The sequence below is a fragment of the Gobius niger genome (genome assembly GCF_951799975.1).
Source record: "Gobius niger genome assembly, chromosome: 4".
Lineage (NCBI taxonomy): Eukaryota > Metazoa > Chordata > Actinopteri > Gobiiformes > Gobiidae > Gobius > Gobius niger.
The window spans coordinates 27,860,989-27,969,607 of NC_136855.1; the positions used below are offsets into that span (position 1 = coordinate 27,860,989).

Genomic DNA, 108,619 nt, shown 5'->3' on the forward strand with positions numbered 1-108,619 from the left:
ACTATTGTGGAACTCTCCCTCCTCCCGGTACCGGAAATATAAATCCCATTGAAAATCTCCATGTGCTAACCACTGACCTTTTCTTTCTGTCTGTACAAGAAAGAAAAGGAAAAGACATTGAATACATCTATTTCAAAATTGTGTTTTTTTATGCCCCTGAGTGACCACATTGCTGATCAGCTGGCACCATATAGGTAGGTGGGACTATGGGGCTCCATTTACTATTCCGAATTATCAATAAGTGTTGTTTTTTTTAGCACATAATGCATGCTGATTGTTGAATTTTCTATACAGGGGGAAGAAAAAGTAAGTACACCGTTTGGAATTTTTCACATTTCTGCCTAAATTGCTCACTAGATGTGGTCTAATCTTCAAATCATAAGAATGATTCAACAGTGTCTGCTCAAACTAATACCACCCAAACATTGACATTTTATCATATTTTCATTGGCCATAACATGTAAACATTCACAGGAGAGCGTGGAATAAGTAAGTACACCACCTGAATCTCACTGAACTGCAAAAGTTTTGTAAAGACGAATCATCCGAGATTCATCCTGATCAATGAGACCGTCTCATCTGCAACTACAGAACAGCAGTTATTGCAGCAAAAGCAGAGTCAACCAGGTATTTAATACAAGGGTTCACTTACTTATTCCACGCTGTTGTAAATGTCTCAGGTCTTTCTGCAAAATATCTTTGGAAAACCACCATACTTCACAGTGGGGATAGGGTTTTGATGTTGATGTGCTGTTCCATTTTTCCTCCACACATGACATTGTGTGTTCCGCCCACACTGTTCAACTTTGGTTTGCGGAAGAGCTACTGGAAAAATATTCTGTGGACTGATTAAACCAAAGTGAATAGTTTGGGAGGAACACACAAAGTCATGTGTGGAGGAAACCTGAAACAGCACACCAACCTTAAAAACCTTATACCCACTGTGAAGTATGGTGGTTTTCCAAAGATATTTTGCAGAAAGACCTGAGACCGTCAACATGTAAGGGGTTGAGTATAGGGTGAGATATTAAGCAAATTCACAACCCTGATGTAGACAAAGTGCCTGGCATGTGGACCTCTGGACTACTGAGCAGCACATGTTTACACTTATTTTGCAACTTTCATTTAAATTTGAACTCTTCTGTCCTGTCATTCTGTATTTTCCATGTTCAGATCAGGGGAATTAAACATGCAAATTCATTAGGTGCCCTTCTTTCATTCCAAACACAAACTATGCCCACCTAGTTCTCCCCTGACCCATTTCCCTACATGCAGGACATTTGCATGAAAGGAATGAAACTGGATGCCAAAATAAACATCAATTAAAGCTGTCAAACGGCACCAAAAACAGCTGCAGCTTTGAACGGCTCGACCAGCAGGCTTCAAAAGGAGGCCGTCTTGAAAGGACTGCCTTACATGCACCAAAGGCCAGGCTGGAATTAGCACGGCTGAAGTTTAAACAAAAATCACGGCTGCTAATGAAGTGAAGCAACAGCAAGTGATATCCTCTATGTCAATACAAATTAATCAACAGAAACATGAGCATAACCACAATGAAAACTATGCAAAAAATGAATTGCAAATCATCATAAAACTATTCCACGTATTATACAAACAAATAACAAAATATTTGATCAGATTAGAATGTAGCACAAAAAGACGTCCATACATTCATATCAGAATTGGCTGTCTGATCATAAAACTACTTTAAATGCCCATTTTTATCAAAAAGAAACAGATGATGTGCAAATTCGGGCTTCAATGGCAGCTGAGGATTGGCATGGACCAGTAGGAGTGAGGAGGTGTCATGTGATGAGCATCCCAGGTGTAACAGCAGATTAGTCTTTCAGACGCAATATTCACTATTGCTCATTAGCCCTAATTGGCAGTACTAATTGTTTAACAAAATTTATTGTTAAACAATAAATTTAAAATCATACGTACGGGTTTAAAGAGATTTTTTTTAATCACATTTGACAAAGTGACCCAGGCATTTTAGACTTGATTGTAGATTTCAAAATATGAGGGCTTGTGGCGCCCAAAAGCTTTGTCCAATTATTTCTGTTGAGGCTGAGGTGGTCTGAGCAAAAGAAAACCTCCCAAATGGAAAGGCTTTGCCCCTTTGCTCATATAGAGCTCATATTGAGGAACTGTCATGCCTCGTTGCTGATGCTACACCTATTGGTGTGGCAGTAAAAATGATTGGCTGGATTTTCCAATGTATTCACTTCTCTTCTTTCTTTAAAGTGTGGAAGGTGGTGGGTAAAAAGACTGTAAACAAATTCAAAAATTCTCTCTGTATTTCTGTTTACCAAGCCCTATTAAAATGGAGATAACTTACTTTTTACTACATAGACCGCCATAAGCCAACTTCAGTTTGATGTCCGCAACTTATGCAAAATGGTAAGACAGCAAGCCAGTATTCATCAGCACATGGTGCCAGAACAAAAGTTTCCTTCAGCGTTGCTTTCGCACTTTCACATTGTCGGACCCAGAGTGGACGCCGTGTCTTTGAGTTGAAGCATGAGCACCACTGCTGGTACGACGTAATCGCATCTGACCAACCAGCAAAGAAAGAAAGAGCAGAGCTAGACCAGGGCCAAAAAAGTCTAGGTCCTAAACAGGTCACTTTTGAGTGATACAAACATTTCGATGGAAGAAAGAGTTGTTGCCTGTAGATGTCAAACAAGAGCAGCTCTGTGACAAAAACACTTTCTGGGCCCAAGGGGATGTTCTTCCTCAGTTCCACAGAGCGGCCACTCATCAAACAGGAGACAGGTTTGACAGGGCAATACCATATCTAGATCTTTTACTACAATAGGTAGGACAGATGTTGCCCGGTGTCGCTGTTCCCCAAAACTTCGTCGAAAATTAACTACATAGTGTAAATCATGGTTTATTTATATAGCACTTTACAACACCAAGATGACCAAAAACAGTGAATTATTCCATCCTAGACATAGTTGAGTTCGTTCTAGGTGTTAAAAGCCACTTTGAAGAGATGAGTCTGTAAGCTGGGGCGATGTATGGTCAAAATCTCAGTTAAATATAAAGTGAGTGAGACCATGAAGTACTTTAAAAACAAAAAGGTATATTTCATTGAAAGGGTTGTTCACGTTAATTTTTTTTTAATGTAGTCATTTATTACTTACCCCTTCTGAGAAAGTTTTATTGCCTTTGTCAGTCATAGGGATCACAAACTTTGTCGCAATAGTGAAACATAATAAAATACCTTGTCCTTGGTACTCTGTATTAGTGAATACTCATATGCAAGAGGTTAAAGTAGTACATAATGTTGGGACTCTTTCATGTGGCAATTGTTGATTGTTATGTGCAGTTATGTGAGGCTGCGTTTCAGTTTCATGCAGCTAAAATCTGGAACAGTCTTCATGAGGATGTGAGACAGGCCTCAACTCAATATTCAAATGCAGGCTGAAAACAGTTCCTTTTACTTTGACAACTGATAGTATTTTATCTGCACTCTTGCCTTTTACTGTAATTAGTTATTTTCTTACATGGAAAATGTATTGATTTTATCTGCTTTCTTGTAATTGTATGCGAGCACTTTGAATTGCCTTGTGTGTGAATTGTGCTCTACAAATAAACTTGCCTTGCCTTAAAGGGAATGTAATTGGACCTTTATTTAACCAGGATAGTCCCACAGAGATTTCAGACAATATTTTTCAGGGTAGATTTGGTCCCAGAGTAGAGCACTTCTGCAAACACAAAGAAAACATGCAAACTCCTGAAAGAATGGCACCATCCAGTCAAGGAATTGAATACCACAAACTGGCGGTTCAGATAGAAAAGCATGTCATACACTGGAACAAACTGGACACTAAGGGGGATAGAAAATCAGACCGCTTTGATCAGACATGTGGAAAGAATCCTCTTAGCTAATATTTAATCTAACCTGAACAATGCAATCCAAATGTGACTGTTCTTAGATTCTAAAGGTAATTTTGACTCACCAGACTTTGATCATTTATCTTCTTCATTCAAGGGCACATGGTTTAGTCCTTACGGTCCACTGCCCCTCTTTCTAATTCTGAAGATCTGTGCAAATGACTTTTCTATTTAACAAAAAGGATTGGACAACAATATGGAATAGGAGTTGTTTCATATAGTCTTTTTATTTTTTTTAATATTGAGGAACTTTGCCAAAGATCTTTTTTTTTTGCATTCTTCTGACAGCGCTCTTTGTGCATCTCGTCTTTAAAAGGCTTGACTGATACTGTGATTGTCGTTGCACACTTCTGAGGCAGTGAGACTGTGAACGGTACCCCACAGAATGGCTCTGAGGTGACAGCAGTGAAGCACAAAGAAACGCAGATGTGATTAAAGAATGTGGTAACGAGACAGAAACACCAGAGCGCGCACAGGAGAATCGAACTGTGAAGTCAGCTCAAAGCCTTTAACTCAGATCTGTTCCTGTCAGTACTACTCCAACTTTTTTACAACAGTGTTAACAGCACTTTGTCGAGGTTTGCTTAAATCACACGCTGTTTTTGCTTGAAAAAGACAAAACCCTTTTTACGCCGACATACCACACCTTCTGAAAGAAATAATACTTTCACAGCTGCTTTACGATCAGCGTCATGTCATATGCTTTGAATACGGACACATACTGAGATAAAGGTAGATGATTTAACCTGAATGTTGTCATTAAATATCGTCGACTGGACTGGGTTTGGTTGAGTTGAGGACGTTTCGCTTCTATTCATAGATTCATCCTTAATCTTCTTGTGGTGAGAATGTGACACTGTTCACAAGACAGAGTTGTCTTATATAAGACTCAGGCCCCTCCCAGGAGGAGGTAACCAAAACTGCCAACACCCACCTATTCAAGTTGTTTACAGTATCACTCAGTTGGTGTTTGTTCGGCTCTGCTGCTGAGACAGAGGGCTGAGGCGATCCATTAGCATTAATAAAGGAGGGTGGTTCTCAATAGGCCGTTATGAAAAAGGGAAAAGGCATACCTCAGTCCCCCACCCCTGTTGAGACTGGGCTTCTGTTTCACAAATATTGCCTCCTTTTCTCCCCTCTCAAACCATCTATTCTCCCTTGCTAGTATTTTAACTTCTTTATCCTCAAAAGAGGGGTTAGTGGCTTTTAGATGTACTGCTCACTGCAATCTGCCTGACACTGGATGGAGTACAATACATTACTCTGTTGTTAGCTGGGTCTTACCTGAAGATATCTTAACCAATAGCTTACTTGAATATAGAAGGAGCATGTATACTCATATTATATGTATGGCTCCAACATGAGAAAGTATTGCCATGAAGCTGTGAGGAGCTCTCTTTTATGTCCCTGAATGTTTTGATCAAACTGTCAAACCAACTGTGTAGGAGGCATTCTTTGAACTGGAGTTTAGGTAAAGATAAACGTTTTGTAATCATTATAAGGAGAGGGCATGTTTACCCTAAGCTTTCACAAACCAAAGCCCCAAAGGCGCATCTCTGTCCCCCACTGAGCTCCCAGAGTTGGATCTTCACTTTCCCAGGCTGAAGGAGGAATGTGTCCCAGACGTCCATGTGGAGCAAACAGGCCTTTTAACTTCACTCAAATATTCAAGAAATCTGTTAAGAATGTATCTCTTCTCCACTGGGCCATATTAGCACATTTGCTGCTAATGAAAAAACATTTGCAGTCTCTGTGTTTGTCTGTGTGTTGAAACCTAGTCCAAATGGTAATTAATCGATTCCTTGCACTCTGAGGCAATTACTGCAGTTCTTGGAAGAAATGAAAGGGGCTGTCAGCATGTAGGCTGAATAAACAATAGCCTCATTTGGACTCAAAGAACACATGTGATATATAAAGTGTTTGCTTCGTTAAGAGCTGCTTCTTTTGTAAAATGTTCTTAATATTTCCATCTGCCAACACAATGGGTAATGTCTCTTATTTTATTGTGCTGAAAACAGATGGCTTAAGTGTAAATAAGACTTCCTTCTACTTCCTGCTTTCTTCAGAAATGTTAAAAGGCTTTTTATGCTAATGTCTGGCTTAATTGGCATTAGAAAAATTGCTCTGGCATACTGAAGGGCTTCAAGATTAGCCAGAAGAGAAAGAACAAGATAAAGCCTTCAAAAGGCCTATTTCAGAGGAATTATAGCCTCCTTTGAACATCATCCAAGTTTTAAATACATTAAAAGCCTGTTGGCATACACGGAAATTAAGCAGTACCAAAGTGTTCCAAAGAATTCACGGTGAATCAGAGCAAGGGTGCAAGGATGAAATGCAAGGGAATAGTGCCCCTGAGGGAATTGAGAAGGGCTCCTGCCATCTCCCACAAGCCTCTCTCTCAGCCATTCTTCTTCGTGTCCATTCTGCTGTGAGCCAAGTGGCTTAACTCAGATAAAAGGACAACAGCGAGGAGCTCCCCTGGCAGCAGGGCCCTCACGCTGTCCACAGTGCCAGCCATGGACCATTGTGTACAGCACATACAAAGGGCTGTTTAGCAGCGCTAAGCATACAGCACCAGGGACTCGCCTCTGGCTCTGGTGACTTGGCCAAACAGGGACAGGCCAGTGAAGGGCCTGGACACAAGAAGAATGCCATTTCAGCCATGTGCAGCAGCAACAGAGGGAAACACTCACCATGTTACCTTAATGGACACACACAAACACAATCAGGTTTAATTCTATTCTGTCCAATAACAGGCATGTGGCCCAAAGTCACTATTTAATATGGTGGAAGAAAATAAAAAATGTTTTTTCACTGTTGTTTCATTTTAGATCCAGCTCTCAGCTTTACCTGGATGTACGTTTTTGTGTCTATTTAGCTAATTAATTCTATCTTCGCTGTATACTTTTTTGATAATATGTATGTGTCTAACAAAAATGTGATTGTTTGTAACTTGTAACTTTGTTTAGTATTTATAGTCAGTGTAGCATTAATCTGACAAACACTGACCTACAATCTGTGCCCTAAAGGCAACATGGACGATCAAAGCATGCCTCCTACTCCTGCAGCCACGACTGTGAGACCTGTGGAAGTGCAGTGTCTTTGTGCTTAACAACAAACTCTTTTAATAACCAACAACTGTCTAATCTAAGTGACGATGTGAGTAAAAGCTCCACATTGGCCTGATAGTATTTGATCAACATGGTCCAGTCCTCCCGTCTGCAGACGATATACATTGCAAGACAAACTGAGACATGAAGGCTCTGAATCTTTAAGCGTCTGCTGTTCTTCATTTAACGTTAAGACGATTTAGATCAAAAGGCTGGAGACTGAAAAAAATGCACTCAAAGGACAGCCGTGAAAGTGTGTCCTTCAGAGTCTTAAGAAGCACAAGTTCGCTGGCCTGGCAGGACACATAAAAGGAAGGCTTTCCGCACTTCACACTTTGATTCGCTCTCAGCTAAATGAGGCCAAAGTAATGCCCAATTTATTTATTTTGTATTGCAGCTCCCTCTCTGTTTCTTTGTGTGACAGTCCTGTTAAAGCTGAAGAAGAAAGGGTTTGTCTAAAATGATTTATGTTTAACTGCTCCATCAGTTCAGTTTTGTTATTTTAAATGGTGAATTATAATTTCTCTCCATAATTACATTATACAGCAGTGGTCAACATTTGCCGAGGGCAAAGTTTTTTTATTTCAAATCACTAGATTTGTATAATCTAACACGTAGCAATGCTGATATTAGGATGATTATCACATAGTAAAAAAGGCACAAGATTCTGAGATTGTTGTTAAGCACCCAAAACCCAGGTCCTCCCTCGCTGTGAGTGCCACTCTCAGCTGCAGGGCTGTGGGAACTACACTGACAACACACAATGAAGTAATAAGGGGCATGTTCATTTTGAATTGGATTTGTTATAGTTTGGTCAAATAAGGGTTATTGTAAAGCTGGACCAATGGGAAGGGCCATGGGAGGCCATTCATGCACAACATGTAATATGTTAAAAACAAGTTAGTGTGAAAAAGGTCAATTGAGGCACACTGCAAAAGGGGCACATATACTTACAAGCACACACAAATGTTTTTTATTTATTTTTTACTATTGGAAACAAACTTTCAGATATTAACACATAATTATCACGATTAAAGTCACCCTTATTGTAAAAATGTTTACATTCTTGATTTTATTGGCATTACTTTAAAGGGCAACAAACAGGATCTACTTTGAAATAGATCAGTGGTGGACTCTCTCTCACTCTGGAGTGGTGAAGAAATACATTTCGCTTTGGATACTAGTTAAAATGAATATGATTTTTCCACATTTTGATCCAAGCATTGAGAGAGGATGAAAGGCACATCTGAAGAGAGGAGCTTACTTTTTCTATAATGTTAAACTTAGCTCAGCCTTTGATCTTTTAATCCTGTGCTTATATGGTTGTGAGATAAGCAGCCATGACTAACATCTCTTTCTAAGAGACAAGAAAGAGCAGGACACACATAATGAGTCCTTTTACCCCTTTTGAAGACAAATTGGCCTGAAATATAATATTTAATGGGTCCCCTTTCAATAGAAATCTGTTTAAAGTAGAGATGGCTAGTGCAGTTAATGCCTGTGATAAGCACTGTCTGGAGCTGGGGTTTTGCTTAGTGTTACAGTAATTAGACTGTCATGCTTCTTCCTACTTAGTGGTAACAGTGTTGTTAAGATCAGCATGGCTTTTCTGTAAGGTGTACACACGTGTAGGCAGCACACAACTTCTGCAGCTCAGGTTATCGAATGCTCTTGCTTAATAATACATTAATAATACATACATGTTTTATAGACACAGTGCTAAAATGTGCTCCAGATTTACTAAAGCGCATTAGAGAAAGTCAGACAGAATCTAATGTCACACATCATCAGCCTCTGTGTGTGGACCCCTCAGTCCAATTTGAAGTCATTTTTGTTGCATAAAAATAATACTTGCCTTTAATGCCACAACTGCAGTCACTTTGCGCTTTCAGCAAAATGCCCCCAGTTGGTTCTGCTGTTTTTTGTGGGCTCTGGCACAGCTGCCTCCTCTGCCTGTGCGTTAGTGGTATGATGACTTTTCAAAGGTTAAAAGTCTGTGCCACACTTTGAAAGTACAATGGGTGATATTTTGTTTGTTGTGGGGAACCTTTAATTGGGTATCGCTGTTACTCTCTCGCTCTGTCTCTTCGCTTTCCATTTCACACAAAGTTTTATTTAAGCCTCTGTAATACTTTCATCTCATATTCTCTTTGTCGCATTGTTATGCAACAGCACACAGATAGATGTAAGAAATGTAGAGGCAACAAAGAGTAGATTTTCTTCATGCATTGCTTCACTCTAGACAAATTATGCTGCCGATGTGAAGCAGCGGTGGGCGAGATTGAACAAGACCAATTTGTCTAAAGAAATGGTCTTTAGGGCTCGCTCGCCCCAAAGCTATCTCCCTATATTATATTTGTGTTGCACACTTTTGACAGTGTAATGTTTTTGTCTCTATGTGTCTGTTTGATTCTGGTTAAAGCAGAAGACTCTCATCGTCCTTCACAGCCTGCAGACAAGCTTTCAACCACGCACAGGGAGTCAATAGAGAGCCTGGTTAAATGTCAGACATACTCACATTGTTTAATACAGCTTTGTATACGGCCACTGTCCTTCACTCTGTTCACATCTGAGCATCTCTATCTGTGCATTCTCTCTGTCTTACATCAACGTGCCATCTGCTCAGTGGTTATCATGTCTACAAACCTCGGACAGCAGCGCTCTTTGTGCGGCCACTCTCAGGCACCTGCCATGGCCTAATCACTTTACTCCCTCCAAAAAGTCAGCCCATTAATACTGTCTCCCTCCAACAAACATTGCACGTTATAAAACGCTTTGCTTGAGAAGTGTTTACAGCCCCAGGCAGAGATACATTCTGGAGGATAACAGAGGAGTGAGAACATTTACAGCACTGTCAAAACCCAGCAAGACACACATTGCACAGTCAGATCTCATCCAAACTGACATGGGTGTGCTCAGATCGGTTAGATAAATAAACTGCACAGTTTCAAGGTATAGCGCAATTGTACAACAATACTCTCCATTTGTATTTATCTGTTTATTTGGGACAATGCATAGTGCAGTACAGTGGAATACAGTTAATAAACACACCGGATTGGAGCTATGTTCTATTTTCCATCTGTTGGACACTCGCACTCTCAAACACGCTCTCATTCATCCTGGCCTATTGTACATGTTTTTAGTGGTAGGGGAAATCGAAGTACCTGGAGAAAACCTACACAGACATGGGGAGAACATGCAAACTCCACACAGAAAGGCCCGTCTAGGTGGGACTCGAACCCGGGACCTTCTTCTTCTGTGAAGCACGAGCGCTAACCGTGCCGCATGGAAATGGATGATTGTGTGAGCTGTCAGTTGTACAGACGTCTTCCAAAGGTTGATAAGCCATCGTCTGTACTATGTAGTTTAATGTTGGACGTTTCGCTTCTCCAAGAAGCTTCGTCAGCAACTCTAATGAGCTGCCCTGATAACTGCTTGTTCAAACAAACAGCAATCAGAACAAAGATGTGTGGTTCTACACGTACCCCCTCCCACTTTAGGTTCATGTCAAAACAAAGATCATTAGGTGCTGCTGAAGAAGGTTCTTGGACAAACACTTGACTAGAGAGTACATGTGTCGGCTTTAGAAACTGTTAGATGTTAGACTATTAGTCCTGAGGAGTCGCTGCTACTTCTTGCACTGCCATTATTTCGCATGTGGCAGCACAATGTTTTCGAGGGAGGGGAAACCGTAGCACCCACAAGAAGCCTACGTAGACAAACTTCACTGAGAAAGCAAGAGCGATAACCACTGAGCCGCCGTGTTGCCATACAAGGTTGAAATCTTAAATTTATCCTTATAACTTAAAACTGTGATCATTGTGCGACAACAATAATAAGCGTCTAAAACAGATGCACTGTAGGATTGGAACTAAAACAGTGTGCGTTAGATATGGGGACCAAGATGAAATACAGAATATCACATTTTCCTGTCACTCACACATTTTGGCGCAAACTCCAAAACAAAGTAAAAAACATAGAAAACCTTCAAGCCATGCTGCTGACGAGGGAAACATGCTGGTTTGACAGTACGTAATTACTTTGATGTTTTCCTAGAAGGCAATATGAATTTCTGTCACTTCTGCTGTGTCTAGCACAAATGAAGCGCCAGATGTCTTGTAGTAATACAGAAGTTTGACAGAGCAGAACTGAGAGGCACCACTGAGATGGTAACAGCCTCCAGAACACTTGGAGATGTGGTCAGTCACCCTGAACTGAGTGCCTACAGCAGCCGTGCACAGAAAGACTTGTCAAAACAAAGCTCAGAGGGTGTCCGTTACTACAGAGAAAGTTCTTAAAGCTTTTCAGCTCCATGCAGACAGGTGAAAGTGCCCTCGCGACAAACAATTTACAATCAAATTATTATTAGGCCTATAACATTTTGTTGTCAGGTGCAAGTGGCCAAACTCTGCCCAAAAATATCAGAAAAAATGCTGGTATTCCCATTGTATTTTACAGTGTTCTACCCCAGTGATAGTTCGCTTCTCTCATACACAGCCACGGGACCTGGGATTTGAGTTTTTTTTTTTCGTTATTATGTATAGATCAGATCTGGGCAAAATACGGCCCGCGAGATGATTCAGAGTCCGGCCCACGACTCTAGTCCATTTCTGTGCAGAGTTATGATTTTTTTTTTTTATTACCAGAATGCTCACTCCAGCCACTAGGGGACAGCTTAAATAAAAATAAAAGGAAAGAATTCCACAGGTGTCCAGCAGAGGGCACTGACGTAATAAGAAATCAAAATATAAACAACACATTCAAATGGGAAGTGGACAGTGACACATACAGTCTATGGACACAGGCTTGTAAAGTGCAATAAGTGTAAGCCGTTTCTACGAGGCTACAGTCCTGCCAGGCTCATTATTATTCATTTATTGAAAAAAAAGTCCTCAATGTATTTTTTTACTTTGGAACTTTTGTTTATGGACTCCGGCGATACGCTCCCAATGTTTTATACTTATATCCACGTTTGAGTTATTGTTGGTGCGGCCCTCCAACTCAATTCAGGCTTCTCATGTGGTCCCTTATGAAAATTTATTGCCCACCCCTGCATAAGATGTAAGATGTGAGTAGTGCATTTCACTTGAAAAAACTGGACAGTGGACAGTTTTTCCATCATTAATTGTTTCAAAATGTGCCCATTTCCACATAAATACCCCGGACCGGGCACCAGTGTCTGTGAATGTTTGAACTTTTTACTTATTTATTTATTTAGTGCTATACATTTATTGGATAATCAATTTATTTTGAAATATGACAGTTTGAACTGCTCTCGATCTATTTTGTTACAAGGCTTGCGCTTTACAAAATGCATGCCCAAAGCTGCCTGGTGTTTATCCGACATGTGCAAAACAGGAAAAAGAAAAGAAAAAAAAGGTTTACGTACATCACACGAGTTGGCAGTAGTTTTTATTTGCTCTGTATAACATCTGTTCGACAAAGCCACGATGGTGTGAGCAGTTAAATGGTCAAACGTGTACAGAGGGAACGTATTTTGGTGAAAGAGTGCTGAAGCCCAAAAAATGCCTTTTCTGTGCACATTTCCATTGCTTGCAATACACAGACTGTCTACCAGGGGGTGTTGCAGCACCCACAGCACCCTGGGTTCCCACAGCCTTGAACGTGTATCAATTTAGGATTTGCACTGTGTCACTCCATGTAATTAGTCTGGAGAATAGATTTGGAGGCGTTTTGGAGCTGCAGGCGGCAAGAAAACATCGCGCTATAATCTTGCGTTTGGATCCTCCTCAAACGGGCCGATGGGGAGAAACTGTGATCACAATGAGTTGTGTACTCTGTGATATAGCTGCTTTGACCCATTGCTAGTTCACTGGGTGCTTTCATATGTGTCATTTTTATTTTGATGAATTACGAGTTGTCACCAGTGTTATGAAGCAGTGTGTCAATTAAAATGATCTGCATTTGAAGTTGGCCTCATGCACCACTACAGAGGCAGCGGTCCCTCTGATATGCCGACATGAACACAGGCATGTGATTAAATATTGTTTCCTATTATTGTTTACCCAGATCTTTCTATGAAGTTCATTCAGAAAGTCTTCCACATTGGATCACTTTGAGGAGCACATCAGAGTTGCTGAAATCAAATGGCTTTGTTTTTTTCTCATGGAAAGTTGCTGGAGAGACTTATATCAAACATTTACTTAAGCCAAATTTATCTAAAGCGCTGGAATTTTGAAAATGTTTGATTTTCTCCAGAACCGTTGTCAAACCAGCCTCAAGTCAAACTTTCCAACACATGTGTTCAGTCACACGCAATGGTTTCTATGAATCCATCTGAGGAGTGGACACATCCCAGCTGCTGCTGCTGCTGTGTGATTGGAAGACAGGAATGAAAAACGGATCCATTTTGAAGCCACACGACCAGTTTGTTTGGACGTTGAGCAATTACTGTTTGTTGATTGTACACAGGTTCCCTTTTCAGTAGCAATTAAAATCATTATTACAGTTACTAATTGCGGGACCTGTTAGTTGACGGTAGTCAGCATTTCATGTAAAACTCATGGGCAAAGCACCGACATATTTACATTATCCTACTCCGCAGCCATAGCTCCAGCCGCATGTTACACTCAAGCTGTATAATTAATCTGGCTGTCCCTGGAGATTATACCTTATGTGGTCGCGTCTTGTTTCACTTAACGACAAACTTTAAAACTAAAAACCTATTTCTAGCCACCCAGCCTTAATCATGTATTACTGGTCATGCATGTACCATTAACAGTGTGACATATTACATCCGTAAACCTGTCATTTTGTGTGTTGTAGTTAGATCATGGCCCTCCTGACTAACATTAATGGTATTGGTAAATAGGTTCTTTTATGGACCTCAGCCCCGCGTCTGAGAGTGTCAGATCAGCACATTCTACACTTTCATTGTTGTTCACTGAAGCTCAAACATGGCTGTGACCTCATTATTTGAGTATGGTTGAGTTGTGTTTAGGGTGCAAAAAAGACATGAGACAATGCCATGTTTCAGTGTGTGCCTTCCTGAAGACTCGCAAAACTGTAAACCAGGAGTGCCCAAAGTGGGGCCAGCGTCCCAAATTTGGCCCGCCGAAACAATTCTGTTGGCCCGCCAGAGAGTGACCTACTTTTGCGCTGCCTGTGGTTAAAGGAATAGGCCACCGTTTTTACATACTGAGATATGTTCTTACCTTAGCTTTGACGAGTTCTTTAGGACCTGTCTGGTCTTCACCCGTGCCTTCAATCACGTAAACACAGCGCAGACGGCGTTAGCATTTAGCCTCTCCCCCTCTCCACTATAGCTCCAAATCAGGTCAAGATAGAAGCTACCAAGCTCTTCCACGTTTTCCCTATTTAAATATGGTTACGTGAAGTGTTACACTACAAAGTATAATTACACAAAATTAAACAATGTGGATTTTCTAAACGGATAAAAGGGGGAACTATATTGTAAGGCGTAATAATACCAGGAGTAGTTAGAAATCCGCGCAGTAATCTTCACTTTACTGTGCGGATGCCAAATTACTCCTGGTATTATTACAGGTCCTAAAGAACTCGTCAAAGCTAAGGTAAGAACATATCTCAGTATGTAAAACGGTGGCCTATTCCTTTAAAACTCTCTTCCATTCATTCTCAATGGTAAATATGGATGCACTTTTTGACCACCAGCGTCAAATTGGGGGCGCTGTTTCACTCCTTTTGGAAACACTGTTGTGGTGTCACAGAGTGTTGTAGCATCAACTTTCAGTTTTCCAACTTTTATTGCAAAGGTTGTTAACATCGACAATAGTATATGTTATAAAAGTTGTTTTTTTTTTACATTTTGCACTAAATTGCTACAATTGTTGATTTTGTTCTACTAAAACTAGGCTTTTGCCATAGTTACCATTTGTTTTAATATAGCATGTTATTTGCATAGATAGAATCAATGTAATTTGCAGTTATATGTGTTTCGTGCTTGACATCGCCGTGTTTGGCCCGCGACTCACAGGCACTTTTTCATTTTGGCCCTCGGAGACAAAAAGTTTGGGCACCCCTGCTGTAAACTGTAAAACTGTTTAGGTTTGCCTTTTACGCACTTGCTCTTCAGTGTCTTGCTGCCTCAGATGTGACATACCAGTGTTTCCTCTGCTCTAAGATGATTCAGCTTCGATCAGTGGAGATAAGAAGCAGGCTTGAATGTTTGCAATTATCTCCAGTCTCTTCAGAGTCACACATCTGGTCTGCCTCTGGAGGACAGACATACCATCAGAAGTGCTCAGGCCAGGACACAAAAAAAAGCATCTGATCGTACCGCAGTCAGACGCCATCCTCTGAGTACTGCTCGGAAAGAAGCCGTTAGATGTACCTAGATTGCATAATGTACAGACAAAATAATACACTGTGCATTCAAAAATATGTCTAGATGCGCTCAAATGTTATTCAAAATTGGGTGTAAGGTCTTTGGAGATACCTAATAACTGACATTTTTGCCCATGGGTGGCTAAAATGTCCCAAGAGAAGACACCCTGGGCTGCCTGGGTTCAGAGACGATTCTGTTGCCGTATGTGGGGTGACTGAGTGAACAGAGGAAGAGCAGGGAGACAGGCCTGGCTGGAAATCATTAGAGCTTGTTAGTGTCCCCGCTGCCTGGGGCCTACAAAGGGGCTTCCAGTCGGTGGGCTCCTCTCTGATCCTCCTGAGAGCTAAGGCACATGTAAAAAGGCAAGGGGACTAGGCCAAGATCGGGCCGAGAGAAGGCGGGGCCGAGGGGGTCAGTGCTGTGTGCAGTTGTAGACTTCCCCTTTGAGTAGCTCCCAGCAGATTGGTAGATGCCACTTTCATGTGCCGTATCCCCGCCAGCCATTAGACAGTTTAGCAGGAAAGGGGCTGGTGAAATATGCTTCAGCGTCAGCACATTGGAGCTCTGTTATGGCTGCACGCCGCCAGTCGATTCAATATTTAAATCGTCAGTCTCCATAAGCGTTTGATGTCAGCTGCTAACGAGAGCTGTCTCTAGCATTCACGGGCCTGTGGACAAGAGCGGCTGTTTACTGTCAGCGACGTTCAAAATGCTGCCTCCTGTCATTTGTGTCTATAGATTCCAATGAGACTTGTTTGAACAGCTATGTTTTTGAGCTAATATGAGAACTTTTTTTTTTTTTTGCCAATGCTGGATATTTGTCATGATCAAAGTGATACTGACTATGGCTTGATGCAAATAACTAACCATATTAAATGTACATTCTACATAGGAATTTCATTGCTAAAGTGCTTCGCTCCTCACTCACGGAACTTTATCACTTCAAGTTTGCATATGGCTTCATTCATTTTGGTTGATTTTAAAGAACCTGATTTTAATGTTTTGAAAGTCTTGTGTGAGCCTGGATTATCTGAATACATGTTCTCAGAATCAAGGTAATTCTTAATGGCAAGTATACTTTTTGAAGTGACAATATTCACATCATTTCATGTCTTTCATCTAAATCAAAACGTTTACTCGGTGCTCACAATACTCATGTAAAATTTTCCCCAAGGACTCATTATTTTGGCTATTCTATTTTTTCTAGTTCTACTTTTTACTCTAGTAGAGTAAAATTATTTTTAAAGAAACGTTACCCACCTACCTCTGGTGGCTATATATAAGTGAAAAGGGTATAAAACTATCTTCTTTTTTTAACACTACAATAGGCCATGCAAATAGGAAAATAGATAAATATTAGAATAGAATATGAAATCAAGACTAAGAAACGAAAAGAGGATGAGCTGAGGCACTCCGAATTTGCAGAAAAAATGGTTTTATTTACAGCCTTAGACAAATCTGAATTTTCACAATGGACTAGGCAGCTTTAATGAGTGTTCCCCTACAGAGCGGCGTATTTTGTACAAGCGGCATTCACAATGTTCTCCTTGATTTCTGCACAACAGTGGATGAACTTTGACCTCAGAGCCCTGACATCATGGCTGCAGATTCACATTCGGGGACATGAGTCCTTGTTTGTTTATCAAGTGCAACAGCAACTACTGAATTATTGAATTCAAGACAAAATTAAATCACCTCCTCTGGAGATGGCGGTGGGTTTAGTGTCGGGAAAGCCCAGACTTCGTGAACATTCTAGTGAAGAGTGGAAAGTGCTTGACCCATTTTGGTTTGCTGTAGAATGGCTTATTGGGCGTGGTTTCAAAAGCGTAAACAACCTTGAGAATAATGCCCGAAGCCTGTCTAACACTGACTTTCCTTTCACTTCATCAATCTGGGCCTCTGTGGCTTCTCCATCCTGGAATAGTTTCTTAATGTCCTCCAAAATCTCGCTGCAGTCTACCAACAGTTCCTCCTTGACTAACTCTAAAACTGCTGCAAACCCTGCACTGTCCTCTTCAATTTGTTGGATTTTACCAGTTTCTAAGAGTGCGCCAATAAAAGTGCTGTCTGCTACCTCATAAGTGGCAACCATATCTGGAAGACTTTTCACATTGCTGTTGGCGTCTTCTTCTTGAGACTGGCTCATTGTCTGTTGGAAAGGCTCCTCATTGGCTGGTTCTTCAGTAGTTATAAGTTCACTTGATGTGTTAGGTGACCCAACAATCATTTCCCCCGGTGATTTCTCTTGGCACTGTGTGTATGATGGCTCCAAGCCTGCTGAGAGAAAAGAATGAGATACCCAGATGAAATGGATGAGACTACATAGCCACTACAGAAACTACTATTTCCTGTTTGATTCATGTCTCTCCACTCGGTTGCTTCATGGCTGCTAACAGTATTTTGCTAGTGTGCTCATTTTCTCATGAACAAGCTCACTGGCTGTTTCTTCAGTATTGTGAAGTCCACTTGGTATGTATGGTGACCCAATAGTTATTTCCCCCGGAGATATCTCTTGGCACCTGGCATTAACCGCCTCATATGACAGTCCCATGCTTCCTTCTTCATCTGTTCTGAGATATCCAGATGAGTTCGATACATTATAACAGCACTAGGAAAATAACTTTTTCCACTTTCGTCAATGTCACTACCCTCAGATGTGTGACGGCTGGCAGCATCATGTGGAGTTCCTGGGTTGCTTGCAGGGTTAGCTAATTTCCCAGTAGCTCTGAGAGCTTCCTCTCTCTCTTCAGTCAACATCTCTGCTGGCCCTCTCTCCGCAGTGGCTCAAAGTCTGTCTCAGCAACACTCATATACGGATGGGCCATCTCAGTGTAGCAGTTACCTTGAGGCAAATGGCTCTTAGTAATGAACGGATGGAGGAGAGCTTCCATTTTTGTCAGCAGGTCATAGAAACTTCCTTGTCGCTGCACTCTATGTTTGGCTGAAGCTCGAATGGCACCTTGATATGCTCTTCCAGGGTTGCAGTCTCCCGGCCACCGTACATTTCGGGATCCTTGCCGGTAGGGTCCTGGTACTCCTGTAGAGTCTTTAAACGCCACTTTGAGAGGAGATGCTGTGAAAATGAGACTTGAAATTATGATTTCCCGAATAAACCAATGGGCAGATTAGGCCGTTAATTCGATGTGCTATTCTAATTAAAAGCTTATCAATTAGGCCCTGTTTGTGTTCCCTTCTACATGCATGTTCTCGGTTCTTCACGTGTGCTGTTCTGCTCCAGAGGACGCCCGGGTCTGCAGTCTCGTACTAAGTAAAGAGAAGTATCCATATGGCAGTAAAATAAACCGTATTTGAGCTTAATGTACGCATTAGATTTATAGCTAATTAAGTATTAGTCCTATCCAGGGGGTTAATTCTATCTTCTAGGTTTAAAAACGATGAAATATACCAGGACTTGTCCATTCATTTGTCTTATTTGTTTAGAAATTACATCTGTTCAATTCAAGTTTCGTGGGGGAAGACTCCCACACCCCCACCAAACTGCTACACCCAGCATTCAGGGTGTTTTTCAAACAAGATAACACCTGGAAAACAGAATTTTTAAATTAGAGCATTTAAAAATTTAAAAAATGCAATATAAAACACCTTTTGTTACTGGCAAAGCTGTCGACCCCCACCCCGAGGTGGAGCGTACTGAGCTCCACCTCCAAAAGTCCACTTTAACCACTGCTGATACCGTGTCCATGGCAGCACCTTATCCACTAAACCAGTGCTTCTCAACCTTTTGATTGCGACACAGATATTAGAACTGCTGTCGTTTGCAACCCCCACAAAGTACGTTTTCCATTACGATCTGGTAGCCCACTCAAAATTATCTTGCGACCTCAATGGGGGCCTGACCTCCAGGTTGTGACCCCCAGCTCTAGATTAACGGCTGCGCCGACTGTTATTGCTACAGTATCTTTGAAGGATTTTTGCACATTACTTTCATCCAAAACTCTTTTACCCCAAACATACAGACATTACAAAGTGCCCATTTCCTGCACCTTATCACAGTGAAGTTCAGAATGCTCTGATGGTAGACGTCACCCCTCTTTTAAGCAGGGCCAGTTCTAAACGCCCCCCAGTCCTGAAAGAGAGATTAAAATAAACAGGACTTTAATGACTTGGACCCGCTCCTCTCCACTCAGCAGCTGACAGGAGAAGCCCTCTCCAGGAAAGCTGCCTCAAATCAAAGCCTCTTGCTTGCCACTTGCTGCTTTGTCGATACGTATCACAACAACAAAACCAGCAGAAACAATTATTCATTCCTTTTGATGTTGGTTTTGAAGTTACCCCACCTCTTCTTCTGTACCCCTCCTTCCTTCCCCCGCCTGTTCCATGCCCAGCCCCTCCAGCTTTCTCCAGCTTTGGCTCCGGAAGAAACAAGGTCATGCCAGCTTCTGCTAAAAGGAGTTCCAGTGAAGGTGCACAGACCTTAAATACTCATGTTTGCTATGAAATTATACTTGGACATAAAGTCTAGAGGTTAAACCGCTCCATCAAATAGTGAAAATCATCTCTGTTTCCAGTGTATACCAATTTATTTCCTTTAACTTTTTACAAAACATGTCAAAAAGAAAATCCAGATTATGAAAAACATCATTTATATTAATGAGTAGTGTTTTTTTCTTCTTCTTCTTGACCCTCAGCTCTATTGAACATTAGCATCATCTGAAACCTTGCAATAGTGCCTCTCAGTTTTTCAGTGCTGCAACATCTGCTGGGGGATTGTTTAGCTTCATCAAAGGCTCTGGCGAAGAATGGTTCCTCCAAAGCACAGATCAAAATCATCAAGTTTTTATCATTTGCTGATCCCCTGCATGGGCTCAATTGAAGGTCATATAATTCCACCTCTAAAAGTTTTTTCAACTGGTTGCATAATACAGTCTGATATCGTAGGCAGCTCTGTGGGTTGTTGAGTTTTGTCCCTGTGGCATAGCCTGAGAGTATTAGAAGAGATTCTTGAAACATAAATATACTTCCAAATGTGCTGTAGGCATTAGCTTAAGGTGAAATTCTTGTACAGTTCAACATGGCCATTGATGTACTATATCTTTATGGCTATTCTCATTGTAAACCCAACAGACTATCTGATACACTGGAAGGCTTCTTTTAATCTCTAAAAGTTAGTTCCTCGATATAATGCTGAGCCCTTTTCAATTGCTATTTAGTGGCAGAACTCAGAGTAGTCATAGCCTATTTGTCATTACTGTACTTGTAATTAACGTCCCTTAGTTCTATCCATTTTCAGACAGACTTCATGTCAACGTTGGAGCGCTCCTTGGTTAATTAAAATGAATCTGCGTTCCAGCAGGTGACTCTCAGGTCATTCATGTCAATGTAAGGCTGTTTTTTCCTCATCGGTGCAGAAAGAGTGCTTATCACAGACACACTGTGAAAATAATGGTCTTTACACCCTCATATAGACCTCCACAGCCCACTGGCTTGTCAGAAACAGACCGCCAAATGTGTTGAAATGAAGGAAGCCTGGGTAGGCCCAAGAGTTGAGCTAACAAATCCCCTGGCACTATAGTAGAGCAAAGGGGTCCACAAACTGTGACTGATCCAGGCCTGCTCCACTGAACCTGTCCACACTGTCGGCATAGCACTCCTAGAAAACTCTGCAGGGTCCAAAAGGCTATCCACATTAACTATCACATGTCAAGCATGAACAGCTTTAGAGAAAACTGTATGCAATTAGGGGGAAGGGAATATCAATTGTATAGCACTTTTCACATGGCACAAGTCAACCAAGCCGCTTCACAAGGTGCAGTCATTTTCATTCACTCCGCACTTGGTGGTGGTAAGCAACGTATGTAGCTGCAGGTTGGTAGTTTCGCGTAGTTTCTTTCATTTCTAACACTTATTTGTAATTGTAGTCAAGTGATGCATTGGGTTGTACACAGTGTTTTTATTTTCAAAGCAAGTTGATTTGCTCAACATCTAAGTGGCCATTTCATGCAATACTTTTGTCACAAGAATGTGCTTGTTTTAAAATTATTTCTGCTTTGATGTGTATAGTTTTCTCTAATGTGCATTTTCTCCAACATCCAAAGACATGTCGCTAATCTTTACTAAACCAGTCCCAGTGTCAACCACACAAAAATATGAAACATTAACACTTAACACGTCGAGAGGAGCCAGCTGAGGTGGCTCTGTTTCGGATACCTCCTGGTCGCCTCGGTCATGTCCTATTGGGGGAAGGCCTCGCAGAAGACCCAGAACACGCTGGAGGGGCCATCTCTCTAAGCTGGCCTCGTGGCGCCTTGGGGTCCCCCTAGAACAGCTGGAGGAAGTGTGCGTGGATAGGGAAGTCTTGATGGATGGATTGATGGATGGATTGATGGATGGATGGATGGATGGATGGATGGATGGATGGATGGATGGATGGATGGATGGATGGATGGATGGATGGATGGATGGATGGATGGATGGATGGATGGATGGATGGATGGATGGATGGATGGATGGATGGATGGATGGATGGATGGATGGACCATGAAAGAAATGATTTTGGACAGTCCTGAAAATCCAGGTCAATATAAAAGTGACTGGCTCACCAGGGAACTTTCTAATATTCTAACATAGACTCTCATCGCATCTGGCAGGGTCACAGGGCCAAATTACTGAGAGAAAGACCAATTTTCATCATTCTACCAATTGTACCACATACTCGGATATGTGTTATATTTGGAATGAGTCAGACTAGATTGGGAAGGATGGCTCTGAAAATAACTCACTGCATGTTTCTTTTTTTGAAGGAACTATACAGCAACTATTGCTACTATTTATCTGTAGAATCCTTCAAAGAAGAAAAGGCAAAGATGGCAAGCTGATGTTTTGTGTCTTTTTTTGTTGGTCTCTTTATCTCTCTTTCATTAGCGCCTTGCTCGGCCTCTTAGCAGCAGACGTCTGGAAGACAGTCACTTTCTTCTGCCTGTGATGTTTGCACAGATTACAGAAGACCTTTGAAGCCAGCGCACTCCTCACTGCCAGGGCCTTGGACAGACTCATGCCATCTGTCAAAGTAGTGGTATGGCACTGACACTCCCGCTGTTGATCCACACTTTTTGTCTTTAGATGTCACATAAAGCCACACCTTTGTAATTACTTGCTGTGAAAGCAGAAAACAGGGGGAAAGACAGGCACTCTCAGATAAAAACAAGCACAAGGCAAAAATAACCAAACAGTCCACAGTGATTACCTGAAGACACATCGCCTTACTGTAGAGGAAATCACCATAACTTTGATTTCAGACAATACATAGGTGATTAAAGACTGATCAGCACTGGCATTGCTTACAGAATAATAATAATAATAAAAATTGTATTGTGTTCAAATTCTCATTCAAATTCATTCTATATTTTCCAAGTTTGAAGACTACTTTACTGTCTAATAACAGCATAACTTAACCAATTAATCCTTAGAATTCCGAGTAACCCATTGTATTGAGTTTGAACATATCAATGCCAAAAACGAATTATTTCCTGGATGTGGTGGTTGATATCAAGCTTTGAACAACAGCAAACGATTGTTGCGTTGTTGTGAGGGTTCTGCGGGCTAAAAAGCATGTCTGTTTGGTGACACACAGCTTGTTTGTGAGACCCGCTTACTCCTCCGTTCTGTGGAAGTGTTGGAGGGGGTCCCAGATAAAGCTTTGAAGGGGAGGGGCTGAGATTACAGACAGCGCCTTTCCACCTCAAACGCTACCTCTCCCTGTGTCGAGATGATAAACTCTCATTGAGTTTGCAAAGACCATTTCCCAGCGGCTATCTTTCAGTTTATATGAACTTTTCAAACGGCTCCGGATCTGACGCAGAATCGTCACTGAGCTGGCAGTCTTTGAACGCGTCTCCCCTGTGCATTTTCCCCACCCCAGGACCACTGTCTTCAGAGGCTCTGGCAGAAGAAAGGCTGGCATCAACAGAAATCACTGGTCCCCACCCATCAAAGCCCGCCACACCCTTCCCTTCCTCAGCCACCTTCCTGGCCCTGTCACACACGTTTGGTGAAGGCAGTTGCTTGCGAATGTCAAAAAAGGATTTGCAAACAGTGCTCAACTAGTATTCCCTGCAGAGTGGCGTGACAGAATTGCTTTACTTTAATAATACCATTAAAATGAAGCTTCATTGAAACCGAATAAAACATTTGGCACCTTCAAGTAAAGATCAACTAGACTGTGTTAAACATTAAACACTAAACACACACTCGATGGAATATACAGTGCCTTGCAGTAATCGTGTGGCATACATTAGCACATGGCACAGATAGAATTTCAAAGCAATAGTCAGAAAAGGACAATGACTGTTTGTGATTTGGATAATGTCATAAAGCATAATGTCAGGTAGATGTAGTCTTGCATCTGAACCAAATAGAGGCCTGGAACTTGACATTGGTATTCAAGCACAAGTTTAACTTCTCTATCTACAGCAAAAAATCAATAAACTCCATATTCATTAAAGGCCAGTAGGTCGACTACTATAGTTCATATTTGTGCCCCACAGCCAAGTTACTTATAAGGGCCTCGCATTTTTTAAACAGCGAGTTCAATAATTCTGCACTTGTACAATACATTTTTTGATTAATACTATGAAAGTCAATAAAAACCTATTTAACAATAGATTAGCACGTTGGCCTATTCTTTAGGGAAATGTTCTATGTGTCACTTGTCTTCTGGCCTGTCCATTAAGGCCATATAGCAAATATCAGTGGACCAAAAGATGATGAAACGATATTAAAGATGCTCGCAAGCAGTAAAATTGGTAATCAAAGCTTCACCAGAAAGTGTTTTGGTTGCAGATAAAAATAGTCACTGCCACAGACATACAGCTTTGACTGAGTTGAGTGATTGATGCTCAAAGATGGCTCCCTGACAGACTGGCAGAGAGGAGAAAAACACTGAGGCAGAATGATTGGCTTCTCCTCTTTGATGTCTCTGTCTGACTTTGTGCTGATGGCTGGTTACATCTTCAAACCAGTTGACGGTTGTAATGACCCCAAATATTTCATCTATCAAATCTGAGAAGTAGGCTGACAACTTCTAGTGAAAACGAATATATTTTTATGAGCAAACTAGGCAGCGCAACTTAATGAAATGTGCTTAGATTCACATGAGAGGAACGGGATGATTTTGAATTTTTGGACTTACTATTTGATGTAATTAACTAAAGGCATATGCACAAAGATTGTTGCGTGCATTTACCACATATACCATCTCAAAGACAGACAGACAGACAGACAGACAGACAGACAGACAGACAGACAGACAGACAGACAGACAGACAGACAGACAGACAGACAGACAGACAGACAGACAGACAGACAGACAGACAGACAGACAGACAGACAGACAGACAGACAGACAGAGCATTCCTCTTCCCTCCAGCCCGCTGCTTGGGCATGTCATCCATGGATGGTTCTGCTTTGAGGCGGCTTTTATGTGGAAATCAGCCTCTGTGTTGTGGCACTGGACAATGAGTTTTGTGACATCTGCCATTTGTTAGGCCTTTTTTTCTGAAACCAATCTTCTTTTAATCTGTGGACTTGGAAGTGTTTGCATCACTGCAGCTGGATGTGGACGGCCCCCTGGGTGCTGGGAGCCTATGGCCACACTTGGACTAAAGCTGGCACAGCTGTCTGCATTCAGGTCATTGCCAAATACAGTAAAAGGGATGTGTACAACCAACATGGGCTTTGTTTTGTAAATTATACATCATGCTTTAGCCTATATGATGTGACTGTGTCCTTCATGATTTTTTCAGTAACTAAGGAATATAGCATATTACTTACACAAAATATATCAGTCATTACTATTCAAGTAACTCAAGTCACAAGTGCAATTAAATGAATGCTCAAAAAACAACAACTTAATAACCAAATAACAGGCATTGGTATAGAGAGAATGGGGAGAATGGGGGAAAGAGAAGGAAAAGGAAATCTTTTACTGCACTTGTGCCCGATGGCATTATTACTATTTTCGGTTTATATTTAGCCAAAGGTAACTCAAAAGTAACTTAAAGTAGTGTAACAGCTACATTTTTAAAACAGTAATGTGTAATAAAAACATATTTCATTTGTATAGCTGTAACAACTAATACAGAATACATCAAAGTAACTTGCCCAACACTGACTATCACTGTAGGCTGCAACCGCTGTAACCTTGTAGTAAAAGAGACATGGCCTATTGCATAGTGTGAAATAGTGAACACTTTTGTGTGTGGACCACTGTCACTATGTCACAGCTTACTGTGAAACTGGGTTGCTTATTGAGGAAAGAGCTAACTTCTTTATCTGTTCCGTCCGTCTTTCCCTCTCTCTCGTAGTATTATCAGGAACCTTTATCTGCCCAATTATACGTAAATATTTCTAAGGTTTTGCTGCCGACTAGTGGTAGACCCGGCTTAATGCATGGACATATACTCCTGGCCAAGAGGGGGCGCTCGTTCCGGATGCGCACAACGCATTTTCGTAGTAGCATTTCCGCTTGACTTTCTGTTAGAAAGGTTTCGGGAACAAATACAAACAATGGGAAAGAAGCACAAAAAGCATAAATCTGAGAAACACGCCCACGAAGGTAAAGCTATTAATCCTCCTGCACATTAGACAATATTTAGATCTTCGTCGACTGTATTCATGGTCAATATTTGTGTAAGTAAGCGTCAGTAGCATCACACTATAGCATCCTTCGAAAGCATCCGAGTTACAAGTAAAAAAAGATGAATTATAAATGTTTATTTTTATTGTATTTGTCTTGTTTTTGTCTTGTTATTGTGTAATGGTCGCGTTTATAGAAAAGGGCTCTTTCGTTGATGTAGGTGTGTTAGCTGCTAACATTAGCTGCATGATGTGTTGTGATGATGAGATGTACTTCTTTGTGATCGTCTACAGAGTTCAATGAAAGGCCACTGAAGTTGGTGCTGAAGGTGTCGGGTAATGAAGTGACAACTGGAAGCTCGAGTCGGGACACTTTCTACGATGATCAGTCCACAGACAATGACAAGCCCAACAAGGACAAAAAGAAGAAAAAGAAGAAGGATAAAGACAGAAGCCTTGGTTCACCAGAAGACAAGGGAAAGAAAAAGGTACTGCATTTAGAGTAATGCTATGTAAATTTGCTTATGCTGAATGGATTTATAGAGCTGTGTTTTGTTACATCAGGTGACAAAGAAGAGGAAAGTACAAGATGGGGATGGAGATGAAGACTCGGAACAATGCCGGACTCCAATACGCTCAGAGCTGGATAAACTTGAAGGTTTGCTTTTCCCTAATCCTCTGAGCCCTCTATACTTGTGTCCTGTTTATGAATATATGTGCTGTACTTTTCTGTAGCTGAAAAAGAAAAGACTCCTCTACAGGAAGCTTTGAACCAGCTAATCAGGCAGCTTCAGAGGTAAGTTTTCAATTGGTTTATGTAAAAGAAGGATTAAGGAGGATAACTGTTGATGTCTTGTGTGTTTTTCCAGGAAAGACCCCTGCGCGTTTTTCTCATTTCCTGTCACGGACCTTATTGCGCCGGGCTACTCCTTCATCGTCAAGCGGCCAATGGATTTCAGCACAATAAAAGACAAAGTAAAGAAAGAGCACTACCGATCACTGGATGAACTCAAGGTATTTATTGATATAAAAGGGATTAAAACACTATTACAGGCACTTTCGGAGTGTGTTTGATAAGTGTTGTTTTCCAGGTGGATTTCAAAACCATGTGTGAGAACGCCATGATGTACAACAAACCAGAGACGATTTACCACAAAGCGGCTCGAAAACTGCTGCATTCTGGGATGAAGATCCTGAGTCAGGTAAAGAATCGTGTTAGTTTTTCCATTTCTCAGTAACATCATGAGCTTCTTGCTTCAGTCGACTCCCTTTGAGCTTCCATGAACCATATGTTTGTGAAATTTTAGGGAAAGAGAAAAATCTTAACTGCTCAAATAAACTAAACTAGAATAACCCATTTGCAGCAGAACTACTATTCCAAGCGTGTTGCATCCTTAAGGTCTTTTACTGTCCAATCCAATCTACTTAATTTATATAAGGGATAATCCATTGTCCCGCTTATACCATGGTCCAGTGAACTGAAACTGGTCACTGGGGCCTGCTTGCTTATTTTTTTAAGTCCTGGGTAGGAGTTATTTCACTGAAGCTGTTTTACCTGAAGCTAGTTCTAGCTCAATTGTTTATCGTTACTATGGAAACAGCTGCCGCAGAGTGATATAGAACGTGATTTAACTGTTGCTGTTGCCAGACTAGGTGTAGCTACATTATCACGTTTTAATGGACACCCTCCAGCCAATCAGAAGCGAGTATTCACCCAGACCATGGTATATTGCACCAAGGATGTAACGATTAGTCTAAAATCAATTTAAAATTTATTTAAACTGCTTAAAATGTTAATTGATTAAAAGAAAGAATCATTGCAGTCTGATACAAGGACAAAAATGCAGATGTTATGTTTTTTTTGTTATTTTTGTAATGTAAAGTTTACAGTTAAAGTTTAAAGTAATTTTGTAAAAAATAAATAAATAGAATGAAACTGGGAACTTAAAATTTAAAGTCTAATTGGAGCTTGAGTGCATCGGTACAGCACTTATAAGATAAGATAAAATGATAAGATAAGATAAGATAGCCTTTATTGATCTCAAAATGGAGAAATTTACTAAACTTGCTCGCTTCCAAAGTGCTATTCGGAAAATCAAATCAGCAACACATTAGCAAATATAATAAAACAATAAAATAAAAGACAATGAGGGACCAGGAAGTGTTTTGTTTACTATATATGGTTACTTTATTATTGTTATTATTTCTAATTTATAATCAAATTAAAAGTTGTTCTTGTAGATCTTTGGGATAATATGTTTAACCCCTTCGGCCAGTTTGGCATTACCCAAATCTAAAAGCTGGCTGGAGTTCGTAGACTATAAGCCAGAGTAACACCTCATTTGAAAACTAAGACCTGTAGAACTCATCTAAACTTCTTCCTTGTTTTGATTGTCACGTTTTCGTCGTTTTTTGTTGCTTTTTTGACACGTTTTGGTCACAATGAAAACATGACAAAACATGATTTTTAAAAAAAAACGCAATAAAAACAACTAAAATGTGAAAAGGTAGGTCTTAGCAATCAAATGAGGTGTAAACTCCACTTGAGAAACTTTTAGATTAGGGTAAAGCTGGGGTTAAGAGGTTAAAATCACCTGTGACTTTGCGATATCCATTAAATAACACATGGTGGCAGTAAAGAGCTTTGGGTCCAAGTTAAAATGACTGACTTCTCTTGCATGTCCAAGCAGATGTCTAACCAGTGATTTTCTCCCCATGAAGCCTTTTCCCCTACATTTAGTCTTTAAAAGACTGAAGAAAAAAACAACTTGTTTTGGTTTTCTGCAGGAGAGACTACAGAGCTTGAAGCAAAGCATTGAGTTCATGTCTGGTCTTGACCCTTCTGCCAAACAGTCAGCAAAGTGTGGTGAATCAGCAGGACTGAACCGGAGCAGAGAGGGAGCTTTGACCACAGACAGCAGCGAGAGCTCCCAGGCCCCCAGCACCCCGAGGTTCTTAAATATTGCACTCAAAAAGTATTACATAAAATACTGCATTTTTTAGATGTATGATTACTTTCTATTTACTAAACAAGCTTTGAATGTTTAGTTTAGTTTATTTTATTTATTTGAGAGGGACCATATACAGGAGCATGAATTGGCATAATAAAGATCTGCAGTCCACCCCGCTTTTAGAATGAGTGGAAGAAGGAGAAGAAGAAGTTTATATATATATATATATATATATATATAGCTCTTTTCACAGCATACTCACAAAGCACTTTACATGAGACAATTATACATTCACTCCACACTCGGTGTTCAGTTTCCCCTGGGGAAGACCGACAGAAGTGCTGTCGTGACTGCACACATCTGCGCCAACAGTCCCTGTGACCACCATCATGCATTCACACACTCTCATTCATTCAGGCCTATTGTACATGTTTTTAGTGGTAGGAAACCTAAGGAGACATGAGGAGAGCATGCAAACTCCACACAGAAAGACCCTGTGGGAATCAAACCCGGGACCTTCTAGCTGTGAAGCATGAGCGCTAACCACTGTGCTACGGTGCCGCCAAAGAATTAAACGTTATTATCCCTCTTTGGGAAATGTGTTCTGGGCACATAGTGCAGATGCATCTGCCTCAGAGAACACATAAGACCGAGACAGTTAAAAACATTGATATAAAATTGATAATAAAGTCAGTAAGTGCAGACTTGCAGAATGCAATAAATAAAAACATTAAAAGCAAAACACCCGTTCATCCAACCGATACGTTTTATGAGCGGAACCAAGAGGATATTGCAATTACAGAGTAGCATATAAATGAATATTTAGAGAATAGTTTCTGAGAGGAAGGGAACGACAGAGGATCTGTTGGCCTCCTCCTGCCCAGTGAACTGAGAACAACCAAGGGGGGAATCTACAGTACCCAGAACCCACCATCTATATTTTCCCGTCATTTCTTTGGTTCTACAAAATGTGCTTCTTATCACTAGACTGTTGCTGTTTCGTTGTTGTATTGTTTTGCTTGATTGTCGTGTTATTCAGCAGAACCACGTCATTCTATGACGCTTTAGAATGTAGGAAATGCCGACAGCATGCTGGGTCTTGTCTGCTGCTCTCACTGTGCACCTTTAAAACTAAATGCTGATATAACTAATCCAGTCCATATAAAAGAGAAATGGCCTAGAGATGCCTCTCATCTACACTTCTAGTCTTTAGCCTTGTGTCCCTCTAAAGGAGGTGGATTGGTTGAAATGTTGAATTGTGCTCATTGACGTCAGCAAAATGCTTAAAGGTAGTTTTTCTGCAGAGTTTAAGCAGAGCGTGGGTGCTGGCGTCTGCTCCTGCAGTACTTAGCGGCACGGCAAATAGAAATATTCTTATTTGTGGCTTTGAATATGTTTTCACTGCAGACAGGACAAGGACTCAAAAGACGACCCAGCAAAGGCAGAGAAAGAACGAGAGGAAATCCGCAAGGTCATTGAAGAATCCGGTGGAAAGCTCTCAAGTAGAGTGCTGCAGTGTGATGTAAGACACAACCTTAGTTTTATTAATTTTTCCTTTTCTCTCTCCCTGTTGAGTGCAGGCAATAATGAATACATGTAGCCTTGAAGGTAATTACATTTCTATTGACATAAAACAATAGAATGAACCCTGTTTCAGAGTGCACCATTGCCGTATTCTGTCCAGAATAGATCATATAAATCTGAACCAATCCAGGTCTAGACATGAATAAATTCAAATGTGACCACTACTTTGCGAGTCTCTCTCTATTTAATCGTAGCCGTCTTGTCCCCTAAATGTAAACCTCTTTTTCTGTAGTTGGAGTTTGCTCGTCAAAGGAGTGATGGCTCCACCACCCTGGCTCTTCTCAACCCTGCTGATCCGGCAGTGGGCGGTAAGTGGTCCTTGATCCTAAAACATTCAGGAAACCGAACAGGTGCGACATTAGACTCTTAATTATTCCCACTTTGTTGAAGACGTGGGTTACTGTCCCGTCAAGCTGGGCATGATGTCCAACCGACTGCAAAGCGGCGTCAACTGCCTACAGGGCTTCAGAGAGGACAAAAGGAATCGAGTCACTACAGGTTGCTACATTTCCATTTCACTGCAAAACAAACGACAAACAAACACTGAAATGCCAACTCTGGGTAATGTATTTTCCAGTGTCCTACATGAACTACGGGCCATTTACCTCCTACGCGCCCACCTACGACTCGAGTTTCGCCAATGTCAGTAAGGACGACTCTGACCTCATCTACTCCTTCTATGGAGAGGAGTCCAGTTTGCAGGGCTCAGACAGGTATGTGATCACTGACGCACAGTCCCCGCTCGTCACTGAGAGCATTCCTCAATTATTACCTACCAGATGTTGCAGGGTGGATCTTAGCAAATGCAGTTACTGTTGAGTATACTGGGTTGATGGTAGTACAAAAGTGTTGTCTTGTATATAAAATGTATAATGTATAATTATAGTCGGCAGCGCCTTTTTGACAACGTGTAGGAGGCGCAGTTGTGGCTTTATTGTGTTTATCGTCTTCTCATTGTACTACACTAACAAAAGTGGTTCACTCAAAACAATAGTGAGTTTTTCTTTCTTTTTTCCTGTGTGTGCACATAGTTTGTCAGAATTTCTGGTTAAATCAGATGAATATGTGTACAAAATGGCTGACAATATATTGGATGCAATGACAAACGGAGAGCATTCCAAAAGCTTGAAGGAAACGGCTCCACAACAGGTAAATGTCTGGCTTTTATGCACTTTTTGCTTTCTTAACTACAAACAAATTATATTGATTTTCTATTTTTTTTAGCCTGTAGATAAACCAACTAATGCTGAACTAAAAGACAAAGATGGCACGGAGGTGAGAACCATTTGCCTCTATTGCACCTACATGAAAGGGAAGGGTACAAAACATGGTAGTGTCATGTATAATGTTCACAGATGGTTGCTGCATCATCCAGCTGTGTCAACACAGTCGTTAGTTAGCTGTGACCCAGCGAGCCATGGCGAACACATTTCCCTTCAAAACAGTGTGTCATTCAGAGCAGCTCTTGGAAGTCTCTCTGGCCTGTTTTCTTTCTGTGCCCACTTGCTGCGGGTCTCAATCGGCCTTCAGAGCAGTAGAGGAAATAGAAGTGTAGCCCTTTGCCAAGCAAACAGCAAGCCTCTGTGAGCGTGGTCTGGTGCTTTTGACTGCACTTTGCACTCATCCCCCTCTCATGTATCACAGCTTTTCTTTGTTAGATTTGAGAAGTGTAAAGAACAAGAGCAAGGATCAATAGCAATGTAGGAGTCATTTCTTTTTGTAAAACCAAATGTTTTCCGTTTGAGTCACAGGTCACCGAACCTGCAGCTTCCAAAACTGAAGCTTCCAAAACTGATAATGTGGCTGATGAGGAAGGCTCTGAAGGTAATACACATACACGTACATGTTGGTTAACTATTGTTTGTATTATTTTACAACTGGCTGTTCAGTGTGACTTTGAATATCAGTCTTTGTAACATGTCAGACTTTTATTTTGAATGAATACCATACCATTTAAAGCACCAGTAGGAAACTGCAAGCAACACAAGGCACCTAAATGTGCTAATGTGTTGCCCTTTCTTATTCACAGACGACTTGCACATCCAGCGGAAACTGGATGAGACGACAAAATTACTACGTGACTTACATGAAGTGCAGAAGGAGCGGCTAAGCACCAAGCAGCCACCAAATATGATCTGCCTTCTGGCTCCAACCACCAAGGAGCTAGAGCTGGGTAAGAACCATCAACAACTCTGTTCTATCAGAGCCTTTTTTTTCTTACCATAGTTGAAATTCTAAATTGGGAATTCTTTGTTTTCAGCTGAAAAAGTAACAGGAAACCTGACAAAGCTCACAGGACAGGTGGCACCTAGTGATGTCTGCAGTCTGTTTGGCATTAGGAAAGCAATGGGCATTTCTTTATCGTTTGAAAATCCAGAGAATTTCATAGACCTTTCTACAGGTAAAACTCTTTTCCAAGTGTTAAACTAAGACTCTGAAACTAAGCTATTCAGATTTGTATGCTTGTGCTTTCAGTACCAGAAATTGCTGAACCCATGGAGACCTTACCTACCTGTCCAGATGGTGCATCAGTTGTTGCTGTAAACTGAATCACATTTCCTTGAGTTTTGCCTGAAACTTCCTTTTGTGTGATGTTTGTTTGCTTTTCAAACAATAAACCTTTTATATAAACTTGTTTATAAACATTTATTACATTCTGTACAAAATGTAACCTTGCATTATGCACAAAAGACAAGTAACCACGTTTTCCAAATGAGATGACTTTAAAAGATAAGGCACACAAAGATAATGAGTAACTAAAAACTTTTGCAGCAGAAATGCACAAGACACATTTTTTCAACACCGATTCTTTATCTTGGCACGAGAGTGAGCAGATGGCACACATGATGATTTGCATTTGTGATCCAGTTAACGCAGCATATTCACTAAACCTTTAAACTGTATTTACTCCAGCCAAGCTGCACAGACCAAATTTCCTGCCTTTGTAATATAACCAGCCTCTATGTGTTAAATCTAAAAGAGCACAACTGTTGGGAATCTAACAGTTCATTCATAACCTCATTTAAAGCAGTTTGGCATCATGGCAATGCCAACCCTTGCCTCGCTTATTACACAGTAACAGCCATTTGCAAAGTCATAGACGACCCAAACCGGATCCTTTGTTTTTCAAAGTACCATAGGTCTTCAAAATATATTTAACACAAGTAAATGATTTCTATCACATTTAGGTAAAGACAGAAGCCTACCAAAAGCAAGTGTCCACAGCACATGAGTGTTCAAATCAATCCCAGTCCATGGCTGTCCTACAGGCCCCGGCAGAGTTCTGTTCTGTATGTCTTCAACCACCGATGAATTGCGTCCAGTCGTAAACTCTCGACTTCAGTCAATGATGAGTCGGTCTGTGACTGAGGTGATCTGTCCTCAGCTAAGGCCCATGCTCTGTTGCTTGCTCATATCCGTACAAACAAAAAACGTCTTAAGTTCACCTTTGCCTTTAACGTTAATTAATCCACGGCATTCACATGAGTAGCCCAAGTCATGCAGCACTGATGAGGTTTCTTCTGTAACCTGAAAAAGAAATTGATAGAATTGTAATTGAAACAATAGGTATGTAAATTTGTTGTAAAAAAATAAAAATAATACCTGTATTTTGCCGAGCTCTCCAGTGCTCTCCATTCTGCTGGCCACATTTACTGTGTTGCCCCAAATATCATACTGAGGTTTTCTTGCTCCAATCACTCCAGCAATTACAGGACCATGATTTATGCCTGCACAAACAGAAAACCTTGATACTAATTCACTGTTTTTCGTCCAAATGGAATGCAGAGAAAACACTTCAATTAATTTCTTCCAGAGAGTAATAACAGCAATAAAATACAATCATGATCACAAATAAGTTCATGTTGTGACGGTAATTATTTTGTACAGACTAGTAGTATTGTGTGTGAGCACTTCAACAGTGCTGAAAGTAAAAACACAGATCCATTTGGTTAAGTTGTGGAAGAAAGTTGGCTGAAGATACATACCGACGCGTAACCTGAAGTTGTTGAAGGAATGTCTATTAATTCCATCTAATTTGCCAATTAAAGCAATGGCAAACTCCACCATTATTCCTATTTGGGCCTTTCGTCTCTCTTGGTCCTAAACATACATTTGCATTAGTTAAATGTTCGAGTTTGTTGAGGCAAAAACAAGTATCTAGGAGCCTGACCTGATTGTTCTCCTGGCCAGGCGTACCACTGAGCCCTGCCGCTGCCATATATGTGCTCCCAATAGTTTTGATCTTCTCAACGCCACTGAACTTTGGCTTTGACAGCAGCTGCAGCATTAAAGACAGAAGAAGATCAATTAATTAAGCTATGTGTAGTGTATAAAGCTCAAATTGGGACTGAACTTTAAGAGGCAGATAATAACAGAATGCAATCAAATGAATCAAACCTCATCAAAGTCAGCAATGATTTCATTAAGCAGCCGCAGACATTCTAGTCCCTCTTTGTTGATGTCACATTCCGTGTAAAATTCTTTAAAATCTGGCACTGAGGCGAACATCACGCATACACAGCCGTAAGACTTGTAGTACAAGTCCTGTTGACATAAAGCAGCTGTTCAGACATTTGCTGTTAAAACACCTTCAGGGCACGGCCCCTGAACAAAGACTCCTCTTATTCAACATAACTAAGTACAGCAATAACAGTCTTTTTCTTAAGGCCACAATTTATTGTAGCTTCAAAGACTTTCATATTAAGGGAGTCATAATATACTGGTGTTGTTACATACCTACTGTCACATTAATGTGACATGACAAAAAAGAAAACTTGCTGTTGTTCTGTCCCACACTTTAGAGGTCATGTCTGTGCTAATAAACATGAATTTGATAGAAAACATAAAAAGTCACCTCATTCTTTTTATTTTCTCCAACAAACAGTGTGGCCACATGTGCAGGAAGCACGTTCTCCAGGAGAAGACGGTTCAGGTTTTCCCTTGTCTCAATCTCGTCCTGCTCTGTGCGGTTCTTGTACTTGAGCAAGAAGTCTCGACGGAAGCAGGCCTCGTTCTACAAGACGAGACAGCATAAAATTGTATCCAACAATCCAAGCTCCATTTGTTCTGAGTTTTTTGTCCTAACCTGTTGTGAAATGATGAACATTGTAACCAGGAATAAAGTAATGTAAATGCAGCTCATCACTTGTGGATGCTTCACAAGGCCCAGACACATCAGGATAGATTCTTCTTCTTGGCTGCACAGCACAAGACATTAGTGACTGAAATTAACTTGGCGAATTAGTTCTGTCAAAACTTTGGGGTATCAACATCCCAATATTTACCTGCTACAGTTCCAGTTACCAGAAACTTGAGCAAACAACACATTTCCATACAACTTAAAGAGCTCCTGTTTGGATGTGAGGATGATAACGTAGTATACTATGGAAGCCAAAGTCAGGAATAGCCCTTTGAGTTCAAAGCTCACTCTCAGGAATACGCCACAAGCAACCAAAGACAGGATACAGCAGAGTACTGAGTACTACATGGAGAGAAGAACATAGATCACTGCAATTATCTACAATAAAATGTTAGTAAACTTCTTGGTGAAGTTACATGTTTAACTCGGTAGTTCGTTCATTCAGTTAACTTAATTATTTCTAAACTTTGTCAATACATTTATCATGTCAGTCAACAGTGTCCATTGGTATGGTTTTACATATAAAGCTAAGTATATAAAAAAAAACTCAAAAGAGTGGACGACAAAGCAATTTCACTTGAGGGAACACACCATTCACTTACAGGGAGGTAGTAAAGGTCTAAATCCTGCTTTTGGGAAACATTGTCATGAGTCAGGTCATGACAGACACTGGAACCGTCGGTCACACATGTCTGGGCAAAGCACTGCAGCAGAGTAAAAAACATTTGAATGACATACAACCACAGGACAAAATGCTTTCAAGTGTGGTATGGCAGCTATGAACTGTAGCTACAAATAGAAAAGCACATAATGACCTTCACACAGCCCTCAACACTAAGACTCACCAGGTTGAACACAGCCATGATAACGATGACCGCAGTAGTGGTTGTGGCCAATGGGAGGCGCACACACGGCCGCTTAACAACCGCCTCGGATACCGCTGAAAGCCACTGAAAATGTGTCAACTTCTCTGGGAACAGGTGCTGGACAAGACACAAGAAAAAAAACAATGAATAATGAGTCAATCAATGAGTACAAAGTCTTTCATTTTGCTGTTTCATATGAAGCTGTTTGCCATTTCTAATGTGAGGAATGTGACTGGACCCTTACAGTCCCAACAAGCCTATGGGTCATATTATGGAGCCAGGACTCCCCTGGAAATGACTAATAAGAATAAGAGTCAAATAAGAAACACACATCCATCTACAATTTAGGAAGTCAGTCAACAACAAACAGGTGAAATTCCAAAACTCACCAAGAGTTGATTTTAAAAGGTTTGATATAACTTCATGTGAAATGTAAAGTCACCATGACTGTTTTCGCTGAATCCAAATAGTCAAGTTCTGATGCAGCAGAATTAGTTTGAGTTCAAGTTGAAGACATGTTTAGAGAAATGGAAATGCCAATGTAACATTTCACATGAACATGAATAATTACCTTTTTAAGCAAAAGAACATAAAATATAAATCACTGCAATGTTTAGTTAGAAGCAGTTAAGTTCAAGTAGAGTAGAGCCATTTTTTCCAACTTGAATTTCTTAAATACATTTCCTCCCTGTAAAAGGCTAATTAAGGGCCCTGTACCTACCTGTAGGTTTCCAGCGAAACAAATGGCCAGAGTGAGCAGCAGAACAAAAACCAATGCTCCAAACGTAATCCCCAGGGTCTGTTGACTAAAGGACATCAATGTCACATTTATTGACAAACTTTAAAATGCATACAGTATTCATTTATACAGTAGAGCAGTGGTTCCCAACCTTTTTTCCTTGAAGCCCCCCTTGGACATGTTGGAGTCGGGTCGAGTAAGTAAGTAAGTAAGTAAGTAAGTAAGTAATTAAGTAAGTAAGTAAGTGCTTTATTTGTCAAGTGTACAACCAAACAGTGTTCGGGTGTTAGTCCTGAGACGCTGCAACTGAGCCGCGCTGCCATTGTGGGCTGACCTGACCCGGAGGTCAGGGAAACCGTAGTACCCGGAGGAAACCTGGCTGGCTGCCTTCAGTCTCCTCTGATCCTCTGAAACGGTGCAGCGCCTCCTGGGTTTGTCCCTGTTTCAGAGCGTGGTGTCCTGCACTGGTCAGCTCCTCCACCTCCTCTTCCCTCTTCCAACTGTGCAGCTCCCTCCGCTCCACAACAGTCTTTCACCATCTTCTGGGAAGAGCTTGGCAGATAATCTGTTTAAGTCTCCAGTGATGTCCATTAGCCAGAAATATAGTAGGGACAGAAGGCATGTGTGGCTTCGCTGGGAGTCTTGCCTGGATACCTCCTCGTTTGTAGCTCCTCTACTCTGTGCTGCAGGTGTGGGGGCTCTTGGTGCCTCATCAGGGTCTCAGAAGAAGGAATGTGTAGGTCTTAAATGGATTTAGCTGATAAGCTAGTATTTTGTTTACTTTAAAAAGCTGCTTTCTTCACGGCTTTTGTTGACTTTTTCAGAAAAAAATTCAACCGAACCTCACAAAAACACAGCAAAGACGTACAAAAGTATCCAGTAAAAACAATGTGGAAAACAGAAACCACAAATGCAGATCACAGAAAAGGCAAAAAATGTATCTGTACCAAGAGAGAGAGGGAGGTTGCTGCCCGTTTACACGTCGCCCCCCGACTCCAAAAACTCGACTCCCAGAAATGCATCAAAACATAAAAACAAGGGCCAAAAAGTATTGTAATGCAAAAAATACTCAAAACAAGTTTTCATCAACTTTAGCTCTTTCTCCGTCATTCGTAATGATATTTTACCATTTACCATCCCTTGCAATCCCAAGCCCGCCCCCCAGGTTGGGAACCACTGCAGATGTGTGAAAAACAATTAGTGTTTTATATGGATGCCAAAACTCTTTTGCCCATACAGGTACTTACTTTTTTGTCACAAGTATCTGGACCAAGAACATGCATATGAAGATGAAAGTGGCACAACCAACATAGTGCTTAAACATAGGCAAATCCAGAGCTCGGTACTATGAGGAAAAGTAACAACATTAACTTCATTTTACTGAAACCAAGATCATATTTAATATATATATTACACTCAATATTTTTGTGTTACAAACCTGTTTCTCCAGATCTTTTTTTGGAAACCAGAGCGCTAAACTGCCTGCATCTTCAGATTTGGACCACTGCCTGTGAAACAAGACAAAAAAAACATTTTTCAATAAAAAAAGATTGTGAAGTTAAGTTATACTGAGACGGATCCACCCACTTGCTGCTGAGCTCATCAATTGTAGTCGTCATTTCATTGTGGAGCTCTTCATCAAATTTACTCTTTTGGGATTTGTTCCTGCATGAGGAAGGGAAATGAGTATTTGGCATGAAGATGAAGGCAGAGTGAAAGAGAGGGGAAGACTGTAAATCACATCATGCAATGCAGGTCAGCTACTATTATTGCCACCGAGAGCGTTAGTTGAGGAGAAAAGAAAAAAAAACTTTGTTCAAAAGTTGTCTAAGGGGAGTGTGCCAATAGGAGTATGTTAGATGGAGTTAAAGGGGTCACTGTTGTGCCTCTGCTTGGAAACCCCCCCTGGAACAGGAAGGAAACACTCAGAGAAGCACCAGCCCAGACACACGGCTGCCCCAGTGATGAAGGCCTGTCACACGGTTAGAGCGTACAACAGCGGCAACAGGCTAAACCAACCCTGTTAGTTTAGGGACTACCAGCCGTCATACTGATAAAAGTCACTTAAAATTGGGTCAGAGCAGAGGGAAGAAGCAATGTGGTCACAAGGTAGTGGGTTTGAACATGGACCTTGTGTGCCACGAAGGCCCCACTCACTTATAGCTGCCGAACGGAGGAGAGGGCAACGTGAACGGCTCTTCAAGAGACTCGTCAAAACTGTCCGGTCCAGCAGTGAGACAAAAACAAATTCATCACAAACGAATGGCACAAAGCCAAAACTAACAGCACTAACTTTATTTTGCACATTTAAATATACATAATGTATATTCACCATTTTGTTCCATAATAATCGGTTTGCAGTGCACAATGCAGTTCAGTGTAAACTCAACCCTCAACCTGGATGACCTATCCACATCATCATCATCATCCAATCAGTACCTCATCTCCAGCCTCACCTCCACTCAGCCACCTCACCCTATCATCACCCAGGATCCGATATTCAAGCCCCGTCTTCAGGGCCTCGGTCTGCTTGCCTGCTTGTGCTGCGACCCTCCTCCACCCCAATTCTACCTGGCCTAACCTCTGCTTCGGCTCAGGCTCATCATTCTCCGCTCACCTCTGACCTCTGCCAACAGTGTCCCGAATCCAGGCATCATCTCCTATGCTCATCCACTGTGCTCATGCAATTACTCTGTCTATAATCTGCCGGGGTCCTAGCACCAAATAAGATAAGCGTGTAATAATGATTCTTCTCCAGAATGAATTTCGTATAAATCCAGGCAAGCAAGAGTTTACAAGAACCATTATACAACACTACATTGTACTGAGTCAGAGTTTTATTGTTATTGCCTTTAATCTAGACCAGGGACCACAGGTGAAAATGAGCTTGTAGCTAAATCTGGTCTGCAGCACATTTGTTGTGCAATGTCTCTGTCAAATAAATAAATAAAAATCTGAATATTTAATGAGGGAGCAAAATGGCACACAAGACATTTTCAATACTAGAGTGTGGTCAATCAGATTTGTTTTTTTCTCACCTGTCAGTTATTGCTGAAGCTACTGCTGACCGAAGTGGGATGTCCTAGAAAGAAGAAGCACAGTTATTACTGATGCAAGAAAACAAGTCACACCCTCTGACACATTTGAAATATATTTTTTTTTCTTGAAACAGGAAAATGTTATGCTCGTGTAAAAAAGTTGTTATCTATAAAACCACAAAGATGTTTGTCACCTTGCGTGGCTTTCCATTCACGATGTTGTCTGCGATGAAGCCCTCTCGGTTCTGAAGATGAGCGAAGGGTTTCACGGCTCCCCATGATTCAAGATAACGGGTCATACGCACAGAAGCCCGCATTTTTAAGCCGTCATTCACCCGAGGCTTTGGTGCACTGCGTGTGTTAAGCAATGGATCCTTAGACTTAGAGATGCACATAATGAGATCTTTTCCACAAAACAGTCCTATAAAAAAAAAATCTATGCAATATGTTAAAAATTCAACTCACTCGTGGATCAATCACCAAGTAGGTTTGGACATTGAGCTCCTTCAGATAAGGGTCCCTAAGATGGCCGTTTCCCTCCTCCACCTCGTAAGCCTTGTTCAAGTGCTTCAGAGTTGCCTCTGTTATGTGGACACGTCTAAATGCAAAGTTAGACATTATCATCAGTATGTATCTGTGAAATGTGATGAAAGTAAAACTATCTAGTGTTTCCATTATGACTTAAAAACTGCTAACATTTGTTTGATAAAACATACGCAATAAAACATAGTGTGTATTGTCCAGAGGATGTATGTTTATGTGTCACATTTATTTCAAAGAAACTGCACATACCCCGGCACTCCTCCAGACTCCATGTGATTAGCCAGAGTTACATCATGTGACCACACATCAAACTGCCATTTACGAAGCCCAATTACACCACAAAGCACATTTCCTGAGTGAACACCCACTCGCATGTTGATTTCCACTCCTGTGGCCTCTCGCACCTGTCTGTGTCAAAGCAGCACTTCAACATTCAGTCAGTGACAAGTTTATGCGTTAAAGTGACACACACTTACTTGATTGCTTCACACATGTCAAGGCCCATTTTGACACAGTTTTTTGCATGTTTCGGCAGAGAGACAGGCAGTCCGGACACACAGTAATAACAGTCCCCCAGGATCTTGATTCTCATGCACTCATTTTCCTACAAGCATAAAAAGATTAGCAAGAGGTCTGTTTGTATAAAATGAAAAATAAACTACATTTATATTGATGGCATAACTGAATAACAAAAAACTGACCTTTGCAATCTGGTCAAACTTCCCAAACAGCTCATTAAGCATAATAACAAGCTCCTTGGGAGAGCAATCACTGGCTAGTTGAGTGAAGCCAACTATGTCAGCATACAGAATGCTACAATTAAAAAAACACACACAAAAAAACAGAATAATTTTAATTGATTAGATAGATTAAAGGCCCTATAAAAAAGGAAGCCAGTAAATTAATATATTAATGTTGTGCTTTAAACTCATTCCCCACTTTTCTAACATGTTCTAACAGATTCTCCACAGTTTAGGCACATTTCACTGCTTGCAGGGTCACTATTCAGGATCACTGTCACAAAAATGCTAGAAAACTAGCCTGAGAGTTTATGAAATTGATACAAATGTTTTGTAATTAGATGGAAAGTGATTTTCCCATAAATGTCTGAGTTTACAATATACTAAAGGAGGACAAAACTAAATTTGTTCCACTACTTGAAAAAAAAATCAGGCATAGCAGCCTGTATGGAGCAGTCGCGGCTGCAGTGTAATGTCTGGGGACCATCTCAAAATCTAGAGCTTGGCTCATGTTCAAAGTCACCAGCTGGAGGATTAACCTATTTTATATTTGGGTTGATGAAACCGGAGGAAACCCACCCAGACATGGGGAGAACATGCAAACTCCACACAAACAAACCCACACGATCCAAGAACCAAACCCAGCATCAAGAGCGCTAACCACTGCAGAATCATTATCACGGATAGCTTTGTTTATTTAGTACCTTTTTGTGGACCCACATCAATGCAAGTAACATAAAAATGTTTTGAACAATTGAGCAAATTATTATACATTAGATATACAGTAGCTTCAGCTCCACGTACCCACAAGTCACACAATACCATTAATGACCAAATAACGGTTTCTATAAATAACAGTTAATTCTACAACTGGGTTAAATCTCATTTAAATCTCATAAAAAGCCAGTCGATGTGAGTGTGGCACAACTGTGTATAAGAGACAACTGCAATTTTGGCAAAACTCCACAGATGGTAATCCATAAACATATAATGACTGTGTGATACATGCTGCTTATGTTAACAGCTCCAGTGGCTTAAATTCAATATGCATACTAATTCACAATTATTTCTACCTAAAAGCACAAAATGCTGAAGTAGTACAAACAGGGCACAAACAGCCTAGGACACTGACCTGACATGCTAGCACTTACTGAAAGTAACTTAAATGGCCAGATGACAGACAAAGGAGCTAATGACCTGTCTCACAAACATAATTATAGAGACAGGTTAGGGATGCAACCCATTGTTCAACAACTGTTGCTCGAAATGGACAGCAAACATGACTGACAGCTAAACAATGGCACTGGGATTATCAATCAGACATAAACAAACCCTCGTGAATGAGCTGAGTTGAACAATTTTCTTTTGAATCTTTATAAGATACAGAGAAAATACAAGCATAAACACTTGTGTGAATAGCTTAAGGTACTGGGGAAGAAACTCATGAATGCAAATCCCAGTTATGCCAAAATGAGCTGCTGAGCCATCTGCCAAAGTTCATTTTAAGCTGACCCACAGTCTGTCAGCACTATCTAAATTAATGAAAGCCTTGTGAAACAAAGAGCTGGAACTGGGTCACTGTTGTGAAAACGAACATACTAATCTTCACTATCAAGAGAATTGGAAAAAAGCATACATTTTGTCAAGCGCTTTTCTACATCTGATATCTTTCACATCACATAAATAACGCAGCAAACATTTGCTGTCAATACTATATTGTCAACAGAGTTTGAATTCTAAAATCTGAATTGTCCAAAACATGTTTTGATCGTTGAATAAGTGTGCATATTCATAATCTACCAATTGGTAATTTTGGAAGTGGTTCTACCTTACATTCTCGTGCCGCTTCACATAGAGGCTGTGGAAGTTGTTATCTTTGACCAGCCGCTGTTGCTCCTCTTTATCTTTACAGTCTTGTAAGCGTTCCATAATTGCCAGCTTCATCTTCATTGAGATGTAGACTGGCAGAACAGACTGCAGCAGGTTTTCCTGTAACAAACATAACCAGTTACATAACTATCATTCTCTTAGGCCTGACTTCACATCATTACATTATATTCAGTGCACTTTGCTCTGAAATTATATTAGTGCAAGCACTTTTTTGGTGAGTTTAAAGTCTACAAGTGCCTGTCAGAACAGTGCTCATCATTTAATCTGAGGCCTTGTTACTCTTGAAGAGAGTTATAACTGACAGATGACCAAGAAACAACATGACTGAACATGACTGCTCTTCTTTTGTTCAAATGTTTGTACCAACATACACTCAGTTTAGTTGCGGCACATCATTAAACTGAAATAAATCAGTGAGTCATGACCTCAAGATTATGAATAGATTTTTCAACAATATATCAACAATATTTAGCAAGTTTTCAGAAGGAAGTTTCACATTTTTAAGGAACTTGTATGTACAATTGACGACTCTGCCAAATGAGTGTTGAGAAAAACAAAAATGAAAACTGATGTTAGATGCTATCAGGCTAACATCTAAGAAACAATCCTGTTTAAACCCATCAGGGACTGCCCCACCTACAATCAGGTTAAACCGTCCGAAACATACACACACAAAAATGTGTATCCCTTTAATTAAACAAAACATATGTGTGTCTTCAGGGCGTGTAAATGTCACAGTGTTCAGTGATAATATATTAAAAGCCACGGTAACACTTCCATTGTAAATATTTTTGTAGAAGCAGCAACAAGTCTTATTGTCAGTATATTCCAAGCCCCTCACAAAGAAACTATTTAAACAAGAGCAAATTGTGTCAAAAAGCTTCTGAAGATTGGGTAATCCAGCACAGATTTATCTAATTTAAAAACTATCAAGGTTAATCTAATTTGAGAAGCATGTTTGTCCAGATGAAACACTAATGAAAGTCAATATAAAGCCGGGTAAATGCAAACCTTAAACAGAAGGGCAGGACCAGTTGCAGTTTGGGGTATTTCAAACAGGTGCAATTCTACAGTAGAGACTAATTCAAGAGGCTGTAATCTCCAAAATGCATTACCTTCTTTTATGACAGTGACAATGTTGGTGTTGTTCATCCCTTTTAACCAGTGCATATTGAACTGGTCATGTTTTACGAGCAAGATTTAGAGGCTAAGCGGCCACAGTTGGCTCCCAGATCTTTCTTGGCTCACCTCTAATACAGCTTAGATTCAGCAAAAGCAATTACCAACAAGCCAGTTTCATTATTTTCTAAAATGTTTTTGTCCTTGTGTCAGAGAAGAAAATGTGGAAATGTGAAATCAAGTGTTCTCCCACACACCATTGCTGTCAGCAGATGCAACGTTAATAAAGTAACAATATAAAACAGTTAAGAACAACTCATTTAGCTGATGGGTCACCACTGGTAAATCTAGCAACAGATACAGCATCAGAAAAAGTGGAAACTCCAGTTTATATACTATTTGTTGCGGTTCTTTGCTATGGTATTCCACACAAAAGGTCTAACTATTAGTATCAGTACTGACAAGTAAGACAGTGCCACTAATCATGTTTCATAATAATAAAGTAATCTCCTTTATCAGCATGGGGGGTTTCAAATCAACAGGTTTACAGTGGATTCTTTGGCAATACAAGCATGTGATGTGGTTAGGACTTTGAGGAATAAAATGGTGTTACTTAGTATTGGAATGAAAGTGTAAAAAGTCCATCTACGGTCATAAAAAACAACTGAGAAAAATATTTTATTTTAAAAGGATTAATAAATATGTTTGGGGCGGGTAATGTGTAACTGTGTGGTATAGACAGAACTGACCTGTTGCCTCTTCTCTATCTCCAGCTTCATGCGCATACTCAGGCTCCTCAGCGTGTCCTGGAAAGTTTGTCTTAGAGTTTTCTCCATCAGGACCTTATGAAAAGCCCCAACTACACAGCCGCACAGAAACACCACTGCATTTGACACCAGCTATAAAGCAGCAGAGAGGCAAATGAAGCGCATACTATAATGAAGGGTAACGCTACAGAAAGTTATTACACTTCACCTGGTTGGGAAGATAATGAGGGGCTTGATCTTTGTACACGGTGAGTCGGAGAGCAATGACCATGATGTGGGAGACGGAGGAGGCCACGCTGAGCACGACTGCATGCCACAGCTGGAACGGCAGCATTGTGTACACGGTGAAGATGATGAAGAGAAAGAACGGCACCTGAAAGAACACATATTGATTTATCACTGTGGGTGGAGACTGTCCTGGTGTTTATGGGTTTTAGGGGAAAGGCTACAATGGCCACATAGTTGCAGGGCCGCGACAGGGACACAACACTGACATACGACCATTTACCCTCTGATTCGTTTACAAGGGGCAATTTAGGGTCACCACCTCTGAAACAGATGTCTTTGGATGGTAGGAGGAGAGAACCCCTGGTGACGCAGCAGGATAGCAACACTTCACTTTGAGGGATTGTTGATTGCAGAATGCTTAACTACGTTTCTAATAGTTTGGTTGTCAAAGGTATACCAGTGCTCTTTTAGAACGTGATGAGTAAAGAAGACTAGAATTAGCTCTATTTGCAGTTACGTTACCTGATCCCAAGGCAGAAAGATGGGTCCACTGAAGATGAAGGTGTAGCCCATAGACAGGTGTGTGGCCCAGATGACTAGTCCCAGGAGACGCCTCCATCTCTGCGACAGCATGTCCGTACAGACGAGCACGAAGACGGCCAGAAACACAAACAGGCTGGCGCTCACCACGCTCACAAAGGCACAGTGTTTCTCTGCGCTCTACACCAGCGGCAGGAAAAAGAACAATAAACACATTTTATTACAGCCTCATTGACTCCTAAAAGGCAACTGTTAGTCCTGGCTATATTTGACACTGTAAATCCAGGTTGACAGGATGTTTTTTTTAATGAGCCACATCCTGGCTCATTAGATGGTTATCAAAGATTCTGAGCGTAGCTTACTTTTATAGGATATTTTATTATACATGTACATTTTTAATTCTCCAGCTTTGTTCTTCCAACATGTCTCCATATTCTCAATTGTGAGACTGTGCCAGTGATGAGCAGGTTTGAGAATGATTTTGTTGTACCTGCAAGTAAAATCTTACTGAATAATGTTTCAGTGCTCTGTTCCTGCTTTTGTGACGTAAAGTCATTGAAGACGATAAAAGGAGCCCAACCGGAGAAAACAAACGGGTAAAAGAGCAAAAGTGTGAGACAGTCCCACAAAGTCAGAGTTAATAGATCCCAGCTCAGAGAAGGCCATCTCTGCATTGTATGTCGAGCTTTCAGGTTGCCATGGCAGCCTGCAAAAGGGCACTTGTGAACTGAAACACTTTGTGCTCTCCACAAAGTGTCTTAACAAAACCTAGGCTGAAAAAGAACAGTTTTTACATGAACATGACACTCTGCAACTTGCTCCATCCATGTTAACATATACTATGTAACAATGAAGTAAAGCAGTATAGCTTTTTTTGTTGTTTGTTTGACCATAGAGTCAAACAAACTTTTTAAAACCACCAAGTACAGGTAGGCTATGTCTGGAAATGAAGTAAATGCAGTGCTGAATGTCCCACTTGAACTTCAAAGTAACAAAGGAAGCTGTGGTTTATTGGCTTATAGTGCCCAATCAACAGTTGGGGGCAGGTGGTGCTGATAGTGCCACTTCACAAAAAGCCAGTCAAGAGCTGCTCTTCTTTAGATGGCCGAGTGAAGTGGAGTTACATAAGCCCACAGTGGCTTCCTGACACTAGTGCTGGACCCTTGACAAGGATTCTGTTCTTTTGCTTTTTATCAGCTGCATATGGAATTATAGTGTCATTCTTTCACACACAATAAACTGAGCAAAACAAACATGATATACTATTACAATTTAAAAGATGAAAGAAGTCATTGTAATGCGTGTCCATTAGGTCAATAGTACAATGGCAGGAAGACTGTGATGTTTTTTCCAGAAGGGAAAAGTCATATAACCTGCTGTGACAGAAGCTGTCAGTTCATAAATGACTGATTAGACCAAAGGACTGGGTGGTGACCTGGCTCCTGCGATGCCAAAACCCACAGTGCGCTGCCAATAAGAATAGATATTTCCAGTCTACCTTTTCCTGACACTGTAAGAAGTGCTTTGCCAACATCACTACCTCAATGTATTTCTTTTTTTTTGTTTTTATTGTGCTAAAAATGGTAGAGAAGCTTTCATTTTTGTTACACGGATTCTCTTGTTACGAAAAAACAACACTACTCATTATTTTAGCATTATCTTTTGAAATGTATAAATGTGACTTCAGATGTAATTCTGACATAAAAACAGTCAATTATTACAAGCTACACTTCATTTTACAAATGTCCCGTGTAACAATGTGTTATAACTTGTACCAATGTAGTACATACACAATGGAATAATGTGTATTAGTAGTTTAGTAGTGCATAATGTAATAAGACAAAAGACCCTTAGGGTTCGAGTTAGATTTATTTATTTTTTGTCTTATTACAGTGTGTACCTCCAAACTACTCCTAAACATTATTCCATTGAGTATGTAACCCAGAACTACAAGTTACTACATGTTTTTAAATAGCACATTGCATTGTACTAAATTTGGCCAGTGCAATGTACCAAAGGCAGTGTAAAATAAAATGTTACCGCCAACCAGGTCCCTTGGGTTTGGCTCTTCAGCCAAGTACTCTTCGAAGCCTGCTTTACATTACACAACATCATATTCCTGAATGGAGCAATGAAGTGGTTGGGTTCACATTTTAAGATTACATAAAGTGAATTTTTTGGTTCTTTCACAACAATATAAAGCCAGATCCCTTATGGTTTCATATCATAGCAGGTTAAAACAGAAACATAGATAAAACACACTTTTATCCACACAAAGCGATGCAATCAGTCAAAATGCAATAACTAGAGACTTACCAGTCCCAGGGCGAAGAAGAGAATGAGGAGGCTTAAACAGGAGAGCATGGAGAGGCCCAGCAGCAGCACCAGTGGCTGATACTGGTTGATGCAGGAGAATTTCCGATACAATGCCTCATTTTTGAGCTCCTGGTCATTCAGCAGGTACTTCCCCTTGGCTGGCATTGCTATAGAGGCATAGTAGTTGTACAAGAAATCTGATGCCACGACAAATGACTAATTCCACTGTCCAAGATCTGTGAGGATCCCCTTGCTAGCTTATGGTGATTAAATAACATTTGTATTTTCCTCTTGATCCCACATCGTGAAGGAGCAGGTGCAGGTTCAGCTTCCTCACTTTCTCCTCTTCTTTGAGCAGGAATTTCTTCGCCCTCTACACTCTGGCTAGTGTTGGCAGGCCACTGTCCTTCATCCTTTGCCAGCTACTGTGTTGCTCCCTCACGAGGGTCTGAGAGACACAAAGCTGGAGGGGAGGGCTCTTTAAAGAAGGGGAGGAGAGCAGCAAGAAGCGAGAGTGATGGGAAAGAGCTCCAACAAAGAGCATCAGAAATCCCAAAGGCACCTGGCCGACATGGAACCCAGTAGTTAGGACAAGGGCTGCACTCTCCCCAGGAGTTCACACAGGCACCTGGACACAGACACAGAGCAGAAAGACAGTATGTTAACCATTGTCACCATTAAAACAACTGTCATCTTCTCCAAGATCTGCAATTAAACATCTATTACAGGGTTTAATTATAATCATTTTAAAGTACTATGGAAATCCAAAAGGTATTAATTATCAGCATATATAAAGTACTATGGATGAATTCCTCTGCTTCTTACATGGCAGCTACAGCAGCTGCTCTGTGCCACAAAATGAATGGAAAAGAAAGTGCATGACATGATAATATAGTAATAGGCATATTGTTGACTTAAATGAGCAGCGTGAAGCAAATACCTTACATTTTCTTTCAGTTTCTCCACAAAAAGGACCTACAAACCTATGTTATCTGCTAAATGTTTCACTGATGTAAATGTTCTGAAAATAATCATGAAATCATAGAAAATCTTTCCTTAACCCTTCCAGTCGACAAGCTTGCAACTCACATCTTGCATCTGCTTTCTCTCTACTTTTCAGATGCTCTATCAAGAAAACTGGCACTGAATCCACAGTAAATTAAGCAAACAGAGAAAATAAAACTAAATGTGTTTATTGGAGTAGAGTGTAAAAGTCACTCTGGATGATGACGATCCATATTCTACAAAAAAAGATTTTTCCCAGAAGAAGCCACTTGATCATTGTCGTAGTTGCATAGAAAAGAAGCTGCTCGTGACACTTTTGGTAGCGTTGCTTTGAAGCTTTTGACAGCGAACAGAGACGCTTCAGTGGAGAACAGTCTTTCAGTGAGTAGACATGAATAGCGAAACTACAGTGACTGGCAGCACATTCTTTATAAAAACTCTGCAATAGAAGGAATCACATAGCAACCTTGTAAACTGGCGTCACTGGAGCAGCAGCACAAAACCCGACTAACGTCACAGTGTGAGCGCTGCTGAGACAGGAACACACAGGTCCTGGAGTCAAACAAAACAGGAGATGATGTTGGAAGAGTAATAGGAGCTAAGAAATACAGCAAGTGTTCACTGCTCACAGCTTTAGAAAAACAACAACAGAGAAAAGAGAACAGAGAGTGAAGTGTGTACAGCACAGATACTGCAGACAAGCAGACCATTTTATTGAGATCAAAGATAAAAACGACTCCAGAAACAGATGAAGTCGTCTGTTTGAAATACTGATTACTGGTGTAATGAACTCAAGTCAATATTAGCTCTTTCATGAGATATAGCCGTTAAGTGGGAAATGAAAACCACAGCTTTAACTTAATCTTTCATTTTGCAGTCACCATTAACTGAACACATTCTGCTTCTTTATTATTGCTGGTATTCCTGAAGGGAGTTTTACACAGACTTAAAGAACAATTTTTTAAGAACAACATTTATGACTTTTTGACAGTTATCCTGCTGCAACCTGAACCTCTTTATAAGAGTCTTATTTAGATTTTATTGCTTCCATTGTTCTTTTTGTTCAGTGCACTCAGACCAAATAATACAAAAGGGTCCCAAAAGAAGTGACAGCTCACAAAGGTGACAGAGCTCAATCCAACAAACCACACATTAAACTAATTCAAGAGAGACACAAATGTAATTCAACCTGGATAGACAAGCAGCGATTAGGAAGATTGATTTATTGACATATGTATATATAGTTTTTGGCCATCAGACCCCAGTAGTAGACATCGATATATGAATTAAAGTCAGCATGGATGAGCAGTTTGGAGTTAAGATAAGATAAGATAATCCTTTATTGATCTCACAACGGAGAAATTCACTTGTTACAGTCGGTGTTCAAGAAGATCACTCAGAGTTAATAAAGTGCAGCTGATACAGAGATTATTGCACATGTTACTTTACAGTCTTATTGTACAGTCTGACAGCAGTGGGGATGAAGGCTTTGCGGTAGCGCTCCGTCCTGCACTGAGGGTGTCTCAGTCTGCCACTGAGAGAGCTGCACAGCTCTTCTACAGTCCCGTGCAGTGGGTGGGAGGTGTTGTCCATGATGGAGGTGAGCTTGGCAAACACCCTCCTGTCCCTCACCTCCTCCACAGAGTCCAGGGGGCAGCCCAGGACGGAGCTGGCCCTCCTGACCAGCTTGTTCAGTCTGTTCTTGTCCCCCTCTGTGCTGCCCGGGGCCCAGCACACGGCAGCGTAGTGGAGAGCAGAGGCGACCACAGAGTTATAAAAAGTCCTGAGCAGAGGCCTGCTCACTCCGGACGACCTCAGTCTCCTCAGAAGGTGGAGGCGACTTTGGCCCTTCTTGTACAGGGAGTTGGTGTTGTGGGACCAGTCCAGTTTATTGTTGAGGTGAACACCCAGGTACTTGAAACTGTCCACCTCCTCAATGTCCTCCCCCTGGATGTTCAGCGGTGTGTGCGGTAGTGGCTTCCTCGCGAAGTCGATCACCATCTCCTTCGTCTTACTGATGTTCAAGCACAGATGGTTTCGCTCACACCAGTCCACAAAGTCTATGATGACTGACCGCCGGTACTCCAGGTCGTTCCCTTAGACACACAGCCCACGATGGCGGAGTTGTCGGAGATTTTCTGGAGATGACAACTGTCCGTGTTGTATGTGAAGTCCGATGTGTAGATGGTGAACAGAAACGGTGAGAGGACGGTGCCCTGAGGGGCCCCGGTGCTGCAGACGACCACCTCAGACTCACAGCTGCGCAGCCGCACACACAGTTAGGGATGTCTTCCCCCGGAGCTTGGTGGTTGTTCGGGAGAGCGGCGAAGGTGAAGCCGTGGCTAGAAGAGGCCGTGAAGGGGAGGAGGTGGGTCGCAACACAGCTGGGAAGCGAACAAACCATAATTGCTGGAGGCTTAAAAGCAGGACCGAGAGAAATGATTGGCTGTAACGGATTTGCGGCTCTTACACTGATGGGCTGAGGTGGAGGTGTGACCCTCATAGAAGCCATCATTGGTTAGAAGTAGGTGATGCTGAAATTAGTCTCCCTAGGCTTCATTTCTTCTACATATCCCCAAACATATGTTTATGTTTTCTCATTTCATGCAACGCTTTATATTTCTGACAAACTAAAGCTGCTTCTGAGAATCATCACAGCCAGTATATTTATCACCACATAGTCTGAAACATGTTGTCTATGATCAAGAAATGTTCTCTGTCCAGACTTCAAAAAGTAATTGTTTAAGTGGACAATTACATTTTCTGCTATCTACTATTATGAGTAGGTTATTACATGGCCTGTTTCCATAACCAAATGACATATGTGGAGCAATGCACTGGGAAAATTAGATTAGGATGGCTGTCCTTTCCCATCCTCCTGTACCATTTATTGGGATTGAATTAGCAGCATTCACCAGAAGGAGCTGCTGAAACCTAACAACATTATCAGGATGCTAGTATTTCAGTTTTGAGCGGAAGTGCAGGTGAGGACACAACTTGCAAAGCTTTTTCACAAATGCTGCATGCGCCCGTATGCCCACGACACATGACCACAATTATCGGATATTCATTCATTACATTCATTATGTCTTCTTGTTTTGGTTTTAAAGGTTCTTTTAGAAAGACACTAGGTATAACAAAATGGAATTTGAACAAAAGCTTTTTGTTATACCTGTGTCTTTCTTAAAACCAATTATTGGATATGGTCCTCCAATCAAAAGATAAATGCAAGGTGCAACTGATTTTTCTTATGGTGGTCAAAAGTCAGTAGCAACAGGTTGTGTTCACGTGACATCACAACATTGTAAGCTGCCTAGTTTGAAATTTAAGTGGTGGATGAATTCTATGGTGGTAACTATGGCAACTGAGAAAATGCTGATGTTATTGGCTTGGTGTATGGTTAATATCTTTGTAATTCCTGGGCCTATCCAACATGAAACAAAAAACTGGCACAAAGTTCAATGTCTTCTCCGTCTATACAAATGCCTATGGTTAAACTATTTTCTCATACAGGCCTCCAAAAGTGGTATCAAAACATTGGCGTGATATTAGTCAACTGAAAGGACTTTAAAGACAAAAGATGAACATGGCAGAATTGGAGACCTAATATCCCCTAAGATTTGTTTTAGAAACTGTCTTTCTGGCATAGAGTTGTATTGGCACCTGCCCTCCCCCTGACGTTATGACATTATCACATTCTAGAATGTGAACAAAACCTATTTTCAAAAGAATGCTTTTTCCTGTTTTCTTTTTAGCCTTGTCCACATGTCTTGAATTTCCAGGTCCTTCGACCAGAGCAAGAAAACCATAATTATGGTTTGCCTCTAGCAGCCAGCTCACCCTGGCACCAATGCCTTTGAGAGAACATCAGCATCTTTTGAGCTTGGCCCAGTGCTGCGCTTGCTCCAAACAAACAAAGAGGAGATACAGTGCAGAGCTTGTATCACAAATGCAAGGCGGCCTTGGATTGGTTTGATGATGGTAATTTTCCAGGCTACCATAAAACCCAAGCTGCTGACATGGCCATCTGGTGCATCACTGCAATGAAGAGTCATGAGCACGGCATGCTCCTGCCGTGCTATAGATTTGAATTTCACACTGTGCACATGCCCCAAAAGTCACAATGTTGAAGGAACAAAACAATTAAGTATTCAAGTCTGAAATCCACTTTGTACAACCAGTGCATCATTGAGCAGGCTGTGAATATAAATATACAGTATGTATTAAACAACCATGAATTTGTGACAGGCAGACAGACACAAAGGCTCCCATAAACAAGGAAAGGTGTACGTGTTTGCAGGCCATATGGGTAAACCTGACCCATGTGTTTATAGTTATACAGGGAAACCGGTGCACCTGGAGACAACAGCCCTCGACCCGCCACATAGAGGGCCTGTTAGGTCTAGGAATCAAACCCCGGAGTGTGCCCCATGCTACACTATTCAGCAGCTCTAAATGTGAGAGGTTTCCTAGCCACAAAACAAACTTACAGGATTCCTGCTTATTTGAAAATGGAGAGATGGTGTGGTGACACGGACACCACACAAAGAAAGGGTGAGTTTGGGACAGGTTCAAATAAAATGAACCACTTGTATTTAGTGCATGATATCATCCTCACCACCACCGCACCCATCCGTCAAACCAGCATCCTGTGGCTTAGACACAAAACTGAGATAACAAACTAAAATTACTCATGAAGAAACAAATCCAGACAGATTAACTTTATTATTATTTTAGCATGATGAGTGAGTGAGTGAGTGAGTGAGTGAGTGAGTGAGTGAGTGAGTGAGTGAGTGAGTGAGTGAGCGAGTGAGTGAGTGAGTGAGAGAGAGAGTGAACGAGTGAGTGAGTGAGTGAGTGAGAGAGAGAGTGAGCGAGTGAGAGAGAGAGTGAGCAAGGGAGAGAGAGTGAGTGAGAGAGAGTGAGAGAGGGAGAGAATGAGAGTGAGAGTGAGCAAGCGAGGGTGAGTGAGCAAGAGTGAATGAGTGTGAGTGAGAGAGTGAGAGTGAGAGAGAGAATAAGTGAGAGTGAGTTTTCTGGGCAGTATCACAGTTTGACAAATTAACTGGTTTATTGTAGGTAATGTCATATGAAGAGAACAAAATAATAAAAATAATCAAAGAAAAGTACAGGACGATAGAAACAGAAAGTCCCAAGTCACACACACAACACCCTACTTAATACAACAGTCCATTGAGAAAATTAGATTAGAAGATTAAAATTCCCAGTGAGAGTCCATGCGCAGAATGTGACTTTATGTATTATAGTATCCATGGATCAAATACCATAGGCCCTGCTTTATCTAACAGTAAATCCCTAGGCCACACCAGTACAGTGCTGAGAGTCCACTGCTGCTTTAAAGAAGTGACACTAAAACATCACACTTTCAATATTGTACAACATAAATTCATAACAGACAAGCAGTATAACACATCACCAGGTGCAAGGCTACTACAATGAACAGTGAAAAAGCATGCAGACTTACTCCAATATAAATGCAATTATTCAGATCCAAGTGGATCGAAACGCTGTCTGAATAAATGCAGTTTTTTTGGAGGAACTGTGCAGCTTTTTTTGCTGTTCACAACATAAATTCATCCATGTTTTCTCACAGCCATCACAAAAAAAATACTCTTGGTTACTATCACGAATGCTTTGTTTGGCTAACTGGGGTAAAACAAACCTCTTGTGTCAATCAAGCTGAAATCACCCTCACTTTCTCCATATAAAGCTTATAGTATACACAAATAATAATAAATGAAATTCTAAAGGCGTATGTGTACGTTCATTTTTTCATTTTTGCTAGAAGCAAACAATAGTCTAACAACAGTGAACAGAGCTCTTTGAACCAGCACCCACTACAGTCCTCCCAGTCACACTTATCTGTTTACTTGTCTCCAAGTCTGTACTGTTACTGTATTATGATTACTGTATGTCATGTATGCATTAGTGCAAATACTGACTGCGGGCTATAAGCACTGTATGACATAGCGCACTGTACTAAGCTTTTAAATTACAGCTGTGCAGAGGTCAGTGACGCAGATGCAGTGCAGGGGTCTCATTACCTTGAATGCAATGTGATAGCTATAGATGACTGTGCATGTGACGGCTTGAGTGCCATATTTAAGGAAACAAACATTTCTAACATGCTGACCATGTCCTCAAAGATACCTTGACTGCTCTATGTTTTTTTAAATTTTCTTATTCAGCATCACCTGAAAAAAGAAATGGCGGCCTGACCTTGCACTACAGTTGGGGGTTCCTTCCGTCAATGGAGGCCTTGTCCACAGCAGTTCTACACTACTCAACACTATATGTGGCAGAGCATGTTTTATAAAGACTGCGGCCCAGGAATGTATGAAAGCAGCGGTGTTCGAGAACTCCAGGGTCAGGAATGTCTGGAGGTTGTAGCACCCTTTCTGGGGTTTCTGCGGTGGAGTGGGATGACAAGCTCTTGGCCTCCTCCCACTACACATCTGTTAGCTGTGCAGGGTTACTCACAAGGATTTGCCTCGAGATTGCTCGAACCCCAGTGTGGTATTTTCCGATTAAATATTAGTCAGACTCTTTCACTGTAATTCTTCAAAGACAGGAAAGGGTGTCTGAACTTGCTCATCATCTCTATCCCCTGCAAGTTACGCCTACAGTTTACTGCTAGTTATCCCTGATAAAAGGACCATTTTTTTCACTCGTTTCTTACTATGGCCTGGGGCTGCTTAAGTAATCGAATCACGAGCTACAGTCAATCTCAATAGGTGACTCTGGCTGCCACTGATTGTCGGCATTTGTTCTGTTTTTAAGATGTTTTCCTATTTGTTTTTACGGTGACGCACTTTGTGACTTTGTCTCTGTGAAAAGCGCTATACAGATAAAGTTTACTTACTTTTCAAATCGACTGGTCTACAGACAATCCTTTGGCAGTAACAGAACGCTTTTTGGAGATAACTTTTGAAATGGAAACTGATTTGTTACATGTGACTTAAATAGCTAAATTCAGGTACAGTACAGGTAAGTTAAATGAATCAGAGAAGTAGAAGAAAAAAGTTAGATTGAAAGAATGTTACAGGTTTGAAGTGTCGTTTGGTAAAGCAGGTCCAAACATTTTTTGGGAAGATAACTTGAAATGTTAATTTATTTGTGTGAAACACTGTTAAAGTCCAGTCAGAAGTCATGTGTTGCTTTGTGCATATACATGTATATCCCATGGACAGATAGTTGGTGATACCTGATATCTTAGCATGCACATTTATATCTCTTCTCCCTTCTGTTTCTTTGGCCACATTTAAAAAGAGGAACAAGCACCTCACAACGCAAATCATAAACATTCATCTAAACAAGTGCAGTCAGTCTTTAGCCCATGGTTTAGCTTCACATTATGAATCCAAGCAGCAGGTGCACAGACAGACCTGATTTTTTAGCAAATTCAGCAGATCTGTATCTTTACATAAACACAACACAAGGATTGTTCACATTGCATAGACAAAGACATCATCGCCGCCGCTTGCTTTGATCTGATGAAACAAGCTCTTCATAAATGTAGTATAAGTTCATATAATCAACGCCTGTGACGTGTTCTCATTCAAGAAGATCCATTTTATTCCACTTATTTGCTTTGGTGCTCTTTCTTCACTTCTGGGTTTCAATAATTTCTCAAATTCAGCATTTCTACTCTTTCAAAGCTTGAGCCCTCTTGACTGAAGGCCATGTCACACTGTCAATTATGCATCTTTCACTTCCTTAGCAACCATGACTCATTTCCCTTAACAACACTGCAAAGACCGGCTACAGATTAGATAAAAAACACAACTACCGCACAATTAAGACACAGCAAACCACCAGTTAAAGTCTGTCAGATCTGACAAAGCACTGCTCCTAAACATGGAGTGAGACAAGCTGAAGAGGGAAAAGAGGGTCATCAAAACTAAACTGTATCCAATATGTCTGTCACTTATGAGATCTTTGACCAACAGATAGCAGAGAGCAATATATGCGATTTAACAATAATAATAATGATGATAATGATAATGATAATCATTTATGGATGAATTCTTTACGTGTGAATTACGCGGTTGTTACCACCAAAGTCTCGTGAAAATTTCATTTCAGTAGCACCTTATGTATTATTATTATTACAAAATACTAATGCTGCCAATACTTGCTTCATGTGCCGTTCTAAATAAGTTCTCAAACTCGTCTCAATGGCACTTTTCCACGCAAGGTCCTCTTGCATGTACTGTATTGCATAATCAACAAGCACATCCAACTTTGGAAATTAAATGGGGAAAAAGACAGTGGAAGACACCCACACAAGTGTACTATCCACATTCAGAGCACTCAGAGGAGGCTCAGATGCTGCAGGGGATTTTTTAAATCAGCAACACACACACCATCCTCCAGAATGCCATCTATGGCACATAGGGTCATTTCATACTGGCTAGATTTGTGTGGCTCCAAGCAATAAAGCAGTAAAGCGAGACCTTACATGATTGCATTATAAAATCTTTTTGTTTTACAGCCAGATAGGATATTCAGTCCAGTATATATTGTTATACAACTGCTGAAAACAAATAATAGTATATTTCAGGAGTAACTGTGGATGAGAAAGGACCAGAATAAATAGACGGTATAAGACACAAGAGTACAGAGGCAAGAGGAAGTGATTCTTTACAAAGAGCAGACGTTTAATTGTTTGTTCATTATTGGAAACCCCATTAACTTCCACTATAGCGGTCGCTAATTCTTTTTAGTAGGTCCCATTAAGATATAAAAATTAATCAAAACTTTGTACTTACAAAAAAAAAAAAGAGGAATAAAAGACCACGAGAAAGAATGCAAAAATGACTGCAGTGCCATTACATCTTAAAATTAAACATTATGCAATGTTTCCATTTACAGTATAAGTACAACACAACCTCTGCTACCATGATTTCAGTGATTTCTTAAAAGAGTTTAAACTGGACAACTCCCGCTACTCTTTAGGTAGATCACGGCATATGACAAACCTGCTTTGTGTGGGATGCATGTTTTATGATTTAAGCAGAAAGTTTTAGGAATATTAAATGTGTCATGTTTAACTCTGGCACAGTTTCCAAAAGCACAAAACTATTGAAGGGACCATGGAGTCATCATGATTTGACTTAGGTTTAGAGTTTAAAAAAACATACAAACAAACAGACAATAGAGTGAGTCAGGACCAGGGTCTATCTATAACTATCTATAACGGTGGAGGAAAAGGAACACAGATCAGCATCATAGATCTTAGGAGTTCTAAGTGCAATATACTGCCACTTGTTGCACAACCTGCTGCAATGCAGGTTTTAAAAATAAAAACGTGGGTTAATAAAAAGGGGAGGTTAAAGTTCTTTGGAAGGAACATGTATGGTTTTGTTGGATAAATACAGTGAAGAGGCTGCTTCAAAAGAGAAGATGGAGATAGGTCACGACGCAAAGAAAAGTCATATGGTTGAAATGCAGGTCTTAAAGGGGCTAGATGCAAGTTCGCCATTTTATACTCACTACTGCCACCTCAGGTCATACATGTAAATGCACCTTTTATATTAAGCTCGTGCATGACAGCAATTCGGACCCGACGTAACACGTTTTTGAGTGACAGTGCAGGATTTTAGAGGCAGTTGTGGTGAACAGGTCTGGGCTCATTCTACACATTAGGACATTGTTGGAACATGTAGGGGGAGGAAAATACATAATTTCAACTTTTTTTAAACTCTGTATAGTCCCTTTAACAACAGGACAATCTGTTAAAAAATACTGCGGCCACTAAAGTAATGAAGCCCCTTTAACAGACGCGAACACATATGAGCAGAAATCAAATTTTGAAGTGAGACAAGAGATAATTAAAGTGAACATGTATTTGTTTGCGCCACAGACTGATGACAAGAGTCACATGTGCGTTTCCTGTGGCGGTTTCCTGTCAAGGTCACAGTTGCTCAGTCAATCTGTACTCTATGTCCTGAATGCATACAGTTTGCATTATTGTTTCACATATTGTATTATATTATATTCATATTGCCAACTGTGCCCTGTAGCTGAAACCCATGAAAACCCATGAAACTACATTTTGGATCCATCGTCCAAAATGTATCACTACAGACTGATCAGTGACTAAACTATTGGTAATGCGTTACTCCCCACTGGAGGGTGGGTGATGGTGGAAGGAAAACATGACTTGGGCTTTACACTAACTTGTTAAAAGTTTATCCACAAAACAACACGCACTGTGGATATTGGCCAAAGTAACACTGTAGACTATGTAGTGCATAACAACATGGTATCTTTCCTGCTCATTCTGTAGTTTAAAATCTATTTAACAACACATCACCCTCTGTATAGCAACCCATTGTCCTCACTATAAAGATCAATCATTACTGAAATCAAAATCACTATTCAAATGGTTTTCAATCATAAACAAAGGTTGTTGTCATCTGTACTGGATAGTTTCAGTGTTGCAGATGTAGGGGTGTCTGTCTGCCACACAATAATTAATATTACAATTTTCTTGGATTCTACTTGAATTAGATTTTATCAAGATTTATGCACACTTAGTGTCTTTATTGTCTTTCAAGGTAACTAAAGCCATCTGCTTCTTCTGCTGACTCACACTTCAGTGTGATTGGTTGAAATTGACTGTCATTGACTGACAAATAGGAGCAGGAGGAAAAGTGTCCGTCTCTGAGCATTAAATAGCAAAAATGCTGAAATACACTACAATCTCTCCAAATTGATTGTCACAGGGACCTGATCACAATTCCATTTTTATCGCCATATTGCCCAATCGTACACATGTTTTTCCTTTCACCTAAAAAACATCCTAAGCACAAATGATTTTGTAGCAGTAGACTTATTATACCTGCCAACAAGGCTACAAGCAAAAGTGGGGAAGGAGTGGGTTTGTGTTTGTAATATTTTAATTGAATTGCACCTTAAGTAGCTTTAGCACTAAATTAGTAAAAGATTTAACAGATATTTTTGGTATGCAGTCTTGTTTGTATTGTAATGTATGTTTTCCACTCTGTATCACGCCATACATGTATTGTATTTCTCATGTAGTATGTTCTGTGTTTGCTGGTATTTATCCAATGGGACTGTGGATGGAAATTAGTCTTGAACTAAATTCAGCAGATTTACAACACCAATTGTGTGATCATTAATATGCACGGCACATTTAAATAAATGAATAAATTAATGAATCAACAAAAGGCTGCTGATAGGACTGTATTGTAGTCAAAAATGCTGCCATTGCGCTGAACTGTGCTGGTTGCTGTATAGTCACAAATTAAAATGCCAGAGAACTTATGGCTCCACACTGGTTCACTAACGGAAGTGCACTAATGGCACTTGCAGCTTTAACATCACTGGCATCTGTTTGCTTAAAGGAAGTACAAGAAGATTAGAAAAGCACTTGTATAAATGACACCCCGCGCACCCTCATTATGTACAGCACAAACACTCCATATGTTCAGAGTCGGGAGGCCAGGCATTATGTGTCCCTAAGCTCACAATACACTGAAGACTCTACAGCATGCTTTTCAACTTCTGAAATATCACATGTACATTCTCTAAATATTCACACCCTTTGCCCTCATGATCACGTCATATTTATTTATTTATTTTGTATAGACCCTTGAGATGTGTGAGCTCATTTTTAAGGGGTCCTTAAACAATGTAATGAATCCCTTCACATACATTGTAGAATACTATTTATTGTTAATAGCCTATTTGAGGCCACGCAGCTTGTGAGCATTTGCCTCTAGAGTGAAATTTTAGCCAGAAGCATGAAACAAGCATGCAAAATATAAAGAATTGCACAATATATTTTCCAGAGGGTGGAGCAATTCACCCGGGATTCTTACCTCATTTTACATTTTAGAAAACTCAAGAGGACATATTTGCTTATTAGAGAAGAAATAATTAGCATTGTGGCAACAACTTTACTGAAAGTATTAATTTGTTTTACTTTGAGGAGTGAAAACTTGCCCAATTTTTTGTTTTTACTGGCAAGTTGAATCAATGTAATGCTTTAGTTGTGAATGTCACATGAAATACATACATATTTGATTTGCAAGATTTAAATGGTGGCCCAACAGACTCGCCCATTGATTGGCTTTCCCCTATTATCCATTTGTTACTTAAGGTACAATATGGGACAGCATTAATTGAAGCAAATCTACTTGTATATGTTCAGTGTACTAATAATACAAATATATCCAGAAACTCTAGCGCATAATGTTGGCTTTTGTAGTGGATGTTTAGGATGTCTAGCAAACAAAAACTCTTAACCAGACTCAAACTAAAATGACAGCTTAGGTACAGCATGTGTGAACATATCCGATCGGTGAAAAAGTGGAAGAGCACAATTTAGCCCGACCTCTAAGGCTATTCTGCTACCCTCACATGAAAAAAGGGGGAAATGCTACAGAACTGGCGCTCCGTGTCGGCTTGGCTAAGATTTGCCCAAATGCCAAAAGGAAAACCAAAAAACCTTAGACATAATTACTGTAACTAAGACACAAGATCCAGTCTATATTTGTGCGTTAAAAAGTTGGGTTAGGAAGGATCGCGTTGCTCTTCCTTCGTACCGTTAAAATGAGGACTAAACATCTGTTGAGACTGACTGATGTTGAGGCAAAACATGTGTGAGGTCTTACCTGGTCAAATCCAAGCCGAGGATGATGTGATATGAGCAGGAGGTGCAGCCACCCTCGGAGCGCGGTGTAATGTGCTCAGTCCCCTGAATGCTCTGCGCTACTGCTCGTCTGTAAACACTGAGAGCGAGGCTGTGACGCCCCTCCTCCAGACCTTTACGCGCACCTTTACGCAGAATGACAGCCCCAAAAACATGCTAAACAGAATGATACATACTAGACCAATTTATTGCAGAATTTTATTGCATAAATTGTGGTGTAAGTAAAACAAAAACCTAAGACGAGTACAGCTGTATTTGAACAGTTTGAACAAAAGAAAAGAAAGGGCAGACATTCAGGTGACAGAAAAACCCCATCTGCCTCGTCAATCTATTACAAATCGGTCTTACACGCTGCACTAAATCATGAATGTTACATATTGATCTTAATCAGGAGCAGTTGACCAGGCCAATGACTCCCTCTACAGGTTAGTTATTGTACTGCAAAATGATTGGTTCAGGACAAACTTGCTATGATAGACGTTTTATATGATTTTTAAAAATCCCTTTAAAGTAGTAGACCAGCCACATAAAAAAAAACAATATTCTCACTCTACCTGGCAAAACTTAAAAGTAACTTGGTCATTCAACGATCACTGAAGGGGAGGGGGGAAAAAAAGAAAAAAAAAAGTAAAATAAAACCGGCATACAGTGCATTCCATGACAAACATGCCATCCAGCAAATCATCCCATTTCAAATATAGGATTTAAGATATTGGATTTACTGTTATTACACATATTTTCAATGTGCTCATATAATTCTTAAAAAAATAAATACATTTAACAAATACAAATGATTTGCGAGGTAAATTACAGGTGATTAGTAAAATCTTGCAAACGTGTTTTCCACTTTTTTTTTGATTGTGGGTCTATATTGACAGGCTACTGTTGCTTACAGTGAGCACTGAGCAAAGTGGCAAATTATGGCCAAACAGCACGGGCAACATTTTCTACTTTGGTCTGCAACGCACAGACATGAGACAGTGAGACGTATGGACATTTAATCCCAGTCTGTCAGACACTTTAATATTCAACATTCAGCACTTTCATACCCCCCACCCCAAAAAACAAACATAAAATGTATTGCTTTGTTATTTAGAATGTCAGACAAATTGTGGCAAATGGATTTATAATCAGAGGTAGCTATGCCCAAACTTTCACTACTTTAATATGAAGAATTAAACTGGATAATGCAGTATTCCTATCTTTAAAATTAACAAAGATGCACCGATACATCTGCATTTTAACTATGGCTGTAGTGTACCATCCAAATGTGAAATCATTTGAACATCACACACATCATCACTACAGAAATCCATCGAATCCCAAAAAAACAAAACATGTTTGCTGTGCCCACGAGGATCACCAAATACTCTTCCTAATCCCAGTTGTCGTGCCACTTGCAAAAGTCATTGTTCGGCTACAAACCAGACCCCTGTTTTCAAGTCTTAAAACTTGTACCTGTGCTTAGCACAGATAACTCAGTGATAGGAGCATTACAGGACAAATGTTAACACTGTTTAACACTTGCTGCTAACCACACTAACTAACCAAGTATTTAAATAGATGCTGATGATTCACGTTGGCAATGAGACTGAAACAAGCTTTCCTTTTCTGGAAAAAATATTGGCAAGTTTACACATCTCCAAATTGTACAATTTGTATAAAGGTCTATGAAACATTTTTTGGGGAAGATTTTTTTGTATGCATTTTTGTACAAATATTTTTTAGTAATCCGTTTTGACATAACAAAACTGACAAAAAAAACATCATGCAAAAGCTTTCCCACATATACTGATTGCATTTTCCTGTTAACTTTAAAAAGATCATAGTCAGTGTTTCTGTTCAAGTTGTTTTTTCCAGGACAACAACCCTTTTTGATCACATTTAATTCTTTTTTTTGTTGAGCCCTAAATTCCAAGGTGCAAGGAGGCAAGTCGTTGCTGGATAAAATCTGCTTTAAAAAAGCAGTTCTGAAGCAAATGAGCGTCTATCCTCCATTTCATCTTGAAGAAATATGATCCCATTTTATAAAAATCTTTTTTTACTTGTTTCTTCTTAAATTGTTGCTATGCTTCTTCAAAAATATGACAGAGTATGTTGCATTACAAACAACCTCCTGAAGATGAAGACTGGCAACAGAAATGTGGCAGTCAAGTGCAGACCCCTATCTGCACAGGTCGTCTTGTGTAGGGTCTCTCACATTTTTCCTTTTTTTGCTGTTGCCTTGGTGGTGTGGCCTTCTGCTCTGATGAGCTTTGGTGCCGGAGGTTGAGCCTTGTTGACTGTGGTGGCCACTCTTATTATGGAGACGGGACGTCCTGGCCTGTGAGAAGAACAATTATAATATAAAATATTCTAAAATATATATTTTGACTGCTAACCCAATGCCTTTAGCTTAATACTTGCCTTTCCACTTTTGTTGTTTGTAGATGGAGTGGTAGTACTATGACTCGTTCGATGGTTGGCAGCAGGGACAGATTTGTCTCTGTGGGGCCCCATGGCCTGATTCGGTTGCTGCTTGGCAGTCTTACATGGTGTACCATCAGAGTCCTGCATGCAGACCCAAATCATTAGCTGTTCACTTCATTTCCATCTTTACTGGATTACATCTTATTCTGTTGTGTATGTTTTTAGGACTAACCGCATCACTGGAGCTGGAGGAGGATGTGGAGGAGGGGGACAATGGAGAGGAGGAGGGAGAGGAACGCAGTGATGGAGATGGTGAGGATGAGTTGGAAGACGTTTTACTGTGAGGAGCAGCATCCTCATCAGGAACGTTGTTGTTGCATTCATCAAGTTGCTGTGATAATGCAACATCATTTTCTGCAAAAAAGGTAAACATTGTAAATTAAAAAGTGCTTTATATATTTCTTTATAGGGATGGGACAATTCAAAAGCTTTGAGTATGACTCTTTAATCTGATATTTTTGTCGTTATTTTACTGCTTTTATATATAAAGGAACTTCAAGGCTATATAAAAGATAAAATGTTAACATTCTTATAAGCCTCATTTTGCATTGTAATAAAGCAATAAATCAATCAATGTGATATTTTACTCTTGTCAGAAAGCATTCAATTTTACCCTCACCTTTCAAACATTTAAACCTAGTTTTGGGAAGTAAACTGCTCTTCACTGATCTGACAAAAATACTTCAGTCTGAAACACAGCTCGTCGCTAAATGCAGGTTCCATCCATCCATTTTATTCTGCTTTATCCAGGGCCAAGTCGAGAGGCAGCAGTCTGAGCTGAGAAGTCCAGATTTCCCTATCCATGCACACTTCCTCTAGCACTTCTGGGGGATCCAGAGGCGTTCCCAGGCCAGCTCAGAGACATATCTGTGGTGTCTCAAACATATCCTAGGTCTTCCCGACCCAGAGGTATCCGGAGCAGATGCTGCCTTCCGTCCTCACGTGCATGTATGTGCATGCGTGACTCAACTAAACTTTGGTTGAGCCCGGAATTCAAAAATCAGGAACGAAATGTGCATGTCATTTAATCACAGCTTTTTCAAACATACTTTAGCGCTGATTATCTTCATCAATAATGGTCTAATCGACAGTTAATTTAAACTTGAAGGTCTTTAAAATTGTCCCATCCCTAACTGTTTCTGAAAAGAGGACTTAAATTGAACTTACTGTTAAGGGGCAGTTCATTCTGGAATTGGTTTCCCCAATTGCTTCTTATCCAGTCCCGATACTCATCAACTTCCCGAGTAACACGGATTATTCGACCGAGAATGCTGTAAATAAAGTATTGAGTACATCTTTAACATTTGCTAAGGGTGACAAATTGGCAGCCACATTATCTGAAAATTAATAGTGAGGAATGGGGAGTCTATCCTGACATGCATTTTAAATGTGTCAACAATATTCAGAAAAAACAAGCATTTTAGCCTCACTCACCTCTCCGTTTCATTATTTGGGTAGTACTTGGCAATGGGGGACACAGCGTGACTGAGAACCACATATGCATAGTCAAATGCCTGCTTGACTTGCATGGCACCATAGGAGCTCCGCCCAACATCATTGTCTAAAAGTAATACAATAAACTTATGTCAATTGTTGGCATTATAATAAAGTCATAACAGCTACATGTCTATTACCTGGCTGAAGAGGGTCCTCAATGTAGAGCATGGAAGGCCTGTATCCATCCATCATGCTCTTCTGTACCTCGTCTTTGGCAACATAGGAGCCTCCATCTTTTATTCTGATGCCCGTCTTCAAGTAGTTAAAATTGCGACCATAGAGCTCAAAGAACTCAATAAGCAAAACACCAATGTTGATATTGGGACTGCAGACATCTTCTCTGTAGTGAAGCTGCAAAATATACACACATATAACACGTTACTACTGCTATACAAGCATACTGTACAGTACATCTACATTACACTGTAATGATCCGTCTCATCATGGTAAAAATGACTCGTCATATTAAAGCAGCGTGTAAAGCAGTTTAGTATTGTTGCAAAAATTATATTTCAATTTAACTACCTAGATTTTTTGAACATACAGTGGGTTTGAGTTGTAGGCCTATATCTAAAGCTGTGTCCTTAAATGTAGAAAATACTTGAAAACATTTTCATTCAAGATTTATTGCATACAAGTGGAGCTTAATAGTTTGTGACACTTAGATGCTTCTGCTTACAGTACAGCATCCACACTCTCTGGAAAGAGTAATTTAGAGCATTGTCATTGATGAGTATCAGAGTATTGATATGATCATTATCATTATTATTTCACGTATTGCACTGCATTATGTATGAGTCTTCTAAACGTATGCATGAGTCTGATGAATGGCACACCTGTAGAAAGCTCACGGCCATGAGAAACAGACTGTATGAGCCGATTCCTCCAGTGAAAACCTCGTTGAGGTCTCTCTGCAGCAGGAACTGCTTTAGCACCAAGACTAAGAAAGGCAGCACAGGGTATTTCTAAAGACAAAAACAAGACATTGTGTTAAATGTTGCCACATACTACAACTATCAAAGTACAAGTTCAGCAATGCGTAACCAAGTCAAAGATGTACAAACCTCTTTAAAATCCTTAATGAGACAAGCAGCTTTGACTCCACTTTTTACATTGAAGCTTATGTCCACCTTGACCTCAGTGAAGGAGTCAGTCAGTTTTATAATAGGTACCTAAAAATATACAAACATGAATGAAATCTTTTAGCAGTTTTCAATGCTCACGTTGTGTCAATTACAAGACACAGGAATATCAAATTAAGATTGAACCAGAGGGACTAAAAAAGGTTCACAAAGCTTTGCAGTAACCACAAAAAGTCATAAGATCCATTTCCTTAAACGTGTTTAGAGATGTCTTGTTTGAGATTAGTCAAATCCTTAGGAATCACAAGTTAAATTAATGAAAGGTTCTTACAGTGGCTTTATCCAAGACTTTTATAGAGTTCTCATCAGCAACATTCCTCTTCCGAAGTGCCTCCTCCAGTGTCCATAGAGGGAGCGTCTCCCATTTTCCAAATACAACAAGGTCTATGTCACTGGTGAGAGGGAAAAGTATTAAAATGTTAGTTGTTGTTTTTTTTTCATTTCAGTACATGGCTTTGAAAATGTGCTGGAAACACGACTCAATCCTGATACTTCAACACCCGACACATTTAAAGCAATTTCAGCTTGTCTTCTATAACCTAGATTTTGCATAATAAATATGTATTTGTGACAGAATGATCAAAGAGAAGATCAGAAACGTATTCCCGAATTGTGTACACTCTGGAGGAAAAGTAGTGAATATTTTCAGGATGGTTTCTTTTGAGTCTGCATAAACTCTCAAGTTTTTAATGTGGTTGAACATAGTGATTTTTTTTTTATTTACTCCTGTGTCTAAACCATGACAAGTCCAGGACAGCAGCATAAACAAAATATTGAAAGCTTTAGCAAGTTCCAATAGTAAAAGTGCAAAAAAAAAAAAAAAGTAAAAATCTGTAAGACTGAGCCTTACTGGAGGCGTTCCTATGTTGGTTATTTATCACATAGACATTGCATCAGCTGATAAGTTGGGTGATATATATTGTGCAGCCCAAGCATATTGTGCACTACAGTTGCCTTCACTATTTTCATTTTCCACAAAACCAGCCTGAAATACAGTTAATACTCCCAATTAGGTCATATTATGTACAACTCTGGCATTTGTAGAAAGTGCAATGGAAAAATAATAATAATTTTAAGGAAGAAATAACAGGAACCTACTTGAATTAAGAGATTCAATCTAAAGTTTGAGTAGATTTGGTCTGGTCTTAGATCAGATAAAACATCACCAATGGAACAAGTCAATATTCTCAGATCTTCAGATTATATTGTATAATTTCAAGTGAAAAACAAATCTTTTTAAAAGTAAAAGTTCATTTGTCTGATTTCAAAGTAGGTAGTGGGTTTTATGCTTGTTCCATTGGCATTAGCATTTGTATCTTTATCTTACACTAGGCCAAACAGACTAAAATTCAACATAAAGAACCTTTATTCAAGCAATTTTAAGTCATTTATCTCATTTAAGATGGTAATTTTTCCAGTGTAGTGCTTTACTTAAAATAGCGGCTTCGGCCCTCGGTGTTTTTACAATGAAAAAAATTGGCTCATCATAACCATTGGTTGTGGCGCTTTGCCTTTTGTTGTATTTGGTCGGATAATTGCAAACAAATAGGTTTAGAACCAACTGATATATATCTTTCATGTCATGAAAAAGTGAATAATACAAATTTAAAATTGTTGTCAATAAAACAATACTGATTTGAACATGTATATCAATATTAGGGGACGGACATGGGTAATGTTTCTGCACCTTTTCAATGCCATTGGTCAGACATCGTCTAAAGTAGCCAGTAGTAACTCAACAACAACCGAAACTGTAGAACTTCATAGTACAAGATGCTCACCTTGTTGGCAGATAAAGACCCGTGCTGAAGCTCCCAAAGACTTGCACCTAACAAGAGCAAAACACACTGTTGTGAGATGCATCACTGAAATTGATTTAAGACTCAATTACAGGGATGAACAGGTTAGTTGGCAAGATTTACAAAATGAGTTAAATTCCCATTATTTTAGGTTTAGACTTTATTAATTGTAATAACTAATTAAAGATAACAATCACTTTATAGCTTTATATTTTATCGATGAACTACTGTCTTATGTACATTTTTATATTCTGCTAAAATTGCTGTAAAACACTGTATATTTATTCATTGTAATGTCTCACTGGCAATTTTCTTTTTTAATCGGAACCCCAGGAAGATTAGCAACCACCATGGTGGAAGCTAATGGGGATTCCAAAATAAATAAATAAACAAATAAACAAACAATAATGTTATTTATACTAGTAACGCACTCAGGTTTGGTGTTTTTCTGGTTTAGAGTATAAACCCATTTTAGCCCAAATTGGGTATATTTTCTACCCTTTTAGACCCAGATTAGTCCTGATTTAATTTTCGATCTAGCAATGGTGGTACTAGGAAGGTCAAATATTTTTCAGCGATACTTGGTGTGTGAAAAGTTTTGAGACGACCGCACTATTTACTTCTGCTTTTTGTCTCATTTAGGCCTGTTTAGACCAGTGTTCATTTTGACAACATATTTTAATTTAGTTTCAGTGTCTTCAATTTTAGTCTAGTTTTAGTCGACTTAAATTTATAATATTCATTATAATCATATTTAATCAAGGTCCTCTGCTTCATGGAGCTTCTCCCACATGAACAAAGCTCAGAGCTGTTCCTTTGGCAGAGAATTTACATGATATGAGGCTCTTTCAGACGGTCAACAGAGGTTTGGATGATTTTAAGTCTCTCCTTTTATTTAGTCTTATTTCTAGTCGACTAAAATACCTAGACGTTTTAGTCATAGTTTTAGTCTCATGAAAAACTTGTTATTTAGTAATTTAGCTTCAGTCCAATTTTAGTCGTCAAAAATATCCCTTTGACTAAAATTAAGACAAAATATTTAAGTCAACGAAATTAACACTGGTTTAGACAGAAATAATATCTAAACCAATGTGAGCTGTGATTTACAGATCAAATACACAAAGGAGTTTATATGTAAAACAATACAATGGGAATCAAATTACTAACTTATTGCATGCTCCTCCAAACGGTTTCATACTCTAACTACTCATAACTAATATGTGACACATGACATGAGGCAATATTCTTTTTTGGATTTTGTAGCTTAGCCCTTTTGCCCTTTCTCCATAACATCATTCACCTCAGGCCAGGGTTTTATGATTGGCACATCATAAGCATCGTTTCAACAGGTACCTCAGCACTGGGCCACAGGTCATGGATGACTTCTTTGATTCTGTCCACCACCTCCAGTCTCATCTTCTCCTCCTCTGGCCGCGGTGAAATATATCTGTAGAAGTCTGTGATCTCCTCGTGTAGCCTGCAAAACACAAGTCATTTCAATTATAACATGATGACAAATCACGCTGATTAATCAAAAACAATTCATGCATAATCAAAATTCACCACTATATCTTGAAAATGGGGCTTGAAACTTGAAAGGAGCAGGTCTTCATATATGTATGTGTCTCATATGTGTACGCCAACTAATGTAGGGGTGTTCATGATTATTCGGTTAATTGATTGACGGCCAGGAGCTTAATCGGTGAAAAGAAACCTTAACAATCACTATGCCGTATATAAGGGTAAATGTCTGTCCTGATTTTTAAAGTATTCAAAACAATTTTCAAGACAGTATATGGTTTTACTGGAAGAAACTGTATGATTTATATGAGATGTAATGTAAAATGATGTTGAACAGTAAGTTTTTAATTGGTTAAAGGAATGGAACAAAATGTGCATCCCTAATGCTATGGGGACATTTCTTTTGACTACTTTAATTCCACTCAAATACTTTCACATTACAAGAGTTACATAGTTTGGGCCTGCAGAACAGTTTAAGCAGACTAGCTGAAACCTGCATTTCAGCTGCTCTTGGTTTCATTTCTGAGTAAATGGGCCAGCGCTACTCCCCTCTGATCACATGGGAGCAGCAAAGAAAATCACACCTCCTGCTCCACCTCCCCAGATCAAATAACAACTCGCTTCAAATGCCACACACGGCCCATTGGCTCTGCTTATTATAGAGTTATACCTCTTACCTCATTCAAAGTAATGTTACATATAATCTTGAGAAACAGGTTCCCAGAGAGCTGGTCACCCAACAATAGAGAAAAATGCACTAGATATTGGTGGGGAAAGAAGCAAGACGCAGAGAGGATTCAGCTCAAATGAATAATACAAATGGAAAAAGAAATAATCTTTACACGCTTATGATGCATTATGATGCCTAAACACACCACCAAATCTCCCCCCCCATGTATCTTATTTTTGGTCCGTCACCTCCTCTTATGTTTTCCCTTGTACTGCATGTTTGAATGCAGTATCTCACAAAAATACACCTCCAAAATGTCATTACATCTATTCATGGGACAACATTGAAGTAATGACAGGTTACTACAATATGAAGTAGCCAGTGTACACAGCTTGTCTAAAAATGGGACTTCAATGTCCTATCAAAATATCTCAATACAAAGCCATTAATGAAAAAAGGTGGTATGAAAGGTAAGTACATCCCTCAGTGAAAATGTCTAAATTGTGCTCAAAGTGTCAATATTTTGTGTTGCTCGTGCCACTAGTACTTTCCAGCACTGCCTTAACCCTCTTGGCTATGGAGTTCACCAGAGCTTTAAGGGTCGCCACTGGACTCCTCTTCCATTCCATGACGATATCACAGACCTGGTGTATGACAGAGACCATGTGCTTCTCCAACCTCTGAGGATGCCCGACAGATACTCAATAGGATTTAGATCGAGGGACACGCTTGGCCAGTCTGTCGCCTTTATCCTCTACTGCTTCGGCAGGGGAGTGGGTCGCTATTATATTGGATTTCTGGTTATATGGATATAATAATTGATATGACATTTAACATGTGTGTAGCTAACCTGATAAGAGCCTAATTGATACAGCCCATAACATTATGACCGTTGCCAATCTGGGATCACTCCAGCTCAAATCAGGGAGAGGACATACTTTTGGAGCTGATTGGATCAAGTGCATTGTGCACCTCTAGACTGAACCAAAACAATGATCACCGCATCAGTCAGCGGTGGAGGGACCATTACATATTATCTAAAATGTGTGAGATTACATGTGCATGATTGTCTTGGCCATTGCCCTGTGCAGATAAGTAGGCCTGCATGTAAAGCAGTGACTGCACCTGTATGAATACAATCACGATTAACATGAAAGGACATGTCCTGGGTTTGGAAGAGGTTCAGAAATCCAGTTAAAATCACATACGGGAAGTCCTTCAGTCTACTCTTTGTGCAGATGATGTGCAATGTATCAAAATTAAATTTTAATTGTAATCTATATTTTTTTTAAAGTGTGATTTTATATATCACACTTTATAAAGATATTGATTGACCAATGCATTACCAGGAGATGTATCTGCCACAATGTTTATTTCAAAACAAGAGACAACCACAGATATGGTGAGCACTGAGCATTCGGTGTCTTTCAGATGCCAGACTCATTAATGTTGCATCGAAGAGTAGATCAGGAGTGGAAAGTAGTAGGTCACTTGGACAGAACAGCTTCAGTTACACAGTTCTCTAATGTTAGTTGCTTTCATGTCTTAGAAAAAGTAGAAAACACAGGCAAAGTGGAAGCAGTATCTCAATGAATTAAGAAATGTGTTTCAAAGTATGTTTGGATATACTGTAAACAGATAAGCATACATCCCTTACTTTATGCTAAATGATGCTGGGGAACCCCCCCCCCACCCCACACACACGGGAAGTGTGTGAGTTATATAGTGAGGAGGGGTGCATTCCATACAGCTCAAAGAACAAGACTGAAAGCTGCTCAGCAAAGGCTTATGAGGCTATGAAGAAGTGGGGTGCACTAAAGTGGTAATGGCCACATGGGTGCTACTGTAGCTGTGTGCCAGAAGGTGTAAATTTCTATTATACAGAGCCAGAAAAACAGTGGCAGGTCTTTCCACAAGATGCTTGTTCTGTGTGACTGAAGTGAGCAAACCTCAGAGTCAGTGATCCTTTGCACACCTTGGCTGACAGTGAAGGGGGAAACATGAGGCAGCTGCCCATGTCCATGGCATGGGCGTGACTGTAATAAAAGCTAAATATCTGGGACGCAAAACATGGATAGTACAAGCAACTATAATAATAATAATAATAATAACAATAATAATAATAATAATGGCGTGCACTTATATTGCGCATTACAAGCCTGTATTACCAAATTTCTCAAAGCACGACTACACTGTCATTCTCATTCACTCCATACTCAGTGGTGGTAAGCTACTATTGTAGCCCTGGGGTAGACTGACGGAAACGAGGCTACAAGTCTGTGCCATCGGCCGCTTCGATCACCACCAACCACTCACTCACAGAATACATTCATTCCGGCCTATTGTACATGTTTTTAGTGGTAGAGGAAACCGGATAACCTGGAGGAAACCAACACAGACACGGGGAGAACGTGCAAACTCATGGCAGGTAGGTGTTGCTTAGAAAAAGGCATCACTTAAACATCACTCCAACTGTGAGGATTTGAGCATAATGTCTTGTCCAGAAACAAAACAACTAGGGATGCAAAAAATATTGTATCGCAATATTAGGTGATGCAATATCCTTATTGCAGGAAGCCACAATTATATTGCAAAATCATAAAAGTCTTCCATGTGAATGAGATCTACACATTCTTTGCAACCTCGGCCTAAAAACAATGGCATACATATGAGACACATATATGAACACATGAAACGTGTTCCCACTCCCCGTAAAGTGACAGTCATGTCTTAGAAGAGATGAGCTGGTCACAGCAAAAGCACCTGTTTTGTGGTTGTTGTTTTTTCAATTAGGAAAATATCTGTCATAAAATAAATGCTTGTATTTAAATTTTATTTATTGGGTAAAATTCTATGCGGTGTGGCTTTAAGTTCTATTTTGACACAATTAGCTTACAATGTATGTTTAAACTGATGGAACATATCGTGTTGAAACTTATCGCAACATTGGTAAAAAGAAACCACGTTAAGGCTGCACGATATTGACAAAAAAACCTAATTGTGATTTTTATTGGACAAATATTGCAATTCCATTCGCAATTTTTATATTTGATTCATTTAAATGCACAAACTGCTAAAATGAGAGTCCTCTTCTGGAGCAGCTTGGCTTCTACCTTTCCCAACATTCAGAGTACCTCTGGGGGACAGCCACGTGACTTAAATTAGTCTGGGATGCAACCCCCCCCCACCCAAGATGGGAAAGGCCCTGATTGGCCAGTCGCCACCATTGGCAACTAATATTGGAGCTCCAACCATGTCGTCATCTCAACAAAACAAAGCTACCTTAAACTAATTCAAACTATACCTGACCCTAATCCTAACCCTAAAGATAGTGAAGTTTTACAAACTAACCCTAACCTAACCTTAAGGGTAGTGGAGTTTACAAAAGGTGTCTTTCAGGCATTAGTATGAATCTGACCAATCGGGGAGTTAGTTACCCGAACCCTAAATCTATAAATTAAACATTATTTCTATAAGAATTTTTCCCTTAAGATTTTAAATTTAATTAAGTTACAAGGTATGCTGTTTAGAGCACACTGAATGTCAGATTTGCTCTTTATTTTGAGCAAAGCCAGACAGCCAGTACTAGGAAACATTTCGGAGGCATGTCTGAGAGCAGCTGATCTGGCCACTGAGGAATGTTCTGTAACAGAGTGCTTCCACATTACTATAAATGTAGATTAAACAGTGAGATTCACATTATGTGACTTGTCAGCACATGACTCAATAATGGGAGTGTCAGGTCTCACACATTCACAGCTGCATTTGAAAAGTTTGCATTCAATCAATGGAATATTAACCAACAATGAATATTGTGTTGTGCTCACTTTGTAATGGTTTCTACCATCCACACTATTCTAATCTGCACGTGCTGGGTTAGCTGTTGTTCAAATATCCCTTACCCAGGCCCGACAGAGGATGTTTTTGATGAACAGTCAAAGTTGGGCAGTTTAACACCACATAAAACATAAAAATTAAAACTATATCTATTTTAGTTATGTACGTGACAGTCGTGGGTGGATGGAGGATTGACTAGTGGAATGTCAACTATTTGTGGATGGACGCTATGAAGTTCATACAGTAAAATGCATGGGTGTTTAAAATAATCTAAGCAGCTTACCCAATAATTCCTTCAGAGTAGTTTCTAACTTTCCATGGCGTCCCCGTGTAACCACAGAGTTCTCCTGTGTTACAGTCATTGCCAGTGTGCAAGAGGCTGGAATTGTATCCAAAAGTGCTAGCTTTGTTGTCTCTTTTCCTTTTGTTGGGGAGTCCGTCTGTCAGCCCTCTCCACAGCACGGCGACCCCGTCACTTTGCTGTTGATGCCCCATAGCAACACCACCACCCCTGCCGGATGCTCGATGGTTATGGTTGTTTTCTAGGGGTATAAAGTCTCGTTGCTCTGTTATTTCCGCGTCCCCCATTTGAGTCCCGATGTTGGAATTCGTTATCCCGTTTCTGCTGCTTCCCGACGCCCCGTTTGGAGACCCAGACCCAGTAGTGTAGCTGTGATTTACATGCAGGTACCCAAACCCTTGTGTCGTCTCCCAAATTTGCATCCACAGGTTGTTAGCTGGTCCACGCTGTTCTGGTTGAAACCAGGCAATTCTCGGATCCATCAAATGCCACTATAGGCACACTGCCCCCCCTCCCCAGCAGCGAGCAGCGCTCTGCCAGTGTGCACCGTGCGGCTAGCCAGGTTAGCTAACGATAGCAGAAGCCTTGTTACGGCGAGCCAAGGGCTCTCTGCTGCCCGTTACTTGTTGTACAATCCGCTCAAACGCGTCCTAACTAAAGATCACACAGGGCGCATTAATTACGATCATTCACATAAAATAAACTAATTTGTATTTCCTATACTAAGGTAGCGCGAAATAAAGTCCGGACAGAAGAAACGTGCCTAAGCCGAGTCGGTGTTTCCATGACCCTCTCCTCTGATCGTGGATATTTCAATGGCGGCCTAGTGTGTGCGGAGAAACTGCGCATGCGTGGACACAGAGCGCAGTCTGTTCTACACAGGTTGTTACGCACGTTACGCAACACAACCGCTTCTGATTACATAACAGATTATACTCAGACAGAAGCCTACAAGCAAAAAACGGATGGTTTTATTGAAATTACATTGTTAAACACTACACTACGGGTTTTCTCTAGGTATGCACATCACTCGTACGTTTTTACACATATTGATATCGTCAAAAGACTTGTTTCAGATAAATGCTGCAGAAAAAAAAGTTTTATTTAAACTTGACAAATCAATTACACATTTAAAATGTAACTTTTTTTTATAAAGATAAGGTCATTTGATACCTTAACTTTCAACCTCTGGACCTGTGTTAAACTGTCTAAATGTAAAAACAAGAAAATACTGCAAAATGCAGTACTACATCAAGAAATTAATAATTAGAAAGGTATATAGCAAAGCAGCAATAACTGCTTTACGGCCTGGGCAATAAATAGGTGATTTCACAACCATAACACAATTCATGTTGTAAAACATGATAGTATATCTGCACAATTTGTACATGGTTAACAGATAAAACTGATTTTGAAAGGTCTTTATTTTTTCACAACTTTCTCCAAATAACTGATGAATCTTCTCAAGTTGATTTTGACATTGTCAAGCACACAAAGTTGCTGTGGAGTATATTTTCCTCTTCCCTCTTTTCGTATCTAAAGATAAATACATTTAAATAATAGTATATGCTTTCAACTTCTATGGAACAGATTAGATTAGGATGGTTTTTAAATCAATTTTAGCACAAATCTAAGAAAAATATATAGTAAATATTCAGTGAAATAACAACCTTACCTTGGCCTTAAAGACAGGTTGAAGTGCCTTCAGTGCAGGAAGTAACTGGATGTTTTTTGCTGCAATCTCCGCCTCATTGCCATCCGCAAATACATCAAACAAAGCATCGAGAGCTTCACCATTCACAACTAGGTCACCATCTTTTGAGGCAATTTGTAGTAAGGCATTTCCAACGATCTGTAAGACAAATATTTTAGCAACACCCACAATATAATCTATACATTTATGAATAGCTTTATCTCCATATCTCAATCAGTCTATCCTCTACCTCTATATACGCCACCAATTTTACAACTTTTTCCTCTTACAAAGAATGGAGGCCTGTCATATTATATTGCAAGTACTCTTCAGTGCGAGACAGAATCTAAAAATAATCTAGAAATTCACATTGCCTTCGTTAAAAATAATTTAATAAATGCAATTTGATGTAATGCAAGTAATATCAAATAATTATACATTTTCTAAAGCTAATTATCCCTTTGCTGATCTAAGCAACTTATCACTTTGACCAAAGTGACGAGCTTTCCTGAGAGAGATCATGGTCCCAGATCTATCCATTCTTTAAGTGGGAGCACTTGCAATATCAGCGGTTTATGAAATGCTTATTTGTCCCACTAATAAATCCATGTACATACATATAAAATTATATATAGTTATACATATACATACACACATATATATGTATACATATATATGCATGCAGTGGGGGTGGGTCGAAACCCAAATTCCACAAGACGAGACACGAAATTGGGTTCATGAGAACGATACAAGATGAGATTTTGAACGATACAAGATGACATAATTCATGTGAAGTAAAAAAAAAAAGTGCAAACCAATATATAAACATTGGTGGGTAACTATTATCTAAATATTCCTTTTAAGTAGCTTTAAGCGGTCGACAAAGAGTATAATGGATGCAGCGCAGCTGATGAAGGGGCACATGATCAGCAAATGACGTCACCTCCACAGGAGAACGCTAGCTTTAACTAACCCAAACTAACCCTAACTTTAAGGATAGTAGAGCTTACTAAAGGTGTCTTATTGAGCTTCATTTAAATAAATGTTGTGGGGAAAAAAAGGGAAGGTGTCATCATTACACGTGGAGGTGTGGAGCTTCATTGATCAGGTGACTATTCACTCTCTATATCTCATTTCAGAGATTTTGATGGAGATTTTTGAAGGGGTTAAGTTGCTCGCTCATTAGTGTCCCCTTGTGTTTTCCCTTCCCATGATGCGGCAGCTGGTGTTAAGAAAAAGGCGTAATTTAAGTCATTCCGACCATGAGGATATACATATACACATATATAGATATTTACATTATATATATATTATATATACTCATCAATGATCATTGTCTTCATACCTTGATTGAGTCAGCAGTGCCCTTCTCTCTTGCCAACATACTGCCAGTTATACCCAGGATGGCAACAGCATTGACTCTCACACTGACAACATCACAGTGACTGGCCGCTTCACTCAGACTCATGAGTTGCTGGGGTGTCATACACTAAGAAAACCAACAAAAATCACGTCATATAGTATAAAGGGGACAAATATACAAAACACCTGATGAACAGGTCAATTTTTTATAGATGTTGACAAGAAATGTATGTCAGATGTAACAACCCAAGTAATCCTCACATGCAAAACAAATTAATAAAACTAAATCATCTTATAGCATAGGCGCTGAAAAAGTGCATATAAAATATATGATATAGACTCATTACATGCAAAGTGACATATGTTTAGCCTTTGTTATAATTTTGATGATTATGGCATTTTTAAAATATTCTCATTTTCTGAGATTTTTCATTTTGGGTTTTTACAAGCTGTGAGCCATAATAATCAAAATGATAACCAACAAAGGCTACATATCTCACTTTGCATGTAATGAATCTATCATATATTAGTTTCACACTTGAAGTTGAGTAACAGAAGTAAATGCACCTTTTCATTATATTCTAATTGCATGACGAGCACCTGTATTTTGTATGACCATTGAACGTCGTTCTGACACTCTCCATGAGGGCTTCTCAGCCCTTCAATACTCATAAGAATTTTTTTCTCTCCTCTGTCAGAAATTTGATCTTGGTCAGTGCAAAGTGAAATGGGGCTGGGTGCAATGACAATAAAAATTGAATCCTATTCTCATCCCAATGACAATGTGCCAATTTGGAGAGATCATATCGTGATTCAGTGAATTTTATGTTTAATGTAACTCTACAGAATGCCCAAACAGACACTTTTGTCCAATGACTCCTCGAAAGGTAGGACACTTCAGCTCAAATGTTAGGACAAAAGATGTGAGGACACATAAAAACCCACTTACAGAAAAATAAAACCTATATGTTGGGTTCAATAAAAAATGTATAAAGCAATATTATCTCATTCTTTGAAGAATGTAATTTAGTCTCAATTAGAAATTCTATTCTATCATCTGCTGATTTTAATCATGATTGTAGCCTAATTATCTGTCTAGCCCCCATAAGCCTACATACGGATAAAAAATATTATTCCAATGAAGAAGTTAAGATAGAACTTTACATTCATGCTCTTCAAGCTCCTTTGGCTCAAGTGCAAACTACATTGTGATGGATAAAAACAGAGCGATGAATGCCTTATGTCTGTCCCTTCCTTGCTTTTCAGAGTGCTCCCTCCGAGTGCAGGTGGATAACGGCTTGCGCTGAGCTGCTGCAGTGAACAGTTGCAGCTGACCGCAGTAAGGGTCATATCTAGGATATCCACAGGCGCAGCGAGACTGAAGGGAAAGCGTCACTGTACTGAAGGCAGAGCGCAGTATAAAAAGGCAGAGGTGCACAAGAAGGGACAGATGCTGCTCAAGCCAAAATCTGGACAAAAGCACAAAAAGGAGGACAGGCTTCCTTTGTCTGGACATGAGGTATAAAAACTGGATTGAGCAGTCAAAATCTGGACATCTGGTCACTCTACACCTGCTACGTTTAGAAGTAGCAGAGAGCTTTAACTACCTCAGGGCAAGATACTGAGAGAGCACGAATACTAAGCGCACAAATCTGATAGCTATGTTGTGATATGATTTTTTGGCACATTGTCCACCTCTACAATGATAGGATGTTTCCGCTTTTGTGTTATATCCCCAACAGTGCTCACTGTAAAATAACCAAGTGAAGAAAGTAACCAAGGCAGAAATATTACAGCTATGAGGCTCTATGTCTTTGAGGCATGCACTGAATACTGTGTGTTCATTTTACATAATTATGCATAAATTAAATGGATGTCTGTGGCTTGATTCCTACTACTTGAGTGGCTACCCATTTCTGGTGAAAAGTACCTTTAGAACTATTGATGTAGGAAACCATAATGTTCAATTCTTATTTTATCGGCTTAAGTACAAAAATAACTGATGATTATTTAAAGGGGTCAGAAAATGCTCCAATGAAATGCGTCACATACAATATTTTTCTAATATGGTAGTACTGCTGTCACAACCAACTACCCATTCCCACCATAAGAAGTACCAGCATAATTTGAAATGTATACCTGTGGAATATTTTTGGAAGCAATCATCTGCAAGAGAGATCTTAGTGCACTAGTTACGGCCTCTAGAAACTCTGCATCCTTAGGAATTTCTGAGGGAAAAAAATAACATTTATTTACATAGAAAGTCCATGGAATATATACCGACTAAAAAATGGACACCTGCCTGGTGCTCCAAAAACCAGTGAGGAGAGGCGTTGAGCTGCTTCCTGGAGCGCTGCTATTCCTCCCAGAGACTCAACATCCATCGTAGAAAGAATACTATGGAGGCATGTCAAGGCCCGTGACTGAACTCTCCCCAATCTTAAAGTAGCACCAAGAAGCTGTTAGATTGTTTGGACATCAGACATTTTACAGTTTTAAACAACTGTACCTTTTAATTAGGGGTTTCCATGAGAGATTCTGGTGGCACGCATCAATGGCCTCAGATCTGGGAAATTCTGTCTTCTTAAGAACCTTAGAAGAATAGCAATCGTTATAATAGATTCAAATCTAAATATTAATATGAAAAACAATAACAGTAAAGGGTTCAGAATGTGATGGCGGAAGTAGTGAGGTTACTTGCTTTTTCGGGGATGTGGTGACTAATTAAAGCTCCATGGACTTCGGCAGATAAACACAACGGAGACATAAGACTGGAAACTCCGTCACAAAGGCTATCTGGACCCAATTCACTTTCATCACTGCTTGATGACTCCTCCCATTCATCATCAGAAGGATCTGGATAAAAAATTAGGAGACTGATGTTCAAATAAGTCTTTCTGAAACTGATATGAAAACTAAATCTCTAAATGAAAGGAAAACTTGATAACTCTTAGAACAATGGTTCTCAAATGAACTAAACTGGGTCTGAAATAGACCTAAAAAAGATGAATGAAGACTTAACTGGTGTAAAACATGTGTAAACCAGAAAAACTTTGATCTTTAAATGCAGTGATATAGCATAAATTAAACTACCAAATTAAATCTAAACATACATACGTACCAGCTGAAGTACCACCAATAGTATACCACAGTTTGAGAACCACTGTCTTAGAACATTAGCCATCGCTATTTGAAGGATCTTTGTCAAAGAATTTGAGTTTCTAGAGTTACAATTGGTGACACATTGGTGGTGCAACACTTACCGTCAGAACAACACATGTTGACAATGATCTCTAAGGACGTTTGCTGAGCTGTCAACAAGGCCATTGCCTCCCTCAGCTCCTCTCTACCCGTCTGGACAAAAATGACTATTTCAGAAAAACAGCTATGTCCGCATTGTCAATCTAGTTAAGTTGCTTTATAACAGACACATCACACTGGCCTGTTTAATTGCAACCCTGAAAACTCAGTAAATTGACAGCAACAGGATTACCACACACATTTTGATGTTACATCATTAGACACTGTCCCATACTTGTGTATTTGTGAGAGCTACTTTTAACATGTTTTTTGTCACTGGGTAAAGCTGAGCTGATATGAAGAGCTAACCTCCAGCTTAAAAACAACTCTTATCCGAGCTACCATCGCCTTTGTATAGCGCACATCAACTCTAAATCAACTTATGTTTTATAAGTAAATGAACAAAGAATATGTATTACTATGTAACACAGAACAAACAATGCAACAGTGAAAGCACACTTACAGGCAATAAGTCTGAGATGTCATTATCAACTTTTGCAGCTTTGCCATTTCTTTTTGGATTTGGTGCTTCCTCGTCTTCCTCCATTTCATCTGCGTTAATGTCTCTAGAGGTTTCATTTTCCACACCAGGAACGGAGGCCGTGTTCAGGAGGCGGTCCTCCTCTGCATGTCTGAGTTTAGGGATCAGAGTTCCAGCATCTATATCCAAACATTTTGACAAAGTGGCTACGACAGTGTTGAGCAGCTGGGCCTGGTGAGAAGCAGGAAGACTACTTTTCATGTTCCACAGTGTTCCTAAAAATACACAAAGACAAGCAATGTATAAACCAAAATCAATCATTATCAATCATGAATGGCAAATGTAACAAAACAAAACACAAACCTGCAGCTAGTGCTCGGAGAAGAGTGTAAGCCATGCAGTCCTGAGTTGAGAGCAGCACTTTTTCCAGGGCTCCAAGCACTGTTGTGTTTATGCTACATAGCAGCTCTGGGTTATCCTCAGTCACTGTGTGTAAACAGTGGGCTGGAACATTCAAAGACAAAAGACGGAGTTTAAGAAATGGATATATTAAAACCAAAAATATATTGCCAAATAGGTATGGCTGAAAGTATCACAATTATAATCACGAGATTAAAACTACATAAACTGTTATGGATTATCTATTAAGTTGCATCTCACATAATACATTTTCAGTCACCATAACACATTGTGTAAAGGATAGGCTTATAACTTATGTCCATAGTGTTAAGCTAAAGAGGAAATATTGCCTAAATAGGTGCTTGTTTTAGTTGTATACCTACCAGCAGATATTGCCAGTTCTACATTGTGAGGGTACTTCTCCAAACATTGGACCACCACATCCAGGAGACCAGATTTATTGAAGATAGAGAGCGCTTGAGTATTGCTCTCACTGATGACACAAAATAATGGATAACATTAATTATTATTATTATTATCTAACAGTGCAACTATATATTAATTCCATCTGTATCAGCAAAGCGGACTATACTAAAGAAAAAAATACACAAAATATTTTATGTCATGCCTCGATATACATGTGCGTGTTTTTTATGTTACTGTTGCCGATAACATGCGATTCCGAAGGCTTACCATAAATTCCATAACAGGTTCACAGCTTCATTAGCGACATTCTCTACTGGACTCCTCTGATCTTTCATTGGCACAGCAGCAATCTCAAATCCAGAACAGCACTGACAAAACACAGGCACACAACGGAAAAAACACAGAAAAAAGATTAAACAAATCAATAGGATTTATTTACATAGCATGTCACTGTACATATGCATCCCAATCAAATGCTATTTAAAGTAAGATTAGGCCCATATTCAAATGTTGTAGCTTTAGACATAATATATAGCAGTTCATACAGATTAATTAGATGTAAGTGATCATGTGGTGCCTTTCAGTGCAATTTCTAACCTCCCTAAGCAGGGCTGTAAGCGGGGTCATGACATCATGCTTGACCATTTCTTCACATGCCTCCTGACCTCCACAGGCACTCAGATTCCTGTCAGGGTGAAACAGATCCAGAGTCATGTCAGCTGTCAGTACCTGTGTAATACAAAAATGAGCCCAGCTAGTGTATTGTCAATCAAACCATAATTGATTTGATATGTTATGCATCTACAATTAATATAAGAGCAGACAACAGGACTCAGTTGCGTTTCCCCAGTTAAAATTGTGTATACGATTCTGAAAGGGTTGTCATTTGTGCGACATATTTTTCAGTGTTGTTCAGACATCATGATCTCACCGCAGTGCTCCTGAGGCGGTCTCTCTGACAGCAACACTGCTGTCCAAAAGCATGGGGCCAAGGCGCCTCACTGCATCTCTCTGTAGGAAACCTGGGATAGTGTGGCTCTGCTGCACAACACGAGAAATGCTGGCACAAGCAAACTCTCGCACATCTGCGCTGGGACTCTGCAACTACATGGGTTGGATACAGTTGTCAATAGGACGCTACACTTATAGATTTGCAAAAACATTATTTCAATCGTGTCAGTTTATACAGTTTACACTAACAACGTAAACTACAACCATGACAGGACATAGCCTAATTGTTTAACCAAGAATTAGAGAGTTTTTGGCTAATGTCTAGTAGTTTGACCCAACTAGTTATGGGGAATAGTAGGAGATAATATTGGTAATAACATTCAAATTGTCACCTAACTAATGGCATTACGGCTCGAGAACATAAGTAAACGTTGCGTTACTTTCTCTAACAACTCATCCGCAGGACAGTTCTCGTCGCCGTGGTCTTCTTCGCAGTCCTCATCCTTCACAGCGCTGGCCGGTAGTCCCACGGCGTTGAATTGCGGGCGTTTGAATTTGGTGGTTTTACTCTTTCCCATGTCAAGAACAATGTAGTCTCTTTATGAGGAAATCAATTTTGCTACTGCTTATCACTCCTGTATTTAGTGCAATGGTCAGCTGCCATGTGGAAGATCGAAATGTGCCGTAAACTGATCGCGCTCACAAAGCAAGCCTAGTGTCGTAAAAGGTCGCGTGGTCGTGTGTATAAATACCATAGATCTATGATATATACGCTATAAATATGACAATGCATGACACAACTTCAGCAAAAAAAATACAAATCCATAAGCCATTTATTTCGTAAATATCTTTAAAAATTCAAATTTGATAAAATACATGCTCAGCATATACACAAAAAAACACAGCATCTTAGTTCATGACTAGGGAAATGTTTAGTGACAAAGTTAGTTGATGTCATGGAACTAACCATGGTTGATGTTCAAGCATATTCATGAAAAGGAGTCGGAAAAAGTACTTCACACAGATAATTCAGTACAGTGCTTAACACAAATAGATGGTTATTAGATAACCGTGCAGTAAAGTTGATAATCACTGGATGTTGGGCCGTGGCTTTAGAATGAGCTTTCCAGTCTATAATAGAAAGATAAAAAATATATATGTGGTATTAGACAACAAAACGACACTAGAGTGCAGACAAGCAACAACTTAATTTTCAACTTACATCATCACAAGACATGTTGTATTCAGCTAAAACAGTTCGACAACGGGCAGCAATACTGAAGTGACAACAGTTAAAGAAATAAATATACTGCAAATTCTTTATATTTTCCATCCATCCATCCATCCATCCATCCATCCATCCATCCATCCATCTTCTTGTCTGGAACACCTCCCGAGGGAGGTGACCAGGAGGCATCCGAAACAGATGCCCGAGCCACCTCAGCTGGCTCCTTTCGACGTGGAGGAGCAGCGGTTCTACTTAGAGCTCCTCCCGGGTGACTGAGCTCCTCACCCGATCTCTAATCTCATTTTAGCCGCTTGTATCCGTGAACTTGTCCTTTGGTCATTACCCAGATCTCATGATCATAGGTGAGGGTAGGAGCGTAGATCGACCGGTAAATCGATAGCTTTGCCCCATGACTCGGCTCCCTCTTCACCAGTCCGATACAGCGACCGCATCATTACCAGCACCGCATCACTACCAGCACCACAACACGAAGCTACCTTTTTCCGGTGGAGAACCACGGCCGTGGATTTGGAGGTGCTGATTCGCATCCCGGTTGTTTCACACTCGGCAGCCAACCGCCCCAGAGCACTCTAGAGGTCCTGATTTGATTTAGCCAACAGAACAACATCAAACGGCAGAGATGAGATACTGAGGTTCCCAAAACAGGACAACCTGGCGGAGACCAACATGCACTGGGAACAGGTCTGACTTACTGCCGGCAATGCGAACCAAGCTCCTGCTGCGGTCATACAGGGAACAGACAGCCCTTAGTAGAGGGCCTTGTACCCCATACTCCCAGAACACCCCCCACAGGACACCACGAGGGACAGGACACACACAAACGCTTTCTCAAAGCACATGTGGACTGGTTGGGCGAACTCCCACGAAGTCTCGCACACCCGATGGAGGGTATAATTTAGAGCTGGTCCAGTGTGCCGCGACCAAGACGAAAACCGCACTGCTCCTCCTGAATCCAATGTGGAAACTATCGGCCGGATCCTCCTCTAAAGTAGACTTTCCCGGGGAGGCTGAGAAGTAGGATCCCTTGTTGGAGCACACCCTCCGATCCCCCTTCTTAAAGAGAGGGACCACCACCCCAGACAGAGGCACTGTCCCCAACCACCATGCAAGAGAGACGTGTCTTTATATTTACATACAGATTCAAAATGTTTTTGGCTTTTTTTTTCCAAATAATTGCATATAATCTTAATACATCAGTTATGCGGAAAGACAAAGGATACATTGATGGTGCCACAACCCGTTTGTGAATTCCAGCAAAGAACAGTGCTATAAGAGTGATACAGCTGAGTGTAAAAAAGGGATGATTCCAAAGCGAGGAGAAAAATGATACCTGGAATGTAAAATCAGCATTAGAACATTGAAAAAACATGATCCAAGCATAAAGAATTGTCATTACAGTCCTTAAAAAAACAATTGTTTGGAATCTTCATGTTACACAGTGTCATCACAGACATGTGCACGGGGGTCTAACATTGGTGTGTTGATAAAATACTTTTACATAATACCATGTAGATAGAATATTCTCATGATATGATTATGTAAAACTGTAATGATGCAATCTAAGATAAAAAAAAATAGAAACTGTTTAGGCAGGAACAAAATAGCAATTCCAAACCTTTTGTGTATCAGGGTCTATCAACCAGTTCCATGCGCCTGTAGCCGTACAGACAGACACCACTATCAATATCACTGTAATGACAATTTCATTGCATTGAACAATTGAACAATACTGTCAAAATGGCATACAATCTATTGAACTTTCAGCTAAAAAAAGATGTAACAGTAAGTTTTATTGGATGAACACTGTAAGATTTTATAGATTATTATTCGAAAAAATGTAAATGTAAAATGTATTACAATTTATTAGACTTGCGGCTTTTAAAATATAATGCTTATGTATAAAGTACGATCCACTTACTTCTCCATCTGCCTGTTGCAGGTTGTAAACAAGAGACATATTCTGTAAGTCTTCTTTCAAAAGCCTTAAGATCTGTGAAGATATAAAATGTATATTACAGAAAATTGCTTATTTTATTGGTAGGTGTTAAATGGCAGGTGAATTTATAGAAAACAATCTCACATCTAGGGCAGTATTTTACTATTTCTGTTGTAAAATCTAGATTCAGTTCACTGTAAACATTTTAATAATGTCTAGCAGGATTAGCATTTGAGTAAGGACTGAAATACAAACACAAGGAGAATCACACTCTTTTCGTTTCTAGAGGTTTGACGGTTACTTGGCTGGATTAAAATATGGAGACAAGTTATTTTATTGTTTGTATTGCCATTTACTTGCAGATTATTGTTCTTTTCTTTTTAACCAATTAATTGCATTCACATTGCATGTCCACCTATGGTAGCAAAAATAGCTTGAGCCTAGCATCCAGTCTGTTAGCACACATGCTAGGTGAACTTTGGCAACACCAAAGGACTTTTAACTGCTCTAATATCTTTCTATTTTTAATAGCAGGCAGTTTCGTGTTAATGTTCTTAATGTGTCTAACCAATATGCTCTGAAACAGAATGCAAGTGTCTGTTGTTGTTTTTTTACCTTCGGCCTGCTCGAGAGAGTTCATGTCTGTGAGTGGCTGCTGCTGATGGTCGCAGCTACTTCCTCTCCCGCTGACGGACGTCCCGTTCAACCAATCCGCTTCACGTTTATGTTTGCGTAGCGCTTATCAAGTTTTTGATTAGCCTGCTCTTTATTTGATGAAGGTTGGCTTCATATTCACAGAAAAAGATCAAAATTAGGAAATAGAAAAAAGCCGAGCTCTTATGTAACGCGACATCGTAACGCGGAAATACGCAGAGTCATTGACTTTTCTGTGACTGTAACTGTAACAACTGGCTCCTGATTAAAGTTTATGAACTTTGTGCAGCCTAGAGTACGTTCTCTACAAAGTCCAGTGGTCAGGACCAAGCTGCAGGCACTGAGCGCACAGGCCAAGGGCGAATCAGAGGAAGGGGCTCAGTGGGCAGGGCCCCACATACAAACACACTCCATCCAAAAATCTTATACTGTCCCAGTCAGAACAGACAGCAGAACAGCACAAAATGTCAGTTTATTTAATAAAAATGTATTTCAATCTTGGTGGGGAAGCCATTGCATCCAATTATTGAAGAAGAAAAAAGAAGAAAGGGCCAGGCATAAAGTTATAGTTTATGGTGATTAAATATAACAGTCACATTATATTTAATCACAATAAACTACCGCCCCTGGATCTCACGAATGGTCGGTGCCTTTGTGGCTCTATCATGGTTGATTATTTCGGTTCTTGGTCTCTGACTAGTTGGCCACCCCTGGATCAGAGTGTTTAAAAAAAATAATAAGTAGACCTGAGCTTTTGTTTACAAACAATGGCAGATAGAGCGAGGGTTAAATATTATTATTATTAATTAATACATTTGTTCCTTTTTTTCTCTACTGTAGTTGTCGATCATCCCAATTCATAAGCTCGTTTCACAACTTTCTGGGAGCAAATCACAATAGTAGTGTCATGCTCATGGATAAAGAAGGATACTCACAACAACTGATGGTTCATGATGGGAAAAAAAAAGGAAATAAAATGTATTTATATAGCGCCTTTCACAGACCAGGGTCACAAAGCGCTTCCCATAAAAACATACAGTAAATACTACATAAAATACACATACAAGTCATATTACATTTGTCGGGGATGTACACAATAGAAAAAGGCACAAAACACATGGCCTAGGTATGGTGTGGCAAAAAAGCCTGCTTAAACAGGTGCATCTTAAGTTGACACTTTGTCCACAGAATCCGACATGCACAGAGACAGGGGCAGCTCATTCAGCCTTGAATGATCTGTCTCCACAGGTTTTAAAACAAGTGCGAGGGACCATCAACACGTTCTGGGTGGAGGACTTTAGGATCCTGTTGGAGACATAAGGCTGGATCAGGCCCTTAATGAGAGAGCCCTAAAGGTCAGCACCATGGTTTTAAAAGTGATTCTGTGTGTGACAGGCAGCCAATGTAAAGATTTTAAGATTGGAGTAACATGGGCTCTCCGGTGGGTGAAAGCCTCGCAGCAGAATTTTGGACTACTTGCAGACAAGCCAATTCTTTTTCACTAACACATGTAACCAGGCTGTTACAATAGTCCAGTCGTGAGGATACAAAAGCAACAACAATCATCTCAAGCTCGTGACATGAAACTTTATGTCTGAGCTTAGAGATGTTGCGCAAAAAGTTACAGTTTCGGATCAGCTGTTTGGTATGATGTTCAAGGGACATCCCGTCATCAAAGTAACTCCAAGGTTCCTCAAATTTCTTTTTACGGAGCCGCTCAAAAAAAATTATAAATATAATGCCATTACAAGGGGGTAAAAATCTGGTGGACCTACAGGGCAAATAGGTTATAGGTTTAGGTTTGTCATTTCCCCCGTATATTTTGTCCTTTTTAATATAAGAATGAAAAGTAACAGATCTTGTTCAGGTTGTTGTTTGACTATAAAAAAAGAAATACTATCCAAGATCGCCTTAAAATAGGCTAATATCATCAATATTGTCCAATGCATTGCTTTTATTCACAAAGAAACAAATGAAACAGACAGTCTTTATTTAGACTATCTCTTGGGGAGAGCAAGGCTTTATTAGTGAAATGATTATAGTTACAAAGATCAAATAAATGATAAAATCAAAATGCTGTCTATATTCATACTTTACATTACAATTTCTTTCTGCAAACTGTTGTTATGGACAGAATTATAAGAGGCGTTTGATCTAATGCCCACTGTTTTAAAGCGTGTACGCCGGTGTCTTGTCACGAGGCTGCATCTTATTGGAAAGTCTTATATTGAATTCCTCACACAGAATTTTCTCAACTTCATCATTGGTGATGTCATGCATGTCATAAATATCTACATTTTTGTCAGGCCTGTAGGTAACTTCGCTGTATGTCCATCCTACAAGAGCTTTGAATCCAGTTGGTGTTTGCAATGAGCAGATGGATTTGTTGGTAAACAGTGACGTGGGATCCGTTTGAAGTGACTGGCATATCTCGGTGAAATGATCCTGGACCCGTGGCTCCAAGGTAAAGCCATAGATTGGTTTTGTCAATTCTTTATTCACCAGGCGTGATTTGACAAATGCTGGATTGAGTACTTCAGGTTTCCTGCCAGTCTTTTCAAATACCCACAATCCTCCTTTGTCTAAGAGACGAAAAACGCCGGCTTCTTGAATTTGATCCTTTCCTGAAACAAGTTCCAGTGGCTCCCACAGTTGGCTAGACACTCCAAAACTTACATCTGTGATGTAATCTTTCCCATCTATCACAACCTTGTTTATGAGATGGGATTCAACAGGACCAAAATCATTGAGACTGCTGTTAAAAACTCTGGAGCCCAGAATTGTGCTGTTATAACCCATTTTTTGCAGAACCCAAGCAAAAAGAAAGTTGTTTTCAAGGCACCAACCCCCACGGCTTTGGTTGACTATCTTGTTAAAGATTACCTCAAGGTCCATGGTTATCTTTTCTCCACAGTGAATGCTGAGGTTTTCAAAAGGAATGGACATCACGTGCAGTTTATGGATCAACTTCAAAGTTGCAAGGTCTGGTCCCTGGAATGGTCCAGCAAAACCAATTCTTTTGAAATACTGTGTAAGGTCCATCTTACCTGAACACACATAGACAACATAACTCCTGTTTAATCACTTCCGTTTCCAACAAAAGTAGGAAAGTTTTTTAACAGTCAAACACAATTGAATATAAATGTACTTATTAATGCCACACTTTAAGCTCAAATACGAAGTAGACTACTGAGCCTTCAACACTAGCAAGGTCCAATCAGTACAAAGTCAAAAGTTAAGCGTTAATATAAGTCACTGTGAATAAGATAACTTTAATCCTCTTCTCACCATGAAACATTGGCTATACGTTCCTCTCGCAGCGGATCTGTCTGCTCTTCTTGAAAAGGTTTAGGCTGGACTGAAAAGAGAGTGCTGTCGGAAAAGATATGCGCACACAGCAACTTGGCTTCCGCCACCAGTGGGTGCAGTTACAATTACAAGATATAATGATAGATCACCACAGGTCAACTCATTTTCACAATTCATCTTTTATTGTTTAGCGTTTTCCATTCCACGTTGACTTGCACCGTGCATTTATGGAACATGAAACAAAATACTAAAGTGAAAGAAAGTGTAGTGACACACCGGAGCCTAATACATGCCCAAAATATACCATTTATTTGGCTGAAAAAATGTGCATACGTTTGCTGTAGAATATGAATAAGAGAACACTAACTGTGAAAACGCTCCATAACGTTTCCTCATATTGTATTTTGGTGACCAAAAGTGCTTGCGTCTCACTTCCGGTTTTAGGATACGCCTTGCCTGCATGTTTGCCCGCAAACACATCTGTTGCAGGAACCGTGGGGTTGGAAAGAACTTGCGTAAAGTTCACCAGGAAGCGCCACATGAGGGGCTTTCGGTGTGTTAGAAGAATTTGAATATTTTGGAGTTTGGTAGGTTATTTGGTGTTTAAAAGAGGACATAGTGAAGCATAGTCTCCTTTTGGCTCTAGTTGTTAGGAAATTGTTGTAAGACCTGACTTCTTACATTTTAAACGCCTTAATGCTTTTTATGTCCATTTCAGCCTTGGTGTGATATGGACCTTGCTCAGTCGGTGTTAATTACAGGAGGATGTGGATACTTTGGTTACCGGTAAGCTATTATTGTTGCTATCCATGCAGTCATGCCATTTGAAATATAAACACAAGGTGGCGCTGTCGTACCATGCTCAAACGTGTACTGTATAACTTACTGAGTGCACTTTAATAAAATGTCGATTTTAATCTAAAGTTTATATTATGATTATAACACATTTGTGCTTTACCCTACAGCTTGGCAACCACTCTCCAGAAACAAGGGTTCAGGGTTACTCTCCTTGACACAGCCCCACCGTCACAAGAACTGCCTGACAATGTTAATTTTGTGAAAGGTGATGTGAGACACTATGACCAAGTAGAAAAAGCTGTGGCAAATGTTGACTGTGTGTTTCACATTGCTTCTTATGGGATGTCAGGCAGGGAGCAACTTAACTGGGAATTAATTGAGGCAGTGAATATTCAAGGCACCCAGAATATTCTGAAAGCCTGCTCTGTAAATGGTGTGTCTCGACTGGTGTACACTAGCACATTCAACGTGGTGTTTGGAGGCCAAGTAATAGAAAATGGAGATGAAAGTCTTCCTTATCTTCCTCTCCATCTTCATCCCGACCACTACTCCAGAACCAAGTCTCTGGCTGAAATGGCTGTGTTAAAAGCTAATGGGACAGCACTATACAACGGCTCCGGGGTCCTAAGAACCTGTGCATTAAGACCTGCTGGTATTTATGGTCCGGGAGAACAGAGGCACCTACCTAGGATAGTGAGTTACATTGAGAAGGGGATATTTAGATTTGTTTATGGAAATCCTTCTAGTCTTGTGGAGTTTGTTCACGTGGATAATTTGGTGTCAGCACATACACTGGCTGCTGAGGCTCTGATGGCAGAAAAACAACATCGCTCTGCTGGTCAGGCTTACTTTATTTCCGATGGTCGACCCGTCAACAATTTTGAATTTTTTAGACCGCTTGTTGAGGGTTTGGGATACCCTTTTCCAAAACTGCGGCTCCCAATGACTTTGATTTATTACATTGCGTTTCTCACAGAAATGATTCATTATGTGATCGGCCCAGTCTATAACTTCCAACCCCTTCTGACCCGCACAGAAGTTTATAAAACAGGTGTCACACATTACTTCAGCATGTCCAAAGCTATGTCTGAACTAGGTTACGAACCTCAGAAGTATGACCTTAATGAAGTTGTACAGTGGTTCAAAAGTCGAGGCCATGGGAGAAAAATTCAGAATTCTGGACTTGGGCAATTTATACTAAATATTATGTTTCTTTCTGCCTTTGCTGCGGTGATGCTGTCTTTTCTTCCTGTTGCTGGTAGTTGATGAATATTTTGTCTCAACACGTTTGTATGAGGAAGAGCTACAACTATTTTACTGTGACTGTGCAATGTTACTGTACATTCACAAAGTCTATTTCAATATTGTACCTTGAATAACCATGTATTGGTCATTGCCTTAATAAATATTGAAATACAATAAAAAACATGTGATTTGTCAGCTTCATGTTGATTTTTTTAATGTAACATGTGATTACACTGATAAGTTATAATCAGTGGTGGAAAGTAACAACGTAAAAAGTGCAAATTATAGGTACTTTTATGATTCACTACATTTTAGAGCCTGTATCTGTACTTTCTACTTCACTGCCTTTTTTTTTAAATGGGTTAAAAGTAAAAGTATATTACTTTCAAAGTGACCTCTCCACGATGAACTGGTTTAGTCCCAGTTAAGACTTGGTTTAGTTGTTTACTCCTTTAGACCTCGTTTAGATCTGGTTTAGACCTGACGTAGCTTAGTCCGGGGTTTAGACCTGGTTAACTTCCTGTTTTTGATCTGAGTTAGTGGTTTACTTGTTTAGCCCTGGTTTGATTCAAATGATTTAAATCCGAAGCATTAGACTCATAAATGCTTTTTTTTTTTTTTTTACAATGCATACTTTTGTAGCTACATTAACTTAAGTAAACATTATATCAGATACTTTTACTGAAGTACATTTTTGGTCCTGTATCTGCACTTTTACTTAAGCAAGAATATTGAGCACTTCTCCCACCACTGGTTGTAACTATTAATTACTATTACACGATACAGTGATGTCATGTTGTTATGTTGTGAATGTAGTGAGTTAGTGGTTGGTGGTGGCGCAGATTGGCAGCCTCGCCTCCGTCAGTCTACCCCAGGGCAGTCGTGGCTACAAACGTGCAGCTTATCACTACCGTACATGGAGCGAATGACTAATGCTCCAAATTGTAAAGCGACTGTGAGCCTCTGGAAAAGTGGTGTACAAGACTAATCCATGATTATTACAATCATTACCAACCAGGGTGTGTGAATAGTATCAACTTGATTTCCCAACCGCGTCTAGAGAAACGTAATAAAGGTGAACAGTCTTGAGTCTGTCTTGGAGTCGAACCAGGTGATGTGTGTTTTGCATTGGATTCTGGACTGCCTGGATGAATGCAGACATGCCCTTATTCTTTCTAAAGTCTCTCTCTTTAGAGCCGGCAGCCCCTTGCTGAGTTGGTCGCAATCATTGTTTCTCTGCAGCATTAACCACATTCCACAGTGGCGCAGCACGCCCAGTATCCATCCTCGCATTCCTCTCACACAAAAAAGTCCCTCGGATAAAATGACGTTTCTTCGCGTCTGAAGATCGCTTATCGCGTCCAATCGCACACGTGGGTGTTGGATGCAGCGGGTTTGATTTTGCGACCAACTTATTTCTGGAGGAAATCTCGAAAGAATGCAATTTGTGCAAAACCCAACAAGGAGAAATTCCTCCGCGCAGCGCGCCTTTGACTGTAAAGACCTTTCAACTTAACAAAAACTGAAGTTGACAAACGTATCCCTGTCGGCTGAAACTGTAAGAAAGAATGTTTTTTTTCCTGTTGGACGTGGCCGAGTAAAGGAAGACGATGTGTTTGACGGCGGAGCACACTGAAAACGGAGGAGGCTTTCCTTAAATGAGCAGCGGGTGTACCTCCGCGTTTTGTTTTGATTTCCATGTGAAACGCAATTAGCGCTCCGCGGTGCTAGCTCGCTGGGCATCGGGGCTCACTCGCAACTTGTTTCGGGCTTCGGGGACGCGACATGGAGCATTACCAGGAGGATTTGGGACTAAGGACCGCTCAACTGATGGAGGACCTTTCCCTGTATGATGAATACAACGACGGGACGTATAATACGAGGAGAGAATTGGACTTCCCCGCTCCCGTTGTGGAGCATAAAAGTGCACCAATGAACGGCACATCTGCGCTTCTGCAGCAACATCACACCGTGGAGAATTTCACATGTGGAAGTAAAGTGTACAGCGCTGCCCCGGTGCGCCCAGTGAACTGTAACCGGCCTGTGCCAGTGGATTATTGCGCGCCTCAAAGAGACACCGTGTACGGGGAGGAGGGTTGTTGCACAAAATCTGAAGTGGCCCTGCCGTGTTATACGGGCGAGAGGCACCGGAGGTACTCTCTGGAAGTGTTGGGCCACAGATACAGCACCGGTTCATCTTATGACGGCGTCCCGCTCAACAAACCCGCCACTGTGTCCAGCAACAGGTGCAACAGTGTTTGCATTACAGGCAATCACGACGGCAGGTACAACACCACCAGCCCCAGGTCCAGTCTGGCGTCTTCTCTGTCGTCTCAGGAGCAGAGCAAGCACGCCAGTCCCAGGTCAAGCATTAGCAGCCCGCGCACAAGTCTTGTGGTCCCGGGCCAAGACAGGTACTCGAGTCCGAGGTCTAGCCTTGTTCATTGCGATGGAAACGGTGTCCTAAGTCCCAGGTCTAGCTATGCAAGTAGCGCCAGCGACACAAGTAAACAGTCCAGTCCGCGGGCCAGTGTGAACAGCTGTGACTGTTGTAGTAAGCCCAGTAGTAATCGCACCAGTGGCATAAGCATGGGTTATGACCAGAGGCACACTAGTCCCCGGTCCAGTACAGCCAGCCAGTACTCCTTCACCACCAGCCCCAGGTCTAGCTACTCTGACTCCCGCTATGGGCCCATGCTCAACCACGACTTGGATGGGGGCATTTTACACGCGCCGCCGCTGGCCAGCCCCCGATCCAGCATCTGCAGCCAGGATGGGACTTCACGGCCAGGACCTGCGGCCAACTGTGTGGCCAGTCCTCGTTCCAGTATCTCCAGCCACAGCTCCAGGAGTTCCCGCAGCTCCAGGGGGTCAATGAGCACCTACCCGGACCTACAAATGCCCTCTCCTCGCTCATCTATGCTGGGCACCAGTTTACAAGAGGACGCACTCCTGCAGGATTATGGGGACTCAAATGGCATTCAGCACCGTGTGTCTCACCTGCAAGGGCTTTTGCCCGTTCCAGATTCGCAGCAGCTGTCTTGCGGCCCTGGGGAGATGAGTGGGGTCTCTTCCTCAGCTGTTAGTTACAGTGTCTCTTCGAAGTCCACAGGGCAGAGGGTTAAACTGCCCTACCAGGTGACCCCCAGTAGGGACAACGGGCCCAGCCAGGCTGAGAAGCGGCTAGAGGCTCTCACACTGGAACTGGAGAAAGAGCTGGAAATGCACATAAAAAAGGAATATTTTGGTAGGTAATTCTGGCTTTGGAGGTTAATTGCTTAATTGCAGTTGCTGTATTATTGTGGGGATAGGTTATGGCATCTAAGCCATGGTGTGTGCATTGCAACATCCATCCTCTGACTTAATGTACTGCTAGAACTGTAGCCTGTTGCTTTGTTCATATGCAGTCAACACTCTCATCTCTCTCTCTAGGGTGAACACTACTAAACTAGCCCTTTAGGATGTCTCAGGGCTCTCGCTGGGTGTTCCTGACTCCGTGTCATACAGGCTGCACTACCGTGAATAGGAAACGTCTTGCCTATTACAAATCACTGATGTATTTATCTATTTCTCCGCTGCTGTTTGCCTAATTAGTTCATAGCCCTGAGGCCTAAGCATTTGGTGAGGTTGGCTAATGAAATAGGCTTAGACAAGGCTTGGCGAGGAAGTTGCTGCCCACCTTTGAACAAGTAGCCAGGCTAGTGGCTGCATTCACCTAATAGAGGGCTGTTTGTGGTTGCACTTGCTCAGACTGAGACTGTTGTGGATGCGTTAAAGAGGAGCTCAAGCTGAAGATTATTCTGATATAATGGGGAAGCATGAAGCTAGGAAACAAGAAAAAAGAGCTTGAGAAAGTAGGGAGAGCATATAGACAGTACAGTGGGACAGCCTGTTTCCGTAGCAACAGTTTTGCGGTCTAATGTTTTTGGGCCGTAGAGCAGCGCTTTTTTTTTCTTCTTCTTCTTTTTTTTTTTTTACAGCGGATGCTCTGTTATGGAGGACAAATCAACAGCTGGTCCAATAGAAGGCTGCACACTCCATCACATACACCCTGACCACCCCCACCCCACCCCCAAAGCCCTTCATTAACCAGCCAGTGGGGTGTCGGGCAGCACCAGACACTTGGCACACGATCTTGGCTAGCAGGCCAGACGTAGTGGGGTGGGGGTCGAGTCTGATCACCTGCCCAGAATTATAATGGCAGTAGTCATGCTGATAGGAGAAGAAATGGACACAAGACTGGACAGGATGTCATTGTGCATTTTCTTTTTTTAAGGAAGAAGGAACAGTTTTTGGGTGCTGTTGGGTGTAGCAAATAGGGTTGAGGAAGGGTTTGTACAAAATTAACTGTCTCCAGTGGGGTTTATGGAGGCAAAATAGCTCGAACACACTTCCTCCCTCCCACCTTTACAGCTATACATGACTTTACACACTCATCCATCAATCATCACAAACACTGGTCACAAGATCCAAAAAACTTCACCACTTCAGTCATTCACTCACTCAAGCACAACAATATTTACATTTTTGGTTTAACATGTGCACCAGGAACTGAAAGTTTAAAGTTTTGCTCATTGATCCTGTCCGCAATGATAAGAGGAAAATAGTAATTAATGACATGGGCATTCAAATTCAAGATGCTGCAATAAGAAGCTTATCTATCAGCTTTCATTCTCATTTGAATGTTTTATTTTTCTACACGTAGAAGCAGTATTGCATCAACCGATAGCATGGTAAATGGGTGCTATGTAATAGGCCAATAACATACTAGTCAAAATATGTTTTTGCTGAAAATGTCACGGCTGCAATGTCTATGCCACGTTTGGTTTATCGGTGTAGTATAAATAAAACTGCTCAGACCAGAGAGAGGTAAAAGTATTGAAATTTGAATTTGGCTTGAGAACTTGTCATAAAAGCTGTTCCTCTTAAAACCGCACTCGACTGCAAAGATAAAGTTTATTCATATTGTAATAATGTAATAACTTATCACAATTTTGGAAAACAGTTACTATTTTTTCCCCCATAGTATTAGCATGTTACACTGTTGGCCATAAATACTACATTATTGACCATTATTCATTGCATTGCTTGTGATTTAGGCCCATTTTAGCTCAGACATGGTCACACTACTGCTTAAGCCACTCTTTAAATCTTGGAATTGTATTATTAATAACTACTTGAAAAGATACTATTTTAGTGGCAGAGTTGAATCAAGCCTGCACTTGTTACAGTAGAAGTGTCAGGAATTTGAGCTAAATAAGTCAGTTGCATAAAGGCTCTTGGTAAATGACAATAACGTAATCTTCTGTTCTCTCTTAATATTTCAATTCTACAGGTCAGTTTGAAATTGTTGTTCTGAAAACCTACAAAGAATACATTTTGCATTATTATTTATAATAGAACAGGAAAGGCTATAATAATCCAGAGCAACACAGAGTGCTGCTTATGTTTTACTGGCAACATGCGCTACTGTTTGTGCCTCCCTTTGTGATCTGTGAGTGAAGCATTTATATTAGTCTTTTTTGTGGAAGCCTGATCTTTCAGAAGGTCATAGCCTATGAGCTGGACATACAGTACACATAAAGCCAATTACTCTTTTCTACCGCTATGATATCTACAGGTTCTGTTATACAATTAAAACCCTCTACAGTACTGTTGGCGGTCATGATACAAACAAATACCTGTATATTATTTAGACAGCTGCGTCTGGTCCCCAAGCCTTAAGTTGAACATTTCAGACTTAGTTTTTTCTACTGGCAAAATGTTTGATGCTTGTATATGTCACCTTTTGACATGTATTGTCATGGTGGTATAGAGCGGGTGCTTGGCAGCTCCCTGTTGCGATCTTGTGAGATGTTGTGCCCTGTAGGCACTTTGACCTAGGACTCACCCCATCCAGGCTTTGACCTTCGTGTGGAATGTGACCCCACACAGCTCGCTGTAAGGAGACTGTTCATCTCGATATGATTTTGCACCAGCGTAGTACCTCAGCTTGCGGAATTTAAGTCAATCGGTAAAACTCTCTCAGATGAGGGTGAAAAGGTTCACATAACTTTATAAACTGTTTTGCAACAGTTTAAGCAGCAAACTCCAGCTGTTGGAAGCAATGGAAACAGTTATTCTTTGTATGATTTATCTTTGTTATAACTGGACTTCTCGTCTTTACAGGTATCTGTGTTAAATGTGCTAAGGGTGTGTATGGAGCGAGTCAAGCCTGCCAGGCCATGGGCAATTTGTACCACACAAATTGCTTCACCTGCTGCTCTTGTGGTAAGTTCTACTTGACTTCAGTAATATGTTGTTTTAGATTAGTGACACAACCTAAGCTATAATCTTGGTTGTAACTGCATAAATCCAACTTGTAAATGTAATCTTTCTAACTGTAATATGCCCAAGCTTTGGGCCAAAGAGAGTAACATGGTTCATTTGTAATACGTGCCAAAAAAGAACAATAGACATGACTTTTTTTAGACCGTAATCAAATCTGCTCTCAAAGTCAAAGTGCCTGGATTCTGTCTGTTCTAAAGCTTGTCACCCGACTCCGGCACTCCTCTTCTGTTTCCTGGGGAAACAAGAGGAAGATGTCGGGAGAAAGCTTTTTAGCCCGCTTGTTCCCATTCATATGTGTTCCATACATGGGGAGTGATCCCCCACCCCCGCCGGCACTGGAGGAACTGCCTATAATTTACATGTAACCAAATCCGCATACTTTCCGATTTATTGTGTCTGAAGAAAGAGGGGCCAGATGCCTCGTGTCCAGTTGCTGGAGAGGATGAGAGTTGTTCTGACCTGGTTGAGGTGGATTAGAGGTTTGAATCTTTGCTTGTTTTTTGTTTAATAACAATTTTCTGGAGATTCCTGTTCTCTTGTATGGCTGGTTGTTTCATTAAAACGGGTGCCTAAATAGGAGTGAAAAGCTACGAAAGAAATAAAGAGAGTGAATGAAGTGACGTCATCCATGATAGGTGTGCTCTGAGTGGTCCTTTTAGTGATCATCTCACAGGTCATAGTGCCTCATGTCATGAGAGCGTTTTTACAATAATGTCATTCTGTGTTCTATCTGACCGATGTGAATGTTTTGTTTTTAGAAGTTAAGAGTGTAATGGGTCCTGCAGGACTCATAACTGAATCAGTGAATTATTGTAAAGTGTCCCTTGAGTAGTGTCCTGTAGAGTGTTGGACGGCTCAGTATGGCTACGTTTGCTGAGACATAGCTCTCTGGTAGCCTTGGGCTTTGTTTAACCATGCATAATTGAGCCCTCTCTTGGCTTACTCCCATGGTTGCACCCTTTTTCATGAAATGGCCAAGAATGCAAAAACTACCCCCTCCACTTCAGCTGGCCTTCCCCAGAGGAACTCAATCAGACAGTCACAAAGTGTTCCAGACCTGCTTATCAAAGGGTCGTCCACATTAAATGATGCACAGGGAAGTACATGCTGGCACCACAGTTAGACAGATGTTAAACATTAGGCTGCTTTTATGAACAATGTACGGTAACATATTCTTCCTCTGGCCAGTGACCACAACGAACTAAGAAGAAATAGTTCCTCATTTGAACACACTCTTCATATGTATACTTCTGTGTCCCATTTAGTCAGATTTGCTTCAACAAATGTGTGCTCTGGGCGGTATGAGCGCGGCTTGTGATTTATTTCTGTTGCTGTACATACCGTTTTTAAGAGGCCGGCATCAAGAACTCAGAGCCCTCATTCATTTGTTCAATATTCCTCAATCCTGATGCTCTAAAACACATTAAGGATGAACAATGTCCCAATGTCAGTTATTATTGTGGGGATGCTCGAGTTGCACTGAGCAAGGCCGAAATCAAAATAACTTTATTGATCCCCAAGGGGAAATTATTTTCGTCCCAGAAAATCTAAATGGGGTCCAGAAGCTTACCATAACATTCATTATATTCATTATATTGTTCATTTGCCAATATTGTTTCATCCTTGACCGTAAATATGCATGCTTGTACAATGAAGATCTTTTAAACTACATTGTATCATTCATCCATTCACTCCCCACACAGACATGGTGGTGGTAAATGAAATGAAATGAATCCAATCTGAATATTAAGACATATGGACTTTGCTGATCATGTTATTCCTCCAAACTAAGAAACTCAAATTTGATAAACAGCACAGCCACAGTCTTGTATAAATTAAAACTGGAATTAATTACTTACATACTTATTCAAGAGCTATATAGACATAGATCATAGAATATTAATCTTCGTCAAAATAAATGAATAGGAACATCATGCACTCTTAGAAGTGCCTTGTTGAGCCTCTGATTTGTCACTGATAAAATACGAGTGCTTTTTGATTGATTGATTGTTTGACTTTATTTCGAACAATAGGTCAATCCTCCAGCCAGGTGAATCTACAGTATACACAGATATACATTTTTTCCACATTTTTGTCGTCTTTTTGTTTAATGTTAGTCCAGCTATTTCCTTTCAATTGAATTTTTTCCCACTTTTCTTTTTAAAATCAAAAAGACAATGTACAATTTCAATAAGACCTTATATATCAATACATGTGTGTTAGATCTACACCTGTTTTTGCGCCAATAATGGTTCTAGCATCATGCGCCAGATTTTAATGGATTAAAGTCACAGTGAGGGAGCAAATGTGGAGGTGCAGCCTGTACCAGTGTTGTCTGCTGACAAAAAAGACAGAAGAGCCCTCCCCCTCGGTCCGTGGCCGAGAGGAGTGGGCAGAGAGTGGGTGCTGGAGAGGTGTGTGGGTGTGTGTGTGTGGGGGGGGGTTTGAATGGGACCAGCTAGTGACCTCAGGCAGAAAGAATGTCCCCGTTTGCTCAGTCGGCCCGCTCCCCAAGCAGCGCTGCACACAGTCCTGAGCGCCCGGGCCATTGTGTTCACCTTTCAGACCCCAAAGCACAGAGCAGGGGCCACAGACGAGCGCCCGGGAACACCTCTCCTGCTGCTGCACTCACGTCTCCTCTGCTCTAAGTCTGTTCTCCCCTCTATCACTACGAACATTGTGTCCGCACTCGGGCTTCTGGTGGAGTCTGCGCTTTTCTCTCTCCACAGCACTACCAAAATGCTAATTGCTTCTCTGTCTCAAAGTCTTAAAAGTCTCACCTATTGTGTGGGCAGCATTCCTGGGCTGTTCCAACCGTTTATGTGGGTGTTAATGTATTACCATGTCCCAGCATTGTGACACTCTGTTTGTCTGTGAAATACAGCAAATGCATAAATTTTAGTGTTAAGGAGCTGAGGGGGTGAGCCCATGACAGGACGCCCATAAAATCAATTGGCAGCTTGGTTGGGATGACAATTAAATCTGTCTAATCCAGAAGATTTACGAGGTCCGTGTGCTGAGCCTGCCGAGCTCAAACTCTGCAAGTCTGCACCTACTGCGCTTGAATGGAGGAGCCATGAGATATGCATGACTCTGAGGAGTAGGCAGAATGTTGTTGAAAACTTTATCAGGTCTTAATATAACTGGCCAAATTAGTTGTAGCTAATGTACTTTGGGCAAAACTACAGACTTATACATTACTGGAGCCGGCAGGTGTGACAGGGAGATAGTCTGCTTCTTGTGTGCAACGTGCTACAATGTCACTTACTGTATTTTCCGTTGAATTTCGTGTATTTTTGGGGAGCGGAATATTGTCTTTTGTATTAAAAGTAATTGCATTTGTCCATTGATAATAATTTTATACCAATTTGTTAATGTCTTTCAGGGCGGCGGCTGCGGGGAAAAGCTTTCTATAATGTCAATGGCAAGGTCTATTGCGAGGAAGATTTTCTGGTACGTTGCTTAATTTGTTACGTGATGTATTTTTGTTTGGCTTATGACTTTTAGAGTAACATTTGGAGCACAATCTTGGGTTTCTTAATGCAGGCTGTAGACTAGACTTTGACGATGACCGGAGACACTTTGTGTAATCTTCAGCTTCCGACTTGAACAGAGGCTGGACAGACACCTATGGCGATAAATGTACAATAGTGTTTCCTCACAAGCTTTTTCCTTCAACAGATCGTACCAGACTTGAATAGTTCCATAGACCAGGGGTGGTGAGGGAGTGGGTGGGTGCTCGTGCTGGTGTTTTGATCAGGTTTCTGTCACATGGAGATTTCCCCACGCTGCTCTCTTCAATACCAGAGCTAGCAATATATTCTCTTTCTCTTGGGACACAGCCAATGTTTAACTCACAGTGGAATAAATGTTGTATGTTCCACAAGATCTTTAACTGTAGCCTAAATACTGGATGAAGGAGATGAGGAAGCGCGATGTTAATGTACAGATGAGGAGAGAGAAGGAGAAGTAGCAACTAGTGCTCGTCGCATTCAGCTGCCGGCAGCCCACCACGCCTCAGGCAACTCTCATATGGACTAACGCTGTTGTTGCACCTTGCGGAACAACAAGCCCTTGGAGTTTTTTCTCCCCCACAGCTTAGTAATGCAGTGCGTCAGTCAAATGCATCAATGCATCAAACAGAACAATTTGTCAAATTGTTCTGTGCGTGACATGGCACGGAAAGCCTATGATTCCGTGCCATCGTTGGAAAAGATGGTTTCATTACAGCGATGGAATCACTCAATTCTCTGGTCTCCTGCGAAAAAACTGTTCTGTTCTGTTCAGTTCTGTTCAACTGTTCTCACAGCCGAGCTACGTATGTGATTTGTGGATAGCTATCCATTGATTTAGAAACAGACACACAAACTATAACGTTTGATATGGCTCATTCAATATGAACTGGTGAACTACACCTTTCCTGGATTGATGAACACAACAGAGGGCAGGGAATAATGCCTGGTTTTGAAGGCGGATCATCACACTGGTGACAGACAAAGTTGGAGTAAGACACAAATCTCAAGTGAACTGCACTTTACAACCAACGAAACTGTGCAGGCCTAGCTGACCTTGAACAAGTCTACTTTATACTTTTTCTTTGCACCACGTTTTACCATTATAAATATGGGTCAGTGGTCTCAGTGCAACTTTTCCTAAGTTGTTCTTGTCACTCCGGGAGAGCATTTGGTGGTGTGACCACATCAGGGGACACATCCAGGTCATCATGACCTTAAGATGTTCAACTTCATTATTTGCCTCTTTGTGATTTTAGAGAAAGGAAGTTTGTGTGATGTGAGATTTTTCTGTAGTGAAAAAATGGTTTTACGCTTGTGACACAGTAGCATCGGCTCCGCTTGACAAACATAAATTTTTGTATTTTTCTGCCTCTTTTCCTTCAGTACTCTGGTTTCCAGCAGACAGCTGATAAGTGCTTTGTTTGTGGTCACCTCATCATGGAAATGGTATATTTTGTAAATCCACTCTCAAATATTTGTGTTACTGTTATTTTTCTTTTGTATTATTTCAAGTCTTTTTTTGTATGTTTGTAGATTCTTCAAGCTTTGGGAAAGTCCTACCACCCTGGCTGCTTTCGCTGTGTAGTGTGTAAAGAAGGCCTAGATGGTGTTCCTTTCACTGTAGATGTTGAGAACAATATCTACTGTGTCAAAGACTACCACACGTAAGGATAAGTTATTACTCCTCAGTAGCTGCACAGTCAAACACAGTGTGAGATATGATAGCAACTTTATTTCCAATTTTCTTAATGACTTTTACTTCTTTGAACTAAGGGTTTTTGCGCCAAAGTGTGCCTCTTGCAACCAGCCAATTCTTCCAGCCAAGGTAACATTCATTACGCTATCTTTCTTCAACCTTGCCCTACGTTCTTTCCTTGTCAATGTTATTGGGTAAATGTTTTTTGTCAGTACTTCTAGGACACCACTGGATGTACAGGGACACGAATGCATGTTGATTGTTTTGTATTTTTGCCAGGGCTCAGAGGAGACTATTCGAGTTGTCTCTATGGACAGAGACTACCATGTGGAGTGCTATCACTGTGAGGTGAGACTGTTTTACCTCGTCTTCTTTTACTTCACTTGGTATGTTACACAGTATACACAGAAATTGATCATCAGACGCCCACAGCTCCATAACAATAGTACTAATATAAACGATACTGCCTGTGTCTGTGGAGAGGAATAATCACTATTGGCATCTCTCTGTGGCATAAATAAGAAATGCACAACTGAACATTGTGACTCATTGACAAAACACATTCCACCATGAAGCGTTTTACTGAACATTTAACTTATAAATCCAGCCAGTGATCTATTACAAGAGCTCTTTTTCAGATATCCAGTGATGTTTATACAAATCTTAATTACTACTGTGCAGCAGATAGTTTAGTGCAGTGGTTCTCAAGCTAAGGTCTAAGGGTCTGTGACAATATTTGTGATTCACACAATCATTTAATTTAAAAAAAAATGTATGATATGTTCTCACAGGCAAATAATTAGTGATGGAAGCAACTATTCCAATAATGAATTCATTCAGAGCAATACACCATCACTTACACTTGAGTTCTTCTGCACACGTGGTTATAAACTCCTGAGATCATTATAACTTTACCCTGATCAGGGCTGTGGGTTCGAGGCCCAGCTCCGGCAATTTGCTAAATATCTCTCCCCTTTCACTGCATGCTTTCCTATCAATTAAAGCACACGGGCCAACAAATCCCTGGAAAAACTAAATTAGTGTGCCTCTTAGTAAAACTGTCTCTTTGCTGTAGGCAGAGTAAAGGCCAGGGTCTTTTCAGTGAGACCTTGTACTGTACTTGTACTTGCGTAAGCTCTGGGTAATCATTATGCATCGCTATGAAGAGCACTTCACTTGTGGACAGAGTAAAGTCCAATCCTGACTTCTGAGCCAGAATACTAGATGAATGGTCTAAGAGCATAATAGACTGATTCTCACTGCTTCTACTCAGATGAGCTTTATTTTTGTTTATTAAAAGATGTTTCCTTTATTCTGAAACAATTGGTTGTGAAATTGTTGTTGTTTTTTGTTTTTGCTCATTTTAATTTCTGTTTCTGTGCTACAATCTTAGGATTGTGGTCTGGCTCTAAATGATGAGGAGGGCCACCGCTGTTATCCTCTGGAGGGCCATCTCCTGTGCCACAGCTGTCACATGCAGAGGCTTCAGTCCCAGGTCCCTGGATCTCCTCCTCCCAGCTACCCTCTGCATGTCACCCAACTGTGAGGGACGGGACCATCCTGGTCCACACACAAAGCATTTTAGGCCTGTGTAGCTTCTTACTACACAGCCAAACCACAGCTGTCACATGATGGGACTGGGAAAAGGGTCTCCAACATCTCCTTTGGGAGTGTGATCCTCTAAATCCAACATGTCGACTCACCCAGAGGCCCATGGTGACGTCAAGCCTCCTGACCCTCTGACAGTCTTCAAAGTGCAGGCTTTAGGGTCAGAGGAGAAATGGTCTCCTCACATATTCCAGTTCAGCAGTGCTGTGACAACCCACAGCTCCAGTTAAAGCTGTCTGGAGCGGACAGGCCCTGGGTGACCCTGCTGTGCCTTCAGAGCTGGCTCTCTTCAAACAGCATCATGAACTGCATAATGCTCTTAAGCCCAATAACAGTAGCACAAGTGGCTCTGCCGCAAAGCTGACAAGTGACTGACATTCCACATAGAGGTCTTTAAGAAGACTTTGAGAGATTCACATGCTGTGTCTTAATAATAATTTTATTATAAAAATTAGAAGCACATAGATTGTCTTTTTATATATAAAGTATATTTGCAGATGTTTCCACACACAGTTCTTAGATTTTGCATTTTGTTTCTTTTAGACAGAGACTCCTTCACCACTGGTCTGTCAGTGGTTCCCAACCTGTGGGTTGGGGGCTGGTCTTGACAAAGGGTCAGGTCATAAGAGCTAAATTATTTGAGCAAATTAAATGGTAAGAACAATCATTCATATGACTGATAAATGGCTACATGTGCAGAACACATTCCAATTTGTTTTTATTAGTTTTATTGTCAGTTATGTTTTTGTTTTGATGCATTTCTGCGAGCCATAGTTTCAGACAGGGCCCGGCCAGTCTTCAGGGGGAGCTTCAAGGAAAAAAGGTTGGGAACCACTGGTCTATCTGATATTCAGTGTTGGAGGGCTGTTGTACTTTTAGCTCAGCCTTGTCTTGAGAAGTGTGTTTTTTTCTCGCTCCAGTTGGTCATTTGTTTAATTGCTGCTGTGTGACAGAAGAGCATGGAGCGGCTGGTTCCTCCCATGTTCCCCTTTGTAGACTGTCCCACTCTGGGTTTGTGTTAATATGCAAAACAAAAACTACACAAGAGGGAAAAAAAAAACTTGAACTTTAGGCCGTGGTGATGATTGAAAAAGGAATCTTAAGAATTGAAGGGCTTTGACTGATAATAGAATTGTTAAAATGTTTGAAGGAAGCATTTGGATGGCATGAGCACTCTTAAAGTCAAAATGCTGACCTGCTGGACATTCCCCTCCGTTGTTCTTATATGTGCATTATTGTAAAGATGTTAGAATGCTTGTGAGTGTGGCTGGACCATGGTACAAGCACTCACTGTATTTCAGTGGGCAGCTATGCATCCAGTGCATCGACCCCAAGGTCTACTAAAAATTCAAAACTACAGCATTCGATCTATAAAGTACCATTGAGCTCATACTATATGCATCATACATACAGTACATTTAAATGTAGAAACTGGTGCTATATAAACATTGATTGATAATAATTCAAAAAATTCTTGTCTCTAGTGTGTTAGGTCTTGATAATACTACTGAATGTGTAAACTGACTAGACTGAAACCAGTTTGCGGAAGGGGTCATCTCAGCCTGAGTGTAAGAAACCTATTGGAGCGATATCAGTGTTGCCTCTCCTCTGACGTTTTTTGTAAAGTATGGAAAGGGTTACCTGGCTGAGGCTTTCCCCTCATCACTTAATGTGTTTAACCTCAATTATGTACAAGGGTTCCTGGAATGTGCTACCTGAATAACTACACTGGCTTTGACTGCAAAAGAACCAGGAACAAGAGTGTATCCTCTAAAAACATGTATTGCGTCACCTGTTGTTTGTCTGTTGTTTTCTACAGCACACTGTCTGCTAGTTGGCCCGTACATATAATAAAAGGATAGTCATATTTTCTGTCAGAAATCGTTTGAAAAGAAGAGCGCTGCCTCTTCATCCACAATGGTCACATATTTTGTATAGCTGTATTTTGACTAGATGGTCCATAAAAGGAACCTAGATCTATTTATCTAAACATGAAAAAGTTATTTAATGTATTAAAATTGGGATGTATCATTTAACTATAGATGTCATAATCTGCTTTTTCAATAAAGTGGTTTTGTAGCTAACTGCAAAAGCTGTTCTTTTTAACGCGTTACCAAAGGTTTACTTGGGAAAATGGTATGGGAATAAGCCTGACATAATGCTGCAAAACGACAGCAGGCCTTATGGCTTATCATGGACTTTAAAATTCAACACAACATTTAACGATTCACATGAAGAATCTGCTCGCGGCGGCTGGGGTCTGTAGCTCTGGAATGCTATTGTATAAAGACAGATTGGCACGCAAGCTTTTCGCATCTCTAATGACA

General features: G+C 40.5%; 8 protein-coding genes across 10 annotated transcripts; 3 read left to right on the plus strand and 5 right to left on the minus strand.

The window, feature by feature from the left end:
• The first annotated feature begins 25,803 nt into the window (after window positions 1-25,803).
• On the plus strand, window positions 25,804-33,083 carry brd7 (bromodomain containing 7). The gene is made up of 17 exons (XM_079554591.1): window positions 25,804-25,915; window positions 26,230-26,423; window positions 26,500-26,593; window positions 26,671-26,731; window positions 26,805-26,949; window positions 27,027-27,137; window positions 28,723-28,886; window positions 30,294-30,408; window positions 30,703-30,778; window positions 30,861-30,968; window positions 31,048-31,183; window positions 31,502-31,619; window positions 31,695-31,745; window positions 32,222-32,294; window positions 32,500-32,643; window positions 32,731-32,871; window positions 32,946-33,083. The coding sequence occupies exons 1-17, from the start codon at window positions 25,867-25,869 to the stop codon at window positions 33,017-33,019; spliced, it is 1,854 nt and encodes a 617-aa protein (XP_079410717.1). The 5' UTR covers window positions 25,804-25,866; the 3' UTR covers window positions 33,020-33,083.
• Window positions 33,084-33,214: 131 nt separating this feature from the next.
• adcy7 (adenylate cyclase 7) lies at window positions 33,215-62,159 on the minus strand. 2 transcript variants are annotated; one of them, XM_079554586.1, is made up of 27 exons: window positions 62,067-62,159; window positions 48,397-49,024; window positions 46,063-46,260; window positions 45,521-45,685; window positions 45,295-45,444; window positions 43,365-43,525; window positions 41,498-41,609; window positions 41,273-41,400; window positions 41,046-41,204; window positions 40,719-40,851; window positions 40,448-40,633; window positions 40,254-40,297; window positions 39,373-39,432; window positions 38,803-38,880; window positions 38,654-38,723; window positions 38,463-38,560; window positions 37,198-37,282; window positions 36,456-36,593; window positions 36,213-36,314; window positions 35,756-35,952; window positions 35,557-35,668; window positions 35,326-35,484; window positions 34,869-35,015; window positions 34,642-34,749; window positions 34,457-34,571; window positions 34,074-34,198; window positions 33,215-33,998 (listed from the first exon to the last, which is right to left on the minus strand). In XM_079554586.1, exons 2-27 carry the CDS (start codon window positions 48,559-48,561, stop codon window positions 33,852-33,854), a joined length of 3,342 nt encoding a protein of 1,113 aa, XP_079410712.1. In that variant the 5' UTR covers window positions 48,562-49,024; window positions 62,067-62,159; the 3' UTR covers window positions 33,215-33,851. The 2 variants fall into 2 exon arrangements, with proteins under 2 accessions (XP_079410712.1, XP_079410713.1); XM_079554587.1 differs by lacking the exon at window positions 39,373-39,432.
• A 131-nt stretch (window positions 62,160-62,290) lies between these two features.
• On the minus strand, window positions 62,291-76,158 carry tent4b (terminal nucleotidyltransferase 4B). The gene is made up of 12 exons (XM_079555892.1): window positions 75,323-76,158; window positions 70,365-70,488; window positions 68,994-69,040; window positions 67,484-67,604; window positions 67,135-67,242; window positions 66,907-67,035; window positions 66,208-66,421; window positions 66,008-66,134; window positions 65,741-65,844; window positions 64,746-64,927; window positions 64,511-64,654; window positions 62,291-64,427 (listed from the first exon to the last, which is right to left on the minus strand). Exons 1-12 carry the CDS (start codon window positions 75,820-75,822, stop codon window positions 64,269-64,271), a joined length of 1,959 nt encoding a protein of 652 aa, XP_079412018.1. The 5' UTR covers window positions 75,823-76,158; the 3' UTR covers window positions 62,291-64,268.
• A 361-nt stretch (window positions 76,159-76,519) lies between these two features.
• heatr3 (HEAT repeat containing 3) lies at window positions 76,520-84,652 on the minus strand. Its single transcript, XM_079555304.1, has 15 exons — window positions 84,393-84,652; window positions 83,933-84,105; window positions 83,599-83,686; window positions 83,269-83,369; window positions 82,959-83,068; window positions 82,540-82,680; window positions 82,159-82,451; window positions 81,659-81,749; window positions 81,097-81,251; window positions 80,905-80,987; window positions 80,698-80,834; window positions 80,535-80,623; window positions 78,379-78,522; window positions 77,016-77,192; window positions 76,520-76,876 (listed from the first exon to the last, which is right to left on the minus strand). Exons 1-15 carry the CDS (start codon window positions 84,528-84,530, stop codon window positions 76,763-76,765), a joined length of 2,034 nt encoding a protein of 677 aa, XP_079411430.1. The 5' UTR covers window positions 84,531-84,652; the 3' UTR covers window positions 76,520-76,762.
• A 129-nt stretch (window positions 84,653-84,781) lies between these two features.
• cnep1r1 (CTD nuclear envelope phosphatase 1 regulatory subunit 1) lies at window positions 84,782-87,856 on the minus strand. 2 transcript variants are annotated; one of them, XM_079554598.1, is made up of 6 exons: window positions 87,753-87,856; window positions 87,120-87,191; window positions 86,817-86,854; window positions 86,422-86,531; window positions 85,175-85,229; window positions 84,782-85,083 (listed from the first exon to the last, which is right to left on the minus strand). In XM_079554598.1, the coding sequence occupies exons 1-6, from the start codon at window positions 87,775-87,777 to the stop codon at window positions 85,042-85,044; spliced, it is 342 nt and encodes a 113-aa protein (XP_079410724.1). In that variant the 5' UTR covers window positions 87,778-87,856; the 3' UTR covers window positions 84,782-85,041. The 2 variants fall into 2 exon arrangements, with proteins under 2 accessions (XP_079410724.1, XP_079410723.1); XM_079554597.1 differs by having other exon boundaries at window positions 84,789-85,083; window positions 86,817-86,890.
• A 2,022-nt stretch (window positions 87,857-89,878) lies between these two features.
• Window positions 89,879-91,190, minus strand: LOC306962689 (arylamine N-acetyltransferase, pineal gland isozyme NAT-10-like). The gene is made up of 2 exons (XM_079555915.1): window positions 91,080-91,190; window positions 89,879-90,838 (listed from the first exon to the last, which is right to left on the minus strand). Exons 1-2 carry the CDS (start codon window positions 91,087-91,089, stop codon window positions 89,961-89,963), a joined length of 888 nt encoding a protein of 295 aa, XP_079412041.1. The 5' UTR covers window positions 91,090-91,190; the 3' UTR covers window positions 89,879-89,960.
• A 363-nt stretch (window positions 91,191-91,553) lies between these two features.
• On the plus strand, window positions 91,554-93,196 carry sdr42e1 (short chain dehydrogenase/reductase family 42E, member 1). The gene is made up of 3 exons (XM_079555194.1): window positions 91,554-91,687; window positions 91,819-91,886; window positions 92,066-93,196. Exons 2-3 carry the CDS (start codon window positions 91,831-91,833, stop codon window positions 93,162-93,164), a joined length of 1,155 nt encoding a protein of 384 aa, XP_079411320.1. The 5' UTR covers window positions 91,554-91,687; window positions 91,819-91,830; the 3' UTR covers window positions 93,165-93,196.
• Window positions 93,197-94,211: 1,015 nt separating this feature from the next.
• On the plus strand, window positions 94,212-108,333 carry wtip (WT1 interacting protein). The gene is made up of 8 exons (XM_079555589.1): window positions 94,212-96,390; window positions 99,312-99,413; window positions 102,859-102,926; window positions 104,372-104,434; window positions 104,522-104,652; window positions 104,762-104,813; window positions 104,964-105,032; window positions 106,078-108,333. Exons 1-8 carry the CDS (start codon window positions 94,929-94,931, stop codon window positions 106,228-106,230), a joined length of 2,100 nt encoding a protein of 699 aa, XP_079411715.1. The 5' UTR covers window positions 94,212-94,928; the 3' UTR covers window positions 106,231-108,333.
• Window positions 108,334-108,619: the final 286 nt, after the last annotated feature.

Bases quoted from the DNA above. Each gene is read 5' to 3' on its own strand.
- brd7 (XM_079554591.1), top strand. From the start codon at position 25,867: ATGGGAAAGAAGCACAAAAAGCATAAATCTGAGAAACACGCCCACGAA. The intron at 25,916-26,229 runs GTAAAGCTATTA...GATCGTCTACAG, and splicing joins TGAGAAACACGCCCACGAAG to AGTTCAATGAAAGGCCACTG. The intron at 32,872-32,945 runs GTAAAACTCTTT...TTGTGCTTTCAG, and splicing joins TTTCATAGACCTTTCTACAG to TACCAGAAATTGCTGAACCC.
- adcy7 (XM_079554586.1), bottom strand. From the start codon at position 48,561: ATGCCAGCCAAGGGGAAGTACCTGCTGAATGACCAGGAGCTCAAAAAT. The intron at 40,852-41,045 runs GTATGTGCAGTT...CTTTGCATTTAG, and splicing joins GAGTCTGGAGGAGTGCCGGG to ACGTGTCCACATAACAGAGG. The intron at 35,953-36,212 runs GTAAGTGAATGG...CTCTCCATGTAG, and splicing joins TAGACCTTTACTACCTCCCT to TACTCAGTACTCTGCTGTAT.
- tent4b (XM_079555892.1), bottom strand. From the start codon at position 75,822: ATGGATCCGAGAATTGCCTGGTTTCAACCAGAACAGCGTGGACCAGCT. The intron at 69,041-70,364 runs GTACCTGTTGAA...TGCTCTTGTTAG, and splicing joins ACCTGTGGCCCAGTGCTGAG to GTGCAAGTCTTTGGGAGCTT. The intron at 64,655-64,745 runs GTTAGTCCTAAA...GTCTGCATGCAG, and splicing joins CCTCCAGCTCCAGTGATGCG to GACTCTGATGGTACACCATG.
- heatr3 (XM_079555304.1), bottom strand. From the start codon at position 84,530: ATGGGAAAGAGTAAAACCACCAAATTCAAACGCCCGCAATTCAACGCC. The intron at 82,681-82,958 runs GTAGGTATACAA...TGAATGTTCCAG, and splicing joins AGAACTGGCAATATCTGCTG to CCCACTGTTTACACACAGTG. The intron at 81,252-81,658 runs GTAAGTGTTGCA...TTTTTTATCCAG, and splicing joins CAACATGTGTTGTTCTGACG to ATCCTTCTGATGATGAATGG.
- cnep1r1 (XM_079554597.1), bottom strand. From the start codon at position 87,777: ATGAACTCTCTCGAGCAGGCCGAAG. The intron at 86,532-86,816 runs GTTTGGAATTGC...TTTACATTCCAG, and splicing joins TAGACCCTGATACACAAAAG to GTATCATTTTTCTCCTCGCT. The intron at 85,230-86,421 runs GTATCCTTTGTC...TTGTCACTTCAG, and splicing joins CGGGTTGTGGCACCATCAAT to TATTGCTGCCCGTTGTCGAA.
- sdr42e1 (XM_079555194.1), top strand. From the start codon at position 91,831: ATGGACCTTGCTCAGTCGGTGTTAATTACAGGAGGATGTGGATACTTT. The intron at 91,887-92,065 runs GTAAGCTATTAT...TTTACCCTACAG, and splicing joins TGTGGATACTTTGGTTACCG to CTTGGCAACCACTCTCCAGA.
- wtip (XM_079555589.1), top strand. From the start codon at position 94,929: ATGGAGCATTACCAGGAGGATTTGGGACTAAGGACCGCTCAACTGATG. The intron at 104,435-104,521 runs GTATATTTTGTA...GTATGTTTGTAG, and splicing joins GTCACCTCATCATGGAAATG to ATTCTTCAAGCTTTGGGAAA. The intron at 104,653-104,761 runs GTAAGGATAAGT...CTTTGAACTAAG, and splicing joins TGTGTCAAAGACTACCACAC to GGTTTTTGCGCCAAAGTGTG.